The 137,500-nt window shown below is 46.0% G+C and overlaps 4 protein-coding genes, 2 long non-coding RNA genes and 1 pseudogene across 10 annotated transcripts in view; 4 read left to right on the forward strand and 3 right to left on the reverse strand.

The window, feature by feature from the left end:
• The first annotated feature begins 32,917 nt into the window (after window positions 1-32,917).
• On the forward strand, window positions 32,918-36,089 carry LOC311585775 (CD209 antigen-like protein C). 2 transcript variants are annotated; one of them, XM_084761326.1, is made up of 8 exons: window positions 32,918-32,983; window positions 33,114-33,194; window positions 33,306-33,389; window positions 33,781-33,843; window positions 34,117-34,194; window positions 34,434-34,585; window positions 35,013-35,125; window positions 35,500-36,089. In XM_084761326.1, the coding sequence occupies exons 1-8, from the start codon at window positions 32,944-32,946 to the stop codon at window positions 35,639-35,641; spliced, it is 753 nt and encodes a 250-aa protein (XP_084617452.1). In that variant the 5' UTR covers window positions 32,918-32,943; the 3' UTR covers window positions 35,642-36,089. The 2 variants fall into 2 exon arrangements, with proteins under 2 accessions (XP_084617452.1, XP_084617453.1); XM_084761327.1 differs by lacking the exon at window positions 33,306-33,389.
• Window positions 36,090-45,908: 9,819 nt separating this feature from the next.
• LOC311586700 (large ribosomal subunit protein eL34-like) lies at window positions 45,909-46,287 on the reverse strand (annotated as a pseudogene). Its single transcript has one exon. The product of its transcript is annotated as a large ribosomal subunit protein eL34-like (transcript).
• Window positions 46,288-55,054: 8,767 nt separating this feature from the next.
• Window positions 55,055-67,869, reverse strand: LOC311587570. Its single transcript, XR_014775903.1, has 4 exons — window positions 67,441-67,869; window positions 62,347-62,463; window positions 59,182-59,239; window positions 55,055-55,201 (listed from the first exon to the last, which is right to left on the reverse strand). It is a non-coding gene; the product is annotated as an uncharacterized lncRNA (long non-coding RNA).
• Window positions 67,870-68,093: 224 nt separating this feature from the next.
• Window positions 68,094-108,117, forward strand: EVI5L (ecotropic viral integration site 5 like). 3 transcript variants are annotated; one of them, XM_084763437.1, is made up of 20 exons: window positions 68,094-68,308; window positions 84,576-84,759; window positions 87,858-88,047; window positions 89,241-89,465; window positions 89,573-89,647; window positions 90,289-90,414; window positions 92,993-93,136; window positions 93,485-93,574; window positions 95,124-95,221; window positions 95,310-95,370; window positions 100,078-100,131; window positions 101,318-101,350; window positions 102,375-102,515; window positions 103,503-103,631; window positions 105,406-105,546; window positions 105,672-105,827; window positions 105,930-106,076; window positions 106,160-106,255; window positions 106,336-106,431; window positions 106,575-108,117. In XM_084763437.1, exons 2-20 carry the CDS (start codon window positions 84,608-84,610, stop codon window positions 106,860-106,862), a joined length of 2,442 nt encoding a protein of 813 aa, XP_084619563.1. In that variant the 5' UTR covers window positions 68,094-68,308; window positions 84,576-84,607; the 3' UTR covers window positions 106,863-108,117. The 3 variants fall into 3 exon arrangements, with proteins under 3 accessions (XP_084619563.1, XP_084619564.1, XP_084619565.1); XM_084763438.1 differs by having other exon boundaries at window positions 84,580-84,759; XM_084763439.1 differs by lacking the exon at window positions 101,318-101,350 and having other exon boundaries at window positions 68,095-68,308.
• A 2,220-nt stretch (window positions 108,118-110,337) lies between these two features.
• On the reverse strand, window positions 110,338-118,453 carry PRR36 (proline rich 36). Its single transcript, XM_084763436.1, has 7 exons — window positions 117,516-118,453; window positions 117,237-117,361; window positions 116,564-116,889; window positions 116,352-116,454; window positions 115,565-115,677; window positions 113,177-115,333; window positions 110,338-111,863 (listed from the first exon to the last, which is right to left on the reverse strand). Exons 3-7 carry the CDS (start codon window positions 116,880-116,882, stop codon window positions 111,346-111,348), a joined length of 3,210 nt encoding a protein of 1,069 aa, XP_084619562.1. The 5' UTR covers window positions 116,883-116,889; window positions 117,237-117,361; window positions 117,516-118,453; the 3' UTR covers window positions 110,338-111,345.
• LOC311587027 lies at window positions 114,378-116,283 on the forward strand. Its single transcript, XR_014775735.1, has 2 exons — window positions 114,378-114,514; window positions 116,150-116,283. It is a non-coding gene; the product is annotated as an uncharacterized lncRNA (long non-coding RNA).
• A 12,852-nt stretch (window positions 118,454-131,305) lies between the features above and the next one.
• The window catches only part of LRRC8E (leucine rich repeat containing 8 VRAC subunit E), a 14,710-nt gene continuing 8,515 nt past the window's right edge, over window positions 131,306-137,500 (forward strand). Inside the window, exon 1 of the mRNA XM_084761087.1 lies at window positions 131,306-131,397. The gene's annotated coding sequence lies outside the window, so the exon portion shown is untranslated. The remainder of the gene's footprint in view (window positions 131,398-137,500) is intronic.

Here is a 137,500-nt window from a genome sequence, read left to right on the forward strand (position 1 = left end):
TGGATGAAATTCAGGAAAATGTAAACAATTGGGTGAAAGAAATCAATAAAACAGTTCAAGATCTGAAGATGAAAATGGGAACAGTAATAAAAGCACAACCAGAGGAAAGCCTGGAGAGAGAGAGAGAGAGAGAGAGAGAGAGAGAGAGAGAGAGAGAGAGGGAACTCAGAGAAGGAAATAGGAATTGCAGAAGTAAGCACTGCCAACAGAATACAAGAGATAGAGGAAGAATCTCAGGTGTAGAAGATACAATGGAAGTTTGATGCAGCAGTCAAAGAAAATATTAAATATGAAAAAAAACCCTCCTGACCCAAAGCATACAAGAAATCAAGGACATTATGAAAACACGAAACCTAGGGATAATAGGGGATAATAGGAATTGAGGAAAGAGGAGATGTCCGACTCCAAGTCCCAGAAAAAAATTTCAACAAAATCATAGGAGAAAATTTCCCCAATCTCAAGAAAGAGATGCCTATAATCATATAAGAGGCCTACAGAACACCAAATAGATTAGACCCCCCCCCCAAAAAAAGAAAGAAAATCCTCCCATCATATAATAATCAAAACACTAAATGTACAGGACAAAGAAAAAATATTCAAAGCAGCAAGAGAAAAAGGTAAAGCAACATCTAATGGCAAACCTATCAAAATCACACCTGACATCTCAGCAAAGACCAAAAAAGCCAGAAGGGCCTGGGCAGGCATCTTGCAAACCCAAAGAGACCACAGATGCCAGACCAGACTACTATACCCTGCAAATTTTTCAATAACCATAGATGGATAAAACAAGATATTGCCCAATAGAACCAAATTTAAACTTTATCTATGCTCATACCAAGCACTACAGAGATACTAGATGGAAAATTCCCTCCAGAGGAGGTTAACTACACCACAAAAAATACAGGATATAAATAACTTCACTACAACAAAACCAAAAGCAAGCAAGCACACAAACACAGTTCTATAACCAACATCAGCATAAAGGTTCTAACAGTCACTAGTCACTAATATCTCTCAACATCAATAGTCTTAACACTCCAATAAAAAAGACACAGACTAATAGAATGGATGTGTAAACAGGGCTCATTATTCTGTTGCATACAAGAAACACACTTCAGCTACAAAGATAGACATTACCTGAGATTAAAGGGCTGGAAAAAATTTAAAAAAATAAAGGGCTGGAAAAGGGTTTTCCAAACAAATGGACCCAAGAAACAAGTTGGAGTAGCCATTCAAATATCTAATAAAATAGACTTCCAACTAAATCTAATCAAAAAAGATGAGGAAGGACCACCTCATATTCATAAAAAAAAAAAGATTCCACCAAGATTACATCTCAATTCTCAACATATATGCCCCAAATACAAGGGCACCCATATTCATAAAAGGAACATAGGAACATAACTAAAGTTTAAATCACACATTGAACCCCACACATTAATAGTCAGAGACTTAAACACCCCACTCTCACCAATGGACAGATCATCAAGACAGAAACTAAATGGAGAAATAATGAAACTAACAGATGTCATGAATCAAATGGACCTAACAGATATCTATAGAACTTTTCACCCAAACACAAAAAAATATACCTTCTTCTCAGCACCTCACATAACCTTCTCCAAAATTGAGCATATAGTCAGTCACAAATCAAAACTCTACAGGTACAAGAAAATTTAAATAACCCTCTGTATCTTCTCACTAAGACTGAACTTCAACAATAGAAATTTTAAAAACCTACACACATATGAAAACTGAACAGTGTTCTACTCAATGACAACTGAGTCAAGGATGAAATAAGAAAGAAATTAAAGACTTCCTAGAAGTCAATGAAAATGAAGGCACAACATACACCAACATATGGGACACAATGAAAGCAGTAATAAGAGAAAAGTTCATAGCACTAAGTGCCTTCACAAAGAGATTGGAAACATCTCATACAAGCAACTTAACAGAACACCTGAAATCCATAGGGATAAAAAGAAGCAGACATACTCAGAAGGAGTAGACAACTGGAAATAATCAAACTCAGGGTGGAAATCAATAAATTAGAAACAAAGAAAACAATTAAAAGAATCAATGAAATCAAAAACTGATTCTTTGAGAAAATCAACAAGATAGACAAACCCTTAGCCAAACTAATTAAAAGGCAGAGAGACACTATCCAAATTAACAAAATTTGAAATAAAAAGGGATACATAATGACAGACACTGAGGAAATCCAAAGAATCATTAGGTCTTACTCCAAAAGCCTATATGCCACAAAATTTGAAAACTAAATAATATGGACAATTTGCTTGATAAATACAACTTACCAAAGTTGAATCAAGATGAGGTAAACAAATTAAATAGTCCTATATCCTCTAAGGAAATAGAAGTAGTTATCAAAAGCCTCCAAACCAGAAATACCCCAGGGTGAGATTGATTCAGTTCAGAATTCTACCAGACCTTCAAATAAGATCTTATACCAGTGTTCTTGAAACTATTCCACAAAATAGAAATAGATAGATCATTTTCAAATTCATTCTTTAAAGCCACAGTCACCTTGATTCCTAAGCCATACAAACACTCATCAAAGAAAGAGAATTTCAGGTCAATTTCTGCAATGAACATCAATGCAAAAATACTCAATAAAATACTTGCACACCAAATCCAAGAACACATCAAAAGTATCATTCACCATAACCAAGTAGGCTTCATACCAGGCAAGTAGGGATGCCTCAACATATAAAATCTATCAATGTAATAGACCATATAAACAAGCTGAAAGAAAAAAAAACCACATGATCAACTCCTTAAATGCTGAAAAAGCATTTGACAAAATCCAACAACCATTCATGTTAAAAGTCTTAGAGAAATCAAGAATACAAGGGACATACCTAAACATAGTAAAGGCAATATACAACAAGCCTATAGCCAACATCAAACTAAATGGAAAGAAATGTAAATCAATTCCACTGAAAGCAGGGACATGACAAGGCTCTCCACTATCTCTGTATCTCTTCAATAAAGTACCTGAAGTCCTATCTAGATCAACAAGAAAACTACAGGAGATCAAAGAGATACAAATTGGAAAAGAAGAAGTCCAAGTATCACTATTTGCAGAGGATATGATAGCATACATAAGTGACTCTAAAAATTCTATCAAGGAACTCCTACAGCTGATAAACACATTCAGCTAAGTAGCTAGATAAAAAAATCAACTAAAAAAAATCAGTAGCTCTCCTGTATACAAATGACAAACAGGCTGAGAAAGAAATTAGAGAAACTACACCCTTCACAGTAGCCACAAATAACATAAAGTATCTTGGTGTAACTTTAACCAAGCAAGTGAAAGACTTGTATGAAAAACACTTCAAGTCTCTGAAGAAAGAAATTGAAGAAAATGATATCAGAAGATGGAGAGATCTCCCATGCTCATGTATTGGGATAATCAACATAGTAAAAATGGCCATCTTACCTAAAGCAATCTACAGCTTCAATGCAGTTCCCACCAAAATTCCTACACAATTCTTTACAGACATTGAAATATCAATTCTCAGCTTTATATGGAAAAACAAAAAACTCAGAATAACTAAAACAATCCTGTACAGTAAAAGATCTTCCAGAGGAATTTCCATCCCAGATCTCAAGCTGTACTATATAGAGCAACAGTAATAAAAACAGCATGATACTGATGTAAAAATAGGCTGGTTGATAATAGAATTGAATCAAAGACCCAGAAATAAACCCACACATTTATGGACATTTGATTTTTGACAAAGAAGCCAAATCCATACAATGGGAAAATGATAGCATCTTAAACAAATGGTGCTGGTCTAACTGGATGTCCACATGTAGAAAAATACAAGTAGATCCATATTTATCACCCTGCACAAAACTCAAATCCAAGCAAATTAAAGATCACTAAATCTCTTAGAAGAAAAAGTGGAGAAGAGCCTTGAACTCTTTGGTACAGGAGACAACTTCCTGAACAGAAACACCAATAGCGCATGTGCTGAGAGCAACAATTAATACATTGGACCTCATGAAACTAAAAAGCTTCTATAAGGCAAAGGACACTGTCAACAGCCTAGAGACTTGGAAAAGATCTTCACCAACCTTACATTTGACAAAGGGCTAATATTCAAAATACACAAAGAACTCAAGAAATTAAACACTACCAAACCACATAATCCAATTTTAAAATGTGGTACAGAACTAAACAGAGAATTCTTAACAGAAGAATATTGATTGGCCAAGAAACACGTAAAGAAATGTTTTAACAAGCTTAGTCATCAGAGAAATGCAAATCAAAACAACTCTTACACCTGTCAGAATAACTAAGATCAAAAATTCAAATGGCAACACATGGTGGTGAGGATGTGGAGAAAGGAGAACACTCTCCATTCTGCAGGGGGGGGGGGGAGGGCAAAGTTGTAGAACCACTTTGGAAGTCAATCTGGTGCTTTGTCAGAAAATTGGGACCCAGATATACCACTCCTGGGCATACCAAAAAGATGCTCCACCATACAACAAGGACGTTTGCTCAACTATGTTCATAACAGGTTTATTCGTAGTAGCCAGAATCTGGAATCAACCTAGATATCCCTCACGGGAAGAATGTGTAAAGAAACTGTGATACATTTACACAATGGAATACTATTCAGTTATTAAAAACAAGGAAATCCTGAAAATTTCAGGCAAATAGATGGAACTAGAAATGATCATCCAGAGTGAGGTAACCCAGACCCAGAAAGACACCCATGGTATATACTCACTTATAAGTGGATATTAGCCCAACATAGATGTCCTCTGCGAGACTCCACCTGCCAAGAGATTGGTACAGATACTGGGACCTGAAACCAAACTCTGGAAGGAGCGCTGAGAATTGTATGGAAGAGTTTGGGGATGGAAGGACGGGGAGGTGTGGGATAGATTAAGCTTTGTCGCAGGTGGAAGCAGTCTTGGCGGGCTTTACCCTTAGGGCACACCATAAATACCTTGTGAGAGACTGTTTGGAGCCTTCCTGGGCTTGGAATTTAGGAAGCCTACCTAGGAACCCCACCATGGCTATTGTTTTCCTAATTGACCCTCGAAGGGAGAAGGGACCGCCCTTTGCATATGACTGGGAAGGTGGGGGAGAGAAAAACAAGAGGTAGAAGGAGAGAAGGAGAAGGCGCGGAGAGAGAGGAAAGGACCGGACCAGCTCGTGGGACTGAGACACCTAAGGACCCATCCTGCCGAACGGATTCCAGGAGGTTTTAATCTTCTGTCCCTTTAACCTTTTTTCCCTTCTTGTATATGCTAGTTGGGTTGTATAATAAAGTTTAATTGTTAATAAACTGAGTCAACATCTGGCGCCCAACGTGGGGCCCGATGGGTTCCACAATCCCTAATGATATGAGGGAAGATTCAGTATTCCACGGGATAGAAATGTTGTTTCAGGGTATTGGCAAAATTGCAACTGCTGTTGCAAAACTCTTTCCTGCATTATACTTAGAGGGAATTCTTTGTTTTCTCATTGTCCTTTTATTACAATATTTCATGCTTAGAAGGATTAGAAGACAGGCTAATGGCATAGAAAAGCCGGAAGGGTCAGTAAGTTCTATCCTTTTGGAAAAGATTGCAGATTTGACTGGACAGATAGAAAGGCTGAGGTATGAAAATGAAGGGATGGGAAAACGGATAAAATTTTTGACATTTGGTAGTGATAAAGGACAGAAAATAGAGAGACCGGAAAGCCAAAAAAATCAGAAAGAGTCAATAAGCTCTATCCTTTTGGAAAGAATTACTGACTTGACTGAACAAATAGGCAAAATACAGAAAAAAGTGAAAGGGCTGGAAAAGCAGAAGGCACCTTTGGTTAAAAAGGGTGGAGAAGGTCAGAAACCAGAGGCAAAGGAAGCCAGACCGACCAAAAGGTCTTTGAAAGTAAATGTACCAGTGGAGGATACTTCCACAGTCACCCAGGCACCTTCAGCTTTTCCAGTCACTGTAAGACATGTAATCGAGCCAAATGGTGCTGAGGGTCATGACGAAATAGCCTGGTGTCCTGTAGATATGATGGATTTAAAACATTTTAAGGAATCCGTCGTCAGATATGGTATGCATTCTAACTTCGTTAAACAAATGTTAAACAGCTGGGCCTATCAGAATAGACTTGTTCCCCAAGATTGGAAAAATTTAGTTTCAGCGGTATTGGAAGCAACACAACAGTTACAGTGGTTATCATGGTGGCGAACAGAGGCTATAAAAATAAAACAAGAAAATATCGCACAGGAAATAAATATTAATAGAGATCAGTTACTTGGTGATGGACCATATACTAACATGAGAGAGCAAATTCAAGCTGACGATAGAGTGATTGAACAATGTCGTAAGGCAGCCTTGAGAGCTTGGGAACTGGTAAAGGAACCTGAGAAAACAACTATTTCTTTTACTAAGGCGCCCAGCAAGGACCTCAAGGAGAGTAGCAGTAACCGAAGTCTACGGTGTTTCTACACATACAAGTGCCGGTGACTGCTCCTCCACAGGGAGACCATCAAAGCCAGCGGATCTCGATTCAGGTGGGCCTGCACAAACTGATGCACTAACAAGGGGCAATGCAAGCAGAAAACCTAGACCCCCTGTTCAGATATAGCCAATGGACTTTTAGCTAATTCTCCATGTGGGGGACTGCCTCTGACCCTCTGATGTGCACTCTGGTGTCCATGATTTGAGCACTGGCCCTTGACAGGGCAGCCTTGCAGATACACAGAGAAAGGGGGTACAGGCTATCCTGATGAGACCTGACAGGCTGTGGCCAGACAGTGGGGGAGGAGGACCCCCATCAGAGGTCTAGGGGAGGGGACTAGGACAGGGGGGGGAGGGAAGGTGGGAACAATAAGAGTGAGTGGCTAACAATCAGGATGTAATGTGAATAAATTACAATAAAAAAAATTTTTTAAAAACAGTTTCTGACTCATTTCCAGGAGATCATATACACTGACATAGGTGACTGATACATCTTCATTGAAATGTGTTAGAAAGAACTTCAGATAGGATTTGAGATTGTTTTGGGGGGTTGTGGGGGGTTTTTTTGTTTGTTTGGTTGGTTGGTTGGTTTGGTTTTTTGTTTGTTTTAGGGTTTTGTTTTGTTTTGTTGGTTTTTCAAGACAGGATTTTTTCGTATAGCCTTGGCTGTCCTAGACTTACTTGTAGACCAGGTTGGTCTTGAACTCAAAGCGTTCCACCTGAGGGCTGGGATTACAGGCATGTGCCACCACACCTGGCTCTGTGTTTGGTATTTTGATGAAGGATTCTAGATACCATTTAAAAGAGGGGTAATGTGTGATCAGTACCCTAATAAAACATATAACTTGTCTTAGGGATCAGTTGCTGTGATAAAACAGCATAATCCAAAGCAACATGGGGAGGAGAGGATTTATTTCAATTTATAGCTTGTGGATCATCTCCGGGGAATTCAGGGCAGGGCAGTTGCTCCCTGTGGCTTGCCTAGCGTGCCTTCTCTTGTACACCAGAGGACCATCTGCCCAGGGTGACACCACCCACAACAAACTGGGCCTTCCCTCACCAATTACCAATCAACAAAAAGCCCTATAAACTTGGCTACAGCTCAGTACTATAAAGACATTTTCTCAATTAAGAGTTCTTCTTCCTACAGGACCCTAACTTGTATCAAGTGGGCATAAACGTTGATGGAAAAATTAGCCAGTGTAAAGACTAGGCTGGGTCTGGATGGTGCCCCTGGAATGTCGTTCTTGCCTCCCCTTGCCTCCGTGGTCCATGTGATCTCTATCAAATGAATTCACAGTGAACATGTTGCAAACAACAGGTAAAGTTCATTATGAACCGCTCTCATGAGATGTGTTCTAGTTTGTTCTCTGTTGGCATGGTTAAAACATTATGAGCGGTAGCAACTAGGATAGAGAGAGGTTTATTTGGTTTATGCTTCCGGGTCACAGCCAGTCCATCATTGAAGGAAGGTGGGGCAGGTGAGCACTTGAAGCAAAAACCATGGAAGAAAGCCGACTTCCTTATACAACCTAAGTTCATCTTCCCAGCTATGGTGCTGCCCACAGTGGGCTGGGGCTCCCCACAACAATCACCCATGGAGAAAACCTTCTACACTCCAACCTGATAAATGAGGTTCTTCAGTTGAGGTTTCCACTATCCAGATGACTGTAAGCGGAGTCAAGTCGACAATAAAAGCAAACCAGCCCGGAGTAAGAGTTAGATTTAAGGCTATGGATGACTGAGCCATGCCCACCTTTCCCACAGCTGCTATAGAGAACGCGGTAATCCTGTCACCAAGAGCCTGTTTGTGAGTCTCTAACCCCATAACAAACTTCCTAGGTGGTGGAATTGCAAAAGAATTCCAGATGCTATTCTCACTTTCATAAGGGAATTTATAGGCTCATGTGGTTAGATTCCCATGACATCAAGAGCCTATCTACCTCAGCTGTATATTAAGTACCTCCTAACTGAATGTTCCCCTCTTTCCCCATGTCCTCAGAATAGCACCTTCCTTTCCCAGAGTTCCCTTGTTCCCCCTTGACACCCAGGAAGAAGAGACAGCTTGACTACATGAAACCTTTCCCTTGCCATGCTGCGTCTATCTATCTATCATGTTGGGGCCCTATGCACGTCACAGAACCCCTACTGTTCTGCTACTTTCCCATGACATCACCACACTTCTAATACATCTGTTACCTAAAAACACAATCTACCTCATTGTCCCCCAGGAATCCCAAGCCCAAGACCATTTAATGAGAAATAAAAAATGTCAAAGAGGCCATCCTGATGACCTACATGCTTAGATACACCTCATAATATCTCTTTTTGGAGGTTTTTGTTTGTTTGGTTGGTTTTGGTTTGTTGTAGGGGTGATGGTATTAGTGATTGAATGCAGGGTCCTGTGCATTCGAGGCAAACACTCTCCCACTGTGCTACTCTCAGCTCAGTAACTGTTAGCTTTTAAGGGTGATCCAACACACAACCTTGGCATCGTTAGCATCATGTTCTAACAAGCTGAGCAAACTGGTTTGATCATACTGTTTCCAAGGTCTCTGAAACATAAGTTTCTGCAATGTTGCTTTCCTGTTCAAGTTACTGACGGGCCAGGCGGAGGCAATAGTATCCTCAGCAGCTGGGGTTAATTGTTAACTCACTGGAACTTAGAATCTCTTAGGAGACAGACTGCTGTGGGGGCCTATCTTGATTGTGTTTATTGATGTGGAAAGACTCATCCTCACTGCAGGGGGGACCATTGTCTCAGCATGGGATCCTGCACTGAATAAAGTAGAGAAATTAAGTTGAGCCATAACTTCTGTGTTCACAGGCTACTCTGCTTCCTGACAGGTGTGATGTGATCAGCTGCCTCCTGACAGGTATGATGTCATCAGCTGCTTCCTGACAGGTGTCATGTGATCAGCTGCCTCCTGACAGGTTTGATGTCATCAGCTGCTTCCTGACAGGTGTGATGTGATCAGCTGCCTCCTGACAGGTTTGATGTCATCAGCTGCTTCCTGACAGGTGTGATGTGATCAGCTGCCTCCTGACAGGTGTGATGTCATCAGTTGCTTCCTGACAGGTATGATGTAATCAGCTGCTTCAAGCTCCTGCTGCCTTGACTTCCCCACCTTGATGGACCATGCCTTGAGCTCTGAGGTAGAATAAACCCCTTATCATTTAAGTTGCTTTTGTCAAGGTATTTTATTAGTGACAGGAAAGGAAACTTGGCAGTACATCTTTGTTCTTTAACAGAAAGCTTTGTGTTACATAGTTATTTCATAATATTTCTGGAATTTCAAAGAATCGTGTCTTCACCCAGGCTCAAAGGTTAAATTGAGGTCCTATCCTTTTGAGCAGTCTTTAAAGTCTAATACGTCCTTGATTTTCAATCCATGACTTATAAGGGAGAGAGGCCCATCTTCAAGGCCTTCAAGTCTTTCTTTTTTCTTTCTTCTGATATGAAATCTCATGTATCCCAAGCTGACCTCTTATTTTCTGTCTATCTAAGAAGGACCTTAAACTCCTGATCCTCCAGCCTCTTGAGTGCTTGGAATGACAGGCATGTACCACCACCATGTCTTGGTTTATGCAGTCCTGAGGACTCTCTACCAACTGAGGCACACCACCAGCCCTCCTTCTGACACTTCTAATGTGAATATGTTAGCATTCTTGGTAAGATGTTCCAAATCTGTGAAGCTTTGTTACTTTTTTTTTTCATTGTGTCTTCTTTCTGTTCCTTAGATTGAATCACCTTGTTGGCTGAAGAAGATATCAGAAGATGGAAAGATCTCCCATGTTCATGGATTTGTAGGATTAACATAGAAAAATGGTCACATTACCCAAAGCAATCTACAGATCCAATGCAATCCCCAATCAAAATACAAACACAATTTTTTACAGACCTTGAAAGAACAATTCTAAACCTCATATGGAAAAACAAAACGAAACAAAACCAGAATAGCTAAAACAATTATATACAACAATAGAACTTCTGGCGGTGTCCCTGACCTCAAGCTATACTAAAAGCGATATTAATAAAAACTGCATGGTATTGGCATAAAAATAGACTGGTTGATCAATCAAACGAATTAAAAGACCCAGAAATAAACCCATTAACCTTTGGACTCTTGATTTTTTAAAAGATTTATTTATTCATTTATTGTTAATATAGTATTCTGCCTGCATATGTGCCTGCATGTCAGATGAGAGCACCAGATATCATTACAGATGATTGTGAGAGCCACCATGTGGTTGCTGGGAATTGAACTCAGGGTCTTTGGAAGAACAGATAGTGCTCTTAACCTCTGAGCCATCTCTCCAGGCCTGGACACTTGAATTTTGACAAAGACATGAAAACCATACAACGGAAAAGGAGAAGGAAGAGGGAGCAAGGGAGAGGGGAGTGGTAATTTGTTCTGGAGGACAAAGGACTGCCTCTGGAAAGAGAGGAGACGGATGTGGCACACAGGAAAATGATGGTTTATAAAGGTACAAGGGACTAAGGGAGGAAGGGAGAGGGGATGAGGGAGGGAGGATGGGAGTGAATGAGGGAGGAGGATACAATCACGATGTGAAGAATTAAAACTGCAGAACATTCTGCAACTTACATTGTAATCCCATCATATGGGACTAGCTCTGAGACTGGCTGAGACATGAATGTCTAGGCATAGACAATGCTTCTTGTGGGCTACAGAACCCCTATGAATTACTATTAGATGTCATTCTTCACACGGCATGGATGAAGATTTATAGATGTCTTTTTTTCTGCTCATACAAAGAGCAGGAAAGCAGCCTTAATTGTTCTGCGCGTCATGCACACCTTATATACTTAAAATGTAAGGACTGTATAATGCTTATGAGAAATTATATGCTTTCAGAACAAAAGAGCCGGACACTGACATTGGATCAGACCTGACAGGATGCATTCCTCTCAGCATGCTGGACACTGACATCCTGTATCCTTCATGTTCCAGCACCAAGTGCTTCAGTTGCTGTTCCTCATCAGAACAAGACAGCACCCAGGACACTTTCAAAGAAAGCTTCCATCCCAATTGGTCCAGCATTTCAGACTGTCCCACACAGGACTCTAATTTCTCAACATTTAGAAATTGGACCACAAATGTGACTCCTAGCTTGTTTAACCATTTCCCCAATTTTATTTTGGCTGCAACTAGGTAGTATTTGTCCCTAATAAGCCAGAAGAAACCTTAAAAGAACAACCCCTCATTTCCTTTAAGGGGGGTGGGGTAGGTTTTTGGTTGCTTTCTTGGGCTATAAAGGGTTATTATCAATGGAAATTGGTTACAAGTTATTATTGGTCTTATTTAGAAAGAAAACAAAGTTAGACTCAATGATGTCTCTCTTTTCCCTTACCTTACATTCTTAGATTTGGAGATAGGGGTTGAAAAGAAAGAAGGGGGAATATAGAAATATATAGCGAAGATAGAACAAAAAGTAGATTAATGAATCTACTCCTCAATGCCTCAATTGTCACTCACAAAGTTTTTAATGCACTGGTATAGAGTTTTGTATATAATGCAAAATAAGTTTAATTCTAGATACAGTGGTATAGAATTCAAATATAAGGTTATTCTTCATACACATTATATCTATTTCTACTCTAATATGGGGTATTGTACCCATATAACCCAATTATAATACAAGGTTTACATCCAATACTTTGAAAGTGCTATTGCAGGCTGTTTAGGATAAATAAGTTATACAAGTTGATTACTAGCTGATCAGATCATGGTCGTGTCAATTGCTAGCCTACTTTAATCACAACAATATGCATCTTAAGTGCAGCAGATAGACATGATTCTATAGAAAGATAAGTTAGGATAGTTAGATAAGGTCTTCATAAACCTCAGAGACATGTAGAATATGGCATTGAAAAATATTTCTGTTATTTTAAAGATTCACTGGCAATGAGACAGGTTAACTCCTAGCAACACCCAGCCTACCTCAAAGAGGATGATGAGCATAAAAAAACAACAACAACAACAAAACAAAGCAAAACAAAGCATAAAACAAAAAACCTCCTTATGGAGATGTCTTCAAATGTGGCAAACAAGCCACTGAGAAAAATGTCTGTTTCTACCACAGACAGAATTGTGCCTAAAATTACGGCAAGCTTGGAAGCAGGCAGAGTCAACAGCCAAACTCTGCCAAGACAGGGTAAGCAAGTCCTCAGTACTTCCTACCTCACAAATATGTCTGTCAGATATATTGAGCCAGAAGGCTGAAGAAGATGCTTCAACATAATAGAGAGTTTGAGTTACTATTCAGGTAGAAAACTGTCTCAGTCATCTTCTTATTTGGAAAACTACTAACCTGCACCCCCGGAATACTCAGGTAATCAAGTTTATACCTTTTCAAGTCTCTCAAGGAGCTGAAGATCAGGTAGCTTAGTTTTACAATGAAGCTTAGTTGTTTAGGGATTAAGATGTTTTTAAGACTAGATAGATATTTTAAGTCGATAATGACAAAACGTGATGGAGATTGATTTACATTCAGAATTTTAGATGCACCAAGATAGAAAAGATGTTTTCTTCAAGGCTGTCAAATACAAATAGCCAGAACACTAAGAATGTAACATTTATATAATTGCTGCTTATGTCATGGTTTTTCTTGCTATAGGTAATCTATTGTATATATGTGTAATAATATAAGTGTATATGTAAAAAATAAAAAATGTTTAAAAATAAAAATTGACTTGGTTAAAAAAAAAATAAAGGAAAAAAATAAAGGTACAAAGGTAAAACCTGTGCTAGGATGAAGTGTTTAATTTTATTCTATTTTTTTCTTCTCTTCTTTTTTTAAATTTTATTTAATTAATCTATTCAGAGTACAACTCAATTGTTATTCCACCACTTGTATCCTCCTGTTCCTCCCTCCCTCCCGCTTTCATCCTATTCCCCTCCCATAGGTCTAAGACTGAGAGGGACCTCCTCTCCCACTATACGGTCATAGGCTATCAAGTCTCATCTTGGTATCCTGCTTATTCTTTCTTTGAGTGCCATCAGGCCTCCCCACCAAGGGGAGTTGGTCAAACATGAGGCACCAGAGTTAGTGTTAGAGTCAGTCCCTGCTCTCCACATAAACTGTGAAGAATGTCCTGGCCACTGGGTAGATCAGAGTAGGGGTTTGATGTTTACTACTTGTATTGTCCTTGGTTAGTGCAACAGTTTGAGCAGAACTCCCTGGGCCCCGACCCACCCATCACAATGTTCTTTTTGTAGGTTTCTAGGACCCTCTGGGTCCTTCTATTTCCCCATCTCCTATATTTCTCTTACCTAGAGTCTCAGTAGGATGTCCTCACATCTATCCCAATCTCCTGGTAAGTGAAGACTTTCATGGGACATCCCTTTTAGGCTAGTGTCCAATTATAAGTGAGTATTTACCATGTGATTCTTTCTGCTTCTGGATTAACACACTCAGTATGATCATTTCTAGTTCAATCCATTTGTCCACAAATTTCGGGATTTCCTTGTTTTTAAAAGCTGAGTAGTATTCCATAGTGTAAATGTAACACAGTTTCTTTATCCATTCTTCAACTGAGGGACTTTTAGGCTGTTTCCAGGTTCCAGCTATTATGAATAAGGCTGCTATGAACATGGTTGACCATATGTCCTTGTTGTGTGGTGGAGCATTTTCTGGGTATATGCCAAGGAGTGGAATAGCTGGGTCTTGATCGATTCCACTTGCCAAAATTGAATCAAGATCAGATAAACGAATTAAATAGTCCTATTTCTCCTATAGAAATTGAAGCAATCATTGATAGTCTCCCAAGCAAAAAAAAAAAAAAAAAAGCCAGAGCAATAAGATAACAAAAGGAGATCAAGGGGACCAAAATGGGAAAGGAGGAAGTCAAATCATCCCTATTTGCAGATGATATGATAGTGTACTGAGGTGAGGTGTTTAGTTTTAATTGAGCATGTTAATTAAGTGAGCCAAAGTGGTCATTGGGATTGATGGACTTCAGTCCTTGAATAATTGGACCTTGGGAGTCAACCTCAGGAGAGGGAAGTAGCTGATTAAGGGAATAGACTTTGGTGGCTAGCTCTAGGATTGTAATGTAATGGTCTTTGGGAAGGCAGAGGGGATGGGGAGAAGGAAAGGCCTGCCATTGCCATGTTTGCTACACTCAGGCCAGCTAGAGTCTTTTCGGTCATGATGTCCCTTCACGACAATATAACGACGACTAAGACAGCTAGAAAGTCCAACATCTGGGCTCTCTGAAAGAAATTTGCTATATAAATTTCCCTGAATATGAGTAATATTTGTTCCTTTACATATTCCATAGCTTTTGCTGGATGCTTAAAGACATAAAGTGTAGCCATTATGAGAACAAAATGATGTTTCCTTTCCAGAGGATTGCTGCCACTGTTTAAGTAAGGTTACTTGTTTAGTGTCTTTCCTGAATGGATTCTGTAAAGTTGGCATTCCCTGTTAATTATCAACACTCAAGTCTTCATTCAGTTGCTTTAGTGCTCAGATCATGGTTGGACAGGTATTTCCTTGAGTGCTATTGTAGCACCTTCGTCTGATTGAAACATTCCCTGTTGGATGGGGGGGTGGAGTGTTCATAAAGACTTTGTATATAAACAAAACTATTAAGTCTCATAAAGCTCCTAAAACTTACAAGATTCAGAAGGACTCTCCCCAAGGTTGTTTAACCAGCAATAGTTTCCATAGAGAGGAGACTCACTGAGCAGGCCAGCTGCCTGGAAATTGTGCAGGGAGCTCTAGGAATGCAGCTTTCATGTGTTACCACCTATAGTCCTTTAAATAACTCCTCATCCATTCCCCTTGTTAGAGTTAGCATCACTCGCCAACTTGACACAACGCTAGAGAAAAAGAAACCTCAACTGAAGAATTTTCAGAGAAGATTGGCTAATGGCTGTGTCTGTAAGGTGGTTGAATTGCTAATTGACATAGGGGGAACACAACCCACTGTGGGCAGTGCCACATCTAGGCAGATGGGCCTGGGCTGTATAAGAAAGGTAGCTGGGTCCCGTATTGAACTTGAGTTGGAAGAGGCGAGTCCGGTCTCAAAATGGAGGGCCATGATCCAAAGGAACCAGAACAGCCGAGGAAGCTGTTTGTCGGTGGTCTGAGCTTGGAAACCACAGATGATAGCTTAAGAGACCATTTTGAGAATGGTCTCTTCCAAACTGTGTGGTAATGAGATACCCCCCGCCAAAACAAAAAATTCCAGGGGCTTTGATTTTGTGACTTACTCTTGTGTTGAAGAGGTGGATGCTGCAGCAATGTGTGCTCGGCCACACAAGGTTGATGGGCGTGTGGTGGAACCAAAAAGAGCTGCTTCTAGAGAGGATTCTGTAAAGCCTGGTGCCCATTTAATGGTGAAGAAAAATTTTGTTGGTGGTATTAAAGAAGATACAGAAAAATATAATCTGAGAGACTAATTTGAGAAGTATGGCAAGATTGAAATAAGGAAAGAAATTAAGAAATTCCTAAAATCCAATGAAAATGAAGAAACAACATACCAAAATTTATGGGACACATTGAAAGCAGTGCTAACAGGAAAGTTCATAGCACTAAGTGCCTTTATAAAGAAACTGGAAACACCTCATATAGGTGACTTAATGACACATCTGGAAGCCCTAGGAAAAAAGAAGCAGAAACACCCAAGAGGAGTAGAAATAATCAAAAGAAGCTGGAAATAATCAAACTCAGGGCTGAAATCAATAAGTTAGAAACAAAGAGAACAATTCAAAGAATCAACAAAACCAGGAGCTTGTTCTTTGAGAAAATCGACAAGACAGACAAACTGCTAGCCAAATTAACTAAAAGGCAGAGACACATGATTCAAATCAACAAAATCAGAAATGAAAAAGGAAACATAACAAAAGACATGAAGAAATACAAAGAATTATAAAGTTCTACTGCTAAGGTTTATAAGCCACAAATTTTGAAAATCTGAAGGAAATCGATGATTTTCTTAGTCAATTCCAATTGCCAAAGTTGAATCAAGATCAGATAAAGAAATTAAATAGTCCTATTTCTCCTACAGAAATAGAAGAAGTCATTAAAAGTCTCCCAACCAAAAAAAGCCCAGGGCCAGGTGGTTTCAGTACAGAACTCTACCAGACCTTCAAAGAAGAGTAAAATACCAATACTCTTCAAGCTACTTCACAAAAATAGAAATGGATGGAATATTACCAAACACATTCTATGAGACCACTTGGATACCTAAACCTCAGAAAGACCTAACAAAGAAAGAGAACTTCAGACCAATTTCTCTTATGAACATTGATGCAAAAATACTCAATAAAATACTCACAAACTGAATCCAAGAACACATCAAAGATAACATTCACCATGACCAAGTAAGCTTCATTTGAGGCATGCAGGGATGGTTCAATATATGAAAATCCATCAATATAATCCACCATATAAACAAACTGAAAGAAAAAAAAACACATGGTCATCTCTTTAGATGCCGAAAAAGCACTTGACAAAATCCAATCCCCATTCATGCTTAAAGTTTTGGAGAGATCAAGGATACAAGGAACATACCTAAACATAATAAAGTCTATATACAGCAAGCCAATAGCCAACATCACATTAAATGGAGAGAAACTCAAAGAAATTAGCACCAGACAAGGCTGCCCACTTTCTCCATATCTCTTCAATATAGTTCTTGAAGTTCTAGCTAGAGCAATAAGACAACAAAAGGGGATCAAGGAGATCCAAATGGGAAAGGAGGAAGTCAAACTATGCCTATTCACAGATGATATGATAGTGTATATAAGTGACTGCCAAAATTCCACCAGAGAACTCCTACAGCTGATAAACACCTTCATAAAAATTTGTGTGAATACAAATTTAATGAAATTAATGCAAACTAGATACAAAAATTAACTCAAGATACAAAATTAACTCAAAAAAGTCAGTAGCTTTCCTATATACAAATGACAATCATGCAGAAGAAATTAGGGAAACTACACCCTTCACAATAGCCACACGTAATATAAAGTATCTAGGAGTAACTCTAACCAAGTAAGTGAAAGACTTGTTTGAAAAAAAAACTTAAGATCTCTGAAGGAGATTGAAGATGACATCAAAAGAAGAAATTATGTACCTTGTTCATGGATTGGAGGAATTAACATAGTAAAAATGGCCATCTTACCAAAAGCAGTTTACGGATTCAATGCAATCCCTATCAAAATACCTACACAATTTTTAAAGACGTTGAAAGACCAATTCTCAACTTCATATCGAGAAACAAAAAAACCTAGAATAGCTAAAATACTCTTGTACAATAAAAGATCCTGTGGAGGAATTTCCAGACCTGATCTTAACCTGTACTAATTAAAACAGCATGGTACTGGCATAGCAATAGGCTGGTTGACCAATAGAATGGGGAAATAGAAGGATCCAGAGGGTTTTAGAAACCTACAAGAAAACCATTAAGGCTGGTAGATTTGGACCTAGAGGGTGTCTGTTCAAACTACTGTACCAACTAAGGACAATGCATGCAGTAAACCTAGAACCTGTATCCAGATCTAGCCACTACACAGCACATTCTCCACAGTTGTGTGGAGAGCAGGGACTGACTCTGACATGGACTCTGATGCCCCCCATTTGACCACTTCCCCTTGCTGGGGAGACCTAGTGGCACGCAGAGGAAGAGTAAGCAGGCTACCAGGATGGAAACTGATATCTGTGATCATATTGTGGGGGAAGAGGTCTCCTTCTGTCACAGACCTAGGGAAGGGGAATAGGATGAAATAGGGAGGGAGGGGGAAAGGGAAGATACAAGTGAGGGGATAACAATTGAGTTGTAATCTGAATAAATTACATAAATAAAAAAACCAGCATAAAAAGGCTACAGTTCTTAGCAGGAGAGAGAGCGAGGAGTGATCAGGAAAGCTACAGGTTACTTCGAGACAGTCGTCCCAAGTGCTTTAGAGGAACTGTAAAAATATGCCACAGAAGGAAAAATGATCCGTAGTCAGAAAAGTTACTGCAGCTTAAACAGGAAACCCTTCTTGTTCAGGGCTGTCATAGCCACAATTTGCAAAAAGTGCAACTATTGATTATGCACAGTAATGTCAACTAGATGGACATTCCTGAGGTCTTTTATCAGTTGCAGCTTTGTCTTTTTCTTTTCATTACAACAGGTATATTGCCCTGTAAATTGTGGTAGTGATACCAGGAATGAAAATTTAAGGAATTTTAAACTTTTCCAAAAAAAAAAAAAAAGAAAAGAAAAGAAAAGAAAGAAAGAAAGAAAGCTGGACAAACCAGAGAGCAGCATTTCTTCCATGGTTCCTGATTCAAGCTCGTGCTTTGGCTCCTGTCAATGATGGACTGTGGCCTGTAGTCTGTATTAAGTCCTTCGCTCCTGAAATTGCTTTTGGTCATGGTGATTATCACAACAGAAAAGCAGACTAGAACACTCCTGGTAAGTAACTCCAATAAATTCACTGTTCACTAAGCTAGTCTTAGGTAGAATAATTTCTGCGGTACCCTATCTAGGGTGAAAAGAATTTTGTTTACATCTCTGCAGGGAAAAAAATCACATAACAAGTACAATGGCAAAGTCTCCCACTGTTTACCAAGAGCTTTCTCTGTCTTTGAGGGCATAAATTTTTTACCACTCTACCTGACACCATTTTCTCCCTGTTGGTGCAGTGCCTCAAAATCAGCAACAGACAAGAGTTTAGGGACCCACAAACCTGACATTCCCAAGACTCCCAAGAACATGTCAGAACTTTCCAGAATTCCTAAGGATATTTCATTCCTCAGGTTCTCCATGTAAAATCTGTGACTAGAAAGGGTACGTACCAAAGACGTATCTGCAAACCTGTGTTTATTGTAGTGCTGTTCACAGAAGCCACTGTATGGGACCAACCTAAGTGCACATCAACAGGAGGATGGACAAAGAAAATGTACTGTGTGTGTGTGTGTGTGTGTGTGTGTGTGAAAATCCTGTTACAATCAGGAAAATGTATGGAGTCATGAGACATTGTGTTAAGGGTAATTAATCAGCCAAGTGCCACATTTCTTTCTCACATGTAGAACCTGAGAAACAGACTCACGAGCATAGGTGGGGAGATGGCCCAGTGGTTAAGATCTTGCTGCATAAGTATGCAGACTGGGGTTCAAATCATCAATGACCTTGGCAGTCTGCCTCTTATTCCAGCCTTGAAAGCAAAGACAAGAACACCCCAGAGCAAGCTGGCTAGCAAAACTAGCCATATCAGTGAGCTCTGGGTTTGACTGAGAGACCTTGCCTCATATCAGTGAGCTCTGGGTTTGACTGAGAGACCTTGCCTCCTATCAGTGAGCTCTGGGTTTGACTGAGAGACCTCGCCTCAGTGAATAAGGTGGAGGAATGATAGAGGATGATTCCTAACATTAATCTCAGACCTACATGCACATATGTAAATGTGCTCCCACACATTCAAAATGTGCATACATATGAACACACACACACACACACACACACACACACACATACACACACACAATTGGAAAAATGACCTGAAAATAGAATAGTAAGTGATAAATACTGGAATAGGAAAAAATATTGGAATAGATGAGAGATGAGAGTGGGAAAAAGGGCTGGATTTTATCAATGTACACTGTACACATATATTGAAATATTGAGCCCATTGATACGTACAATTAATACATGTTAATTTAAAATGTGTAAGACCTCATTCAGAAGGAGAAATAAAATAGGCATTAGAGATGGATGGTGGGAGGGAAATGGGGAAGGGAGCAGGGGTAGGAATTAGGAACAGGGAGAGTAGGGGAGAAAGGGTCAGGTGAGAGAATGGAAACAGAATTGGGGGCATCTCTGAGACATGCCAGAGACCTGGGGTAGGAGAAACCCCAGGAAGTCTATGGGAGCCACCCTAGCTGAGAGTCTTAGCAGCAGAGGATATGAACTCTGAAGTGGCCACCTCCTATAGTCAGGCAGGACTTCGAAAGAAAGACACCAACCCACCCCCACAAAACCTTTGACCCAAAATTTGTCTACCTATAAGATATGCAGGAACAAAGACAGGGCAAAAACTGAGGGAATGGCCAACCAGACTGGTCCTACTTAAGATCCATCCCATGGGAGAGAACCAATCCCTCACACTATTTGTTACCTGCTATGCTTATAGACAGGAACCTAGCATAACTCCTCTGAGAGGCTTCACCTGGCAGCTGATGAAAACGGATGCAGCGACACACAGCCAAACATCAGACAAAGCTCAGGAAATCATATAGAAAAGTTGGGAAACAATTAAGGGAGCTGGATGGGCCAAGAACTTCACAAGAATGCCTACAGAGTCAACTAACCTGAGTCCATTGGGGCTTACAGAGGCTGGACCACCCACCAAAAAGCATACATGGACTGGCCCTAGGCCCCCTGCGCATATGTAGCAGATATGCAGCTTGGTCTTCATGTGGGTTCCCGGGCAACTGGAGCAGGGGACCTCTCTGACTCTGATGCCTCCCTCTGGATTCTATTCCCCCAACTGGGCTGCCTTGTCTGGCCTCAGTTGGAGAGAATGCACCTAGTCCTGCAATGAGTTAATGTGCTTATGTGGATTGATACCCAGGGGGGACCTCCCTCTTCTCTGAGGAGAAGGAGACGGGAGAATGGGGACAGGGGTGTGTGAGAGGAGACTGTACGGGAGGAGGGCTGTGGTCAGGATGTAAAGTGAATAAACAAAAATTGTCTTAAATGTGTAAAGAACTGGGAGAAGACTCAGCTATTAGGAGTGCTTGCTGCTCTTCCAGAGGACCTGAGTTTGGCTCCCAGGAACCATGTTGGACAGTTCACAACCACCAGTTCTAGGGGATTCAATGACCTCTTCTGGCCTCTGTGGGCACTGCACTCATGTGTGCTTGCACATAATTTAAAATAAAGTGAAGGGGATAGAGATAATGGCTCAGAAGTTAAGAGTACTTGCTGCTCTTGCAGAAAACCTGGGTTGGGCTCCTAGTACCTGCACGTAAACTCACAACCCTCTATAACCCGAGTCCCAGGAGATCTGCCAACACTTTCTGGCTTTCAAAGGTACTCACTACATATGGTGTACTTATATGTAATTAAGATATTCATACACATAAAATAATAATAAATTTTAAAACTTGAAGAATCTATTGACTTAGTTGACTCAGTGGGTAAAATCTTGACACACAAACATAAGGGCCTGAGGCAGACATGGTAATATACGCCTGTCGCTCCAGTACTGCCACAATGAGATCAGATGTGGTGACAGGAGAACCTCTGGAGATCAAAAGTCAGCTGGTCTGGGGCACACAGTGGCAAACAAGACGTCTTAAACAAGGTCCTAAACAAATCAAAGGTCGTTTTCTAACCTCCATGTGCACATCATGGTACATGCATACCTACACTCACACATACACACACACATACACACACACAGATTTTTAAAGTATACACACACACATATATATACACACATACACACACACACACATATATATTACATGTGGTGTGTGTGTGTGTGTGTGTGTGTGTGTGTGTGTGTATGTGTGTGTGTGTGTTATCCAAGCACTGGGAATGCAGAAGCAGATGAGCCTTGTATGAGTTCCAGATCAGCCTGATTTACATAGAGGCTTGTAGGCCAGCCCAGGCTACATTTTGTTGCTGTTAAATTACCAGTATGGCCTAATAATAAACATTAAAATAGCCTTAGTTAACCTGGGGCAGTGCTACCTGCCCCAATTCCATGCCATCTGCTTCTATCAACTTTCTATTAAGTTATCTCCCATCCCATAATCCCATATACTTGCTACTGTTCTTCATCTGGGCCAAATCTCTATCCACGTTGGCTATGTGTTTCTCCTCTACCTAACCCATGGAGGCCTTCCTTCTTCCTCTCCTCTCCAGTCTCAGACACCTTGTCTGATTGATTGATTGATTGATTGATTGATTGATTGATTGAGAATCTACTTCTGGGATGTCAGGGTGATCTGGCTGTAACATCTGTCACCCCATTTATCACTAGGGTTGACTCAGCTGATCTGGCTGGTTAGGTGGGTGTCCCCTTCCTCTCTTACTCTTCCATGCGTGTCCCTCTTGAAGCTGCATTCTCAGTCAAAGAGGATGACCATCCCCAAACAGAGGAGGATCAGTCTTATCCCAGGGTGTAGGAATAGCTGTGCCTCCCTGATAGAACCTCAAAACAAGCTCTCAAGAGTCTACTCTTGAGATGAAGGAGAGAGACTGTGAGTACCACAGCTTAGAATTCTGTAGTGTTTGCTCTTTTTTTTGCTTACTGGATTACTGTAAGCTTTTGAGTTATTTCCAGGGTGCTGGAAACTGTTGATTCTGTCAAATCTCAATAGGCTTTTAACTGCTTTTAGGGAAGGGGAATTTTTACTCTATCACTGTGCTGATGTTTCTTTTTCCATCAACGCTTAAATTGTCTTTGAATTGGCCAATAGAAGCTTCTTGTGTTTGTTTGTGAAGCTCTTTGACATTCCCTAATGGTTTTCAGTTTTTGCTCATCTGGTTTTTCTCCTTCTGCCCCACTTAGATGCCCTAGCTTTACCCCTTACCTTCGCCTTGGGAATTAACTGTTTTCTCAGAGAGGGTTGGGTGCTTTTGCATGGAAAATGGAATTCAGAAACCAAGATCTAGATATCACGGTATGCATTGTTCTTGGAGTATCCTGGCTTCAGATCCTCTCATTAAACAAATTCCCATATATACATTCATGCCAAGATGCATGCATACATAGAGGCAGATGGGACAGGAGCTGAGAGCTGCTGGGAAACAGAAGGACCTAACTCAAAACTTCATGAGTAGTGAGTGAGTGGTTCTCAATCTGTATGTCATAACCCATTTGGGGCTAGAGTGACCCTTTCACGGGGGTCGCCTAAGACCATCAGAATACACAGATCTTTATATTACAATTCATAGCAGTAGCAGCATTAAAGTTATGAAGTAACAACAGAAATAATTCATGGTTGGGGTCACCACAACATAAAGAACTATATTAAAGTGCTGCAGCATCAGGGTTGGGAACCACTGTAGTAGAGTCTTTTGAAACCTCAATGCCAGTCTCCAGTGACACCCTCCTCCAACAAGGTCACACTTCCAATCCCTCTCCACAGTTCCACCAACTAGAGACCACGTATCCAAATACAGACACTCATACCTGACACAGATACACAGAATGTGTTTGTGCACTTCAGATCTTATCACCGCACATATAGGCACAGATACACTCATACACATAATCATACACATAGACTCGCCATAAACCTGCCTGTAAGTTTATACATTCAAATGTAAATATGCACACCATATTTACACAGATGTACTATGTTAGTTACCTATCATGTTTCTGTGACCAAATACATTGATTAAGAGGGGGTTTATTTCAGCTCATGGTTTGGGACACAGTCCATCAGGGCAAGGGTATCCAGGTCAGTTCCGTAAGTGGTGGCAGTCACTGTCACTGGTCACATTGCAATCGGAGACAAGAAGCAGACACAGGAGGATGGAAGCAAGGCTAGGTGACAACCTCCAGGTCTGAACCTAGTGTTACACTTCCATCAGCCACAACTTAAAGGCTCCACAAGCTCCAAAAATGCAATGAAACCATACCATAGAAGAAGATCGCTCAGTGGGTGAAGGTAACTGCCACCAATTCTGGTGTCCTTTGTTTGAGATGGTGTCTCACTGTGTAGCCCTGGCTGACCTGGAACTCGTAGATATCCACCTGTCTCTGTCTTCCAAGTTCTGGGATTAAAAGTATGTGAGTGTGTAGTCCAAGGAATACGTCCCATGAAAAACTTTACTTACCAAGAAAGTGGGTCAGAGGAGAAGACATCCTATTGAGACGTTTGGCGAGAGTAGCTTGGAAGAATGGGGAAATAGTAGGATCCACAGGGTCCTAGAAAGCTACAAGAAGAACTTTATGACAGGCAGATCTGGGTCCTGGGGTCCTCCTCAAACTAAGGCACCAGCCAAGGAAAATATAGGCAGTAAACTTCGAACCCCTACCAAGACCTAGCTAACAAACAGGATATTCTCCACCATTGAGTGGGGAGTGAGATCTGACTCTCACACGAACTCTGGTGCCCCTTTTATGACCACATCCCCTGGATGGGGAGGCCTGGCAGCACTCAGAGGAAGGATAACAAGTTACCAAGAAGAGACTCAATATTCTAAGAGCATATATAGGGGGAGGAGGTCTCCCTCAATCACAGACATAGGGGAGGGGAGAAGGGGGGAAGTGGGAAAGAGGGAGGAATGGGAGGAAACAGTGGAAGGGCTAACAACTGAAATGTAATATGAATAAATTAATTTTAAAAAATAAATGAAAATGAAAATGAAAAAAACAACAACAACAACAAAAGTATGCGAGTGTGTACCACAACACCAGGCAACGACCTTTGAACCCACTTGGTGGAAGGAGAGAACTGACTTCTACAAGTTGTCCTCTGAGCGCATGGACACTATGGCATGTGAATACACAGAGAGGGGGGGGGGCCGGGGGGCAGGGGCATTCGTTTGAATGAGAATGGCCCCCATAGGCCCATATGTTTGAATACTTGGTCCCCAGTTGGTGGAACTGTTGGGAGAGATTAGGAGGCGTGGCCTTATAGGAGGAGGTGTGTCACTGGCAACTGGCTTTGAGGTTTCAAAAGACTCTAGCAGATTTGAGTTGGGTCCCTCTGCTCCCTGCTTGCCCTTTGAGATGAGAGCTCTCGACTGCTGCCCACACTGCCTGCTGCCTCCTCTAGGCTGTCATAGACTCTAACACTCTGGAACCGTAAGCCCCAAATAAACTCTTTCTTCTATAAATTGCCTTGTACATGGTGCTTTAACGCAGCAGTAGAAAACTAACACACACACACAATAAAGTGCTGTTTAATTTTTGTAACACAATATACAAATGTACACGCTCATGCTCTTATACATTTTGAAAATTACTAACTAGTATCAACACACCACTGTACTTCGTAGGGCTCTCCAGCTTTTGAGACCTTGACTCCTTCTCTGATGGTCAGAAACCTGGTTTCCACTAGCTTTGTTTTCCTTTTCTTTTTTCTTAACCAGTACGTGGGATGAAACCCAGGGCTTTACAGATGCCAGAAAATCACATAACCACTAAACTACTATGCCATTTCTCCCTTTTATTTTTTATTTTTATTTTTTTAGGTTTTTGAGACAGGGTCTCTCTGTGTAGCCTTGGCTGTCCTGGACTCACTTTGTAGACCAGGCTGGCCTCGAACTCAGAGATCTGCCTGCCTCTGCCTCCTGAGTGCTGGGATTAAAGGCATGAGCCACCACGCTCGGTTTCTCCCTTTTAATTTTATCTTTCAATTTTGAGACAATGTCTGAAGCTGCCCTGACTGGGGCTGAACTCATTGTATAGCCCAAGCAGTCCTTGACTTTATGATCCTCCTTGCTTCAGCTCTCCTGGGACTAGGTACTGCAGCCTGTAACACCAGGCTGGACCAACAATTGTTTTTTCCTTTTCTTTCCTTCTTTCTTTCTGGTTTTTTTGTTTTGTTTTGTTTTTTGTTTGTTTTCTTTCTCTTTTTTGTTTGTTTGGGATTTTTGTATGTTTGTTTGTTTGTTGGGTTTTTTGGTTTTTGTTTGGTTTTGTTTTGTTTTTGTTTTGAGACAGGGTTTCTTTGTGTAGCCTTGGCTGTCCTGGACTCACTTTGTAGACCAGGCTGGCCTCGAACTCACAGCGATCCACCTGCTTCTGCCTCCCAAGTACTGGGATTAAAGGCGTGCACCACTACGCTCGTGGTAAATCCTTTTTTTAAATATTATTTTTATTTTGGCTTTTTTTTTCAAGACAGGGTTTCTCTGTGTAGCCTTGGCTGTACTGGACTCACTTTGAAAACCCGCCTGCCTCTGCCTTCCAAGTGCTGGGATTAAAGGCATGTGCCACCACTGCTCGGCTTATAGGTAAATCTTATAGAGCCATTTTTCCAATTGAGAGTTCCTCTTCCCAAGTAATTCTAACCTGTGTGAAGTTTGCATAAGACTAACCAGCTCAGAGATTTCAGCTGTTAAGAGAGCACACTGCTCTTGCAAAGAGCCCAAGTTCACTACCCAGCAACCACATTAAGTGGTTCACAACTGCCGCTTTGATGCCCTTTTCTGGTCTCTGAGATCACCTGTACATACGTATGTGTGAATACCCACACACAAATATATACATAATATGTTTAATTTTTTTTTTCATCTTTGTTTTAAACTACCCAGGATGGCACAAGGTCCCAGTGGTCCCTGTCCCAGTGTCATTTCCGTTGTTGGGACAAAACACCCTGACAGAAAGCAGCTCAGGAGAGAAGGGGAATTTAGATCACAATTCCAAGTCATAGCCCATCGTACCATAGAAGTCAAGGGGGCAAAAACATTCAGTGGCTGCGGCAGAGCACAGAGAGGACTCAATGTATGCATGCTCCACTCAAGCTCGCCCAGCGTCCTCCACTCTTACCCAGTGCGATGCCCTAACCCAGGGAATAGTACTGCCCACTTTCAGGCCGGGTCTCCACATCAGTTAAGACAACCATGAGAGTTCCCTACAGACATGCCCAGAGCCCAACGGAATCTAGTTTAATCCCTATTAAAACTGTTCTCCTCGATAGTTCAAGAGTATTCCACTAATTTCTTTCCAACAGATGTCATCTACTGAAGGTTCCCACCCACGTGTGTGTTGTTTGTATATTTGTGAATGCTTGTGTCAGTGTTCCCATGTCCCGGTCTGTGTTGGCTTCTGCATTTTCATTTTCTTTTTCTTTTTTTTTTTTTTTAATGTCTTATAATGGGGCTGGAGAGATGGCTCAGAGGTTAAGAGCACTGTCTGTTCTTCCAAAGGTCCTGAGTTCAATCCCCAGTCACCACATGGTGGCTCACGACCATCTATAATGAGATCTGGTGCCCTTTTCTAGCATGCAGGCACGCATGCAGGCTGAATATTAAATTAATTAACTTTTTTTCATAGAATATATTTTGATCATATTCTTTCCCCTTCCCAGCTCCTCCCAGATCCCCCCCACCTCACTACCCACCCAATTTCTTGTTCTTTCTCTCTCACAGAAAATCAAAGCCAACATTAACTTAATAAGGAAAACACAGTAAGTTAAAAACATCAAAACAAATGTGTACAACAACAACATGGAATCTGCTTGGTGTTAGCCGACTGTTCTGAGCCTGCGGCCTCCCTTTCCCAGCATGTGTCAACTGCAAATAGATTTCTTAGTTAGGGGTGGGACTTGGAGTCTTCTTCTCCTCTTTGGTGCTAGGATTTTGTCTGGTTTGGAACGGCAGGTGTTGTGTGTGCCACCTCAGTCCCTGTGAGCTCACATGTGTACCAGTCCCGCTGTGTCTGGAGGACGCCGCTCCGTTGGAATCACCTTCCTTCCTCCCTCTGATTCTTGCAATCTCTCTGGCAATCTTTCTACCTCCTTTTCTGCATAGCTCCTTGAACCTTAAGGGGAGGGACTTGGTGTGGATCTCTGTGTGAATTCCTCCCATCTGCTAGGAGAAGCTTCTTAGTGCTCCATCCTATTTTCTGCTACAGTGTTTCTCATTGAACCCAGGGCTCACAGTTCCACCTAGACCAGCTAGCTAGCCAGCTCCTGTGATCTGCTTGTCTTTGTCCCTCAGCACTGCTGCCACTCAGGTCTCTGTGCCTGAACAGCACGCACTTTACACACACTGAGCCATCTCCCCAGCCCATCCACAATCTCTCAACAGTACTATAGGATGGAACCCTGTATTCCACACCCCAGGTTTAGAAGGACATTGAAGAGCTCAGTGACCACTGTCTTAGTTGCTCTTTCCTGTGACTGTGACGAAAGCAATTTAAGAAAGCATTTATTTTAGTTCACAGTTTTGAAGGAACAGTTCATGGCATGAAGGGCGTAGAGACAGGTGTGTGAGGCATGTGCAGTCAGGAGGAGGAGAGAGATGAACTACGTTGCTCATCTCACGGGTCTCCTCTTATTCAGTTCCAAACGCCAGCCCATGGGATGGTGACACCTACATTTAGGCTGTGTTTTCTCACCTCAATTAACCCAATCTGGAATCTCACTCACAGGCATTCCTAGCGGCTTGCCTCCCGGGAGATTGTAGATGCTACCAAGTTGACAACATCATCACAGCAGCAGTTCCCGTTTTACAGACAGGAAACCTGAGGCTCAGAGACGTGAGATGGCCTGTTTGTCGATGGTACCGGAAGGAGAGGCAGAGCTGAGGTCCAGATGCAGATCTGCCTAGCTTCATAAATTCTCTGTGCTCAGCTGGGGACTTTCCCCAGGCACATCAGGCAGAAAATGGGCATCTCCTTCCCTAGGAAGGCCAGAAAGCATGCTGGAGCTTGGATGGGGTAGCCCCACCGTGTTAATTAATAGCCCTTCTTCTGGAAACTACATGCCTTGCAATCATATTCTGAACCACCCTTCCCATTCTCTCTCCTGGGGCCCTCTGGTCTCTAGTTCCTCTGAAAGGTCATGTCCTTTTTTACTTCCTGCTCCTCGAAATCTCCCTCCTATCGCTGAAGTACGGCTCTACCTCTCTTCTTCCATCTCTGCTTCCGTAATGGCTCTTCTCACATTGCCAAGTCTCCTCTACAGCAGCCAGGTGACCCGAGGTCAGTCCCTGGCACTCGCATGAAACGTAAAGGAAAGAACTGGCTCCGCAAAGCTATTCTCTGGCTTGCAAATGTATACCACCACATGTATACCACCACACGTGTGTCATGCACAGATGTTGTGCAAAGGGAAAGAGGAGTGGGCAGACAGTCAGTCAGATAGAATGACTAGATGTGCGCAGGTCTAATAAGGTAGCTGGTATCTCTTTGAGTTCACGACTGCAATGACCGTGTCATGTTCAGAAGACAGCAGTTCACAGCAATCCTTCCCTTTCTCCAGCTCTTACATACTTTCCATGTCCCCTCGCCTATACTATTGCCTGAGCTTGTAGGGGGATGATACATATGGACAGTTTAGGGATGAACATTCAACGTTTGCTTCCTCTCTGCATACTTACCAGTTATGAGAAGAGTGGGTCTATCACCGTGGCGTCATGGATAAAGGAAGGCCTCTCCCTCACCCATACTCTTGCAGGCATCCCTAGGTAAATATAGTGGGTTTTACACACATACAGAAAGAGAGAGAGAGAGAGAGAGAGAGAGAGAGAGAGAGAGACAGAGACAGAGACAGAGACAGAGACAGAGACAGAGACAGAGAGACAGAGACAGACAGAGACAGACAGAGACAGACAGAGACAGACAGAGACAGAGACAGAGAGAGACAGAGAGACAGAGACGCAGAGACACAGAGACAGGGAGAGAGACAGAGAGAGAGAGAGAGACTGAGACTATCTGGTTTCCAACACCCACAACGGGCAGCTCACAACCACCTGTAACTACAGTTCAAAATGATCACATGCCTTTTCCCAGTGTCCTCGGGCACTGTACTCACACAGACAAACCAACACACATATTCACATAATTAAAAATAAAAGCAAAATCTTTAAAAATAAATAAAGAGGAGATCCCAGAGAACTCCCTGACCCCTTCCAGCCTGTGAAGACGCTGTAACAAGAAGCACTCTTAAGAACCAGGAAGAGCTTCCCTGGATGCAAGCTGCAGCTTCCTTCTTCAGCCTCCTTAAGTCCAGAATTGAGAGGCACTGGTCTACTGTTCTAGTGCCACTGGGGCTGTGATACACACACACACACACACACACACACACACACACACACACACACACACACGTCGGTTGCCCCCATTGGCCAGGATATGGGCAAGCATCTCTTTGATGGTAGTGGTGCTGGAGATGGGACCAAGGGCCTCATACAAGCTGCAGTTCTAGCCCTAGGGCATGGGGTTGTGTGTGCTCGGAGCTCCATGTGTCCTGTGATCTCACATATTTACAGCGTGGGGTGATTGCCATCATGTTCCATCACCATTACACACGGGCCTCATTTGGAGCTCACATCATGTATAGCTCCTCCCTCCGTAGTTGCCAGGTGAACAACACAGCCTAGCTGGGAGTGCTGTTTTAGCAGTGTTTGTAATCCCAGGTCACCTGGGAAAGCCAGAGCAGTACCTAGCTGTAGTGACAATCCTGGAAATTTTTTATTTCTTTTAAACACACACACACACACACACACACACACACACAAGAATATGCTTTTGTTTTAATCCCAGGTGTGGGGATATAGAACTGTCCACAACAGCTGACTAGGATTTGCCCTGTGCTCTAGCAAAGGCATGATGTTGCCAGCTGCAGATAGTGTCTGTGATTCTGTGACTTGGAATTCTGGGAACTTTTCAGAGGCATGGTCAGTGGCTGTTGGTCCTTCAGAGGGGTTGGTTGAGGTTTATTAGTAGTTGTGCTCAAAGAGGAAATGAGAAGAAAAAAACTGGATTTAGAGATTGAGATATCTCTCTCTCTCTCTCTCTCTCTCTCTCTCTCTCTCTCTCTCTCTCTCTCTCTCTCTCTCTCTCTCTCTCTCTCTCTCTCTCTCTCTCTCTCTCTCTCTCTCTCTCTCTCTCTCTCCCTCTATCCTTCTTTCTCCCCTATAGGAGTGAAACCAGGGGGACTAAAGGGTGAGAAAAAGAAGAACCCACAAGGTAGCAAAAACCAGTTACAAGCAAAAAGAAATTAAATTCTCAGATCTCTAGCTCTCTCTTCTTCCCCCTCTCTCCTTCTTTCTCTAATATCTAGTGATAGAGGGTGAAACTCGGGGTGTGGGGGGGAGAGAGGTGAAACTTGGAGGGGAGAGAGGTGAAACTCAGGGGGGGATAGAGGGTGAAACTCAGGGGGGGAGAGAGGGTGAAACTCGGGGGGAGTGAGGGTGACACTCGGGGGGGGGGGCAGATAGAGGGTGGGAAAAAGAAAAACCCATAAAGTAGCAAAGTTCAGCATCAAGCAAAGAAAAAAATAAAAACAAGGAGAAATTAGATTCTCAGGTCTCTTTCTCCCTCCACTCTATTCTTTCTTTCGTATCTAGTCATGAGGGTGAACTTGGGGGGGGGAGATAAAGGGTGGGAAAAATAAGAACCCACAAGGTAGCCGTATAAAGCTACATCTAGCAAGTCAAATCCAACTATGAAAGGAAAGGGTCAACATCAGGGACCATTCTGCCTTTCCTTGAGGGTGAGTTATGTATGTCAGGTAAACCATGTAGAATAATATCTGCTCCCTCCCCCACCCTTCTCTCCCCCCCCCCCCCCCCGTGCGTGTGTGTGTGTGTGTGTGTGTGTGTGTGTGTGTGCGCGCGCGCGTGCATGTGTTGGGCGGGGGAGTACAGGCATGTATGTGGCATGGCAAATGTGTAGATGTCAGAGGAATACCTCAGGTGTTGGTCCTCAGCTTCCACAGTCTTGAGACAGGGTCTTTTCTCATTCTCTGCTGCTGATTCCCAGCTAACCAATGTGCAAGTTTCAAGGGATTCCCCCATCTCTACCTCTCATCTCATTGTGGAGTGCTAGAGGTACAGATGTGTGCTATACCACCCAGTTTTTTCCCCCATGGGTTCCTGGGATTCAAACTCAGGCCCTCAAGCTTGCACAGCAACCACTTTACCCACTGAGCTGTCTCTCTAGCTTGACGTCTGTAAATCTCAAACAACCCCATCACTAGAATAGATAATATTTTTCTTGAGCACTGGATTAAACCTCATCCTGAAAATTCACAGCAGGGACACTTATTTTTATTATTCTCTCTCCTTCTCCTCTTCATCTTCCTCGACTTTTTCATCTCCTCCTCGCAGCCTCTAACTTTCTTAACTTGCTGTGTAGCCAATGGTGACCTTACAATTTTGATCCTTCTGTCTCTCTTTCACACTTTCTGGGATGAGAGTTACACACTACCACACCCAGCTTCTAGAGTGCTTGGGATTGAACCCAAAGCCTCATGAATGCTGGTCAAGCACTCTAAAATCTGAATCATATCCACAGCCGCCCCTCACCACAGCTCCATTGCACAGCTGAGAAAACTAAAGCCCACAACGGGATGTGCATTGAACAAGAACATTGACATCACTTGATACTCTATGAGCATATACAGGGGGAGGAAGTCCCCCTCAGTCACAGTCATAGGGGAGGGGAATAGGGGAAAATGGGAGGGAGGGAGAAATGGGAGGATATCAGGGAGGGGATAACCATTGAGATGTAATATAAATAAATTAATAAAATAAAATTTTATACACACACACACACACACACACACACACACACACACACACACACACATAACTCGTGGCCCAGACTGGCACCTTCTTAGCTTTGTCAAGCAATGCCTCTCTCCCCACACTTTTCCGGTGTGAGGGTGCCCCCATCCTGTTCCCTTTTTTTCTTCCTGAGTCAGAGAATGGACCTCACAGGGGGAGTTGCAGAGGGTCATATAAATCCCAGAGTAGAGAGGAGGTAGAGACGGGTGAGTCAAGAGAAGCAGAAGATGGGAGAAGAACCGGAGCTCCGGCAGCCAAAGAACCATCGTGAGGCTGGGCACACTCTGGGTGCTTTCAGGGTCCCGCATCCAGGGTTATCTGGGCCTGGCCAGCTTTGCGGGGAGAAAGGTGGTGATGGTGCTTTGGAGGTCAACTACTTGTCTTCTGTCCCATTCAGATGAAGAGGACACACTCGGAGACCAGGGATTTGCTGAGAAGTACCCTGAGGGTCTCCTTTGCAGCACCAAGAGCTTGCCAGGTACCAGGGTGATTGAGGGACAGAGGTGTGAGGATCCTCTACAGAATGAACACAGCAGGACAGGATCTGTCCCCCTGGGACCTCATTTCTGCCCATCTCCCCATGCTGCAGGACGTCTGGTCCGGGTACCCTGGCTCCTGCTGTTTCTCATCTCTTTGGGTCTCTTTATACTCATGTTGGCCACTCTGGTTCAAGGTCGGTCATGGCAGGGCTGGAAAGGGGGAACAGAATCCTTTTGGGTTGCTTGTTTATTTGTTTGTTGTGGGGGGGGTTGGTGTCTGTTTTTGTTTTGTTTGGTGGTGGTGGTGGTGGTTGTTGTTGTTACACTTGTTAAGCAAGAACTCTAGCATAAGAGACTAGGTGAGCTCTTAGGTTCTCCCTCTGGGATAATCCTTGCCTCGCCTCCAAATTCACCACAGCTGGGACATCTAAGCTACACATCCCTCATTTCATCTGTGACCCTGGGCAGCTGAGTGTCCCCCTCTGAAATAGGGCCCATCTTCCCCTTGCAGCTGTACTTGATACAACCAGGTAGGTACCACCAATGCTCATCAGAGGGTATGGGTGATGCTCTTCTCTCTGGCAGTTTCCAGGATTCGTGGACACCCACAGAGACAGGCCCAGGATCATCAGGGGAGCTCCAGCTTGGGTGAGGGGTAACTGGGTCTTGGAGTGGGAGAGGTCTCTGAGGCTGTGTGAGGTGGGAACGCATGGGCACGGGCATGCTGGGTGCCTGGAAGGATGGGAGAGGCCATGGACCTGTCTGAGGTCTTCTGAGTTGGCAGTGTTGGGCCTACCAGAGTCTGAGACTCGGTGTTCTAGTCTGTGAAATGGGTTCCTTGGGTCAATTGTGATCTCGTGGGTCGAGCTCTACACCAGGCGTACAGTTGGTGCTCAATTTTTGCAAAACCTCTTCTTGTAGTTGCTGCTCCTCAGGAACAGACATACTCTGGCTTGGAGCAGATCCAACAGCAGCTGACTCGGATCAATGCCTCACTGGGTGAGCGTAAGAGGGAGCTGCCTGAGTTAAGAGGGAACTGCAGGGTCATCAGAGGGGTTGGCTTCCACCTTCTGAAGATTCCAGTGAGGCAGGCAGTGTGAGCACAGGGGCTGTGGTCTGGATTTTGAGAGTACTGAGTTGGTAGATGAAACAGGAGCACAGCCCCAGCCTCTAAGGTCCAAGCAAAGGACAAACCCAGGCACTGAGTCATGTGCTCCCTGGCACTGCTTGCTCTGCAGCTGCCCTGTGCCGGCCCTGTCCCTGGGACTGGGAGCACTTCCAGGGAAGCTGCTACCTCTTCTCCAGGACCCTGGGCAGCTGGGAAGTCTCCGCCTCCTCCTGCCAAGATCTTGGGGCCCACCTGGTAATTGTCGACAGTGTTGCAGAGCAGGTGAGTGGAGCCACAAGAACCCTACCTCCTTACTATGTCCTAGGTATTGGGTTCCATTTGGGAGGCTGTGGGATGTGGAGGAGGTGTAGTCAAAGGGGGCTTCCTGTAGGAGGCAGCATGGTGGAGCGGAGAGGTTCTATAGGGGAAGAGCACATGAAAGGTGGGTAGGTCTGAAGGGAGTCAGAGAAGCTTTGAGACATTGTGTAACTCTCTTGGAACATACCTGTGAGCTGAGATATAAGTGAACATGCTTCCACATGTGTGCACTCACCCACACCCATGGCGTGTGTTCATATGTCACAAAACTAGACTAACAGCACTAGGCTTGAGTGTAGAAAGATCCTGCATGGGAGGCAGGGAGAGTGGGAATTCGGGGGGCGATGGAGGTTTCCTGCTGACTCTGTCCCCCTGTCCCACCTCCATTCAGCTATTCCTCAAATACTGGCACAGCAGAAAGAATGAACTCACCTGGATCGGCCTCAGTGATCACAGACGTGAAGGCTCCTGGCAGTGGGTGGATGACACCCCACTCAAACTCAGGTGACCACTCAGAATCCATAGCCCAGAGGCAGCGGGCAGGGGGCTGGTCCTCGCTGTAAACACAGCCTTTGGTGTTGGAAAGCACCAGAGACATTTCAAGTGCAGGACTCCACAGCCCTGGGTATTCTGTCCTTTGAGTCTAAGCCAAAGTCCCCAGAATCTGCGCTTTCACTTTGTTGGGATGATTCTCATGGAGATGAGGAGGTGAGCAAATGAGAACGCACATTTTGCTAAGCCCTGCCCGGGACTCCTCTCCGCCGCCTTGGTCCTCAGGCATTGTCCAGGAAAGCCCAAGGCCCGCTGCCTGTGCAGGGAATGGCGAGGGAGTGGTGCTGGCTAGGATGGCTGTTTCTGATAACTAGTAATGTTTTCAGCTTCTGGAAAGAGGAGCAGCCCGACAATGCAGGGGATGAGGACTGTGTGGAAATGACAGAAGATAAATGGAATGACAAAAAATGCACCGCAAACAACTTCTGGATCTGTGAGCAGCCCTCGGCACCCTGCCCTGCTCACTGAGCGTCTGTGCTCCCCCTAGTCATGCGAACCGCTTGGGGGCGCTCTGCTCCAGCTCCAACCACCTCGTTGGTCCCCAGTGTCCCTGTTCCCAGCACTCTGAGATCCTGGGAGAATCTCTGACCCACCCTCCCCTGCAGCTCTTCCCTCTTCCTCTGCTCTTCCCAGCCCACAAATCCCCTCTGTAGAGTCCCACACAGGCAGAGATGGGGCGTGGCTCAATGATACATGGCTTCCCTGGCTTGCGTGGCACTCTGAGTTCCATCCCCAGCACCCAAATAAAGGAGTGAACAAATGATTTAGTTCACATGGTCTGATGTGTCTCATTCAGTCGGATCTCTATTCCTGGACACTGGCTTCACTGGCGAAGCTTTGAAAGGTTTGAGATTGACTAAGCTATCGGTGTCTAAAATACCTTTGGGTTGTGAAGCAGATTTTGTTTGTTTGTTTGTGACAGGGTCTCAGAATGTACTCCTGGCTGGCCATGAACTCAGTATGTAGATCAAGCTAGCCTTGAACTGACAGAGCTCTACCTGCTTCTGCCCCTTGAATGCTAGAATTAAAAACATGCAGCTCTATACCTAGATGGATCTTTTTTTTTTAACTGAGTTGGTGCTATACACCCACTGAGCATATTCGTATTCACATCCGCGTTCTCATATTCTCTTCGTGTGTCTGTCTGTCTGTCTTTCTTCACCTTCCCTGTATATCCCGTCGTCTCTCCCGCCTGCCTATATTTCTCTCTCTTCTTTAATTCATAAACAATTATTTATTCACAACCTTCCTTAGTGCCCCTGAGTAATGTCTTATGATTTCATTATACATTTTAAAACACTTTTTTCTCCCCGAGGGTTTTACAGTACTCAATGCTCAAATTCTCAGTGGGCTAAAATACCACAAAGTCATCATCTATCTGATGTGATGGCTCTGGAGCTTGGCACGTCCTTTGCTCCCAAAAGAAAACTTCCCTGGAACTAGTCAGAGAATGACCAGCCCTCTGGGTTCACACACACACACACACACACACACACACACACACACACACACACACACACACATACACACACACCCTTGCTACAGAGCCACCCAAACCTCAAGGTGGCTTCAGGCACAGGCTGCAGGAACTCAGACCGCACTTCCTGCCTCCCCCCCTCCCCCCACTCCCCCGACCCCCTGTGCCTGGCATCCTGTGCTTCCATGTTCGCAAGAGGCAGAGCAGTGTCACCCAGGTGGACTGTTCCCTTCACGGTGAGGCTCCGTCCCTCCTGGTACTGAAGGCCAGGGGATAGAGGAAGAGCCCCGCACATCTCTCCCACAGGAAAGCTGTCTCCAGAGCCCACTGTCTCGCAACCTGGAGGGCTCCTTTCACCTCTGATTTTCTCAGCGCTGATTTTCCCTTGTGTCTAGAAACCTAAGGGAGCCTTTAGCATCTCAGAGGAAAATCTCCCTCTGTCCTCTGGGTGGCGCCAGACATCACGGAAACCGTTGCTCTGTTTGCTCTGCTGCCTCTGAACTGCGGACTGACAGCCTTACTTACCCCCACTGTCCTCAGGACCAAAGAGTGCCTGTCCCTAGGACAACCAGCTCCTTGATGAAGAGCCACTCCCTCTCTCTGCACCTGCCTGATGGCCTGTGCACCTCCCACCTCTCTGGCTACTGCTTTTTTTTTTTTTAATTGAAAAAATGTAATTTATTTTTAAATTATACAGAAGCCTACAGTTATGAAACCTTAGATACCTTAGAGAAACTGCAATTTAAGAGTCCTTGGATATTTTAGACAAACTTTGTAACTTTAAAGAGACTTTGGAGTGTTAAGAGAGATTTTGAATTATGAAAGAGACTCTGGGTTTCTTAAAGACGTTCGAATTTTTCGTTTGTTTTTCAAGACAGGGTTTCTCTGTCTCGTCAGGGTTTCTGACTGTCCTGGAACTCTGTACACCAGGACCCATTCCACGTATTGGTGACATAAGATGTCTAGTTGGGGCATTGTCTCCCTTGTTATTGGGTGACTCCATTTAGATTTCTTTCCTATATGTATACATTTTAAGAAGCTTCTAGAAGTAGGTTCCCAGATGACCCCTCAAATGGCTCTTAGTGGCAGTTGTCCCTCCCTTATCCCTCCATGGCTTCCGCTCTCCACATTTTCTCCTACTCCAGTCCCACATCTGTCTCTTCATAACTATATTCCACTTCCCTGCTCAGGAAACCCTTCCCTCTCCCCTTACTCCATTTCTAGCCTCTGCACTCATATGGACTGTAGCCTGTTTATCAAAGACTTAACAGATAGCATCCACCTATGAGTAAATACATACCATATTTGCCTTTTGGCATTTTGGTTATCTCACTCAGGGTGAATTTTTTCTAGTTCCATCTACCTAAGAGTTTCTTGACTGGTTTTTTTTTTTAAGGCTAAGTAATATTCTGTTGTGTAAATGTGTCACATTTTCTTTATACATTCATCGATTGATGGACATCTAGGCTGTTTCCAAATGCTATTATGAATAGAGTGCTAATGAACGTGGATGAGCACGTGTGTCTGCAGTGTGATATCGTTTGGGCATATGTCCAAAAGTGTTATAGTGAGATCTTGAGGTAGATCTATTCCCAGCTTCCTGAGGAACCACCACATTGGTTTCCATAGTCACTGCACAAATTTGTAGTCCCTCTAGCAATGAGTGAGTGTTCCCCTCATCTCATCAGCAATGAATGATTGTACCCTTTATCCTCCTCAGCATGAGCTGCCAATTGTTTTTATTGATCTTAGCCCTTCTGAGAGGTGTAAGACGAAATCTCAAAGCAATTTTAATTTGCATTTCCCTGATGACGAAGGACATTATCTATTCCTTTAAGTGTTTCTCAGTTTGTGTTTTAGCTTTTGACACCTTTCTGTTTAGTTCTGCATTCCATTCTTTAATTGAGTTAATTTTTTTTTCTTTCATTCATTTGGTTGGTTTTGGTTTTTTTGAGATAGGGTTTCTTTGTGTAACCATGGCTATCAGTGCCCAGTCCTTTTGTTCTGAAAACATATAGTTTCTCACAAGCATTCTACAGTCCTAATATTATAAATGTATGAGGTGTGCAGGATGCACAGAACAATTAAGGCTGGTTCTCAGCTCTTTGTATGAGCAGAAGAAAGATATCTTCATTCATACCATGTGAAGAATGGCATCTAAAAATAAGACACAGGGAATTTTTAATCAACAAGAAACATTGTCTATGCGTAAACATTCATGTCTCAGACAGTCTCAGAGCTATTCCCATGTAATGGGATTAGCAATATAAATTACCTGCTTGAAGCTGGGAGTGGTGGTGCACACCTTTAATCCCAGCACTTGGGAGGCAGACGCAGGCAAATCACTATAAATTGGAGGCCAGCCTGGTCTACAGAGCGAATCCAGAACAGCCCACATAACATAGAGAAACCTGGTCCTGAAAAAACAAAAAAAAAAAATTTTTTTTTTAATTTAAAAAAAAAAAAGTTACCTGCTTGTTCTGCAGTTTGAATTCATATAAGTATAGACTGACTTGAGCTAGGAGTCTGTTTCATTTTTACCTTTTTCTTTCAAATGCATATTTTATTTATTATAACCTATGCACGCTATATTCCAACTGTCATCCCCTCCCTCCTACCCTCCCTTTCTACTCCAACCATTCCCCTCCCCCAGACTTCCAACAGGGAGGGCCTCCCGCCTCAAATGTCTGGCAACAGTCTATTATGTCTCATGAGGATAGCCTGCATCCTCTTCCTCTGTGTGCCTGCCAGGCCATTTGCCTAAAGGGAGAGACCAAATTGTGGGTGCCCAAGGGCGTATCAGAAGTTCAACAGAGGTCCCCCCACCTCCACCCCCATCCCAACCCCCACGTGCCTCCCCGTGGAGAATTGGCAGTCTATCAACACATCTGAGCAAAGGGTCTTGGTTCTCTCATTAGCTATCCTTGGTTGGTGATCAGACCGTGCAGCCCCGCTCCCTTTGTCCAGATCTATAGGCCCTGATGGTCTCCCTGTGGGGCTCCTGCTCCCTCGCAGACCCTCCACCCCTCAACTCTTGCATACTATTTGCTCTTCTCCCTGAGTCCTGCTGCAAGTCCCTGCATCTGTCACATCGCCTCACTGGGTGGAATCTCTCAGAGGACATCTATGTTGGGCCAATATCCACTTATAAGTGAGTGTATACCATGCATATCTTTCTGAGTCTGAGTTACCACATTCAGGATGATTGTTTCTAGTTCCATCCTCTTGCCTGAATTTTTCAAGATTCCCTTGCTTTTAATAGCTGGATAGTATTCCATTGTGTAAAGGTCCCAGAGTTTCTCTATCCATTCTTCAGTTGAGGGACATCTAGGTTGTGTCCAGATTCTGGCTATTTTTTTTTAATTTTATTTATTATGTATACAGTATGCATCCGATCACATTCTAGATGGTTGGGAGCCACCATGTGGTGCTGGGAATTGAACTCAGGACCTCTGCAAGAGCAGTCAGTGCTCTTAACCACTGAGCCATCTCTCCAGCCCGATTCTGGCTATTATTAATAAAGTTGCTATGAATATAGTTGAGTAAATGTCCTTATTGTATTGTGGAGCATCTTTTGGATATACGCCCAGGAGTAGAATAGCAGGGTCTTTAGGCAGCGCTACTCTCAATTTTCTGAGAAAGTGCCATATTGATTTCCAAGGTGGTTGTAGAAGTTTGTACTCCCACCAGCAATGAAGGAATGTTCCCCTTTCTCCACATCCTCGCCAGCATGTGCTGTCACTTGAATATTTTATCTTAGGCATTCTGATAGGTGTAAGATGGAATCTCAGAACTTTTATGATTTGCATTTCCCTGATGACTAGGGATGTTGAGCATTTCTTTAAGTGTTTCTCAGCCATTCGATATTCCTCTGTTGAGAATTCTCTGTTTAGTTCTGTCCCCCATTTTTTAATTGGGTTATTTGGTTTGATGGTATTTAGTTTCTTGAGTTCTTTATACATTTTGGATATTAGCCCTTAGTCAGATGTAAGATTGGCAAAGATCTTTTCCCAGTCTGTCGGCTGTCGGCTGTCGCTCTGTTCTGTTGACAGTGTTCTCTGCCTTACAGAATATTTTCAGTTTCATGATGTCCCATTCATTAATTGTTGATCTTAGAGCCTGAGCTACTGGTGTTCTCTTCAGGAAGTTGTCTCCTGTGCCAATGAGTTCTAGGTTCTTTCCCACTTTTCCTTCTAACAGATTTCATTTGCTGGTTTTATGTTGAGGTGTTTAATCCTTTTGGATTTTAGTTTTGTGCAGGGTGGTAAATATGAATCTATTTGCATTTCTCTACATGTAGCCAACCAGTTAGACCACCACCATTTTTTGAAGATGCTATCTTTTTTCCATTATATAGATAAGGCTTCTTTGTCAAAAATCAAGTGTCCGTAGAAATGTGGGTTTATTTCTGGGTCTTCGATTCTACTGATCAAGCAGCCTATTTCTATGCCAGTACTCTGCTGTCTTTATTACTGTTGATCTATAGTAAAGCTTGAGATCTGGGATGGAGATTCCTCCAGAAGATCTTTTATTGTACAGGATTGTTTTAGCTATTCTGGGTTTTGAGGGTTTCCATATAAAGTTGATAATTGATCTTTCAAGGTCTGTAAAAAAATTGTGTAGGGATTTTGACAGGAATTGCATTTGAATTTGTAGATTGCTTTAGGTAAGATGGCCATTTTTACTACGCTGATCCTGACAATCCGTGAGTATGGGAGATCTTTCCAACTTCTGATGTCTTCTTCAATTTCTTTCTTCAGAGACTTGAAGGTTTTTTTCATACAAATCTTTCATTTGCTTGGTTAGAGTAACACCAAGATACTTTATATTATTTGTGGCTATCGTGAAGTGTGTAGTTTCTCTAATTTCTTTCTCAGCCTGTTTGTCACTTGTATATAGGAGGACTGGTGATTTTTTTAGTTGATTTTGTATCCATCCAATTTGCTGAAGTGTTTATCAACTGTAGGAGTTCCTTGGTAGAATTTTTAGGGTCACTTATATATATATACTATCATATCATCCTCAAATAGTGATAATTTGACTCCTTTCCAATTTGTATCCCCTTGATTTCCTTTAGTTGTCTTATTGCTCTATCTAGGACTTTAAGTACTATATTGAAGAGATATGAAGATAGTGGACAGCCTTGTCTTATCCCTGACTTCAGTGGAATAGATTTAAGTTTCTCTCCATTTAGTTTGATGTTGTCACTTGGCTTGCTGTGTATTGCCTTTATTATGTTTAGGTATGTGCCTTGTATCCCTGGTTTCTCCAAGACTTTAAACATGAATGGGTGTTGGATTTTGTTATCTAAGGAGATGATCATGTGGGGTTTTTTTTCTTTCAGTTTGTTTATATGATGTATTCCATTGATGGAATTCAGTATATTGAACCACCCCTGCATGACTGTTATGAAGCCTACTTAGTCATGGTGAATGATATTTTTGATGCTTTCTTGGATTCGGTTTGCCAGTATTTTATTGAGTATTTTTGCATCTATGTTCATAGGAGAAATTAGTCTGAAATTCTCTTTCTTTGTTGGGTTTTTGTATGCCTTAGGTATCAAGGTGACTCTGGCCTCGTAGAATGAGTTTGGTTGTTGGTGTACCTTTTATTCTTCCTCCATTAGTCAACACAATAAATTACTATGTCAGTAGTTTTCTTTAACCAACTAGTTCCCAAAGGACAGACACAGAGCCTATGGTTTATTTTTAAGCTGCAAGCACTATGCTGGGCAGGATCTGAGCTACTCTAATTCTAATATCCTTTAAACCCACATGTAAACCAGTATCTTGCCAGTCTGATGAATCTCAGGGTGGATTCTCTTCCCTCAGTCTCTTTTTGCAGCCACCTGCTCTGCCATCCTCCTTGTGCTCCCCCCACCAAAAAAAAACTCCTCTCTTCTGCTTCCTGGCCTTCTTCTCAGCTGATTGGCCAAACAGCTCTTTATTGGCAACTGCTACACCCACTCAGGGCATTTCTTCACATTTGGTAATGTTTCTTCTGATTCTATTTTGTAAAATATTTTCAAGAGAACTGGTATTAGTTCTTCTTTGAAGGTCTGTTAGAATCCTGTGCTGAATCCATCTGGCCATGAGTTTGTTTGTTTGTTTGTTTTAATGAGAGACTTTTGATGACTGTTTCTATTTCCATAGGAGATATAGGGCTATTTAATTTGTTTGCCTAATTTTGATTCAATTTTGGTAGTTGGCATCTATCAAGAAAATTGTTCATTCCATTTAGATCTTCAAATTTTTTGGAATATAGGCCTTTGAAGTAAGACCTAGTGATTCTTTGGATTACCTCAGTATTTGTCATTATATATCCCTTTTCATTTCTGATTTTGTTGATTTGAATACTCTCCTTCTGCCTTTTGGTTAGTTTGGCTAAGGGTTTGTCTATCTTGTTGATTTTCTCAAAGAACCAGGTCTTGGTTTCACTTATTCTTTGAATTGTTTTCCTTGTTTCTAATTTATTGATTTCCGCCCTGAGTTTGATTATTTCCAGCCATCTACTCCTCTTTGGTGTGTCTGCCTCTATTTGTTCTAGAGCTTTCAGGTGTGCTATTAAGTTGCTAGTATGGGATCTCTCCAATTCTTTATAAAGGCACCTAGTGCTATGAACTTTCCTCTTAGCACTACTTTCATTGTGTCCCATAAATTTGGGTATGTTGTGCTTTCATTATCATTGGATTCTAGGAAGTTTTAATTTTTTTTATTTCCTTTACCCAGTGGTCATTGAATAAGGGGTTGTTCAGTTTCCATGAGCTTGATGGTTTTCTGTTCTTTCTATAGTTGTTGAGTTCCAGCTTAAATCCATGGTGGTCTGATAGGATGCAAGAGGTTATTTCAATCTTCTTGTATCTGTTGAGGTCTGCTTTGTGACCAAGTATATGGTCAATTTTGGAGAAGGTTCTGTGAGGTGCTGAGAAGAATGTATATTCTTTTGTGTTTGGGTGGAATGTTCTATAGATATTGGTTAGGTCCATTTGATTCATGATGTCTATTAGTTTCATTATTTCTCCATTTAGCTTCTGTCTTGATAATCTATCTATTGGGGAGAGTGGGGTGTTGAAGTCTCCCACTATTAATGTGTGGGGTTTGATGTGTGATTTAAGCTTTAGCAATGTCTCCTTTATGAATGTGGGTGTTCCTGTATTTGGGGCATGGGTTTTCAAATTTGAGAAGTCCTCTTGGTGTATTTTTCCTTTGGTGAGTTTGAAGTGTCCTTCCTCATCTCTTTTGATTAGTTTTGGTTGAAAGTCTGTTTTATTAGATACTAGAATGGCTACGCCAGCTTGCTTCTTGGGTCCATTTGCTTGGAACACCATTTTCCAGCCCTTTGCTCGAAGGTAATATTTATCTTTATTGCTGAGGTGTGTTTCTTGTATGCAGCAGAATGATGGATCCTGTTTTCACATCCATTCTGTTAGTCTGTGTCTTTTTATTGGGGAGTCGAGGCTACTGATGCTGAGAGATATTAATGACCAGTAGTTGTGGATTCCTATTTTTTTTAATGTTGGTAGTGGAGAGAGAGAGAGAGAGAGAGAGAGAGAGAGAGAGAGAGAGAGAGAGAGAGAGAGAGAGAATACTTCCTTTGTTTTGGCTTTGTGGGTGTGTAGTTATTTATTGCTTTTGTTTTCCTCTGTATTTCCTCCTAGTATCTTCTGTAGGGCTGGATTTGTGGCTAGGTACTGATTAAACTTGGTTCTGTCATGGAACATCTTGTTCTCGCCATCTATGGTGATTGAAAGTTTTGCTGGGTATAGTAGTCTGGGTCGGCATCTGTTGTCTGAATGTCTGCATGACATCTATCCAGACCCTACTGGATTTCATAGTCTCTGTTGAGAAGTCAGGTGTGATTCTGATAGGTTTGCCTTTAAATGTGACTTGGCCTTTTTCTCTTGCAGCTTTTAATATTCTTTCTTTGTTCTATACCTTTAGTATTTTGATTATTATATGGTGGGAGGATTTCCTTCTCTGGTCCAAGTTCTGTAAGCTTCTTATATATTTATGGTCATTTCTTTCTTTGGGTTAGGGAAGTTTTCTTCTATTGTTTTCTTGAAAATATTTTCTGGGCCATGCAACTGGGAGTCTTCTTTTTCTTCTATCCCTATGATTCTTAGGTTTGGTCTTTTCATAATGTCCCAGATTTCTTCTCTGTTGAGAATTCTATGTTTAGCTCTGTACCACATTTTTAATTGAATTATTTGGGTTGGTGGTGTTTAATTTCCTGAGTTCTTTATATATTTTAGATATTAGCCCTTTGTCAAATGTAGGGTGGGTGAAGCTCTTTTACCAGCCCGTTTTGTTCTGTTGACTTTGTCCTATACATTATAGAAGCTTTTCAGTTTTGTGAGGTCTCATTTATTGATTGATCTTAGAGCCTGAGCTGTTGGTGTTCTCTTCAGAAATTTGTCCTCTTTGCTAATGAGTTCAAGGCTCTTTCCCGTTTTTCTTCTAAGAGATTTAATGTGACTGATTTTATGTTGAGATGTTTAAACCACTTGGACTTGTGTTTTATGCAGGGTGATAAATGTGGGTGGTTTTGTCTTTCTTGCATTTTTCTACATGTGGACATCTGGTTAGACCAGCAGCATTTGTTGAAGATGCTATCTTTTTTTTTTTTTTTTTTGCATTGTATGGATAAGGTGTCTTTGTCAAAAACCAAGTGTCTATAGGTGTGTTTATTTCTGAGTCTTTGATTTAATTCCATTGACCATCTAGCCCATCCCATTTTTATTACTATTACTCTATAGTACAGCTTGAGACCAGAGATGGAGATTCCTCTGGAAAATCTTTTATTGTACAAGATTTTTTCAGCTATTCTGGCCTTTCTGTTTTCCCGTATGAAGTTGAGAATTGATCTTTCAAGGTCTGTAAAGAATTGTGTTGGAATCTTGATGGAAATTGCATTGAATCTATAGATTGCTCTTGGTAAGATGACCATTTTTTAAAATTTGATCCTCCCAACCCACGAACATGGGAGATGTTTCCAACTTCTGGTATCTTCTTCAATTTCCCTCTTCAGAGACTTGAAGGTTTTTTCATACAAGTCTTTTACTTGCTTGGTTAGAGCTACACCAAGATACTTTATATTATGTGTGGCTATTGTGGAGGATATAGTTTCCGTAATTTCTCACCCAGCCCATTTGTCATTTGTATACAAGAGGTCTACTGGCTTTTTGTTTGTTTGTTTGTTTGTTTGTTTGTTTGTTTGTTTTTTATAGACCAAGCCTTGACTTTCATTAGTTAAAAAAGCTACATATTTATTTTGCTTTCTGACTCTGTGCTTGTGCCTTCAACATTTTCACAACGATTTTCTGCTCCTCAATAAGCAAAGCCCACTTGATCCTGTCTTTGACACACTTGGCACACATGGAGCCACCCTAGGCCCTGCTGATGTGCTTCTTTGTCTTGGACAGTCTCATCAGGGCTTTAGGCCTCACAGCACGAACCCCTCACAGTCTGCCTGGGCATGCACCACATGCAGACTTAAGTGCTCTGCCACACTTTCTGGTGTACAGGTAAACAATCCTGTTGCCAGGGGTTTGAGACAGCCTAGTTTTGTTAGAGGCTGTACTGTAGGAGAGCCTACGACGGTATGTGAAACGCTGGACCATTTTGAGTGCCTCTAAGCACCGCCCCAGGAAGAGCAAACTACTGGTTTTTTAATTAACCTTATATCCAGCATCTTTGCTGAAGGTGTTTATCAGCTATAGGGATTCTGTGATGGAATTTTCAGAGTCATTTATATACAATATCATATCATCTATGAATAGCAGTACTTTGACTTCCTCAATTTCTATGTGGATTCCCTCATTCTACTTGTGTTGCCTTATTGCTCTAGCTAGAACTTCAAGTACTATATTGGAGAGATAATGCAGACAGTGGGCAGGCTTGTCCAGACCCTGGTTTTAGTTCAGTTTCTTAGAGTTTCTCCCCATTTAATTTGATGTTGCCTATTGGCTTGCTGTATGATGTTGCCTATTGGCTTGCTGTATATAGCCATTATGCTTATAAATGTGCCTTATAACCCTGATGTCTCCAACACTTTAAACACACTTGGGTGTTGGATTCTGTCAAGTGTTTTTTCAGCATCTAAAATGATCGTGTAGTTTTTTTTCTTTCAGTATGTTTATACGATGGCTTTCCATATATTGAACTATCCTTGCAGGCCTAGGATGAAGCCTACTTGGTCACAGTGAATGACATTTTTGATGTGTTCTTGGATTTAGTTTGCCAGTATTTTATTATTTTTGCATCAATGTTCATAAGAGAAATTGGTCTGAAATTCTCTTTGTTGGTTCTTTGTGTAGTTCAGGTATCAAGATGACTGTGGCCTCATAGAATGAGTTTAGTAATGTCCCTTCCATTTCTATTTTGTGGAATACTTTGTAGAATATTGGTATTAGGTCTTCTCTGAAGGTCTGTTAGAATTCTGTGCTGAATCCATCTGGCCCTGGACTTCTTTTTTTTTTTTTTTTTTTTTTTTTTTAGTTTGGGAGATTTTGATGACTGCTTCTATTTCCGTAGGAGATATAGGATTATTTAATTTGTTTACCTGATCTTGATTCAATGTTGGTAAGTGGAATATACACAGAATATTGTCTATTTCATTTAGTTTTCAAATTTTGTGGCAATTAGGCTTTTGAAATAAGACCTGATGATTCTTTAGATTTCCTCACTGTCTGTTGCTACATCACCTTTTTCACTTTAATTTTGTTGATTTAGATAATGTCTCTCTGCCTTTTAGTTAGTATGACAAACTGTTTGTCTATCTTGTTGATTTTCTCAAAGAACTAGCTTTTGGGTTTTTTTTTATTCTTTGAATTGTTCTCTTTGTTTCTAATTTATTAATTTCAGTCCTGAGTCTGATTATTTTCAGCCATCTTCTTCCCTTCAGTGTTTCTGCTTCATTTTTCCAGAGCTTCTAGATGTGATGTTAAGTTCCTTGTATGAGATGTTTCCAATCTCTTTATGAAAGCACTTAGTGCTACGAACTTTCTTCTTAGCACTACTTTCATTGTGCCCCATAAACTTGACTATATTGTACCTTCATTTTCATTGAAGTTTATGAAGTCCCTAATTTCTTTCTTTATTTCTTCTCTGCCCTAATTATCATTCAGTGGAGAGTTGTTCAGTTTCCAAGTGAATGTAGGCTTTCTGTTATTTCTGTTATTGTTGAGGTCCAACATTAGTCCATGGTGCTCTGATAGGATGCAGGGTATTATTTCAATCTTCTTGTATGTATTTAGGCTTACCTTGTGACCTACTATATGGCCAGTTTTGGAGACGGTTCCATGAGGTGCTGAGAAAAAGGTATATCTTTTGTGTTTGGGTGAAAAGCTCTGTAGATATCTGTTAAGAACAGGAAGAGGTGGCTAGAGAGTGGTTCTGAGGCTAAGAGCACTCGCAAAAGACTCAGATTCAGTTCCCAGCATCCATATGGCAACTAAAAACTATCCTGAATTCCAATTCCAGAGGACCCACTGCTCGCTTCTGTCTCTGCGGGCACCAGATATGCACACAGTACACATGCATGCAAGCAAATGGAACTCACATACATATAATGAAACTAAACCTTTAAGAAAGAAAAAAGTGAAAAGAAAGGTGCAAATTCAGGTAGTGCACATCTTTAATTCCAATACCTGGGGCAGAGGGCTGAGGTCTGTAAGTTCAAGGTCAGGTTTGTCTGCATAGTGAGTTCCGGATCAGCCAAGGCTACATAATGAGAGAGAGAAAGAGAGAGACAAAAAGACAGAGACAGAGATAGACAGAGACAGAGAAACACAAAGTCAGAAAAAGAAAAGAGAAGAACAGCAAATGCTACATGTATAAGGAGAAAAGGGATATATATATGATGGTGGGATGTGAAAAAATCTGAGAACCATGGAAATCAATACGGAGGTTCCTAAAATGGGAGAGAGAGAGAGAGAGAGAGAGAGAGAGAGAGAGAGAGAGAGAGAGAGAGAGACCTATTATATAACCTGTGCCACTCCTGGGTGTTTATCAAGAAAACTCAGAATCACTCTATCACAGACACGCCTGGCAAATATCAATGTTTACTCTAGCACAATTCACAACAGCTAAGTTATGGAACCAACCTGTACAATGGAATCTTATTCAGCTATTTAAAAAATTTATTGTTTATAGGGAAAAGTATACAACCTAAAATAATCATAAAAAGTGAATTAGACAAATATAAACAGTAACATGTTTTATATTATTTGTGGGTCCTAGATTTTATGTAGATGCATAAAATCATGTATGGATATATATTATTCAGGATCCTTTGCAGAACATAACTGATAAAATGACTATTTAGTAAAAGGGCACTGGGACTGGAGAAACTGCTCAATAACTAAGAATCGCTAGCTGTTCTTGCAGAGGACCCAAGTTTGCTTCCCAGCACCCACATGGCTGCCCACAACCACCTGTAACCCCAGCTCCAGGGCATCTGAAGTACTCCCTGGCCTCTGTGGGCACTAGGCATGCATATGGCCTACAGTCACACAGACACATACACATGAATGAAAAGCAAAGGCATAAATAACTTATGAAGGAGGATTACTAGGTTGGCTTACATGAGACAGTCTGGGTGGTCCAATAATAACTCTAGCAATGTTATTTAAGGAGGTGGTCAAATTAGCAACTTCTATCACTCGGTTCTCTCGTGCCTTGCAACTGGAGGGGGTTTTATGCTTTTGCTTTGTAGTCTTCATATATTCCATTTTGAAAAAAGATTTGGTGGGGGGGAGACCTGAAAACTCAGAAGGTTCACCCAACTCTTTTGTGTTAGAAAGGATCACAAAGTTGGCTATGCAGCTAGAGAGTTTGCAGACAGAGGTTGAAGGTTCTTGGAAAGCAACAAGAGGCAGTGGGAGGAGAACAACAGTGTTCAGGCTTGGTGTAGGACCCAGGGAGTTCCCCGAATGATGAAAGAGGGAAACAAACTAGGCTGGAAGGCAGACTGCTGCCCCACCCTGCTCCACCAACTTTCACTCCCAGGGGCTCAGAGCAAGGGGCCCGGAAGATCAGTAGGCTGTTACAGAAAAGGGAGTTAGTACTGAGCCAAGTGAGACTCCAGAAGTTTTGTCTAGGGCTATACAGGCACCATCGGCCTTCCCAGTTTTTGTGCAGTATATGCTTGCTAATTAATGATGGCGGTCATGCTTATAAGGAATTGACATGTCATCCAATAGAAGTACTAGATCTAAAACTTTTTTTAAAGGCTGTTGTATGGTTTGCATTCATTAAAGAAATACTAAGTAACTGGGCTGTGCAGAGTAGAGTTATTCCCCAAGATTGCAGAAGATTGGTGTCAGCTGTACTAGAAGTTGGTCAACAACTACAGTACTTGTCATGGTGGAGGCATGTAGCCATAAAAATAGAGCAACATAATATAGCAAAGGAGATAAATGTTGTTAAAGAGAAACATTGGTGAAAGGTTGGTGAAGGGCATTATGCTGACCTACAAGAGCAAACCCAATCTGATGATGTCATACTTGAACAATGTCATGGTGCAGCTTTAAAAGTCTGGGATATAGTTGAGGAGCTGGGGGGGGGGGGGGAAACCCATGTGATTTACTAAAGGGCCCTGCAGAAGCCTTTACTGATTTCTTACAAAGATTGGATTCAACTGTAAATAGAGCCATATCTGACCCTGAAACCAGTTGTTGATAGAGGTCTTGGCATTTGAAAATTTAAATACTGAATGTGAGAGAGCAATTAGACCACTAAAAGCACAAGGAGCCCCCAATAGACCAATGGATAAAAGAGATAACTGGTATTAGCTCTCAGATACATCATGCCAACATCGTAGGACAAGCCATAGCTAGAAGTCTCAGGAATCAAAATGCCTGGTGCTTTAAATGCAGTTAATTTGGGCATTTCCAAAGAAATTGTAAGGCTAGACGCTCCAGAGCTCAAAATAGCAAGTGCTTTGATGCTGGAGAAAGTGATGTTCATATAAGAGAACAAGCAGTTTCTGGCTGCAATGGAACACGCAGGCAGAGAACCATTGGATCTGGCCACAAATACATTTCTTTCGCTATCCCCAAAAGTTAAATGTTACAAGCTAACCACTAGTGTTTATGGTCCTTTACCTTCAGGAATCTTAGGAAGAAGTGGATTAACTTCTCAAAGATTTATTGTGAATCCAGGTATCATAGATGGGGATTACAAGGAAGAAATTAAAATCATGAAAAGGAGATGCAAATTAAAGCAGGAGATAGAATTGCTCAGCTGTTACTGTTTTCTTACAACAAGGGCAAGACCACTCCAGTATAAAGAACAGGGGTTCTGGTGAGTACTGGAAAATGTGCGTTCTGGAAAACAGTGGTTAATGATCAGAGACCCAAATGAATGGTGTTGAAATAGAAGGTTTGGTAGATACAGAAGCTGACATTAGTATACTTTGCCAAAAGTCTTAGAATCCAGATTGGCCACTTCAGAAGGTTCACACAAAATTTATAGGAATTGGTAAAGTATCGTGAATAAAACAAAGTATCCAATGTATTAACTCTGTGTGACCAGAAGAACAAACAGGGCAATTGAGACTTTATGTGGCTGATGTACCTATACATTTATGGGGAAAGGGTCTTTTACAATACTGGGGTACTCTAATATTCCTGCAATCACAGAGAGAGAGAATGATGAAATTAGGGGTGGAATTATAGATGTTTCTGGAAAAGGTATTCATATGTATAATCAAGAACACTCACAAGCCGTGACCACTGTTAAAAACACAGAACATCACAGGGGCTGAGTTTCCAAGTTTATATAATGGCACACAGCTGATATACCAACAGCCTTGCCCCTAAAATGGTTATCAGATAGGCCTGTGCAGCAAGAGCAGTGGCCCATAACAAAAGAAAAGTTGCAGGCACTTGAACAACTGGCACAAGAGCAGCTGGAGGCTCAACATATAAAATAGTCCACCAGCCCATGGAATTCCCCTGTGTTAGTTGTAAAAAAGAAATCAGGAAAATAATAACAGATTTAAGAACAGTGAAAAGAGTAATTCAACCAATGGGCCCTTCACATCCTGGACTTTATTAACCTTCTTTGTTGCCAAGATCATGGCGTACAATAATAATTGACTTGAAATTTTTCTTTTTCACAAAACCCTTGTATGAGCAAGATAGGGAAAGGTTTGCTTTGTCAATACCTACTCTGAACAACAGTGGTCCAATAAAAAGATACCATTGGAAGGCACTTTCACAGGGACTGGTAAATACTCCAACTTTATGTCAATACTTTGTGTGACAAACATTAGAAACCAATCATAGGCAATTTCCTCAATCTATCATTTACTATTACGTGGATATTTTGTTGGCTGATTCTAACTCAGGTTCTTTAGAAAAAATGCTTAAGGAAATACAAAGAATTCTACCATGCTCGGGGTATAGGCGGCTCCAGAAAAAAATACGAACAGGAAATTCACTTAGTTATTTGGGTTATAAAAATCAGTCAACAAAAAGTTTGACCACAAAAGATACAGATCTGTAGGGACCAGTTGCAAACTCTTAACAATTTTCAAAAACTAATGAGAGAGATTAACTAGCTGAGGCCTACAATTGGATTAAGTATTTATGAGTTAAGTAATTGGTTTCAAACATTACAAAGAGATTCAGATTTAAGCAGTCCAAGATGTCTAACAGCTGAAGCAGAAAAAAGAGTTAACTCTTGTAGAACAAAGATTGCAAGATGCATATGTAGATCAAATTGATCCTAACTAAACTTGATTGTATTTTGGTCATTTTACTTTCAACTCATCCCCCTATGGGGCTCATTATGCAAAGGGAAGATAAAATTATGGAATGGATTTCCTTAGCACATAAACAAAGTTGAAAATTGAAGGCATATATAGAGAAGATGTATTAATTAATTATAAAAGGTAGATTAAGACTACTCCATCAATTGTCAGGAACAGATCCAGTGGAAACTGTCATTATAGATAATCAATGAGACTGGCAAAGAGCTTGTAGTAACTACTTGGGAGTTAATAACAAACACCTGAAAAGCAGACATATACAGTTTATAAAAAGAATTAGTTGGATTCTTCCACACATTGTAAAGAAAACACCAACTCCAGAGGCACCAACATTCTACATTGATGCAAACAAGATAGGGGTGGCAGGTTATAAATCAGACAAAATAAGTAAGATGATCAAAAGTCTGTATACTTCCGTTCAAAAATCAGAATTCTATGCAATCCTTGTGGTGCTATTAGATTTTCCTGAATCTTTTAGTATAATTACTGGTTCTTTATATGCAGAAAGATTTGTTTTGCATATAGAGGTGGCTGGATTTGTTTCTGATAACTCAGAATTAACTTCGTTATTTAAGCAACTGCAACAGTCCATTGGAAGTAGAAACTAGCCATTATATATTGCTCATATTCAGTCTCATACAGGTTTACCAGGTCCATTGGCACACAGAAATTAGTAAATTGACCAATTACTAATAGAGAATGTGTTAGAAGCCTCAAATTTTATGAGAAACATCATGTTAATTTTCTACCACTTGGCAACAAGCCAAAGAAATGTTACTAATTTTTAAAAAGTTCTACCTGTTCTCTATATAGCCAAACTCTGTTACCTGATGGCAGTACCCTAGAGTTACCAAAAGAAATGAAACTTGGCAGAAGGGTGTGTTTTGTTTTGCAGAATTTGGAAAACAACCGTATTACATCATACCATTGATACATACTCAGGGTTTCAGGCTCTAAGTTCTGAAAAGGCTGATTGTGTAATTACATACTTATTGGAAATAATGGCAATTATGGGGATACCCACACAAATTAAGACTGATCATGCTCCTACATATGTATCCAATAAGATGAAGTAATTCTTTGCATATTACAATATAAAGCATATTATGGGTATACCACACAATCCCCATAGGACAAACAAATATAGAAAGAGCCAATTGTACATTAAAAGAGATGCTTACTTTTTAAAAAGCAAGAGTAAACACCCCAGGGACAGACTAAATAATGCTTTGTTAACTCTATATTTTCTTAATGTTGGTGAAAAAGGAACAACAGCAGCTGAGAGACACTGGGTTATAGAAAAAAACTGAGGAACTACACCAACCAATATACTGTAAGGATGTGTTGACATCAGAATAGAAAGCTGCAATAATTTTGTGATGAATGCAAAAACTATGATTACTAACAAAACTTACAAAGATTAGCTCTGACCAGGGAAAACCTTTTACCAGCTGAGACATGAATGTCTTCACAAAGCAAATAGCCTAGGACATTCACTCTCACAGACTGTTCAGTTACTAATTTCTCCAAAATATGCATGGAAATCAACTTGAAAAGGCCTATTCCAAATGACCAATCACACAGAGACTGGATAGACAACACAGAGACTGGACAGAAGAAGATACAAATAGCTTTCCCAGGATTTAGTCAATATCCCAATTTTCATAGGGTACCCAGAATATGACTTCCCAATTCCCAAAAAGAGGGGTGAATGGTTTTGGTCAATTAATGTGTTATGGTTGTTTGCTATCATCTAGGGTGGTCGCTTATTATTGGTTATGGTCAGGGAGGAAGTAAAATAAAGTTTAAATCAGAGATCACCTCTAATTTTTTTCTCTTATCTAATGCTGGGGGAAAAGAGAATGGAAATAATAATAGTAATAGTAGGAGTAGAGGAGTAGAAGTGGTAGTAGTAAATGAATAAATAAAAATTTTAATAAAAATAAAATTTACTGTAGGCATAAGGTATTGTATAATTCAAATGCTGATTTCTGTACCCACCATATCTGGTTGCAATCCTTGTTCTGAGAATATTCTGTCTAAATGTTGTGTAAACACTGCTCCTCAGTTGTTCCCTGATATGCCAATAAAGCAGCGTACAGCGTATTGCTGAACAGGGAAGAGAAGAGGTCTGATTTTCCTGTCTTCCAGAGGAGTAGTACTGATAGGAGGAAATAGGGGATTAAACCACACAAATAGGATAGAAAGATAAGAGAGAAACAAGAATAGAGAGGAGAAAGAAATAAATCCCTAAATGTAACCTTTACTAACTTATAACCAACCCCCTAGGCAATAACAAACATTGGTAACTCCCCAAAACACCCTCCTGACCTATTAGGAATGGGGGCATCATGTTCTTAAAACTACTTTTTGCTGTCTGGGATAAAAACATCTTTTGGGTACCCTTAAAAATAAGATATTGGGCTGGGTGTGGTGACTCACACGTTTAGTCCCAGGAGGCAAAGGCAGGCGGATTGCTGTGAGTTTGAGACCAAACTGGTCTACAAAAGCAAGTCCAGGATAGCCAGGACTGTTACACAGAGAAACCCTGTCTTGAAAAACCTAAAAATAAGAAGAAGAAGAAGAAGAAGATATTGGGCAATCACTAAAAAAGCTAGCTGTATCTGTTTCTGTCCACTCTTCTTGGGACTGATCCTTTGTGCTAGCCCTTTTAAAGTTGATATGCATAGAAATTCTTGAGGAAACCGTAGCTGAGGCAGTCTTTGAGGTTGAATCACCTGGGCTACTTTGTCTTCATTATTATCTGGTACTTTGCTCTGAAAATAAGCAAAAATTTAAAAGTATTAGTATAGGTACATTTCTACATTTATATGGAATATGCAAGGTGTACAAAACATCTAAAGATAGACGTCTGCCCTATTTTTGAGCATTGTAAGGCATCAACTTTATCCTTCTGCTTGAGCTGTAATATCCATGCTGTATGAAAGAATAGCATGTCATAAGGACCAGGTGGCCCTTAAGATTCCCTTGCTATATGAACACATTCATGTTTCAGATAGTAGATGGTCTTCCCTGGTCAGATCTAATATTTATAAGTTTTGTTGGTAACCATATTTTTTTCATTCCCTGTAGACACATAAACATAACCACATCCCCATCTCAAAACTATTGCAGGTTTCCAGTCCATTGTCAACAGATCCTTATGGTATGCTGCTTGTCCTAGTTCCTCAGTTTTTTCTGAGAGACCCAATGTCTCTTAGCTGCTGTTGTTCCTTTTTCATCAACATTAATTTAAAGTCAACAAAGCAAGCTGGGCGTGGTGGTGATGCTTTTAGTCCCAGCACTCGGGAGGCAGAGGCAGGTGGATCGCTGTGAGTTCGAGGCCAGCCTGGTCTACAAAGTGAGTCCAGGACAGCCAAGGCTAACACAGAGAGACCCTGTCTCGAAAAAACCAATAAATAAATAAATAAATAAATAAATAAATAAATAAAAATAAAGTCAACAAAGCATTACTTAATCTGTCCCTGAAGATCTTTACCCTTCCTTTTTTGTTTAATAAGCATCTCCGTTAAGGGATGATTAGTTCTTTCTCCAACTGGTTTACCTGTAGGATTGTGTGGTATACTAGTAATGTGCTTTATATTGTAATATGCAAAAAAAAATCTTCATCCTATTGGATACATATACAGGATCATTGCCAGTCTTAATAGTTGCCATTATTTCCAATAAGTGTATAATTATACAATCAGCGTTCTCAGAACTTAAAGCAGCTGCCTATTGAAACGCTAAGTATGTATCAATGATATGATGTATGTACCTTTGTTTTCCAGACTCTGTAAAATCAAACACATTGATCTGCCAGATTTCACTCCTTTTGGTGCCCCTAGGGTGACATCTAGCAGGCAATGGAGTTTGGTTATAAAAGAACACATAGGACACTTTTTAATTATCTCTCTGGCTTTTTGCCAAGTGGTGGGGATTTTTTTTCATTGAACTTGTACTGTTAACATGCTTTTCCTGAAATTTTGAGGCTTTTAACACATTTCCTATCACTAATCCTCATCTCCTTGTGCCAATGGACCTGGTAAACCTGTATGAGACTGAATATGAGTAATATACAAGGGATAGTTTCTACTTCTGATGGCCTGTTGCAATTCCATAAATAGCAAAGTCAATTCTGAGTTATCAGGAGTAAATGCAGCCGTGTCTATATGCAAAAAAACCTCTTTCTGCATATTTAGAGTCAGTAATTATATTAAGAGACTCGGGAAAATCTAACAGCACGTAAGGCTTGCATACAATTCTGATTCTTGAACTGAGATACTTGGGCTTTTGATCACCTTAGTTATTTTATCTGACTTAGAACCTGCCATTCCCACCGTTTGTATCTTATGGTCTTTGTTCTACCAGAATTAATTCTTTTTCTGCCTCAGCCATTAGACAACTTGGGCTCTTTAATTCTGAATCCCCTTGTAACACTTGAAACAAGTTACTTAACTCATGAGTAGCTAGTCCAATTGCAGGCCACAGCCAGTTAATATCCCCCATTAATTTTTGAAAATCATTAAGAGTTTGCAAATGGTCTCCATGGTTCTCTACCTCTTGTGGTCGAATTTCTTGTTATTTTATAGACCAAATAACTAAGTGAATCTCCTCTTTGTATTTTTTGTGGAGCAGTCTGTAACTCCCAGCATGGCAGAATTCTTTGTGTTTACTTAAACATTTTTCTCTAAAGTGTCTGCATCAGAATCAGCCAACAAAATATCATCCACATAATGGTAAATGGTAGATTGAGGAAATTGCCTATGAATTATTTCTAATGGTTGTCACATCGAGAATTGACATAAAGTTGAAGTATTTAACATTCTCTGTGGAAGTGCCTTCCAATGGTATCTCTTCATTGGACAACTATTGTTCAGAGTAGGTACTGAGAAAACAAACCTTTCCCTATCCTACTCATGCAAGGGTATTGTGAAAATAAAATCTTTTAAGTCAATTACTATTGTAGGCCATAACCTAAGTAACAAAGAAGTTAAAGGAATTCCAGGCTGTAAAGGACCCATTGGTTGAATGACTCTATTCACTGCTCTTAAATACATTATCATTCTCCACTTTCCTGATTTCTTTTTTTACAAAAAGCATAGGAGAATTCCATGGGCTGGTCGATTATTCAATATGGTGAGCCTCCAGCTGCTCTTGTACTAGTGGTGGAAGTGCCTGCAATATTTCTTTTGTTATTGGCCACTGCTCTTGCCAAGCAGGTCTGTTTGATATCCATTTTAAGGGCAAGGCTGTTGGTATATCAGAAGTGGCCCTTTTTATAAATTTGTAAATTCAATACCTGTGAAGGTCTATTTTAGACAATGGGCACAGCTTGAGATTGTTCTTGATTACACATGTCAATACCTTCCCCAGAAGCATCTACCATTTCACCCCTAATTTTATCATTGTCTGTCTCTGTGATTGCAGGAATATTAATTCGAGCACCCCATTATTATAAAAGATCCTTTCCCTATAAATTTGTGTGTATGCCAGCCTCATAGAGTCTCAGCTTCCCTGTTTGTCCTTCTGGTGCCACACACTTAATCCACTGTACACTTTGTCTTATTTGAGAAAATTTATGAATTCCTATAAATTGTGTATAAACTTTCTGAAGTGGCCAATCTGGATTCCAAGACTTTTGAGACAGGATTGTGACATCTGCTTCTGTATTCACCAAACCTTCTTTTCAACATCATTCCTTTGTACCATTAATTTGGGTCTCTGATCATTAACCACTGTTTACCAGAACACACGCTTTCCAGTCCTCCCAAATGCACCTGATCTTTCTACTGGAGCGGCTTTGCCCTTGATGTAAGGAAATAGTAACAGCTGAGGAATTCTATCCCCTACATTCATTTACATCTCCTTTACATAAGCTATGATTTTAATTTCTTCTTCACAATCCCCATATATAATACCTGGATGCACAATAAAGCCTTGAAGAAGTTCATCCACTTCTTCTCAAAATTATTCCTACTGTCCCTGAAGGTAAAGGACCGTAAACATCAGTGTGTGTTTTGTAACATTCAACCTGTGGGGATAGCGTAAGAGGTTTATCTTAGGCCAGATCGAAAGCTGTTCTGTCTTCAGTAGCATGTATTAAATCATAGATACCTAGTCTTCGTCTTCCTGCATGTTTGTTACCTCCTAGCTGACCAAAGAAATGACAGCTGAGGATGTGGGGGAGGAGGTGGCACCTTGAGCTAACAGGTCTCTCCTTTCATTTTCCAATGGCAAAAGATTACCTCATATGCCTCTCTTGGATTGACAACTCCTAGACCAATGTTTTCCCTTCCCACAGCAGATAGAATACCCTGGAAGTCTTGGCGTATCATTGCCATCATGGACAGACGCTCTTTGTTCTCTTCTATGAGTACCATTTTCTCGAGTTAGTGAACCTGTTATTTTGAGGTCTGGAACTTTGAACCTTATGATGTCTTTGTAAATGGCTAAATTTACCACAATTAAAGCACTGGTGTTTTGATATCTGAGACTTCTAGCTATAGCTTATCCTATAATATTGGTTTGATGCTCTTGAGTGCCAATATTAGCTGTCTCTCTTATTCATTCATTTAATGGGGCTGCTCATGCTTTTAATGGTCTAATTGCTCTCTTACATTCAGATTTGCATTCTCATACTCCATGATCAGTTTCAATGCCTGCCTGGCCTCAGTATCTGGTATGGCTTCTATCTAGAATTGAACCGAATCTCTGTTAAGAATTCTGTGAAGGCTTCTCCAGGGCTCTGAAATACCTTATAAATGAAGTGGTTGTTTTCCCAGGCTCCTCAACCATGTCCCAAGCTCTTAAGGCTGCAACACGACATTGTTCAATTACTACATCTTCAGACGGGGTTTCTTCTCTTAAGTCAGCATAACACCCTTCACCAAGCAATTGATCTTTAACAACATTTATATCGCCCTTGTTATATTTTGTTGTTCTATTCTTGTGGCTTCATTTCTCCACCACGAAAACCACTTTAACTGTTGAGCAGCTTCTAACACAGCTGACACCAATCCCTTCCAATCTTGGAGAATAAGTCTATGCTGCGTAGCCCTGTTATTTAATATTTGTTCAACCAAAGATGAATGCATTTCATACCATACAATAGACTCCTTAAAATGCTTTAAATCTAGCATTTCTACTGTATGCTATACCATGTCATCATGAGCCTCACCACCATCCTTAGCAGGGACATGTTGCACAAAGACCTGAAAAGCTGACGGTGTCTGTGTAGTCCTAGAGAATTCCTCTAATGGAACACTTGTCTCCAAAGCCTTTTTGGCCTGTCCACTTTCCCAGGTGCTCTGAACACCTGGTGTGTGGGGTAGGGCCAAGCAGCAAGAGCAAAAGACTCCTGTTTTTAGTTATTACTAAATCTGAACATTTTTCTTCATTTCTCAATGGTGCTATTTGCTTCCTACGTGCTTCCATCTCTACCCATAAACTGTCTTGCCGCACCGCCAACTCTGAAATCATTTCCAGAATTAAAGAATTTAGTGACACTTCTGATTTTTGTATCTCATCAGTTTTTCTTACAAACATTTTAAAAATATAATACAGTAAAAAGACAAAGAAAAACATAATTCCCTCAAGGTACAAAGCAGGAGAGACCCTTGAAATAGCAGCTGCAATTTTGCTGACAACCTTAAATAATATCTTTATACCTTCGAAACCTGTAGTTTCCTCTACAGCATTAGAAGTTGTTACCCTTTATGCCCAAGCCACGTTGGGTGCCGCCTGTAGGCTTTGTGTAGGCTCAATTTTCTTATCAATTATATTTTATTATGAACTTATTAAACAAGCCTACCTAGCTAACAACCCAACTAACCCAAACTATCAGAAAAGGATATTAAAGAACACTACAATGAAACTTTAAGAATATCAGTCCCTGGCGTAGTCAGCAGGACTTCAGCAGACCAGCAATTCCACCAGAGTCGCTGCTGGAACCGGGGGCAGCAGCTGGAACCTCAAGCCTCAGCTGGAGTCCAAAGCCTTGAAACTTTCCCTGGAGCAGTTCTCTTTAGGAGCCTCTTGAAGTGCAGGGATGAACAGCCAAAAACCTAGTCCCAACAAAAGAGCCTTCGCTCCTGTTTTGGAGATGTGTATGTATGTATGTATGTATGTATGTATGTATGTATGTATGTATGTATGTATCCTCTCAGTCTGTTCAATGATGTTTTTCACCAAGCTCCCCCATGAAGTAGTTCGACTTCTAAGTGGAAAAACATCCTGCTTTCTCACATCTAAGTGGTAAACACCCTGCCATCTTCTCCATCCCACACTTGAGATCAAAAGAGAAATAGGTTTGTCTCCCCTTCAGCTTTGAACTTTTTTAAAACTTACTTTATTTGGGGTTCTTTAATGCTTATATCGCCCTCCCAATGCACCTACCCTACATAGGAGAGAAAAGAGGTAAATAGGAACAGAAGAAATAGACCCTTTCAGACTCAGCTCCTTGGAGCCATTCCACTGGTGTAGTAGGCAGGATTCCAATAGACCAGTTAAACAGCAAACCAGCAATTCAGTGAAAGTGCCTGCAATTGCAGCCACTAGAACGAGGAGTGGCAGCCAGAGCCCAGAGAAACAGCCAGAACCCGGAGCCTCAAAGTGTTCCTGAAACAGTTTTCTCTAGAGTGATGAGCAGCCAAGACCAAAAAACCCTGCCTCTTGTTTTGGGTATGTATATATATTCTCAAGAGTCCAGACTAGAATGTTTTTCAGTTGGCAAAGACCATGCCTCCTCAAGAGGTGGTTCCTCTTCCAGTAGACAAATACTTGTTCTCTCACAAGTCTGTTTTCAGCAGAAAAACAATCCCACACTTGGGATCAAAACAAAAACATGTTTACATCCACTACAGTTAAGAAGAGAGTAATAACTACTCAGTTCTCATGCTGTGAAACTCATTATTAAACAAATATAAAGACTCCGAATTATTTGTGAGATAGCCAGGTTAAGAGAAAAACAGAGAAACAAGTTTTATAATACACACACACACACACACACTTAATTCTAACAATCCGCTAGTCTTAAATATTTTCCTTTGGTATGGATTAATGTGTATTTATATAGAAATTTGAGGTTGTTTTAATTATTGTGTCTTGATAGAAATTTAAGGTTGGTTTTTTTGACTATTGTATATTGATAGAAATTTAAGGCTGTTTTGTTTAACTGTTGTACACCGACAGAAATTTAAGCCTGTTTTGTACAACTATTGCTTATTGATAGAAATTGAAAGTTGTTTTGTTCGACTAGTGTTTGATATATTGTACATAAGCAGCTCATTTAAAATGCGATGTAAGGTTCTATTTTATGATTCTAATAATTAATTCTATTGTGCATTAATGTTAGAGAAAAAGATATGACGTGGGAAATGAAGTGGAAGCTTCTGATTTCTTTAAAGACTCAGTTGTGACAAGTGGTGTTTTGCTGGAAGCCATCTTGTGGGAGGGGAATGGTTTTTGCCAGCTGCAAAAACATCCTCGTGTGGACTCTGAGAATATAAACAGAAGCCCACAGAGAGTGAGAATGCTTTTGCATCGCCACTCCTTACAACAGTATTTACATGGCTTCACAGAGAGAAAGGCTCCAGAGAACTTCTCCTGGTAATCCAGCTGAAAATGGCTGCTTCCGATGACTCTCGCGCTGGTTCAGTGGAGTCCTGCTGCCTCTGCGAGATCATGGCACGCTACTAATTAGTGTTGCTGTTTGTTGTTTCCTATTGGACTGGATTGTGGGTGTCCTGACAATGCAGAGTGTATTTGCCGCCAAGAAACTGTGTCTAAAAAGGTCCACACCCTTTACCCCTATAAACCTTTGTTCTCTCTTCCCTCTGGTTGGGGGGTTGAAAGGAAGGCACAAGCATTTAAGAACTCTTAATAAAGTAAGTTTTTGAAAAATCTAAGCCTTTTGACTAACCTTTTAGTTGTTTCCAGATCATCATAGCGACCACCAAGACCAACCATCACAGTGTACATAGCATGAAAGTAGAAGGGAAACTGGCTAGGTAGCAAAGGGGACGAACCAGAAGGGTAACTGGCACGCAAGATGAGGGGAGAGAGTGTGAGGGTGTTTGCACAAAGTGCTTTATATGCCAGCATGAAAATGCATTATGAAACCTAGAACAGTGAACGCTGGCCAGAAAACAAAAGACCTAAACAGCTGGGCATGGTTGCCCACATCTAGAGGCTTTGGCAGGCAGATTTTTTTTTTTAATTCGAAGCTAGCCTGGTCTATATATTGAGTTCCAGGTCAGCCAGGGCAACACAGTAAGACCCTGTCTCAAAAAAAAACAACAAAAAAAAACTTTTTTTTTTTTTAAACTAAAAGTAGGATCCGGCAAAATGGCTTGGTCAGTAAAGGTGCTTACCACTAAGTCTGGGGACCTGAGTTCAATCCCAGAATCCATAAATAGGAAACCACTGAAAGGTGTCCTCCAACCTAGACACACACACACACACACACACACACACACACACACACACACACACACACACATTTTGCTTTTCCAGAAGACCCAAATTCGTTTCCCCAACACCCACAGGCAGCTCAGTTCACAACCATCTATACCCCCAGTTCCATGGAATCCAATGCCTTCTTCTGCCATATGTGTGCACCAGGTATTCAGGTACACAGATAAACAACCATACAAAACACACACACACACATATAAAACAAACAAAAAACATGGGGATCTTAGTGAGTCATATGCAGATGTTACATGGCCTGAGAGTACAGGAATAATCTCCTTGGTACATAGCGATTTCCTCCCTCCAGGAGAGAGGAATGAGGTTCTCAACACTCAGAAAGTAAAGACACGTCACAAGTCTGGGAAAGCTGGGAAACAGGATTCACCAGGGCTCCTCCGTTGGGGCTATCTAAAACATACTACGCTTGCCCCTCCGAGATCCTTGCTGCTTTTTGAGCATAATCCTCACCTATCCAAGATGACTTGCTGGATAATAAAAGTTGCTGGCAGCCTATAGCGGGGCAGGAAGTGGAAGGGCGGACTTCCTGTTTGGGAGAAATGAACTCTATGGAGAGAAAAGAGGAAAGTTTTTCAACAGGGAAACCTGGGCAGAGACACACATGACTAAGGTCCTGGAAGGTACAGCTAGCCACGTGACTGGGTGGGGCTAGGTGGATGGGTTAAATTAGACGAGCTAGTCAACAATCTACCCAACTAAGACCTAAGCTTTGAAATATTAAAAACGTTTTGGTGTCTGCTGCTACAGCGGGCTCCAAGGCTGCAGGTTTCTGGAGTCCTTTCCCCATACTGGGCTGTTACTTCTGGTGGCACAGATGCCTGAGTTGTCCCTGATCCTGTAAGTAACCCTCCCCCCCCCCCCAAAAAAAATGCACTGGCTCACCACCAAGCTGTACTGAGTAGAATTGTTACTTTGGTCTGTCATAGATTCCTTATTTGGGGGGGGAGGGGGGGACGGGCAGGAGTCAAGTCAGGAAAAGCCTCACTGTGGAAATAATGATAACACTATACAGAGAAAACAGCACTGCTGATAAAAATGACTGTTCACAGGGAGAACTCAATGATGCGTGCCTAAAGTTCCAGCTGTTTCAAGAGTTGAGTGAATCAAAAGGATGGCTTGAGCCCAGGAATTCCAGGCCAGCCTGAGGAACATAGAACCTATCTCAAAAAAAAAAAAAAAAAACAAACAAACCCACAATAAAAAAAATTAAATGGGCTGGGGATGTGGCTCAGTTACTATAGTGCTTGCATGGCATGTATGAAGCTGTGGGTTCAAGCCCAACACCACAATAAAACTTCACGTGGTGGCCTTGCCTAGAATCACAGCACGTAGCAGGTAGAAGTGGGAGAGTCAGAAGTTCAAGGACATCCTAGGCTAGTGAGTGTGCATCCTGGCTAAGTGAGGGCTCAAATGAAAAAAGAAAAAAAAAAACAGCCTTTTTGTTATTGAAGAAGAAATCGTTGGCCTCACACACATGCTTAGCATGCTTTCTATCATTGTGCTACATCCTGATTTCCAAAAATTATATCAATTAAAAATGAAAACTAAGGGGCTGGAGAGACGACTCAGTGGTTAAGAGCACTGCCTGCTCTTCCAAAGGACCCAGGTTCAATTCCCAGCACCCACATGTCAGCTCACATCTGTCTGTAACTCTAAGGCCTGACACCCTCACACCAACACACATAAATTAAAATCAAACAAAATATTTTTTAAAATGAAAATTAAGAGGATTAAAGAGATGTCTCAGTGGTTAGGAGTACTTGCTGCTATTCCAAAGGACCTACATTTGATTCACGGTACCCACACAGGATGCCTCACAGCAGCTTGTCCAGCTCTGGAGAATCCAGTAACTTTTGGCCTCTTCAGATGATGTACACACAAATGTAAGAAATTTTTTAATTAAAAAAATAAATAAATGTTGAGTGGTGGTGGAGCATGCCTTTAATCCCAGCACTTGGGAGGCAAAACTCTGTGAGTTCAAGGCCAGACTGGGCTACAGAGCAAGTTCCAGGACAGTCAGAGCTTCTAGTGAGACCCTCTCGCAAAAAAAAAAAAAAAAAAAAAAAACCACCTTAAAATCTTTTTTCAAAATAATTTCACTCTACTAATGGGCCAAAAGCAGCACCTGATACCCCAGAGCTGTAGTTACAGGGGGCTGTGAGCCACCAGACGTGGGTGCTGAGAGGTGAACTCAGGTCCTCTGCAAGAACAGCAAACAATCTTAACTCCTGACCCATCTGTTCAGGTGCCCTTCCCCTTTTGAGACATGGTTTCATGTAACCTAGGCTGGCCTCTGTCACTATGGAGCTGAGGATGACCTTCCTGCCTTCACCTGCCCTGTGCTGGGGACTACAGGTGTTTATTACCATATCTCTTTTACAAAAGTGCTGATGATAAAACCCATGCTAGGTAGGCACTGTAAAAGTAACTTACTCCCCTGGCTTAATTACTACCTCCTTCTGCTAAGCTAGGCCTACTCCTGGAAGCTTCTAGCCTCTGTACAATCTAACCTAGGCCTAGAATGCTTTCAGCCTCTGAGACTTACTGCTTAATAAAGTCACCCTTACTTGTCCTTTCTGAGGTCTGGGCTGGCTGGTTCAACTCAGGTGTTCTGGCTCAAACTCCTCTCTCAGGTGACTGACTCAATCTGGCTTCTCTCTCAGCATGCAATTGCTCTGTTTAGCCTCAAACTAACTCAGCAATCTGCTCTAATCTGGCTTCTTCTCACTCTGTTTCACTCCTTCTTCACCTGCATTTTCTCTCTGTAACCCATCTCTCTGTTACTGTCCTGGTAAAACTGCCTCCTCTTTCAGTAAAACTACCTCTTAAGTAGTTTTACCTACTTCTTGTGAGAGTTGAGTGTATCCTATTGTGTCAAATCTTCTCTGACTCATCACCTTTTCTGCCACACACTTAGCCGTCACTTCCAAACATGGGTGTTTCCTTCTACAAACTAATGTTACATTTGTTAGAGATTAATGGCATGTACCACCACACCTGGACCTACGCATTTCTTTACCTGATACTTTATACCAGGCTGGCCTTGAACACAGATCTGTTTGCCTCTCTATCTCCTGGATTCAAGGTGTGTATTCCAGCCAGATCACACAGACCTAGATCATCTTTGGGTGTGATCTCTTGCCAGCCAGATCACATAGACCTAGAAGGTCTCTGGATGTGAACTCTTGCCGGAATAACCACGTTCTGCATTAATATACCTCCACAAAGCACTCTACCAACTGAGCTGCATCCGTAGCAGCAGATTCATTTCATCTTGATGCTGTTCAACAGAGGCCAGCATACAAACTGGCTGTAGAAGAACAGAATTTTTTTTTTAAATGAGGGAAAGAAATACAGGAAGGTGGATGGGGGTTCATTAGGTTTTTATCACCTGAAATTTTAGCAATAGTTTAGATTTTCTTAACAGCTTCAGAATTTTAACGGATGCAATACAGACAGAGGGAGAAAGAGTGTGTGTGAGCTCAGCACTATAACACACACCAGTAATCCCTGCACTCTGGAAGCTGAGGTAGGAAAATCCCGAGTTTGATGCCCGCCTAGGCTGCACTGTAAGTTGGAGGCCAGCTTGGGTTGTGTTAAGACCCTATCCAAAAACAAATTTTTAAAAAATATTTAAGGGCCCATGTGAATGTCAACCACTACTCCCATGATCAAATAGGGCCCTTAACTATATAAACGTTAAGATCTCAGACCTTAGAAATCCTGACATTCTCCATTCTGAATCCACTCCCCTCTGTTTTCCCTCCTTATCTCCCTATCTTCTGCTACCTTCCTGAACTTTTTTTGTAGTCCTAGACTGGTCTAGAACTCATTCTGTGAGTCAGGCTGTCCTCCACTACTCAGCAGTCTCCCCAGAGGGGAACCACCACCCCTGATGAACCTATGATGTCACCTTTCCTTCTATGACACATCCTTCCTTGCCCCACCCTCTCCAAGGTCCATCCCACATCCTAGAGTAACGCGTTCATTAAGTCTTGCCGGCTGTCAGTGATGGTCCATACATGGTCTTTACCCCCACTTAATAAAAGAATTTAGGGTCTGGCCAGGGTGGTGAATGGGGCGTGGAGGTGGAAGGATCAAGGAGTTCAAAGCCACCGTCTGCTATAGAGAAGAATTTGAGGTCATCCTGGTCTACAGACCTTGTCTCAAAACAAATACAAAAACAAAAAGGGAGGAGGAGGACGTGGAGGAGGAAGAGGCAGCAAAGAATCATGGGTCCATTCATTCATTCTTCAAGCATTTACGAGCAGCTTCCATGTGCACAGCTCTGGGCCTAAAAGAGAACACACACACACACACACACACACACACACACACACACACACACACACACACACACACACTCGCTCTCCCGCCCCACCCCACCCCACCCCCGCCCCACCACCACCCGCCCCAAGGCAGATAGTGGGGTAGGGGCAGGTGGAGGATGCAATCAGAATTTTGAAGGCAGATTCACCTAACAGGAGTAGGACCAGACCTAAACACCCCCGCCCACCGCACACACCCTGGCGCGGGAGATGCGCTTTCCAGATCTGTCCCTTCTAGTATCCGAGCCAGGAGCTCGGCCCTTGTCTGACTCCGCCTATCCTGGCACTGGGACTCGCCTCCTCCGTTAGCTCCTCCTCCATTTCATTCAGGCCCTGGCCTCGAGTCCCATAGCCCGGGACTCCCACCTCATTCCCGGTCTGAAGACTCCATTGGTCAAATACCATAAGAGCCCGCCTCCCACCGGGATCACTGGCTGCCTAGAAGTCAATCTTCTTCACAGCACACCCCCTCCCATCTCAACAGTTGCCAAGGCTGAGGTTTGAGGAGCAGATAATGGACGTCTCTGGATCTCTCGTGATTGGGTCGAAATCCCGGCTCTGGGCGGGGCTTAGTGCCTTAGCTAAGGGTTGCTCAAGGCCGTAGCTTTCCTACAGAGTCACATATCTAGCCCACCACTATTGGTAGTTTAGGTGTCGATCAATACTACTCCTTATTTGATAGGACAAATTATGTGTCTATCACAAATTCTCTCATTTCAATTCGCTTCTCTCCTCACAGAACCCTAACCAGGGCCCCGCCTCATAAGAAGGAAGGGATTGGTGAGTTCTCCTGTCACTCTTCTCTAGTGGGTGGAGCCAAGGACCTAAAGGGGCGGTGAATTGGTTGACCGGGCTTCGGGGGGGCGGGGCAGCGGCTCCTGTCAGCGGGTGAAATGGCAGCGGCGGAGCCGGTGACGGCCGCGGTCCCCGGGGGCGGCTGAGTGAGAGGGGCCGGGCCGCCAGGTTTGCGGGACCCCAGGGCAAACGCGACCGCGGGCGGGGCATCGGCGACGCAGTGCAGGGACCGCGAGGCTCGGCGCGGCGATGGCGGCGCTCTTGGTGCAGGTAGGGCGGCCCCGGGCCGGGCCTCTTCTCCTAGGGGCGTCAGTGCTGCGGGGCCCGCGGGGAAGCCGAGCCAGGAGCGTGACCTGGGGTCGCCTCGCCTCCAGAACCCGCTCTGGGAGTCTTGACATTCCCAGCTCTGGGCCCTGGAACTCCGGCCTCCGCCCACCCTCATTCGCGATGTCTCCCCCAGGATCCACCCCCCACCCCAGGGCTTCTAGGACCCCACGTCTCTCCCTCACGATGCCACACACACACACACACACAGGCTCAGAAGCCCTGCTTATCTTTCTCAGGACCCCTCTCTAAGAACCTGTCCAGGGCTTGCTTCCCCATCCCCCAATCTGCAGACCTGCCTTCCCGCCCCCCCCCCCCCCCCATGACCGTTCCCCTCCAGTCCACAAGCCTGGTCCCAGGACCCCTCCCATCTACACATGCCTCGCCTTTACGTCCCCCTAAACCTGTCACTTGGGTTCCTGTCTTCTGTGTCTGGCCTGCATCCAAGATGCGAGCCCTGTACTCTTTCCTTCTGACTCCTTCTGCCTCGCATCTTAAATGGGAAGATTCCCAACTGAATCCACAGACATCAGCTCAGCTTGCTTGCTTGCTTGCTTGCTTGGCACTCCTCCTGTTCAAGGGCACCACGGAGGTGGGGGGGGGGGGGGAGAAAAATCACTTCTAGTTTGTGAGAGGACCATATGCACTGTTGCTGATCTTGACCCATCTAGATCCCAGCTTCCTGAATAAATGAACGTTCAGGACTTCAAAAGATAATGCTGGATCCCATCCCCCCATAGACACACCCTCCCAATTCTTCTTACTGAGACAGAGGGGCGGGGAAGGAGGGAGGGAGGGAGGGAGATAGATCACTTACAGAAGCCTAGGGGCAGAACACAGACCCAGTGCCATGAGTGCTTCCCTGCCCCACCCACCTACCCCCTCTCTCTCACAAGCATACACACTGCCGAGAACTTCTACACACCTCCTTGAACCTCACCAGCCCAGCTTCCTCAACAGGCCTCATAACTCAGACAACAAACAGAAGATTGTGAGGTGGCAGCTCTGTCCCCAGCAGCTAGCCTTTCTCTTCCACCCCATTCTCTTTGAGGTCGGACCACACTGGGACTCCAGAGGGTGTCAGGGCCTAGAATCTACCAATTGCAGATCTCTTCCCCTTCTCTGTCTCTCCCTGCCTTGCCCTTCTTAATAGGAAGGACATTCTTTCCTACACCAGTGTCCTAAAAGGAACCAGAGCCCATTCCCAAATCAGTTTCACTACACACACACACACACACACACACACACACACACACACACACACACACACACACACCGTGGGGAGTGAGATGTTCCAGGTGCTCCTGGCCCCAATCCTAAAGTCTGACCAGACTGGTAGGACCAGCATCCCTGAGCCTATGGGAAACGCTGGCATCAGAGAGATGATAGAGTCTGCGCTGCCATCCAAGGTGCCCATCAAGGTCAGCTTCTGACAGCCCTGTGAGTTCTGTCCCCCACCACCAGTGTTTGGTCAACACAAAACAACTTCATCTTCCTAGCATTTGGTATCTGCTCAGACTGGGTCAGACCTGCCAAAAGCAAACACCTCTTTGTTTAAGGAATATTCTCAGAATGGGAAATATGTTCTGAAGAGGGCTGTGGGGAACGTGAAAGGAGGGGGTGCTGTGCTTGACATACACCCTCCCGCATGCACCATCCCCAGCCAGTCTGCCATTGAGTCAAACTCCCCTCATACCCTGGCTCTTTCACGGTTCTTTGTATTGGTTCTTCCCACTTATTCTGCCCCACAGCGCCCATCCTGGGGTCCCACCTGTGGGTTTCCTCTGGGCTCCTGCGGTTGACTGTGGTGGTTTGGAAGGGATCGCAGATGGCTTGGCCCTGGCACAGAGCTGAGGCAACACAGAATGGAAAGAAGAGATGATCACAGAACTGGCTGTAGTTTGTAGGACTACGGGGTGTGAGGAGAATCCAGAAAAGCCAGCCCCAACCAAGCATTTAGTATGCCTTCAAAGGCCCCGATAAAAAGCGTAAGCTTCTTTGTAGAGTATTTATAAACAAACTCTGGACCAATTTGAAAGGGAAACTCATCTTGGCCCACAGCCTCAACTTCTCCATCTGGAAAATAGGGGGAGGGGCAGGGGATAAGCCCTTAGAATAGTAGTACTCTGCTGCAAGAGAGGCAGTGAGATTAGGGTGTGGCCTTGTGTGTTTCCTGGGAGCAGGGTAAAAGATAACTGTGTTTGAGGGGAACAGGCCCCACACACACCTATCAAGGTTTGTAGGATCACTGTCCCTGATGATCCCTGACCTCACTGGATGGTATCTGAAAGACTTAGCCATCATGCAGGAAGCTGGCTTAAATCAGGGCTGATAGAATGAAGAAAAAAGATGGTCTCTTGTGTGGGACTTGTAGTCATGCAGGGGTCTCCAGGTAGGACTGGGGACATGGGAACTACTGGCCAGCCATCTTGATGACCCACACAGACTCCCTGGACATGAGATAGAACTTTGTCACATCCATTTGAAAGCAAGAGTGCATGAAGACTTGAGGGTCATGTGGCCCAAAGGAAACTGCAAGATCTCCTCCCATTCCCCGGGGGACTTTGAACAGATGTACACAATAGGGTAGAAAGGTCCCTGGCATACACTGAATTCTATAGAAAGTACCAGAAGGCTTCAAGGTTTTGAGTGGATGCAACACAGCTTTGCTAGAGCCTGAGCATATGGATCCATTGTCTTTTGTGTCTGTGCTTTGATAGGTACTGGTAGATCAGAAACACGGCTCAATTTCCTCTTGTAGAATGTAATGTCACTGTTTATGAGTGATGACCCACTGTTCCCCAGGGGATTGACTTAGATGTCCTGTATGTAAAGCCTGCACAGCCAGTTTGGGGAGAGGGGAAGAGTTGGACCCAGAAGCACACACTGATTGAGCTCATGCCTTGTTCGCTGTGCCAAACACCATTTGCATATCATCTTAGTTAATCCTCTGAGTAACCCGAAGGAGCCAGTGTTCTAGTGTATGCCTTTGTCATCACCCCCTGCTGCTGCAGTAGGGATGCAGGACACAGAATTATGTACACTGTGCTGCTGTAAGAGCTCCAAGAAAGAACCACTGCAGCCCTAGGACATCCAGGAGGTGTGGCAGGGGTGACTTGTGGATGCAGTCACCAGGCAGGCATGGCAGGTTAGGGTGTTCCAGAAGTACTAGACCAGGGACCAGGAGCTGGGAACCAGCATGGTTCCTTCAAGGGACGCGTGAGTTCTTCTGAGGCTAAGTGGGTGGGCTTCACCCTTCAGGCCAGAGTGTAGCAAGTGTGATCCGTATGACAGTACACACCATCAGGCACTCACGGGCAGAAAGGGATCTGAAATTGGGGAAATTGGGGGAAGGTGCGAACCATACCATCTGCAGGAAAGCCAGAGCCAGGCAGGAGAAGGAAGGAGGTTGTTCAGAGATAGATAGCAGGTGCCCCATGTCTAACCCTAGTTGGAGAAGACGCCCATCCCTCTGAGGGACCTTTCCAATGCCCTCTTGCCATAATTTCCCTCCACTTTACTGTCTCAGAACGTATCAGCATGCTTGTGAAATCTTTTGTTTGTAGGTGGCATGGTAGGCGTATGTAAACACACATGTGTATGCGTGTACATGTGGAGTCCAGGAGTTAGCCTGGGGTGTCATTCCCTGGGATCTGTCTGCCCTACGTCTTTTCTGGGGTTTGGTTTATTTATTTATTTTGCCTGTTTTGTTTGGTGTCTATGGGTGCTTTGCCTGCATGTGTACCAACTCTGTTACCGACAGTTGAAAGCTGCAAGCTGTAAGCGGGTACTTCTAGTGTCACCTCCTTAGTATAGATGGCAGACTCCCCTGAGGAGACAGTGGGGTTTCGCCTGCATGTGTATATAAGCACACATGCACACATGGTGTCCATGGAGTCCAGACCCTGGAAAACTGAGTCACAGACACTTGTAAGCTGCCATTTGGGTCCTGGGAATCAAGCCCCATTCTCTGCAAGAGCAGGCAGTGCTCTTAACCACTGAGTCACCCTCCAAACTTTGTCTGCCTTGTTTTTTTTTTTTTTTTTTAGGTCTCAGCTGGGTGGTAGTGATGCATGCATTTAATCCCAGCACTTAGGAGGCAGAGACAGGAGAATCTTCATGAGTTCAAAGCCAGCCTGCTATACAGAGCTAGTTCTAAGACAGCCAGGCTACATACAGAAACCCTATCTTGAAAACAAACAAACAAAGATAGATTTAAAAAAAAAATAAAGATAAATGGGTCTTACACTGGGCTCTAGGGACCCTCCTGTTTCTATTCCCCTGGCACTGATGTTACTAGCACATGCCACCATGCTTGCCTTTTACATGGATGCTAGGGCTGAAACTCAGGCCCTGGTGCTTGCATGGAAAATGCTGGACTATCTCCCTGGCCCTATAAAATAGGGATGGTATTTTATACCATACACACACACGCACACATGCACACACATGGTGTACTTGTATGTTCTGCACGTGGGCACAGTGTCTGTGCAGGTGCACTCGTGTGCTTGTGCATGTGGAGGGCAGAGACTGACATTGAGCGTCTTCCTCTGTTGTGCTCCACTTTGATCTAAGACAGCATCTCTTGCTGAACACGAAGCTCTCCAGTTTGTCTAGCGAGCTAGCTTGCCGAGGGATCCCGTCTCTGTCTCCCAGGTGCTTGAATTACAGATGGCCACCATCCCTTCTCTTTTTTCATTTTTAATTATTTGTTAATTTATGTCCCTGTTTGGCCTCCATGTGTGTCTATGCATCATGTGCTCTGCCCACAGGTTAAATAGGGCATCACCTCCTATGAAATTAGATGTACAGACAGTTGTGAGTGCCAATGTGGGTGCTGAGACCTGAACTCGGGTCCTCTATGAGAACAGCCAGTGCTCTAAACCGCTGACCCATCTCTCCATCCCCTCCTGACCATCTGTGACCTGGGCTCTGTGAGTCCAAACACTGCTTGTACAGCAAACTCTGTGTCTCCAGAGCCATCTCCGCAGAACCCCCATAAAATCATTTCACTGATGCCTATCTCCCACAGTTGTGTGAGCAGTCCCATGAGAGGAAGATGCCTGTCAGTGTTTCTCACGGGAGAATCCCAGATTCATATAGCAGTTTCTCAGCAAAGTGTGAGCAGCAGTTTTACCAGCAAATAGGCTTCCCTCCCTCAGCCATTCCTGCAACAGAGAGGTCAGATCTGTCTGCCTTGCTTAAAAGTAGTGCTGAAGGGAAGGCCAATCTGCCTCACCTGTACCCACCATCCAGCTTGAGGAGCCCAGGAAGCTGGCACAGATGACAAATACATCTTCAGCTGTGCACCTGCCACAGGAAGCCCTTGTAAAGGGCTTTGATGTTCTTCCCCTGTCATTTTCAAGGACATTAAATAGAGAAAATGAAGAAAGTTGCCCTTAAGTGAACCTGTTACATTGGCAGAAAATAAGCTGGTAAGGATACAGAACATAAACTTATTTTTTTTTTAGGTCAGATGAGAATCTGCAGTCATACTGAAGTTGTGTTGCTGCTACTGCTGTTGCTATTACTAATAACAGTGATTATAGTTTTACAGTGTTTAATCATTAAAGTGTGTCACCATATAAGGGCAATTTGCACTGAACTACGGGGACCACACAGTGGCCTTGACAGCCCCTACCCTCAAGGAACTACCCGTCCAGCAGGGAATAAGTATAAGCCACTGCTGGTCCTAAACACAGGACAAAAATAGGAGAGGTAATAATGCAGAGTGGGGGAGGGGAGTAGGGGAAGACGGGAGGGAGGGAGAGAAAGAAAGTGTGTGTGTTGGTCAGGTACAATCCTTAGCCCTGATTACAAATTGAAATGTCATGGTGCCCTGCATCACAAAAGGAGTATAGGAAGGATTTAAATTCATATTTCCAGCCCTAAGATTTCAAATATAAGCCAAAAGATCTAGAATAACTATCCACTCTCCAAGAATGTGGAAACTTGCAGAGCAATTTGAACAATGGCTAAAACTGACAGGATATGCAGTACGTTTGGTAAAGTGCTTGCTTAGCATGCACAAAGCCCTGGGTTCCATCCCCAGCACTATAAAAAACTAGGTTTAATGGATGTTCTCATTTCATTTCTGTTGCTGGGATAAAGTACCTTGGGTAGAAGTTTGAAAGATGGCTCAGTAGTTAGGGTATCTGCTGCTCTGCACAGGAACCAAGTTCAGTTCACAACACCCATGTTGGGGGGGCAGTCTCACAATTGCTGGATTACTGCAGCTCTGGGGATCTGATGCCTTCTGGCCTCTAGGGATACCTGCATTCACATACATTCAGCCACAAAGAGACACAGCTACACATCATTAAAAGTAAAATGAATTTCACTGAGCATGGTAGCATATGCCTGTAATCCCAGCACTTTAAAACCCTAAATAAATAAAATGGGTTTTTGTTGTTTTTCAAGACAGTGTTTCTCTATTCTGGAACTCTGGAGCTGCCCTGCCCATTCTGGAACTCACTCTATAGACCAGGCTGGCCTTGAATACAGAGATTAGCATGCCTCTGCCTCCCAAGGGCTGAAATTAAAGGCGTGTGCCACCATACCTTTAATGGTTAATGAATTTTAACCACTGAGCCATCCTTCTAACACACATACCTGGTTTTATGTGATGCTCGGGGTAGAACCCAAGGTTTTATATATGCTAGGCAAGCATGCTGCCAGCTGAGCCATATCTCTGGACCATAATATATAAACTTGTATATACATATGTATTAATAGATACAATATGAATATGTAATAAGTATATTTTATATGTGTTAAATATAATATATTTTAAACTATACATATTGTTTTTAAATTAAAACTTAGAAGGGGGGTGCTGGAGAAATGGCTTAGAAGTTAAGAGCAGTGGCTGCTCTTCCAAAGGTCCTGCGTCCAATTCCCAGCAACCATACGGTGGCTCACAACCATCTATAATGAGATCTGGTGCCCTCTTCTGGGTGTCAGGCACACATGCAAGTGGAACATTGAATAAAACATGGATAAAAAATAAATCTTTTTTTTAAATGTAGGAAGGGCAGAAGCAGAGACTCTAGAGAGAGAAAACCAAGTTCAGATCTTCCTATGACAGAATTGGAGTAGCAACCAGTACCAACCTCTCTCACCTCAGCGTGGCACTTCCTACATGGCATATCTGACTTTTGCCTTTCTAACTACCCTTGTACACATCTTTTTTTTAAAAATATTTTGTCTACAATGCATGAAGTCCTTGACTTGATCACAAGCACCACAAATAAAAGTATATTAACACACATATTTATGTATATAATTTATTTTTATAATTTGAGTTTTTATTTTCTTGAGGCAGGATCTTTTGTAGCCCAGGATGGATTTGGATTCATTATATGATCAAGAATAGCCTTATGTTTTTAATTTATTTATCTATTTGTTTTGTGTTCAAGTGTGTATATGTACGTAAGAGCAGTACGTGTTGCTAACTACTGAGCCATCTCTCCAGTCCCCAAAGATTTGTATTATTTTCTATTCGTGTGTGTGTGTGTGTTTGAATTTGTGTACGTGTGCTTGTGGACACCTGAAGAGGCCAGAAGGGGACATTATGTCCCACAGAGCTGGAGTTGCAGGCTTGTCAACAGCTGACTGACCTGGGTACTAGAAACCTAACTCGAGTCCTCTGGAAGAGCAGCAAGAGCTCTTAACTGCTGAGCAATCTTTCCAGCCCAACACCCTAAGTTTCAATATACTTTTTTTTTGTTTATTGGGTCAATGTATGTTTGTGCCTGTATATCATGTATGTATTTAGGCATGCAGGTACATACCACTTGGTGCATGTGGAAGTCAAAGGGCAGCCTCCAGCAGCTGACTACACCTTCCATCTTGTTTGAGACATGGTCTCTTGCTGTTAGGGTGGCTGGACCTGAGTGCTATTGGGATTCTCATGTCTCCACCTCCTGTCTTGCCTTTGGAATGCTGGGATTACAGACATGCACCACCTGTCCAGATGCACAAGGGTTCTGGGGACTCTTTACCCATTGATCCATCTCCCCATGTTTTTTATTTCCCTTTTATGTACATTGGTATTTTGCCTGCATGTATGTCTATGTAAGAGTGTCAGATCTTGGAGTTACAGACAGTTATGAGCTGTCATGTGGGTGCTGGGATTTGAACCTGGGTCCTCTGGAAAAGCAGTCAGTGCCCTTAACCACTGAGCCATCTCTCCAGTCCTATAATCCCCATTTTCTGTCCCTATGATATCCGTTATCACATCTCCTCCAGCTTCTATGGGCTATGGCACTTACTTGCAATGCCATTGTTGTTGACGACCTTGACAGACAAGAGGCCTGGTTGATATGTCATGCACTGTCTCTTCATCAGGACCTGCCTGGTGTTCTTCTCATGGTTAGAGTAGGACAATGACTTCATTGGGGAAAAACCACAGAATTGAAGCACTCTTCCCTATCACCTCCTGTCAAGACCATGTGATATCCTTATGAAGTTACTGTTGCTGCTGACCCTGATCATGTAGCTGAACCACATGGGAATGTTTGTCTTCATTCACTCAACAGATGTTTACTGACCACCCGCCAAATGCTAATTGTACGTTAAGGGCTTAGAGCAGAAAATTAAAATACTGCTTCTTCCTTGAATTGTTGACAAATTTATAAGGCAGGCAGGGACAGAAGGCATTGCCATAGAATGTGTGTTGGAGGCTAGGGAGACAGCTCAGTAATGAAGGCATGTGTCATGTATGTGGTCTGGAGGTCAAATCCCTGGGACCCACCTAATGCCTGATGGGTCCCCAGCTGTCTAGCTAAGCTGGCAATGTAGATAAACTCTGGGTCCAAGTGAGAGTTCCTACCTCCATCTCCAATGTGAGAAACTGAGGAAGATACATGACACATGGCATCAACCTCTGTCTGCTCTCTGCATGAATCCTAGTGCATATGATGCATCCCCTTTACCCGTGCGTGTATGTGTGTGCGCACACATACACACACAATACACACACGCACACCCACACCCACACACATTCATATATGCAGGGGTGGGGAAGCATGTATTTTGGGCTAGGGTATAGGAATATTTTCAGGGAAAAAAATCAGGATGGTAAAACAAGGCTAACAGAAAGGCTTCATTGGTGGGCCTAGAGATGGTTCCATGGTTAAGAGCATTTGTTGCTATTTCAGAGTTCAGTTCCCGGCACTCACATGCTGGTACACAACCCTCCTTAACTCTAGTTCTAGAGAATACACGATCCTCTTCTAACATCCAAGGGCACCAGGTGCACATACAGTGCAGGCCAGACACTCATATACATAAAATGAACCTAAGGAACAAAAACAAAGTGTTAAAAGCTGGGGGAATGGCTCAGTAGCCTGACAGCCTTACTTCAATCCCAGGGATGCTCAATCCCAGGCATGCTCATGATGGGAGCACAGAACTGACTCTCACAAATGCTCCTCAGACCTCCACAAAAGTGCCGTGGCACACACACATACACACACGTGCACATGCATACACATACCACTAATTAATTAATTGATTTTTTAAAAGATTTATTTATCATTATGTATACAGTGCTCTGCCTGCATGCACACCTTTGGGCCAGAAGAGGGCATCAGATCACATTATAGATGGTTGGGAGCCACCATATGGTTCCTGGGACTTGAACTCAGAACCGTGAAAAAGAAGTCATTGCTCTTAACCTCTGAGCCATCTCTCCAGCCTTAATTAGTTGTTTTAATTGAAAAGAAAAAAATTGAATTCTCATCCAGAACCAGGACATCAGATTAACTGACAGAATGCTCACCCAGAACACTCCAGGCCCTCCCCTCTGTTCTGTCATCAGCACCACACAAGACTGAGCATGGTGATGATGCCTGTAAAGAAAGCACAAAGAGGGCCGGGTGTGGTGGCGCACGCCTTTAATCCCAGCACTTGGGAGGCGCAGGCAGGTGGATCGCTGTGAGTTCGAGGCCAGCCTGGTCTACAAAGCGAGTCCAGGACAATCAGAGCTGTTACACAGAGAAACCCTGTCTGGAAAAAACAAAAACAAAAAACAAGCCAAAAAATAAAAAATAAAAGAAAGAAAGAAAAAAAGAAAAAGAAAAGAAAACACAAAGAATAGAGAAGGAAGGGGGAAGAGTGTGCTTGACTCAACTGCACCTAGTAGACCAGAGGGGACTTTCTAGAATCGCACCCTAGCCTACAGGCCCAGAAGAGAAGCCTCTGATTACTGCAGAATTGTTCTACTTCCCGTGGTATTCCAACTCTCCCCTGACCCACTAGTCCCAGCCCTCACCCAGCTTTTTTTTCTCAGTACTGGGAATTTTTTTTTTCTTTTTCAGTACAGGGCCTCATGCATGCTAGACAAATATTCTGCCACAGAGCTACATTCCCACTTCTTTTATTTTTATTTCTTTTAATTTCAGGACAAGGCATCATGTTTTCTAGGCTGACCTGGAACTCATTGTGTAGCCAATAGCAATCTTAAACTTGTATTCCTCCTGCCTCAGACACCCACGTGCTATGACAGTAGACATGGGCCATCATGCATGGTTTCCCAACTGGTTATATTTTATTTATTTTATCTTTATTTATGTTTGTTTGTTTCTTTATTTATTAAAAAGGGTCTCACTACATTATCTTCAACTCACTCTCCAGCCCAGTCTGGCCTTGAACTTGTGGTTTTCCTATATTAGCCTCCTGAGTAGCTATGATTACAGGCCTCGTGGCCACCAGGCCCTGCCCCTGTCTTCTGTGCCATAATTCCTTTGCAGCCTACCTTATTCTTCGTCTTCTTTGATTGAGGTATAATTCATATAACATAAAAGTCATCCACCTAAAGTCTGCCGCATGTACAGTTTCATGCTGCCATCACCGTGAATCCTAGACACTCCCTACCCTCTAGGCAATCATTCTGCTTTCTCTTCTGCCTTTGTACCTGGAAAGCACTACTCCACTTCTTGACACTGTAGATCCATCTAACCTGCATATCTAAGTGGAAACATAACAACCCGTTACTAGATTTTCTCACTGGACATAAAGTCTGTAAGGTTCACCCATGTTATAGTACGTGTCAGTGCATCATTCCTTTTCATGGCCGAGTAATATTCCAGTATGTGTTTTTGTTGATGCATTCATCTATTAATGGCCATCTGCATCATTTGTACTTTGTTGCTAAGTGAGCAGTGCTTCTGTGAACACTAAAATGCACACTTGTATGTGTAGAGACTTCCGCTGTCTTGGGTAGACCTCTCGTGGGAAACTGCTGGATCCTACTGTAACCCTTTACTTTGAGACACTTTTTGGCTGTTTTCAAACTCTGAATTTGTCTGGCTGTATTGTTGACATTTTAGGCAACTGTTTCTTACCAGGAAGATCAAGGGTCACTCCTGCCTTAGTGTGAGGGTCACCAAGCCTTGTGAATGAGCTTGGGAATGATGGAGCTATAGAAGGCCGCTTGCAATAATGGCCAGCCCGCGAGAGGTGGGCGTTTCATCTATATTGGCCTGTTTCAACACTGGAAGTAGGGCTGGAAAGGTGGCTCCATGGCTAAGAGCACGGGCTGCTCTTGCAGAGGACTCAGGTCCTATTCCCAGCACCCACAGGGCAGCTCACAACCATTTTAACTCCAGTTCCAAAACATCCAGTGGCTTCTGGCCTCCAGGAGCACCAGGCACACATGTGCCTTACTCACATACAAGCAGTAAACAGTAAACATTCATAAACAGAAAATAAATCTTTTTGTTTGGTTTTTTCGAGACAGGGTTTCTCTGTGTATCCTTGGCTGTCCTGGACTCACTTTGTAGACCAGGCTGGCCTCGAACTCACAGAGATTTGCCTGCCTCTGCCTCCTGAGTGCTGGGATTACAGGTGTGCACCATTACACCCAGCCTCAGAAAATAAATATTTAAAAATAAATTTGAAATAAACCCTAAGAGTGCACTGGGGATATATCTCGGTGTAGAATGGGTACAACTGTGGATTTTATCCCTACATAAACAGGCAAGATTGCAGAGGCCTGTTATCACAGCATTTAAGAAATGGAGGGTAATCAGTTGAAATGCATCCTTAGCTACTTAGTGAGCCTGAGACCAACCTAGGCTACAAGAGACCCTGTACGGTGATGGAGGGAGACGTGGCCCACAGGTGACTAAGATGCCCTGGCCAGAGAGGTAGGAAGAGAAGCAGGAAGCTTCTCTTATTAACTAGAGAGGGGAGGGCTTCCAGAAAAAGAAAGGATGGCCAGCAGTGCCCAAACGTCAGAGCGGGCGAAGGAAAAGGAGCTCAGAGCTACTTCACAGCTGAGCTTTTGTACCTCATAATCTTTGCCCACCAGCACCATCTTTGCCCAGCTTTCAGCTCAGACTCTGCTTCAGAAGCCATGAGCCAGACATATGTGGTGGCTCATGCCTGGCAATCGCAGCCCTCAGAAGGCTGAAGGAGACTCACAAGCTTGGGGCCAACCTGGATGTCTGTCCTACTTACTTTTCTGTTGTTGTGATGCACTCTCCTAATAAAAGCACCTTCAGGAGAAAGGGGTTCTTCTGACTCACAGTTTCATGTCACCGTGGCAGAAATTGTGAGAATGCATTCACCCACTAAAGTGGAGAAGGATGGGCTCTAGTGCTTGCCTCACTTTCTTTTGGGATAGTGTCACCCACCATGGGTCTTCCCACCTCCATTAAAGTAATCAAGAGAATCCCACCAGCCAAGCCACAGGCCCATAAAGCGAGGAGTGCAAGTATGAATATCATGAACTTCAAAAGAATACATGTGCTGGGGCTGGAGAGATGGCTCAGAGGTTAAGAGCACTGGCTGCTCTTCCAAAGGTCCTGGGTTCAATTCCCAGCAGCCACATGGTGGCTCACAGCCATCTATAATGAGATCTAGTGTCCTGTTCTGGTGTAAATGCAGGCAAAACACTGTATAGTTAATAAATAACTAAATAAATCTAAACACACACACATGTGAGTGACAAGTAGCCTGTGTGTGCTCAGTATGTCTGAGTGTGAAGACTCAGTACATTTGAACCCCAAAAGTATAAATCTGAGTATGTGTGTGTGGTTGTATATGTGTGTCAATATATATGAACGTATGTCCGTGTGTGTGTGTGTGAGAGAGAGAGAGAGAGAGAGAGAGAGAGAGAGAGAGAGAGAGAGACTGTATGTGCATGAGTGGGGGGGGAATATGTGCATATCAGAGAGTGTGTGTCTGTGTGTGAAAGTCTGCCTGAGGCTGGATCATCTTTGCTTATCAGGTACTAGGTAGTCCCAGGCTACCTCATTATCCATCGGTGCTCTTGCCCTGAGCTCTCAATGCTCCCCAAATGCAGCAGTAGTTCTGGAGCCCTCGCCCTGCCTCCACTGTCCATGTTCTCCCAATTCTGGAGGCTGGCCCTGCCTAGAAAGATCATTCTGCCTTAGCTCTTTGTGGCCACAGCCTTGTCTAGCCACAGCCTTTGACCCTGTGGGAGGTCTTGTAGCAGCCCCCTCTGTTTCTCCATCAGAAATGATTAACTCCAAAAAAAAGAAGAAAGAGAGGAAGAAAAAAGAAATAATTAACTCCTAGTTCAGTGGTTTACAATTGCTTGAAACTCTTCAGGCCTGGTGAGCCTCAGCCAGCCTGGCACGCATAGAAATCTATAGCTCTGGGCTGGGGAATAGATTAAAGTCCCTGCTATGCAAGTTTTAGGACTGGTGTTTCCCATCTCCAGACCCCATCTAAATGCCAGCTCACAAGCTGGTACTTCCAGCTCACAAGCTCTGAGTTTGATTGGCACACTCTGCCTCAGTGAGCAAAGCGGAAGAGCGATCAAGGATGACTCCTGACTTCAACCTCAGACTCCCCACGCAAGCACACACACACACATGTACACACGTACACACGCATGCATGTATGCACACACGCAAGCACAAGCACAGACACACACAAGACGAAATGAGAGCTGTGAATCCCCCAAGTTCACCAACAGCAAGACATCAGTGGGCAAAGGGCCAGAACTAAGCTCAGGACTAGCATGAAATCCAGCTTACCTGGGATCCCTGGAGTTGACTGGGGACTATAGGAAGGTGCTCACTGCAGACAGGTGAGCAGTGTTCTTCTCTCATATCGTGTCTGTTCCTCGCTGCCTAAGGAATCAGATGTCCCCTCTGCAGGGTCCATGTGAGGCCCTTTCTGTGGCCGTGAGTCAGAACTGGATCAGGTTGGGTTCAGGAACACAGAGCAGACTTCTGGGATAGAGCACAGAAGGAGGTGGGCAGGTGTGAAGGTGCTGTGCTCTGTTTTCAGGCTAGAACAGAGATTTCTTCCTGCCTCCTTAGCCCTAGGTATCTCCATGTTCTCAGACCCTGCATACCAGCTGGGCTCACCAAGAGGAAATACAGGAAGACAAAAGGAACATATCCCCAGCCTCCTTCCCTCCCAGAGCCTTTTCCTTTTTTATTTATAATCTGTGTGTCCTCCCCTAACCCATGAAGAGCCATGTGTGTGAGTACAAGTGCATATGTACCATGTTGTGCATATGGAAATCTTAGGGACAACCTTGGGTGTCAGGGCCTCCTGTTGGTGGCCACTGTGTACACCAAGCTAGCTGGCCCACAAGTTTCTAGAGATTCTCCTGTGTCTACCTCCCAGCTCACTGTAGGAGGGCTGAGGTGACAAAAATGTTAGGTGCTGCCATGCGCAGCTTTAGGAGGATTGTAGGAATCTACAATAAAGGCCTGTATACCTTTTATTGTGCATTGTCTCCACTAAGCCATTTCCTCAGCCCATTCCAAAGTATTTTCTGACCCCAGAAATGCTCCCTACCAGGGAAATACAACTCTGCCTCCAATCCCCTGGGAACCCCAGCTCTCAGAAAGACTTCCAGCCTTGGCTCCAGGATAGATAATAAAGGCCAACACTGGTGGGGAAACATCTCATATGCTATACGTAGCATGCTTGGTTCACAACCACCTTGAGACTGGTCATAATGGATCCTAGTCTCAAGAGACCAGAGAAGTAGAGCGACTAGCCTAAAAATCACACAGGTCATTGACAGAGAGCCAGGCTTCAAACACATGGATCTGAGTCTACAGCTTTTGTTTTTGTACGTGCGTGAATGAGTGTGCATGTGGAAGCCAGAGGACAACCACAGCTGTTGATGCTGACCACTTGGCTTTATACCTGATTTTTAGATCATTTTATATGTGTGTCTGTGTGTGCCTGTGTGAATGTGCACCATGTGTTTGCCTGCCCTTAAGGGCCAGAAGGAGGGCTCTAACCCACTGGGGCTGGACTTTCAGGAAGTCGTGAAGCACCTGATGTGTGTGCTGGCGACCAAACTTGGGAATGAGCACCAAGTGCTCTAAACCACTGAGCCATAGCTCTCGTTGCCACCTTGGTTCTGTTTTGTTTGGTATGGTCGCTCGATGACCTGAAATTCACCAATTTAGCTAAGCTGGCTGGTCAGTGCACCCCAAGTCCCCTCCTGTCTCTGCCTCCCTAGCATTGAGATTAAAGCTCTCACCACCACACCAGCGATTTTAACATGGGTTTTGGGGATCAAACTCAGGTCCTCATACTTATGTGTGAATACTTTATAGACTAAGCCATCTCCTCACCATGAGCCTTTGCTTTTGTCCCCAGACAGGCAGAGATCAAAAGGCCAGTGTATTTAAAAGCCCCTAAAAGGCTAAGCAGGTAGCCCCAGGGTAAGTAGGAAAGAAGCCCTGGCATGTGGAGACTGAGATCAGGATGCCCCCTATAAGCACCACCCATACTCTGCATTTGCCAGGCCACTGATTCCTGGCACTTTGGTGCAGCCTTGGCTTCCCAGCCCAGGACATTACTCTTCCATCCATGGAAGCACCAGACAATTAACAGTGAAAAGTAGCTGCTTGGTCTGTGCCAACAGCACACTCCCCTTGATGAGACAGGGCAAGTCAAATGCTGCCATGAGGCTCCAAAGGCAAGCAACAGCAGAGGACAGAACACTGTCAGAAAAGGTCACCAGAAGAAGAGCGTCTGTACCCCCCTGAAGTTTCACATAAGATCCTTAGGCCCTCCAGTGACAGAGGTAGGGCCTTTAAGCCTTGGCCGTTGGATAGTACAACTAGGGGTGGACCAGGAGTGGGAAGCCTGGGATGGTGGAGTGTTCTCAGGGTGAGCAGGCCGACTTTGCTGGCCCAGGGATGACAGTCCAAGGTAGACATCCATCCACCCAGCGCTAACTACATGTTTCTCTCACCCCCAGATAGAGCTGTAACCTGGCTTCCCTCCTGGCTAATGAGCCTGCCCACCATGGCGAGCCCCACTCTGAGCCCCGACTCCTCATCTCAGGAGGCCCTGTCAGCACCCACCTGCTCCCCAACCTCTGACTCTGAGAACCTCAGCCCAGATGAGCTAGAGCTGCTGGCCAAGCTTGAAGAGCAGAACCGGTAAGTGGGGGGCCAGGGAGGGGAAGCAGGGCTGGTTCCTGGTTTACCAGGACCCTTCATGCTCCAAGCTGGGCCTGGACTACACAGAGAACAGCTACTACAGGACGCTGAAAGAATGTTTCTCTTTCATTCTCCCAAAATGGGCTGGATACATTGGTTTCTTACTCACACTTCAAAAGGTCAGATGAATCTGGCTTCCCTTTTCAAAGCCACTTGTTTTGGGTTTTTTTTTTTTCAAGGAAGAGGTTAAAGCTCCCACCTGCATAGATGTCTTATTTTGGGGGGCTCTGTAGAATATCCTCACTGAGGAATTCTAGGCAGGATCTCTACTGCTGCGCCACACTCCCAGCCCCTTACCAGGGAATTCTAAGGAAATGCTATACCACAAAGTCATGCTTCAGCCCCCGACTGAGGTATTCTAGGCAGGGGCTCTACTACTCAGCCACAACCCTAGACTCAGCCTTCATTAGTCAGGAATGAAGTGAATCCAGCAGATCTGGAGACACTAGCCACTGAGAAGGTACTTTACTACTTACAGATTTCTAACTGAGAGGAGGCAGACCTGTCAGTCAGGAGCCAGACAAGAGCCTGGGGGAAAATGCTGGCAAGAACATTTATGTTGGCTTCCGTGGGCAGGAGTGGGTGAAACAGGGCAGGCAGGCACACAATTCACTGACTTGAAACATTTCAGTTAGCCCTGGCTACAGCTCTGGCCCCCGATGCTGGGAACACAACCCTGTGGTGACAAGAGCAGATGGATAGTAAGCAGAGCGTAGAAGCTTGACGGAGGAAGCGGCTAGGGCGTGGCTCTGAGTGGGTTGAGTTGGATGTGAAAGTTCACTCTCAGGTGCATGGGCTTTTCCTATCTTTAATAACTGCCTAGCCATAGGAAGGACTGTCCAGACCCTCCATCTCTCCAGAATCTATAAAGCTGTCAAAGGTGTCATAAAAAGTATCCCATCACCGGGAAGGCTACTGCAGGAGGATCAAGAGGTCGAGGCCAGCCTGAGCTTTGTAACCAGATCCTGTTTTAAAATAAAGAGCTAGGGCTGGAGAAATGGCTCAATGGTTAAGAGTGCCACCTGCTCTTCCAGAGGTCCTGAGCTCAATTCCCAGCAACCACATGGTGGTTCACAACTATCTATAATGTGATCTGATCTTCTGGCCTGCAGGTATACATGCAAGCAGAACACACACACACACACACACACACACACACACACACACACACACACACATATATATCAAATAAATAAATCTTTAAAAAGCAAATAAAGAGTTAGAGTTATCAGTGGTACAATATTCACCAAGAATGCACTAAATTCAGCCCCCATTTCAAAAACTAATAGAGGGAAAGAGACTGGAGAGATGGCTTAGTGCTTAAAAGCACTAGCTAATTGTTCTATCAGAAGACCTGGGTTTAATTCCCAATACCCACATGGTGGCTCATGGCCATTTATGACTATAGTCCCAGGAGATTGGATGCCCTCTTCTGTCCTTTGGGCACCAAGTGCATAAAGGTGCTCAGATATTCATGCATACAAAACATCTAGAAAGCAAACAAAATTAAATATTAAAAAAATAAGAAATAATACCAGGCAGTGGTGGTCTATGCCTTTAATCCCAGCACTCAGGAGGCAGAAGCAAGTAGATCTCTGAGTTCAAAGCGAGCCTGATATGGTATAGCATTTCCTTAGAATTCCCTAGTAAGGGGCTGGGAGTGTGGCGCAGCAGTAGAGGTCCTGCCTAGAATTCCTCAGTGAGGATATTCTACAGAGCCCCCCCCCCAAAAATAAGACATCTATGCAGGTGGGAGCTTTAACCTCTTCCTTGAACAAAAAACAAATGGCTTTGAAAAGGGAAGCCAGATAAAGTGAGTTCCAAGACAGTCAGGAATATATAAAGAAACTCTGCCTTGAAAAAACAAAATAATTAATACTAATAGTAATAGTAGTAGTAGTATATAAAAATTCATTTCCTTAATAAAAAGGAAGAGAGATAGCTTAATCTGTAAAGTGCTTAAATGTAATCCCCAAAATCCACATTAAAAATTAGTCATGCCTTTAATCCCAGCACTTGGGAGGCAGAGGCAGGTGGATCACTGTGAGTTCGAGGCCAGCCTGGTCTACAAAGTGAGTCCAGGACAGCCACAGTCACACAGAGAAACCCTCTCTGGCGGGTGGGGGACTAGTCATACCTAGCATTTAATCTCAGCACTCAGGAGGCAGAGACAAGGGGACTTCTGTGAGTTTGAGGACAGCCTAGTCTACATAAGTAGTTCCAGGCCAGCCAGGGCTTCATAGTGAGACCCTGTCTAAAAAACAAGCAAACAAAAACAGCAATAGCAAAACACTAGCCGTGTAATTCCAGCAACAGGGAGGCGGGAACAGGCAGATCCCTGAGGCTCACTGACTTACCTAAGTTGGGGAAGTGCAAGTTCATGAGAGTCCCTGTCTCAAAAAATAAGATGGACTCTTGAACAGTATCCAAGGTTGGCCTCTAGCCTCCACGTGACTGTGCACCCATGTACACATGCATACATATGAGTACAAAGAAGGAGAAGAAAAAATTGACAGAAGGAGGGAGAAAGAAGGAAAGCAGGAAAGGACGTGGTTAATACAGCCCCACAGTGTCCTTGGTACACTATAAGGGCCCTCCCTCAGCCAGAACTTGCATTCTGAGCCCAGCTATGAATCCCTAAATCAGCTGTGTCGAGTTGTCTGATAGAAGCTGATAGAAATGTGCACTCAGCCCCCTGCTTGGTACAGAAGAGGAACACACATTTCCAAGGCTTAGTAGATGAGGGCCGTGGCTCAGGGAGGTTAAGTCACTGGCTCGGAGGACCCAAGTTCAGTTCCCAACAGCTATATCGGGTGGCTCACAACCATTCCAGCTCCAGGAGATCCAATGTCCTCTTTTGGCCTCCGTGTGCACCTACACACACACACATGGCATACCAGTGTAGAGATAAGTGTGTTTAAAGCAAGGAAAGCAGGCAGTGTGGCTCCAGTCTCACAGGTCAGGCGCTTCAGAGGACCTTTGTGTCCAGGAGTTACTGGAATTTTCTGGCCTTCCCTCTCCTACCCTTTCCTGCCCAGGCTCCTGGAAGCCGACTCCAAGTCCATGCGCTCTATGAATGGCTCCCGGAGGAACAGCGGCTCCTCACTAGTCTCCAGCTCCTCAGCCTCCTCCAACCTGAGCCACCTGGAGGAGGACACGTGGATTCTCTGGGGCCGCATTGCCAACGAGTGGGAGGAGTGGCGGCGCAGGAAGGAGAAGCTCCTCAAGGTGGCCTGAGGCAGATGTGGGATGGGCGTGAGTCTGGCCAGTCACCTACCATGCTACCAGGCAGGGCCAGCAGCCCAGCTGAGGCAGATGTGGGATGGGCGTGAGTCTGGCCAGTCACCTGCCATGCTACCAGGCAGGGCCAGCAGCCCAGCTGAGGCAGAAGGGCCACAGTGGAGATGTGCAGAGGGGACATGAGGACAGGACAGAGGGGGTAGGATGAGAGAAGTCCTTGTGCCTCCTCACTTTCTGCTCTGGTGTGGCGGTGCAAACCTATGACCCCTGAACCCCGGACCCTGAGGCAAGAGGCTTACCAACTGAAGGCTAGTTTGGACTACATCGTAAGACTTTGTGGCAAAAAGCCAAGGGCATAAAAAGAATTTGGGGGCTGGGGAAGTGCCTTGTCTATAAAGCGATTGCTGCATTAGCTTGGAGCCCTGAGGTCCATCCCTAGCACCTATAACAGCCGAGCGTGCTGGCACATTCTTGTAACCCCAGCACTAGGGAGGCAGAGCCAGGCGGCTCCTTTCAGCTAGCCCAGTGGGCACACTCCAGCTTCACAAGAGACCCTGTCTCACAACACATTGTAGATAGGTACTTGCTGTCAAGACCAACAACCTGAGTTTTAGTCTTACCTCCCATAGTAGGAGAGATTCAGCTCTTTCAAATGCGGATACAAATTGTCCTCTGATCTCCACATGTGTATTGTGGTACATATTACCTACCTATACACACACACACACACACACACATACACACACACATACACACACACATACACGCATGCACATGATAAATAAATACAGTTTAAAACATAACAGTAAAACAAACAACAAAAACCAAGGCAGATACCTCTAAGGAATGACACCCGAGACTGACTTCTGACTTCCACATACACATATATCTGTGCACATATATATATATACATATATACATACACACACATGAACATGCACGCAAACACAAACTAGGCATGAGAATAGCTTAGTGGTAGAGGAGTCACTGAAGGATGAGGGAAGCCCCAGGAAGCACCATGACTAACTAAAGCAGTGACTCAGATGTCCTCTGTACCATCCTAAAAGCATGGGTAAACCATACCTGAAGTGCTGGTTGGGTTGGCTTTGGGAAGGCTACAATGCATGGGGCAGAGTCCAGCCCTGGCCTCCCTTCCCCCACCTCACCCCTCCCCATGGCAGGAGCTGATCCGCAAGGGCATCCCACACCACTTCCGGGCCATCGTTTGGCAGCTCCTATGCAGTGCCACAGATATGCCTGTCAAAAACCAGTACTCAGAGCTGCTCAAGATGTCTTCACCATGTGAAAAGCTGATCCGCAGGGACATTGCCCGCACCTACCCTGAGCATGAGTTCTTCAAAGGGCAGGACAGCCTGGGCCAGGAAGTCCTCTTCAATGTCATGAAGGTGAGGCCCCAGCATTAGCTCCAGCTACCTTAGCAACAATCCCCACTTGAGATGACTCTGTAGGAGCTGGTGGGACCCTGTGTTCACCCAGCCTCCTTCCCTTCCAGGCATACTCCCTGGTTGATCGGGAGGTGGGCTACTGCCAGGGCAGCGCCTTCATTGTGGGCTTACTTCTCATGCAGGTAAGTGGCTGCCCTGGGCTCCATCCCTAAGAGATGTGCACAAGAGCATTCCCTGCATCCAGCGACCTCCTAGGGTCACAGCCTTGCTCAGCAGCCACTGATGGCGACCTCTGACAAAGGCCAGGCTAGGTCCCCAGTGGATGGGTACAGAGGGGCTAGGTTGGCACTTATGCAGCCTGGGTACTGATACTGTTCCATCCAGGATAGGAACAGGGCTTAAGGAGCAGTTGAACTGGGAAGAACCACAGACAAGAATTTAGGTGTTCTTAGGGGTTTGGGAATCCCTCCAGAAAAGCCAGAGGGCTTTGGACAGGAAGAAAGGTGATAGCTGGGAGTTAACAGGGATGTCTCAGCCAAGTAGACAAGACTGGGTCACTAGCAAGGGTTAGGTACAGCTGTTATTTCCTGTTAGTGGCCCTCAGCAAATAACTTTAGCCACAGGTTTTCCATCAATCAATAGTACTGACCATATTTATGGTTTGTTGCATGGGTTCCAGTATCCAGGTACAGTTACAATAAATATAAATGGGATAGAAACAGCCCTTGTGTACCATAACACTGTCCAGAGCCCAAGCATACCCTTCTCATTCCTTCTGTTGCACACACACACACACACACACACTCTCTGCTGGTCCCTCCAGATGCCTGAGGAGGAAGCCTTCTGTGTGTTCGTGCGACTGATGCAGGAGTACCGGCTACGGGAGCTCTTCAAGCCCAGCATGGCGGAGCTGGGACTTTGTATCTACCAGTTTGAATACATGCTACAGGTAAGCAGGCCAAAGATGGCAACCCTGAGACTATCTCCAGAAAGCTCCGGAACTGGAAATTCTAGGCTCCCTTGGTAGGACACTGGCCTATCATGCACAAAGCCCTGGCTTCCGTCCCCAGTACTTCATAAGCTAGGCATGGTGGTACACAGCTGTCATCCCAGGACAGATGTGGTGTAGAAGCAGGAGGATCAGAAGTTCAAGGTCAGTCTCAGCTACATAGGAAGTTGACAGGCAGCCTGAGCTGCATGAGATCCTGTCCTGAAGAGAGCAGGTGTGTAACATGCAAGGTAGTGCACAGTCACGATCCTAGTTTTTGGGTTTATGAGACAGGAGGATAACAAGTTCAAGGCTACCCTGTGCTACTTAGTAAGGCCCTGTCTCAAAATTTAAGAGCTGGGAGGTTGGCATATGGGTCAGTGGTAGAAGGCTGGCTTAGCACACAGAGGAGTTCTGAGTTCACTCCTAGCTCTGTGGAGGAGGAAAAGGAGGAACTAAGGGGAAATAGAAAAAGAAAGAAGGAAGAACAAAAGAGAGGGAGAGAGGGAGAGAGGGAGGGAGGAGCAGACCCAGAAAGGCACTCCTGTCCTGTCCCTGTGAGATGAAAGGACACAACTCTGGAGCATGCTGGGAGGGACAAGCCTAGCCAGGACAGGGGTCCCTTGGCTCCCAGAACCACTAAGGCAGAGTGAGAGGAGGAGGGCTGGCCCCACAGGCTAAGGGTGTGGCGGAAGGAGGGGAAAGTGTTGTCTGCCTGCCTCTGCTTATTACAGGGGAGCAGCAGACGGCTCCGTTTATATATAGCAACCCCCACAGGACTTACTTTTGGCTGGCAGACAGAACCCAAGTGTTTATGCTGCACACACATGCACACGCACACACACATACACCTCATGCTTGTATTCTTACACACACTGGCCAGCTCCAGAAGCCCATGGCAAGTGATAACTGTGCCATCAGTCAGTTATCAGTGAAGGCTCCTCTTTCAGATTATGAAGACAGCGTGGTAGAGCTCTATCAGGGCTGGTAGTTGCAGAAGCAGGAGGCCCAGGCACCTACAAAAATGACTGCAGAGGCTGGCTTAGCATGCTTGCCTAGCATTTGTGAGGCCCTAGGTTTGATCCCCAATATCCTTCCCTACCCCTTAAAAAGAAAAGAAACATCATGGCTGGGCATGGTGGTACGCACCTTTAATCCCAACACTTGGGAGACATAGACAGAAAATTGAAAGTTCCAGGCCAGCCTAGGCTACATAGGAAGACCTTATCACTAAAAGGGAAAAAAGAAAGAAACTAGTGCAGGGACCATAGCTCAGCTAGTTGAGTGCCAAGCATGAACAAAGGCCCTGGTTTCCATTCCTTCACATGGTTTGTGCTTGTACAAGCATAGCAATTTAAAAGTAGAGGCAGGAGGAGGAAGATCAGGAGTTCAAGGTCAGATCAGCTCAGCTACAAAGCAAATTGAGACCCACTTCCCAAAAATAAACTTTGGTTTTGAGGAGATGGCTCAGTCAGTAAAGAGCTTGCTGCACAAGCATAAGGACCTGAGTTCAGAGCCTCAGCATCCATGTAGAATCCACTCATGAGAGGATGTTCCTGTTACCCTAGCACTGGTGGGGCAGAGACAAGTGGATTCCTGACCTGCCTAGCCAAATCAGCAAGTTGAAGTTCAGTGAGAGACCTTGTCTCAAAAAATAGATAAAGACAAGACAGCTAGAACGCACACCTTTAATTCCAGGACTTGGGAGGCAGAGGCATCCAGATCCCTGTGAATTCATAAGATAGTCTGAACTACATAGCAAGTTCCAGGACATCCAGGGCCTTGTAGTAAGATGCTGTCTCAGCAGGGCATGGTGGCGCACGTCTTTAATCCCAGCACTCAGGAGGCAGAGGCAGGTGGATTGCTGAGAATTTGAGGGAAGCCTGGTCTACAAACCAAGTCTAGGACAGCCAAGGCCACACAGAAACCCTGTCTCAAAAAACCAAAAAAAAAAAAAAAAAGAAAGAAAGAAAGAAAGGTTTAGCTTGAAGAAGACAGCAGTATCAACCTCTGCCTCCACACGCACACCCTTACATGTGCATGTGCATATACATGTGAACACACACACACACACACACACACACACACACACACACACACACACACCTCCTACACATACCCACCAATTAAAAAAAAAAAAAACAGTTTGATTCCCACCATCTTCCCCCACCAAAGTTTAGAAGGCCCAGGCTGGAAGACCTAAGACTTTCACAGACTAAGATTTATACAGCCAAGCAGGTGTGTAGTCTAGAACACAGATGCTGGCTCAGTAAAGAAGCCCAGGGCTCTGAGCCTTCTCCAGCCTCAGTTTCCCCAGTGCTCTTCTACTATCGAGTAGCCTGAAGTTGAGTCCCATCACAATTTGACAAGCATTTCCCCAAGCCCTGCTTGTGTTCCCTTGTCACTCAAAGTTCCAGTGTGCCCCAGCTTCCTCCCCAAACTCAGGAGCTAAAAGAGGACCTAGGAGGGTAGATCAGTAAAAGTTCCTTGGAGGCGAGGGGCACTGAAGCCCAATGCCAGCTTTTCCCTCCCCACGCAGGAGCAGCTTCCGGACCTGAACACCCACTTCCGCTCACAGAGCTTCCACACATCCATGTATGCATCATCCTGGTTCCTCACACTTTTCCTTACCACCTTCCCCCTGCCTGTTGCCACCCGGGTCTTTGACATCTTTATGTACGAGGTGAGTGCCCCACAGGCACCCCTGCCCACTCCACTCTGCATATGGAGGGAATCACATCCCACCCCAAAAAACAAAGCATGACCAACCAACAGGAGAAAGGAAGGGTTAGAATGCAGGGGGGTCTGAGCATCCTGGTGGGAGGACAGGAAGGTGACTGGTGGGGGCTCACTGACGGGAGGACAGGAAGGTGACTGGTGGGGGCTCACTGACGGGGGGACAGGAGGGTGACTGGTGGGGGCTCACTGACGGGAGGACAGGAAGGTGACTGGTGGGGGCTCACTGACGGGAGGACAGGATGCTCTCTGGTAGGAGGAGAGGAGGTTCATGGGGCTGTGGTTACTTTTGCAGGGACTGGAGATTGTGTTCCGAGTCGGCCTTGCCCTGCTGCAAGTCAACCAGACAGAGCTGATGCAGCTGGACATGGAGGGCATGTCCCAGGTGGGTCAGGGTGGCTGGGAAGGTGAGATGGTCTCTACTGGAGGTGACAGGCACAGGCAACCTTCCCGTATGACAAGAAGGGAAAGAGATGTGGCTAGTTGGTAGAGTGCCCACCTAGCCTGCATGAAGGCCTGGGTTCTATCCCCAGCACTACATAAACAGGCACGGTGGTCCATGGCTGTAATCCCAACCTCAGGAGGTAGAGGCTGGTGACTCTGAAGTTCAAGGCTAAGCTGAGCTTTACAAGATTCTAAGTGATGGGCTGAGCAGTGGTGGCGCACACACTTTTAATCCCAGCACCTGGGAGGCAGAGGCAGGCAGATCCCTTGAGTGTGAGGCCAGCCTGGTCTACAGAGTGAGTTCCAAGTTAGCCAGGGCTACACAGAGAAACCCTGTTGTGGGATGGGGGGAGGGGAGAGAGGACTGAAAAACAAAAGATTCTAAGTGTCAAGGAGGGCCTGGCTTCCCAATGGAAGTCACTGCTGAGCATCTGGGATCCTTTCTGTGTCCCCTCGGGCCTTCCTGAGGAGCCCCAGGCCCTGTTAGATTCAGCCCAGAGCCAGCACCCTAGCACTGGGGAGAATGGGAAGCCAGCACTCAGCTGATTTGGGGGTGGGGAAGTCCTACTCACTCTTTCCCACCCACTTTTTGTAAGTCCCCAGAGCTTGCCTGAAAAGTCACCCCTGGCTGAACTGGGAGGGAGGCTTTCAGTTTGTTTTCATCCCAGCCCTCAGCCTGTGGGGCACAGGAGGGAGCCCCTCCCTGCCTGGCCTGCCCCTGGCACAGTGTGTTGGAGCAGAAGCCCGCTTTCCCTTTGCCACAGTTTGCCCATCACACAGGCCTCTACCCGCTCCTAGCATCTTCCAGCTGGTGCTCCAGGAAAGAATGCACAAAGGCCACAGTTGTGTCTGGGAACACGGCATCCATTGTCCAAGACTGCCTGAGTGGGGCAGCTGGGTGGAGGACCAGGACCTATGACCACTGGGCTTGTCTGCCCCCTTCCTGAGCAGGATTCCCCCATACTCAGACCCCATTCATCTCAGCCCTGCCTTCATGAGGTCCCCTAGCCTAACTGTCTTAATTTTATTTATTGTTATTGTTAGTGTGGGGGTGGGGAGAGCGAGGGGGGCTCGTGGCACTTGCTCTGAGCACAGTACTCACAATTCAATTCTCTCCTTCCGCTCTGGGTTCTGGGGCGCAGACTCTTCTTTCTCTCCACTGTTGGTTCCAAGAATGGAACTCAGGTCAGGCCTGGCTGGCAAATGCCTTACTGGCCGAGCTGATCCCCACTCGCAATCCGCAGTCCGGGGCCTGGTTTTCTCAAGCTTCCCCCTAAAGGCAGGCTGGGAGGGCAGGCCTCCCCCTCTTCCCCAGCTGTTCCTTCTCACACAGCCGTTCATTTGCACCACAAATGCTGGCTGAGTAGCCAAGGACAACAGCCTGGGTGCCGACAAGGAGAAGCCCTAGGCACTAACAGGATACAGTGACAGCTTGGGCAGACCTTGGTGGTCAGGACCCATGTGACAGTTACTCCCTGTGTCCCCCACAGTACTTCCAGAGAGTGATCCCCCACCAGTTTGACAGCTGCCCGGACAAGCTGGTCCTCAAGGCTTACCAGGTCAAGTACAACCCTAAAAAGATGAAGAGGTCAGTGCCCGGGAATGGAGATCCAGCGAGGGACGCCCTCCCCAACTCCGGGAAGGCGGAACTGTGACCGTGTGCCCCGTCCCTACAGGCTGGAGAAGGAGTACGCAGCTATGAAGAGTAAGGAGATGGAAGAGCAGATCGAGATCAAAGTGAGTGCCAGAGGCATGGGGGAGGGGGCGAAGACGGGCGCCAGCGAGGCTTTCCCTCGCAAGTCCAGAGATGGCCGCTAGAGGGCAGTCCTATCCAGCGCATGGGTGGACGGGGCTGGCCTGGGCAGACGACAGGCTTTGGATGACCTTTGCCCACATGACCCTTCCTTCACCTGCCAGCCCAGAGTGGGAGCCCGTACCCCAACCGCCGTTTCCTCAGCTGGCCACACAACAGTAAACAAGACAATCAAAGATCCTAGCCTTCATGTCCCAGAACCTCCATGTCATGGGGCAACAGTCAATAAATCACTGAAATAGTGTGGACTCCACAGTGTTCAGGGTTTGGTCATATACAAGAGAGCCAGACACACCCGGGAGACTCTCCAGGTGTAAGAGTCTAGTGCAAAGGGCCTAGGGTAGCAGTGATGCACCTGGTGGGCAGAACAGTCACAGGCTGGAGGGGCAGGGGAGCCTTTGAGATTGGAGCTAAGAGGAGAAAGGCTCACGCAGGCAGGATGTGTAGGCTCGGGTTTGGGTGCCCACAGAGAGTCCTAATTGCATTCCTAACTGGCCTGCCAGCCCATCAGAGTCCCGTTTCTTCAGTGCACAAAAACGTCTGAGCCCAAATTCACCTCTTGATGGCCTCTGCCTCTTTGTGTGATTTTTTTTTTTAAGCTGTTCACCCAACAAACACTGATTGAAACAAAGATGAGACCTGGTCTTAAATGACAAAGACCTGGCTTCCCAGATAAAGGCACTTTTTAAAAATTGTTTGATTGTCTTTCTTTTTTTTAAAGATTTATTTATTATTATATATACAGAGCTCTGCCTGCATGTATACCTCAAGCCAGAAGAGGGCACCAGATCTCATTATAGATGGTTGTGAGCCACCATGTGGTTGCTAGGAATTGAACTCAGGACATTTGGAAGAGCCGACAGTGCTCTTAACCTCTGAGCCATCTCTCCAGCCCCCTTCATTTTTAACCTTAGCCAAAACTGCTAAGGAGCAATGAGTTTGCTTACTTATTATGACAAGGTCTTTCTGTATACTACAAACTGCTCCAATCTGCCTCAGTCTCCTGAGTACTGTACTTACAGGTATGCGTGCCACCATACTCAGCATGGGGGTTGGGGTTGGGGAGGGTTGGGGGGGAGCACACACACAACTGAGACAGGGTCTCATATAAAGCAGGTATATGTGACCTGAAACCTGCTTTGTAGGCAAGAGTGACGTTGAACTCCTGATCCTCTTGCCTCCCCCTTGTGAATACTCAGATTGGAGGCTTGTGACATCACACCCAGTTGTCTTGTTTTTTATTAAGATTTATTTATTTATGTATACAGTGCTCTGCCTGCATGTACACCTGCAGGCCAGAAGAGGGCACCAGATCTCATTATAGATGGTGATGAGCCACCATGTGCTTGCTGGGAATTGAACTCTGAACCTCTGAAAGAACAGACAGTGCTCTTAACCTCAGCCATCTCTCCAGCCCACACCCAGTTTATATGGTGCTGGTGATTGAAACCAGGGCTTTAGGCATGCTGGCAACTGAGCTACAGTCCCAAACTTCCACTCCTGATATTTGGAAACCATTACCAATATATAGCCCTATATTCTCCTAGTTCATCTGCCTCCCTTTTTTCCATTTGAGGTAATCAGGAAAGCTAAGGCTCACCAGCCAGGCCCATCCAAGGTCCTCTGCAGGTGGTGGTGCCGGGTGCCCTGACCAGCTGAGTTCAGACTGGACAGAGCAATCCAGGGGTTACAGGCCAGGATCAAAAGACCTAATCCTCCTTGTCCTTAAACAGTTCTGATCCAGCCTTGCTGGGAAGCTCGGCTGAGGCTCCACTCCTCTCTGACTCGGTTTCCTTACATATGATGTGAGTTAGTGACCGTCAGATCCATGATTTGCTTCAGTTGTTTTCTAGGTGTTTCTATTACCTTGTCTCCCTGAGAAGCAACCTAGATGATGTTCTGTGTAACCCACAGCAAGGATGCTAGTTTCGTTTCTGCTGCTGTGATAAAAATACTCTGACCAGCTGAGGGAGTCTGCAGAAATGGCCTAGCAGTTAAGAGCTTTGGCTGCTCTTCCAGAGGACCTGTGTTCACAGCTATCTGTTCCCAACTGTCTTTCTCAGGAGATCTGATGCCCTCTCCTGGCCTCTATAGGTGCTCCATGCACATAAGATTAAAATAATTTTTCTTGTTGTTTTAAGGCTTTTAAACTGAAGAAATGACTTATTTTAGCAACAATTCCAGATTCTAGTCCATTACTACATCACATCCAGTCAGGAACGAAGAGATGCTTGCATGTCAGAATACTCGGTTGCTTGTGCTCAGTTCTGTTTCTCCACTCCTGCAGTTCAGGATTCCCAGCCTGGGGAATGGTGCTTCCCACAGTGGACTGTCTCCTCCCATAGTAATGAAGGCAGTAAAAACAATTCCCTAGCCTGGAGGTGGTGGTGCACACCTCCACAGAGACAGAAGGATCTCTGTGAGTTTGAGACCAGCCTGGTCTACAAAGCAAGGTCCAGGAAAACCAAGGTCTTGAAAAAACAAAAGAAAGGAAGAAAGAAAAGAAAGAAAAAAAATCCCTACAGATATGTCCACAGGCCAACCCAAAGTAGACAATCCTTCATTAAGACTCTCTTCCCCCTAGGCAGAAGAGATGTCTCAGAGGTTAAGAGCACAGCCCTCTTCCAAAGGTCCTGAGTTCAGTGCCCAGCAACCACATGGTGGCTAAGAGCCATCTATAATGAGATCTGCTGCCCTCTTCTGGCCTGCAGGCAGACATGTGGGCAGAATATTATATAAATAATAAATAAATAAATCTTAAAAAAAAAAAAAAGACTCTCTTCCCAGTCAGTCATGGTGGAGGATGCCTTTGATCCCAGCATTCAGGGGGCAGGCAGATCTCTGTAAGTTCAAGGCCATCCTAGTCTACCAAGCAAGTCCAAGACAGCCAAGTCTCCACAGAGAAACTCTGTCTCAAACAACCCAGGTGATTCTAGGTTGTGTCAAGTTGACAACTAAAACCACCCCTCACAGCCAGGTAGGACTGTCAGTCATCTGCTAATGCAAATGATGTCTTCATAATCAAGAGGCTGAAGAGTCTAGCTACAACACATCTGCATACATCGCCAGCTTCCTGCAGGGGCCTGAGGGAACCTAAACCCACAGATATTTGCCCTAAATTCCTCATCACAGAACAGAAGGCAGAGCCAAGCATGGGGTGGCACACTTCTGTAAACTCCTACCCAGGAGGCAGGAGGATCAGGGTTCAAAGCTGACTACACTCTGCCACAAGACTATATAGAGCAGGAAAATAATAATAAAGACTGTGTCTCCAAAGGATTTGAAAAGTGGTGGAGAGGTTGCTGAGTATTCAGGAAGCCCTGGGTTCTGTCAACCCCTAGCATCACACCACATACACACAGCACCATACCACACACCTGCCATCTCAGTTCTCAGGAGGTAGAAGCAGCAGCATCAAGGAGTCAACGGCATCCTTGGCTACACAGCAAGTTCTAAGCCAGCCTGGATAGATGAGATCCCGTCTCAGAGAGAAAGTATGATTAAAGCAAAGGCCAGCTACATGTTCAATGTAGGAGGCCTAAATTCTGAGAGGGGTTTGTTCCTGAGAGTCTACCTGGGCTCAGTGGCTGCTGGGAGCAAAGCAAAAAGAGGTCAGGACTGCCTGGCATTGGCTTCCCTGCAAACACAGAGGCCCTGCCCTGGAAAGACAGACTTCCTGATACACTATAAATGACAAGAAAACATGCCATGAAAGCTCTCTTCCTTGTTTCAACTGAAGGTCTTTCTATTTTTAAATCATTTTGGGCCAGGCAATGGTGGCATACACCTTTAATCCCAGCACTTGAGAGGTAGGCAGATCTGAGTTTAAGGCCAGCTTGCTTTACAAAACAAGTTCCTGGACATTCAGGGCTACACAGATAAACCCTGTATTGAAAAACCAAAGAATAGGCCAGGTGTGGTGGTGCACGCCTTTAATCTGAGCACTTGGGAGGCAGAGGCAGGTGGATCACTGTGAGTTCGAGGCCAGGCGGGCCTACAAAGCCAGTCCAGAACAGCAAAGGATACATAAAGAAACCCTATCTTGAAAAACCAAAGAATAAAAAAAAATGGTGAAAAAAAAATCATTTTGAGAGAGAACCTCATGTAAACCAGGCTGGCCTCCAATTTACCCCAAGAATGACACTGATTTTATGATCCTCCTGCCTCTGCCTCTCAAGTGCTGGGATTACAGGCATGTGCCATCAAGCCAGGTTTTTGCAAGCCAAGAGTTTTCATGTATGCTAAGAAAGCACTCTGTCAACTGAACCACATTCCTAGCAACAAAACAGTTTTATTTTAACATTTGAATTTATTTTATTTTGTGTATGTATGTGGGTGAGTGTGCAATAACATGCATATGTCAGAGGACAACTTGTGGGAATCCTGAGCATCTAACTCAGGTCACCAGGCTTGCAGCCAGCACCTTCATCCAGTGAGCCATCTGGAAAGTCCTCATTCGTTTTGAATGAACCATCTAGACAGAATTGTGCCTCATTTCCTGACTTTTCTGGCCCAGAACATAAGGTCCCTCAGGGGACCTTCCTTGACCTCTGCAGTTGGCCTATGGGGATTAAGTGCCTGTATGTTTGAGTGGGATCTGGAGTGTTCTTCCTCTTCCCCTTCCTCTGCAGAGGCTTCGAACAGAGAACCGGCTGCTCAAACAGCGGATTGAGACCCTAGAGAAGGTGAGGAGTGTGGGTACCAGCTACTGGGCTCCCAATCTCCAGATTTCAAAACATCCAGCAGCTATTAAGGCCAGGCCTATTGTTCTGTTCTGAACCAGCTGATTTAAGACTGTGTAGGGCCAGATGTGGTGGCGCATGCCTGTAATCCCGGCACTCAGGGAGGCAGAGGCAAGCAGATCTCTGTGAGTTCGAGGCCAGCCTGGTCTACAGAGAGAGTTCCAAGACAGCCAAGGCTACCCAGAAAAACTCTGTCTCGAAAAACCAAAAGCCTGGCGGGGCAGGCATAGTGGTTGTACTCTTGTAATTTCAGCACTCAGAAGGTGGAGGCAGGAGGATGAAGAGTTCAAGGCCAACTAGCCTGGGCTACATGAGACCCTGTCTGAATAAAATATAGGGTGCCCTCTTCTTCAAATTCTCCTAACCCCACTGAGATTTGTGCTGCCCTGTTACTGGGGCTTCTTGGGAGACTCATCGCACCCTGGATCCTGAGCCCCTAGGGTTACGGTTAAATTACAGCTCAGTGGATGGCAATCACAAAGTGCATGGGCTGGGGAATGAGCTCCATCACTGGGCCACAAGGAAGCGCAACCTATAATTTGTAAGTCTCGTCCTAGAAAAAGGAAGGGAGACCAGACAGAATGGCGGAGAGGGGGTGGCCCCACCACTGGAGGTGGAGAGGCATGGACTTGACCTTGGGCCCTACTAGGTGGTTTGGGTAACTCAGTATGACTCTGGGCCCCACTTCCTGTTTCTTAGGACTCCTCATTTGACTATTCACTGACCACAAGGAGATAGTGGGTCATGGACAGGATGTTAATTACCACACCAAAAGCCTCAATTCTTGTTTTCTCTCAAGATTAAAATGCACCCTTGTCCCAGCCCTCTCTGGGATCTCCTCTTCACACGCGGTGAAGAGACATTGCTGCTGCTGAGTTTTTTCAGCCCAGTGAACCCCAACCTCCCCACTCACATGAACTCCCCTCCAGGACGGAGCTGGCTCTGGCTTTGGTCTTTCTCCGGGTCCTCTTCTGCTGGTTCTCTGGTCTTCGCTCCTCTATCCCCTGCTTCTAGAGGTAGCCCACTGCATTAGTGACAAGTGGTTCTTGTCTGTCTCTCCCCATCTCCTGTCCCCTGCCTTCTGCTCTGCCTCCTTCCCCTGTTGCTGGGAACCCCCTTCGCCTGGTAGGAGAGCGCGGCCTTGGCTGATAGGTTAATCCAGGTACTGTAGCTTTTCCATATACCTCTGCACTCTCCATCCCAGGCCCTTCCCAGGTCCCTGCACAAGACAGCCAGTAACCGCCTCTTTCCTGGCCACTGCCATTCTGGGGGCAAGGGGGCAGGCCTGGCAACTTGCATGGAGGGGCAGCTTCCAGGGAGACCAATGCTTGAGGGAGGGGGCATGTGAGCTGGAGGCAAACACCAGGATGGGAGGTGTTTATGGGAGTGAGTTTAGGAGAAAGCTAACACTCAGAATAGACAGCAGGCTTCCTCCACCAAGGGGCAAAAGATGCCACCCCAATAGGGCTCAGGACCTTAAGAGCATCTGGTTTTAGGTCCTGACACATGTGTTGTGCTAAGCTTACACAAACATGCTCACACACAGGCATGCATGCATGCAGGCACACATACAACCTCTGACTCCTCTCTGCTTCTGCCTGCCCCCATCACCATCTCTCACTCACCTGCTGCTACTGCTGCTGCTGCTGCTGCTGCTACTGCTGCTACTGCTACTACTTCATTCTTGGATGGCTTTTCTAGAAGCTTCTGCACAGCACCCAGTGGCTCCGAGCCTGGAATGGGGGACAGGGAGTATCAACTTGGGTGGGAGAGAGGATGTGGGTGGAGGAAGTGGGCCCCAGGAAAAGGTATATTGCACCTGCCAGAAGCCTTTGGCTCTGGATAACAGTCTTTCTCTTTACTTGGGACAGAGGCAAACAGCCAGAATTGGGGAAGGAGCCCAAGCCTGGGAGTTGGGGGCATTTGTCACTTAAGTCCGATAACACCTCCGGAATGTCCATTACTCCCAGGATCCTTCAGGTGGCCTATCCTTCACTGTCTCCACCCCCCACATCCTGAGGCCTGCTGTGGGCACCCCATCCCAGGCTCTGAGCACTAAAGGCCATGCCTGTCTCACTTACCCGTCTCTCATCCTCTCTGAGCCTCCCAGAGGCCAGTCCTGGGACCAAAGCATATGGTCACAATGGTCACGGTACCCTTCCTACTCCCATCCTCACTGTGCTCAGGGGCAGGTGACACGGGCACAGGAGGCTGAGGAGAACTATGTCATCAAACGAGAGTTGGCAGTGGTGAGACAACAATGTAGCTCAACTGCGGAAGACCTTCAGAAGGCACAGAGTACCATTCGGCAGCTGCAGGAACAGCAGGTACCAGGTGGTGGGTGGAACTGGCTGGCAGGACCACACCTCCCACAAGCCTATGTGCCACCCTTACCCGCTGGCCCTCAGAGCTTAGATCTATAAGGTGGGTGAGGGTACCCAGAGGCTAGTGTAGATTTGATGCCCCTCACAGCCAGCCAGCTACCCCTAGACTCCAGGGGACATCCTAAGATTTCCAATTCCCACCCTGAGATGGGTGTATCTTGTCTTAGGGTTCCTCTGAGAGACAGAGAACCTCTGGGTACCCACTATGGGGATATGAAGAGGTAGGTAGGGTCCAGAGCTAGTATCCTCAGGCTCAAGAGCAGTACTTAAGAAAAATGAGGTATCCCAGGAGAGGGGCACCTCAAGATGCCTGAAGCCATCTTGACCCAGGAAGTGCTACTGGCTCAAAGACTCAGAGTTCCTGACAGCACAGAAGTCATGGAATAGGGGGCTGTGGCTGGGGTGCCTGCCAAGGCTAGGTCAGAGTGCTTCCCTAGAAAAAATGCCCTGCCAGGCCACCAGAGCAGACAGAGGAAGGGACTCAGTTTCCACCCAGAAGCCCAAAGAGAACTTTCTTCCCACCTATCCTTCCCTGTGTTGAATTGGGGCCTGAGGGTGGTGGGTAGAGGCCCCAACCCTGCCCCTGGTCCCTAACCACACCCATGCATGTGTGATTCCACAACTGACCACACTGCAGGAGCTCATGCCTCACCCCCAGCCCATGGTCCTGGGTCTAAGTCATGAAGATTTTCAGAAGGCCTCCACAAGGCATGGGAAGCCCCATTCCCAGCACTCCCTCTGGCCAGCCTTCCCTGAGAAGCAGCCGAGCCCATTCCATTGCCTCTTAGTGCGACGAACAAAGCATGGGTTCACCCAGGATGCCCAACAACTGGGACCCTCTTCCAGCCCAGACCCTCTGGCCTGCTAGCATGGAGGCTGTTCACCATGTAGCCATCACCACCAGGAACAAATGTACTTCTTTGCCTCCAGGAAAACCCTCGCCTCACAGAAGACTTTGTGGCCCACCTGGAGACAGAGCTGGAACAGTCACGGTTACGGGAGACAGAGACTCTGGGGGCCCTTCGAGAAATGCAGGACAAGGTTCTGGACATGGAAAAGGTATGGCTGGAGAAGGAGACAAAGGTCGTGAGTGAGTATTAGAAGATGCAAGAAGCAGGCATGGCCACATGCACCTATAATCCCAGTACTGTGGCAGAGAGGTGGGAGAATCTCTGGCTTGCTGGTCGTCAGCCTGTCTCCAGGTTCAGTGAGAGACCCTATCTGAAGGGAATAAGACTAAGTAATGAGGCAGGACACTTGACATCATCCTTTCTCTGGCCTTCTCAAGCACACATACATACACACGTGTGCATATCTCTCTCTCTCTCTCTCTCTCTCTCTCTCACACACACACACACACACACACACACACACACACACACACACACACACACACTGTATACAGAGAGAACAAGAAGAGGCAACCAGGGCCCCACCCTCATGTCAGTCAGTTCCCATGAAGAGGAAACCTGTCCATGCTTCTTTATAGCCCTTTGCCACCTAGGCACTGTCCCCGACACCACTACACTCTGCACACTGGGGTCCAGGGGTATAGAAGTTGAAGTCTCACCCCCAGAGCTCCCTACATCCTTACTGTGTGGGTTAATATACACAGCCGCACAGCCCTGCCCCAAGTCTCACTCTCAGATCACAATGTGGCAGGCTTCATAAGCCGCCTGGGTCTCCCACTGCACTGTGCATGTCTCAGCAGGGGGCTGAGGTTCCAGGATGTGGGGAAGGAGAGGTTGACAGGGGAAGACCCAGGCCTAGTAATTAGGACTGCTTACCTCCTCTTCTCTCCCATGAAGATGCCCCCAGAGACAGACTAAGGACCACACTTTCCCACCTGCAGCCCTGGAAGGGGGCAACCAGACCTCCCCAGCTGTTCTGTGAGCTGAGTCAACTCAAGCTGAGGATATGCCTCAGTTGAGAGAATGCTCACCTAGCAGATAGGAAGCCCCAGACTCCATCCCCAGTGCACACCTGTGATCCCCTCTCTGGGGAGGTGGAAGAAGAAAGATCAGCCATTGAAGGCCATCCTTAACTACATGGCAAGTCTGATTTCAGCCTGAATTACCTGAAATCATCTCTTTAAAAAGACAAAACAATAAAAACTCCCCTGAGAGCTGCTACAAGCCCTTGAATTTGAGAGCAGTCCCTCTGCCAATACCTGCTACATCTGTGTAAGGAAGGGCCTAGGCGCCTCTTAGCCCCAACAATACACCTCCTCCACACAGGAGGGAAATGTGCCCAGTCTAGACCCTGTCTTGCCTCCCACACCCAGCCCTAAACAAGAGTCAGTTAGGACCAGGCCTACCAAGGAGTATACCAAGCAGCTGGTGCGGCAGTGCCCTCACACCTGAATCACTGGGCCCTCTCCACACCAGGACACAGTACAGACTGGTTCCAGTCAGAGGTGGGGAGAGTGTGGGGCGCTGCCACCTGTCTTACAGCTCCAGCTGATACAGTTCTCAGAAGCGGTCATGGGTCCTGAAAGGGTTGGATCTTGGAGTTGAGAGACCACCTGCCCTCACCGTAGCTGCCCCGAGTGCATTGTGTAGTTAGCAGTACCATTTAACAGAAGGGCTCACAATTCAAAGGGGTTTCCCACTGACAGACCTGAGACCCATTTTGCAGAAAATAAACCCTTGCTAGGGCTACACATGAGGATCCTCTTCCCCTGGGGCTACTCCCTGCTCGCTGGGGTAGGCTATAGTCTAGGCTGTAGTCAGTCCTCTCTTCGCTCAGCTGCCCAAGGCAGAGAGATGGGAGGGCAGGCTGGAGGCCTGAGTCCAGCAGCTTACCCAGGTCCTCACTTCCTTTGTCCCTGCAGAGAAACAGCTCGCTGCCGGATGAGAACAACGTAGCCAGGCTGCAGGAGGAGCTCAAGGCCCTCAAGGTGCGGGAGAGCGAGGCGGTGGCCTCTGCAAGGGAACTGAAGCTGCAGCTGCAGGAGCTCTCGGACACCTGGCAGGTGGGGGCTATGTGGTGAGGGTGCCCCTGGCAAGATACGCCAAAAATGGCTGCTTAGCCATACCTCGGGGCTCATCAGAGACTAAGCCTGGCCTCTAGAACCTCCTCACCTTCCCTCCTTTCTAGGCCCATCTTTCCCGCGGTGGCCGCTGGAAGGAGTCCCCGCGGAAGCTGGTCCTGGGCGAGCTGCAGGACGAGCTCATGACCGTGCGTTTACGTGAGGCACAAGCCCTGGCGGACGGCCGCGAATGGCGGCAGCGTGTGGTAGAACTGGAGACGCAGGTAGGCCAGGCCTACAAGGGGACAGGGACGCCCCACCGCGGACCCTTGACCATCCCATGACCACCCACTCTTGCTGCTGCGACCTCTGGTCCTTCTTCCCAGGACAACATCCACCGCAACCTGCTGAACCGTGTGGAGGCAGAGCGCGCGGCTCTGCAGGAAAAGTTGCAGTACCTGGCCGCGCAGAACAAAGGACTCCAGACTCAGCTCAGCGAAAGCCGCCGCAAGCAGGCAGAGGCTGAGTGCAAGGTGCAGCCCCTGCCTGGGCCTCACAACCCCACCTGGGACCTTGCCACCTCCTTAACCCTCCCTCTGTCCTTCCCTCCCTTCAGAGCAAGGAAGAAGTGATGGCGGTGCGCCTTCGGGAGGCAGACAGCATGGCCGCGGTGGCGGAGATGAGGCAACGCATCGCAGAGCTGGAGATCCAGGTGAGCCCCAGGAACTGGGAGGAGGGTGGTCCCCGGGACTGGCCATGCTCTGACCACCAGTGCCCCGGCCTTACCCTCAGAGGGAGGAGGGCCGCATCCAGGGCCAGCTGAACCACTCGGATTCGTCGCAGTATATCCGTGAGCTTAAGGACCAGATTGAGGAGCTGAAGACCGAGGTAAGAGCAAGGGATGCTGGTGCAGGCAGCATGAAGCTAGAGGGAAAGGGAGGAGGGCGCCTGATGGCAGCGGTTATGTATGGGTACATCGATCTACATCTCCAGCTCACGGGTCCTCCCCGCTCTCCTCCTGCGCACCCCAGGTCCGGCTGTTGAAAGGTCCACCAACTTTCGAGGACCCACTGGCTTTCGATGGCCTGAGCCTGACAAGGCACCTGGATGAGGACTCGCTACCGTCTTCTGATGAAGAGCTGCTTGGTGTGGGTGTGGGCGTGGGTGCAGCCTTGCAGGACCCACTCTACCCCCTGTCGCCTAGGGACGCACGTTTTTTCAGAAGTCTGGACCGGCCGGCCAAGGACAGCGAAGGTAGCTCAGACAGTGATGCAGATGAGCTGGCCACGCCTTATAGCAACCAGGGCCTGGACAACTAAGGCTGGGGGCCCACTCACTGGGAGCCTGGAGGCTGCAACCACCGCTTCCCCGGGGGAGAGGGCAGCAGTCAGTGACCTCGCTGCTCGGCAGCACTAGGGAATTCTGTGTCTCTGTAGCTCCCGCCAATGGAGGGCCAGGTGGAGGAGGCAGCACAGAGGGCAGGGTCAGCTAGCAGGCCTGTCCTACATAGCAGTGTTTACCCATTCAAGACCGTACCGTCCAGGCCTTCCTGAGTTCAAGGGTTACCTGGGCCAGTTACCTGGATGGTGTCGCTCTCCTATCATGGACAAGGTCCAAAAGTGCAGAGGTCCCAGGACTTGATAAGCAGGAAGCTTTCTCCTCCCAGTCAGCTTGCCCTTGGGACAAAGGTGGCCCTGCTGGGTAGGGCCCAGGAGCTGCAAGAGGTCTAAGGAAGGTGGGGCATTGGACTGGATATTAGCACCCCAGGACAGGCTCTCTGGACACAGTGATTTTGACTAACCAGCCCCTTGCCACCGGGGACAGATGGCCAGGCTGGGCTTTTCTACCTGGTGCAGGCATCATGGCCTCTGCAGCAGAAACCAAAGTCCCCCCTAATCCTGTGTGCAGGGCCACCTGGGGTGTGAGTGGTCAATAGGAACCAGCGTAGGCCTGGGAAGTGTCTCCCCACTCTCTGGAGCTACCATAGCTGCAAAGAAGAGATCTTTCACCTAGAGCACCCATCTTGCTTGGGGAGTACTAATATCACCCATGTTGGCTGGCTGTGAAAGAGAATCCCCTCCTTGGGAGTTCTCAGCCTCGGGCCATCTATCCTTGTGTCTCTAGCCCCACTTCTGGCCAGTTTCCCAATCAGAGCTACTTCCCTTTATCTCCTTGAAGTGTTCCCGTGGTCTCTGCCCAGTCAGAGTTAAGAATGGTGCCAAAGTCCATCAGTGCTCCCCAGGCTCCTATATCCCTTACCCCCTGCATCTTGGGACCCCTAGGGGCTGACCCCCTCTCAGTGCTCCTAGAGCCTCTGGTAGAGTGGCGTCCCAAGCAATCCCTGGGTGCTTCCTGAGTGGGGTCCCCAGCTCAGTGTCCATTCCTGGTGGCCCACTCTTCAAGTGTTAAAAAAAAAAAAGCCTGGGGGCCAGGGCAGGGTACCCCTGAGGAGGACTTCTTATGTGCTCCTCATGTGCCCCTCCACACTGCCCACCACCATTTTGCACACTGCCTGTTCACACTCCATGTCTCCCAGGCAGGAAAGATGGAAAATAAAGTGTATTTACACAGTCACATGGGATGCTGTGTGGAGCAAGCCATAGTGCTGGGAAAAATCACGGCAAGAAGGTGCTGAACTCCCGTTCTTGCGTTCTGGAAGTTCAAAGATGAATGAGGTGGCGAGTTGGTATGAGAAAGGCACAGAGATGGAGAGAGGGTCTGAGCCTGGCCTGACCCCAAATGCCAGCATCAGGAAGAGCTGGGCCCAGTGGCATCCATTTAACAGAGACCCTAGGAAGCCACTGGGGTGTGGTGGCCTGCACCTGCCTCTGTCTCTGCTGTCATGGGGGTAGGTTGTGAGGGGCTGGAGTGCCAATGGCCAACCTGAGCACTACGTTAAGACACCAGGGCTGAAAAATCAAAAAAGGCTTCACAGGGTAGGCAGTGTGAGACGTTTCCCCAAGGACAAAAGCACAAAGGCCGGGTGCTGCAGGGACTAATGCATACATAGGGGAGGGGCCAGCATCTGGGGAGGAGCCAGATGCTGTCCAGGAAGAAGGAACGGGCCGGCCATGGGGGTCTGGTGAGACCAGGAAGGTATTGAGTGTGACTGCTCCAGTTGGGGTCAGAGTTTGGGCTTTAAACTGAGGGCAGTGTGAAGCCCATGGAGAAGTCTGAGAAAATAGCCTGTTGGATGGGCAATGGTGGCAGGGATCAGTAACCAGGCCAGTGCATCAAATACCTAAGTCAAGTGATGAGGACAGTAAGGAGAGGATTATCTGGGAGAAGAGCGCCCAGGGTTAGCTACAGTTTAGCAGGCCAGGGGAGAGTTTAGCCAAGAGCACTAAGACAGCTGTTTACTGCCCATTGACAGCACCTGGTACAACACTGATTCCATGTCACAATAGCTAAGTCCCCTGCAAATGCTCCCATTCCTATCACACAGATCTAACACTGATGCTGTCATTGTGACCACTGCTCCCATGGGGTCATTAATCACCCACATGCTCGTATCCCCAAGCTGGCTCCCTGAGCTGGGACCTGGCTATAAAGGAGAAGTCTTCACAGAACTTGGCCTTGAGGGTCTAGCTGTCCAGTGTCAACAGTCAGCTTTTTGCCAGATATAGTGGTGCCTTTAATCCCAGCACTTGGGAGGCAGAGGCAGGTAGATTTCTGAGTTCTAGGCCAGTCTTGTCTGCAGAGTGAGTTCTAAGACAGCCAGAGCCACACAGAGAAACTCTGTGAAGAAGAAGAAGAAGAAGAAGAAGAAGAAGAAGAAGAAGAAGAAGAAGAAGAAGAAGAAGAAGAAGAAGAAAAAGAAGAAAAAGGAAAAAGAAGAGGAGGAGGAGCACAGTGTAACACACTTATAATCCCAGCACTCAGGGAGGCAGAAGCAGGCAAATCTCTGTTCAAGGCCAGCCTAGTCTACAGAGTGAGTTCCAGGACAGGCAAGCTACACAGAGAACCTCTGTCTCTGGGGACGGGAAAAATCAGCTTTTTTTCTCTCTCTCTCTCTCTTTGATTTGTTTTGTTTTGTTTTTTGTTGTTGTTGTTGTTGTGTTTTTTTATGGTTTTTCGAGACAGGGTTTCTCTGTGTAGTCTTGGCTGTCCTGGACTCATTTTGTAGACCAGGCTGGCCTTGAACTCACAGCGATCCACCTGCCTCTGCCTCCCGAGTGCTGGGATTAAAGGCGTGTGCCACCACACCCGGCTTTCTCTCTTTGATTTGTCTCAGAGTTTGGGAACAAGGATACCTGGGGTTCCCTCCAGGCTCAGCTAAAGAAATGTCTACTTTATCACAAACCTCAGAGTCCAGAGCATGCGGCCCCCCCCCCCCCCCCCCCGCAATGGACGTAGCAGTGCCTCTCTCAGCCTGGAGTAACCTTCAAGGGGGAATGCCGTATAAGGGCATGTATGGAAAGAAGGAGAGAGAAAGCCTTGCCTGGGGTTAGGAGTTCCAAGGACAGGTTGAAGTCTAGGAGGTGGAAAACAGTTCTGATTGGAGGACTTAAATGAAGATGGCAACTGAGAATCCATAGCATCTGGAGTAAGAGACAGGGCAAGGATCCCCCTGAGAGCACAGTACATAGAGCGGCACGGTGTCAACTCCTGGCTCTTCTACCCTGCTGCAAGCTACAGTCAGGTCAGTCCACTGAGGCCCTACATTTGTGGACGTTCTTTGTGCAAGCCTGAGCAAGCTACTGCCTTAACACCGTAGCCTTCTTGGTGAAAGGAGCAGGACACTGTCTCAGTTTATTTTCCTTTACTTGTAATAAAATACCTTGACAAAAGCAATGTCAGGGAGAAAGGGTTTATTCTGGCTCACAATGCAGTGTACAGTCTATCACTGTGAGGACGTGAAGGCAACAGGAACTGGAAGTCATTGGTCACTTAGCCTCCAGCCAGGAAAAAAAGAGCAATGGACACACATTGCAACCCAGCTCTCTGCTTACACTGTCCAGGGTCCCATCCAGGGACTGGTGCCACCCACAATAAACAGGTGGGTGTTTCCACCTCAGCCCAAGCAAGTTAACCCCCACAGGCTTGCCAAGAGGCCCGTCCTTTGGGTGATTTCTACACGTGTCAACCGGACACTACCCATCATGGAAAAGTAACAGATAACATCAAGGACTCCGCCATTCCTCTCTACTCAAGTTCATCCTCCAGGCTCATTTGCCAAGCACAAAAGAGAAGGGATACAAGGCAAAGGGGCTGTAGCAAGGGGTACCCAGAAAAGCAAATTACCCTACATCCAGGGTAAAAAGAGCTTTGGTGGCTTCCCAGCTCACTGACCCAGGCCTTTCTGAACCTAACGTTTTCATTGGAAGTGAAATCGGAAAAAGCACAAGACCGTTGTAGGCAGTCTTGCCAGCCCCTTTTCTGTAGAAAAGTCACACCGTTCAGCCAGAACTCCAACTTGCTCAGGCATAACCACGGGTGTGGGTGTAGCCCGCCGCTTGGAACTACCTGTGTGGCCCTCTCCCAGGTCCCAAGGTGGCAGGGTGCACAGGGGCCAGCATTCCCAGTTATTCAGCATGTGAGCTATGTACATTGTCCACTGAACATAGGACGTGGCTTAGGCCAAAGAGGAGAAGCACAAATGGAAGGCCTAGGCATAGGTGTGGGTGGGTAAGCCAAGGAAAGAGAGGGGCACAGCCTGGGCCTAAAGACACAGCTCTAGAGGTAAAAACAAATCCGTCTAGGTGTCACCAGAAGTAGGAGCGGAGACTAAGACAAAAGATGTGTAACCGGAAGAGTGGCTTCTACAACGGTATGTGTGTATAGTAGGGGCTGGGATGTGGCTCAATGAAAAGTCTCCACTTCCACTACAGTCCAATCACCCTGTGGGGAAGCCACATCATCTGGGGAGAAGCTGGTGACCGAAGTGATACTGGCACGTGACTCGTCCAGGGGAGACAGCAATTCGGCCCAGCGGCCCAATTCAGCATCGCTGAGCGGAGCCCGGGATCCGCCCGAGACGCCACCACCCCCAGCGCCCCCTGAACCACCTTCATTGCCTGCAGCTGCACCTTCTGCGGCCGCCAGCAGCAGCGTCCGGCTCAGCAGGTGCTGCACGACGCTCGCCTGCAGCGCCCCCAGCGGTAGCTCGCCTAGGCGAGCGGACTTTGGGCTTCGCGAGGATGTTCCTCCGCAGGCTGCAGCAGTCGCCTTCCCACCGTCAGAGCTCGGACTCGGCTCTGGCTCTACATCCAGAGATCCAGGGGTGGGGGCCACCGACTCTGGTCCTTCAGCTTCGTAGATGGTGCACAGTCCGTCAGAGGAGCCCGGGCCGGCAGCAGGAGGCCACGGCAAGGGAACTCCTATAAGATGAAAAGTGGGGACCAGCTCCAGGGGCTCAGCCGGTAAGAGCGCTTGCAAATAAGCCTGACAAATGGCGTTTGATCTCTTGAACCTACATAGTGAAAGAGGGAACTTCACCACCCCACCCCACCCCCGACCACGCTCTGTGACACAGGAGCCCGCACAAACATTCAAACAAGCAAGTGAATAAAACTCAGGATGTGGGTGGAAAAAAAACTAAAAACAAATTAGGGACCAGCAGGGTGCAGAGAGAGATGGCTCAGTGGTTAAAAATACTAGCTGCTCTTTCAGAAGACCTAGGTTTGATTCTCCTGCACCCTCGTGGCTGCTCTCAACCGTCTATAAATCCACTCCAGGTGTTCTGACAAACTGCTAGCTTCTGTGGCGCTACCTACATGATACACAAACATACTTGCAGGCAAAGCACTAATACACATAGAATAAAATAACAAAAATAATCAGTGCTGGAAATACGGTTCAGGAAATAACTATGGCACTTGCCACTAAACCTCAAGACCTGAGAGTTTAACCCACAGGTAAGGAGAGAACTGAATTCTCTAAGTTGGATGACTTCCACAAGTGCACCAAAGGCATGCATGCCCACCAAGAGATACAAACACATAAAAATAAATAAATAAATAAATAAATAAATAAACGTGATTTTCAAGAGGCGGGGCTGGAAAGATGACTTGGAGGTAAAGAGTAAGTACAGCTCTTGCAAGGCCCTGAGTTCAGTTCTCAAAACCTATTTCAGCCACCTGTGACTCAGAGGACTCACACACGTAGCATACTTTCACACACACATACATATAAATTTAAAAATCGTTATAAAAAAAAAAGAAGATTGAGAAGCTGCCTTTAATCCCAGCACTCAGGAGGCAGAGGCAGGCAGATCCCGGTAAGTTGGAGGCCAGCCTGGTCTACAAAGTGAGTCCGGGACAGCCAGAGAGAGCTGTTACACAGAGAAACCCTGTCTCGAAAACGAGAGAGAGAGAGAGAGAGAGAGAGAGAGAGAGAGAGAGAGAGAGAGAGAGAGAAACAGACAGAGGCAGAGACACAGATTGAGAAATGAGTAAAAACATGCTTGCACCCCTGCTTGGCCACCTGAGTTCCACCCCCATAACTCACACGGTGGAAAGAGAATTTACACCACAGGTTGTCCTCTCACTTTGCAGCGCATGCACATAAACACAATAAATAAAATGGAAGAGAGAGAGAGAGGGGAAAAAAAAAAAAAGACCAGATGCGGGACTTGACAACTCCTTGGGAAGCTCCACCCCCGAGCCTGGAATCCCTGTCCCCGCATCGTTACCTGGAGCACCGCGCACTGCTAGGGCAGAACCCCGACTCCAGGAGGCCGGATGGCAGGCGGCTAGCTCCGCGTCCGCGGCGGGGGAGACGGTTGCGCAGCCATCGGGCCCGCTGTCGTAGCCGCGGAGCTCCTCCGGTGTGCTCGTGGCGCTGCTGCTGTGGCCTGCCAGGTCCGGGCCGCTCAGCGTGCTGGATGGGCTTCGCGAGGGTGGCGGCGGCGGGGCAGGGGCCAGCGCCAGGGTCAGCCGTGGACCTGAGATCGGCACATCGGGACCCGGGGTCGGGGGTCGACGAGGGGCTTGCAGTGGGGGTGAGGCGGGAGGAGAAGGAGGTTGAACAAGGGGCGAGGTCAGGCCAGAAGGGGCCAGCGGAGGGGGCGTGGTCGGAGGAGAAGGCGGGGTCTGTAGAGTAGGCAAAGCCAAGAGCGGAATCTGTAGGGGAGGTGCGGCCGTGGCCAGTGGGGAGGTGGGAGCCTGCAGAGGGGGCAAGGCCAGAGAAGGTGGGGTCTGCGGAGGCGGGGAGGTCAGAGAAGGAGGCAAAGCCAAGGCGGGGATCGGTGGAGGACCAGTGGCTGTTTCCTGGGGGCATGCAGAAGAAACTGGCAGAGCGGGCAGGGCCAGGGAAGGAGGGTCCTGCGCAGGGGCCGTGGTCAGGGGTGGAGTGGGTGAGTCTGGTGAAGGCGAGGCTTCTGGAGGGGGAGTTGCCAAGGGAGACGAAGGTGAAGGTGAGGGAGAAAGAGGGCCCTCCGGAGGAGGTGAGGCCGGCGGAGAGAGGAGAGCGGGCAGAGGAGGTGAGGCAGGGGGCGAGGAAAGAGGCAAAGGGTGTGTAGCAAGAGAAGGTGCCGGCAAAGGAGGCGAGGGGAGAGAGTGTGCCTGCATAGGGGGTGTAGGAAAGGAGGAAGGCGAGGCCTGTAGAGGCGGTGAGCCCACAGAGAGTGGGGCAGATAAAGGGATCAAGGCCAAAGGAGGAGGTGTGGCCTGCTGGAGCGATGAGGCCAGTGCGGGTGGCGAGGTCAACAAAGAGACCTGTAAAGTCAGAGGAGGCGTGACCACAGAAGAGGGAGAGACGTGCCGAGGTGAGGAGGTGGAGGCAGAGGAAGAAACTGGAGGAGAAACTGCCTGAACCGGAGGGTCTTGCAAATGGGGCGTGGTTGGATTAGAGGGTGTGGCCTGAGGAAGAGGAGGAGACACAGAAAAATTGGCCGGGAAAGGGGGCGGCGGTGTTAGAGAGGAGAGAGGGGACAGAGAGGGTGCGACAAGGGGAGTAGGCTGATTCTGCGGAGGAACTGGCAGAGAAGGAAGAACTTGTGGAGGAGGCGTGGCTAGCGGTGGAAGAGCAGGTGAGAAAGGCGTGGCCGAGAGAGTCTCCCGAGGGGACAAAGTTGAGGGAGCCTGGTTGCAGGGTTTACTCTGTGTAAGAAGTGGAAGCGATGGAGAGATTGCAGCCTTTGGTGGGGGTGAGTCAGGGGCTTCTTCAGAGCCTAGGCCTGTGGGTGGAGCTAGCAAAGGGGGCGTGGCTGGTGGAGAAGGGAGATTCTGCAGAGAAAGTGGGGAAGGTGATGGTGAGCAATTTACGGCCTGTGAATCTGACGTTGCCTGTGAAGAGGGCTGTGTCTGGAGTTGAAGAGACGCATGTAGAGGAGGAGTAGCGGGTGGAGAGGGAGGGAGCGTGACCTGCAAGGGATCATCTGGGACCCGGACAGAGGAAGCACCAGGTGGAGGGGGCGTGACTGAAGATGAGGCGCAAAGCTGGCTCTGTGCAGGGGCTCTGTCCTTCTTTGGGACTGTGGTCTGGGTTGGGTGCAGAGCTTGCTGCCCTTTCGGCTTGAGCTGCGAGGTATGCGCAGGAGCCCGGGGGGTTACCCGCGGCGAGACCCCAGAGCGAGATGGGGAGAGCTGAGGGGTAGCACTGGAAGCCAGGGAACGGGAGGCCGGCTTCTGCAGGCTGCCTCCGGCGGCAGAGCGCCTCCTGATGGCTGGGCTCAGCTGCGTGGCACTGGGTTCTACAGCACAGCTGGCAGGTTTCCTGGGTGCCTCAGTGGTCAAGGGACGCTGCCGGGCACTGGGAACTGGTCGTGGGATTCCCACCTCTGCAGTTGGGGCCCTGGACCGACGGGTGATGGCAGGAGAAGGGGCTCCTGAAGTGGGCCCTAAAGAATCTGCAGACAGAGGCAGAGGTGGGCGGATCGCTGCGAGTTCGAGGCCAGCCTGGTCTACAAAGTGAGTCCAAGACACCCAAGGCTACAAAGAGAAACTCTGTCTCAAAAGAAACAAAACACACAAACAAAGAGAATCTGCAGACGAAACGAAAGTCCAAACGGGACAGGGGTACCTTAGGGCTGGTTGCCCTCAAAGACATATCGAAAGCTCCTTGGCAACAGGTTACATACCTCTTCGCATACCAGAGCTCAGAGTGTTCCTTTTGGGCGTCTCTGGTGCTTTAGCTCTGACCGCAGGGTCCTTCGTCAGGGGTTGGGGTCCCTTCTGGACAACAGGGCCTGGTCTGGGCACAGGAGGACCAGTTGTTGGCATTCCCCGTTTCACATCTCCCCATCTGTGAACTGGAGCTGCTTGCCTTTCTGTTACCCAACCAATAATGACCTTTGCCCAGTTTGTACCCGTTATCTGCACGTGTTCCTGAGTTAAGTCGTATGCAATATTTTTCTGTATGTCTGTATAATTGTGTTCATCCCTCATGCATGCATATGTGGAGACCAGAGAGAAACACGGGCATCTAACGGGACCATTTATCTGCCTTAGTTTATATTCTGTTTTATTCGTTATTACTATGTAGACCAGGGTGGCCTCGAACTCACAGAGATCCACGTGCCTCTGGCTTGCTTCTGAGAGCTGGGATTAACAGCCAGTGCTACCACACTTGGCTATTTTTGGGGGGACAGGATCTCTCACTGAACCTGATGCTAGAAACACCAGAAACTCACCTCTTTTCTTCCCACCTCCCATTTCCTGCCTAGAGCTGAGGATACAGTGCTACATCATTAAGACTGGCTTTCATGTGGGTGCTGGAGTTTCAAACCTCATATTTGTGCAGCAAGCACCTTATCACACCGAGCCACCTTCTCAGCCCATCCATGTGGAATATCCAAAGGATCCAGATTGCTGAACTAAATAACCCTTGCTTGGGGAATTGGAGAGTTAGAAGAAGTAGCTTGTTACCTGGTGATCCCACTGCTGGCACGCCCTGGGCTAGAAATAGAACCCTGGCCAGAAGTCTTCATAGGGGCCCTCTCTCCTTTCCCGGAAGCTGGGGTCCTGGAGGCTTCAAGGGAGAAGACAAAATCAATACTACTCCTAAAAAAGAAATATCCTAAAAGGAGGAGGGAAAGTGTGCAAAGCGAAGCCGGAAGGTCACAAATGAAGCTGAGTACCTGGGCTTCGAGGACCTGCCCCAGCGCTCCGTGCTGGTGCCCCTTGAACAGCGGTCTGTGGAAGAGCCGCTTTGCTGGCCTGTGGAAAAGCCGCTTTGCTGGTCTGTGGAAGAGCTCCTTTGCCGACGCCCGCGGCTCGCTCCACAAGGGGCCTTCGCCCCATAGCTCCGTTTGCTTCCAAGACTCGAAGGGCAGCAGTGGTTACAGGGGGGGGAGGTCGAGCCGACCCAGAGGGAGGCCTAGAGTTCAGAAGGCCAGAGGGTCGTGAAGCCGGCATCCGCGGGGCAGCCCCTGACTTGACCCTATCCCTTTTATCCATACCGCACCTAATGAGGAAGACAGAAGGATCAGCATCCCAGGTCCTGAACCACACCGTAAACCATCCTGTCGCCTCCCTGGGCTTCTCCAAGCATCCCCACCCATGGGTGCCTAAACCTCAGCCTCAAGAGCGTCAATTTGCTTTCCTTCCAACCACCCCCACCAGCTCACAAACCCAGCCGCTTAGTGTTGTCCTCAAGTCCCACTGCCACCTCCATCCACCAAAGCTGAGATGCCCTGTTACACACACACACACACACACACACACACACACACACACACACACATACACACCCCACCGCTCGTCCCTGCCTTCTTACAAGAACAACATCCATGCCCCGACCCCTTGCCTCACCGAGATCCAAATGATCACTCCTGCAAACAACAGGGAACTGCCTCCGGCTTCCAGATTCAGGGGCCTCCAGAGTGCACGCCGCCGAGAGGGCTTCGCCAGCGTCCTCTCCCAGGTTCCTCAGGCACCTGCAGGGAGAAAAAAAAAAAGAGTGGCCTCTTTGCCCGCGAACGGGCTCTGGGAGACAAAGAGCTGCTTCCCGGCCCGGCCCCGACCCCTCCCCCAACCCGGTCCCCTATGCCAGCGATCAGGCCGCTCCACCTGCTCACGTCGCGCGCTCACCTCCACCTCTAAACCACCAGCCGCACCACACAGGGTTGCTCGGGGTAGGGCTGGGCAGGAGCAGCGGTGGCGGGGAGAGGCAAGAAGGCAAGGGGAGGGGGCTGCAGACGACAGTGCCTGGGGAGCCTGGCCACGGCCCCGCCCCTCGGCTGCGGGCGGGGGAGAGCCCAGGATGCGCGCGCTCGCTCTTGGTCCAGAGCCGGGAGCGTGCCGAGGGGGTTGAGAGAGAAGAGGAGGCGCGCCTCCTAGAGAGGTGCCTGTACTGCCTCCCTGTGACCACTCCGGGGACGTGAGGGGGAGGCCTTTTACAGTGGCTGTGCCCAACAACCACGGACTTAACCAGTGAGGCTCAGTGGGGAAATCCCCGAAAGACCCTCACAGTCTCAAGCGCTTGCACCTGCTCCGACACCCCTTTCTCCAGCACTTGGAGACCAACACTCTCCTGGACGGGGATAGGCTGAGCCTTGGCAACAGTAGGGCGGGATCATTGTGCCTCTGACCCACCAACCAATCCCTAACCCTGGTCCCTTTTCTTGCACTTGACGACTGCTAAGAAGACTAGATAGCCACGGAATGTCTGGGCCAGGCCACCTATTTCGTAACCTCGACTTTTCTCACAGCCCTTGCATGCATGACGCAGGTTGGTGGAGGTTGCTAGGGAATGCGAAGCCTGGGAGTTACTTTTTAATTACATTTTACTTATTTATTATGCGCGTGTCTCTGTCCGCATGCTCCAGCCACTGCACACTGGTGGAAGTCGAAGAACAACTTGTAACACTCAGTTCACTCCTACAACCCGTGGGTCCTGGGGATAGAACTCAGGTGATCGGGCTTGGTGGCAAGCGTCTTTATCCACTAAGCCACCTCACAGGCACCCAAACTCTTGGACTTAGAGGATGCACAGCAGACCCCACATTTGGGAGGAGAGAGGAAGAATAGAGGGATGAAAGAAAGGGATAGTGAAGACGCTAAGAGTGTTCTATTCGTCAGCCGAGTGTGGTGGCGCACGCCTTTAATCCCAGCACTCGGGAGGCAGAGGCAGGCGGATCGCTGTGAGTTCGAGGCCAGCCTGGTCTACAAAGTGAGATCAGGATGGCCAAGGCTACACAGAGAAACCCTGTCTCGAAAAACAAAACAAAACAAAAAAAAATGTTCTATTCAAGAGACTCCGGACAGTTGAGCAACTAAAAGATGTCACTCTAGTTGGCCAGTTCACAAACTCCATGGGGGCAGATGCGCCTTACAGGGGATCTTACCCATAGAGGATATTAAACCAATAACCCTGGTCTCCGAGGGAGGGCTCTCTGGAGTATAAAGTATTATGGGTTGCAGACCAGCACTCCAAAGAAAGAGGCGGGAGGATCATGCGTTCCAGACCAGCCTGAGCTACTTAGCAAGACTTACAGAGCCACTAACAGGTGCTAGCTAGATAAAAATAAACGAGAACTGGAAGAGCTTCCTGGAAGTTCCAGGAGGGCTAGTGAGTAACCGGACTGATGTCTGCCGGACCAGAATTAAGAGCTTTTTTTTTTTTTTTTTTTTTTTAGCTCAGTTGGCAGAGTGCTTCTGTGAGATACAAAGGACCCTGGGTTCTATGCCCAGCAACACATATTCCCAGCATGGTGGTGTACAGCTATCATTCCAGCACTTGGGGGGAGGTTGGGGGGGTGGAGACAAGAAAATCGAGTTCAACATCATCCTTAGCTACACAGTGAGAGATAATCTGAGGCCAGCCTGGGCTTCCTGAGAACCAGTCTCAGAAAACAAACAGCAACATCCAGTCAAAGTGGTACACACCTTTAATCCTAGCACTAATGAGGCAAAGGTAGGTGGATCTCGGTGAACTGGAGTCTAGCCTGGTCACCATCGTCGGTCCCAGGACAGCCAGAGCTATATAGTGAGATCCTGTCTCAAAAAAAAAAAAAAAGCAGCCAGGTGGCACGTCTTTAGTCCCAGCACTTGGGAGGCAGAGGCAAGCAGATTTCTGTGAGTTCAAGGCCAGCCTGGTCTACAAAGCATGCCCAGGACAGCCAGGACTGCAAGAGAAACCCTGTCTCAAAAAAAAAAGAAAAAAGAAAAAAGAAAAAAGGAAAGAAAAACAAAATAAAACAAAACAAACAGCAACAATTAAAAAAAAAAGTTGTCAGTTTTGTTTTAAACTACGTCTCATGATATAGCCCTGGCTGTCCTGCTGGCTATATTGACCAGGCTGGCCACCTCCAGCCCACTGCATCTGCCCTCTAAGTGCTTGGATTAAAGCTGTGCACACCACCCCTGGAAAACAAAACTAACCAAAACAAAACAGCAAAGCCCTTTTAGAACCCAGTGTAGTTCCAAAGAGACCCTGTCTCAAAAAAAACAAGCAAATGGAAAGAGGCAATTTGTGGAGCCTTGGCTGTCCTGAACTCGGAGATCCACCTTCCTCTGCCTCCCAAGGGCTGGGACTAAAGGCGTGCGCCACCACTGCCCAGCAGGAGGGGGTGTGGCAATTTTTATAATGAAAGTTAAGGGGAAACAGTCATGAATTGTTTTCCTTGAATCTCCATGACTAGGGGTAATGAAAAAACAGAGAAGGGCTGGGCAGATGGCTCAGCAGATAAGGACTTTTTTTTTTTTTTGAGACAGGGTCTCTCTGTGTAGCTACCTCCGGCTGTCCTGGACTCGCTTTGTAGACCAGGCTGGCCTCGAACTCACAGTGATCTGCCTACCTCTGCCTCCTGAGTGCTGGGATTAAAGGTGTGCGCCATCATGCCGGGCCAGATAAGGACTCTTCCAAGCCCCAGATCCTGAGTTCAATCCCCCAGGATCCATAAGGTAGAACAACTTCGAGAAGTTGTCCTCTGACTTCACACACACACACACACACACACACACACACCACACACACACACACACACTCACATGATAATAGACAGATAGACAGATAGGTGGGTATTTGGTATTTTTAACCGGGTTGGCTGAGACAAGAGGAGGACATGTTTGAAGTCAGCCTACCACGAAAAGAAGGAGATGAAAGGGGAAGGATGAGAACAGAAATGAGAGAAAAAAGAAAGGAAGCAGAATTCTGAGATTTAAGGGGAACTATTTGATATGTCTGGAACAGCTGGGGCAGCTATCAGGGTCTTGTGCATGGGGTGAGGGTGAGCATCTAGAGGCTTCTGTGGAGTTTTTGGTTTTTTTGAAACTGGTCTAATGTAGCCCAGGGTAGCCTCAGACGCCAGTTGAAACCAAGAGTGACCGGGAACGTATGCTCCTCCTATACCCACCTCCCAAACGCTTGGATAGGAGATGTGTGTCCTCACACCTGGTCCTGAGGTGGTGGGGACCAAACCAAGGGATTCATGATGATAAGCAAGCATGGTCCAGCTGAGCTATAGTCTCAGTCCTTAAGTCTAAGAGTTTTAAATATATATGTATATATATTATATTGTATATAATATGTAATATATGATAATACACAAGTATAGAAATATATTTAATTTATACATATATATCACATATAATAATAAATAATATGTAAATATAATACAATGTAGTATATGTATATATTTTATGTATATGGGGGAGGATAGCACATACCACAAGCAGAAGCCAGCTTTGTGGAGTGGGTTCTCTCCTTCCACCTCTCTGTGAGTTTTAGGGATCAAACTCAGATCTCCAAGCTTTCCAGACAAGTAAGTACCTTTGCCTGCTGGGCCATCTCCCAGGCCTTAATTCAAGGTTTTAACATCTGGGAAGGTGTCTTTTGTTGGTTTGGCTCAAGTTCTTTTTTTTTTTTTTTTTTAATAATTTATTTTTATTTTACGGCATTTGCGTTTTGCCTGCATGCATGTCCGTGTGAAAGTGTCAGTTCTTGAAGTTACAGACAGTTGTGAGCACAGTTGTGGGTGCTGGGAATTGAACCTGGGTCCTCTGGAAAAGTAGTCATCGGTAAAAGTAGTCAGTGCTCTTAACCGCTGAGCCATCTCTCCAGCTCACAACTCTTTTGTTTGTTTGTTTGGTTGGTTGGTTGATTGTTGGTTGGTTTTGTTTTGTTTTTTGAGACAGGGTTTCCTTTTGTTGCCTTGGCTGTCCTGGTACTCACTCTGTAGACCAAGCTGGCCTTGAACTCAGAGATCTGCCTGCCTCTGCCTCGAGAGTGCTGGATTAAAGGGTCCACTGCCACCCCACCCCTCACCCCCCCACACACTCTCCACACCCCATACCCCCTTCCCATCCCCCCACCCCCAACCCCACACCCCTAACCACCCCTCCGCCCTCCCACCCCCCCACCCTCCCATGGCTCTCTACTCTTAACTGCTTCCTCCTTTCTCTCTCCCCTCCTCAGGATGCTTCTATTACACTGAGCACCTCTCAGGGTGTGGTAGCTTATTCATGTGGCCTTCTGATTGCCTTTCACCTGAGGATCTGGTATTGTCACTTCTGTTGGCTGGGTATCATCTATTTATGGTACTTTCTGCCTTGACAATGCAGAGCTACTCCCTACCCTAAGTCCCAGAACTAGCTCCCGATGGCCTGTCACTCCAGCTTAAACACATAACACACATGGCAAACGTGTACACACACACACACACACACACACACACACACACACACACACACGTGCGCCTAGGTAAGTTGCCTAGGTAAGGTATGACTAAAAGCAAGAAGTTGAGCTTTCTCCAATCAAGAGTTGTAGTCAGGGGGCTGTAGAGATACCTCAGAGGTTAAGAGATCTGGCTGCCCTTCCAAAGGTCCTGAGTTCAATTCCCAGTAACCACATGATGCCTCACAACCATCTATAATGAGACCTGGTGCCCTCTTCTGGCCTGCAGGCAGAACACTGTATACATATTTTAAAAATATATAAATAAATAAAAAGGGGGCAGGGGAGGGGGGGCGGGGGAGGGGGGAGCAGGGTTGTAATCAGCTGTGTGAGGTAACGCACACTTGCAATTCCAATGCTCATGCTACCTAGGCTGAAAGATTACCACTAAGTTGAAGCTAACCTAGGATACATAGTAAGTTCCAGGTCAGCCTGGGCTACAGAGTAACAACACTCTGTCTCAAAAAAGATAACAGTGGGCCAGTGAGATGGCTCAGCAGTTCAGGAGGTTTGCCGCCAAGCCTGATGACCTGAGCTTGTTACCCAAGATCCATGCCCTGATCTTCATAAACATGCCATGTGTGTACATGTAAACAAATGTAACAAAAGTTGTTGTTCTTAAGCAAAGGCATGCTTCAGAGGGCTCATTCCGTAAAAGCACTTGCTTCACAAATTTAAGGACAGGAGCTCCGTTCTCAGAACTCATGAAAAAAGTCCAGTGTGGTGATCTGTACCTTTATCCAGTGACAGCAAGCTAGTAGGAGAGACAGGAGGATTTCCCTAACCACCCCCGCCCCCCGCCCCCCACCCCCCGAAGCTTTTTAGCTGTCCACGTTAGCCTACTTGGCAAAATCCCAGGCCAATGAGAGACCTCGTTTCAGCAAAAGGTGGCGCTGTGAAAGGAGACTAGACGGGATTGGAGAAAGCTAAAATCCGCAGCTGGGCATGGTGACACATGCCTTTAATGCCAGAGCTTGGGAAGCAGAGGCTGCTGATCGAGCCTGGTCTACAAAGGGAGTCGAGGACAGCCAGAGCTACACAGAGAAACCCTGTATTGAAAAACATAAACAAGGCGGGACATGGTGGTGCACACGGGAGGCAGAGGCAGGCGGATCGCTGTGAGTTCGAGGCCAACCTGGTCTACAAAGGGAGTCCAGGACAGCCAAGGCTACACAGAGAAACCTTGTCTCAAAAAAAACCAAAACAAACAAACAAACAAATTACCCCAAAAGAAGCCCTTTGCCACGTGGTCCATAGATAGCTCAAGGAACATCTGGATTGTCTAAAATGGGTGGAGCAGGTGTCATGTAGAAGCTTTATAAAGAGTTCCATGTGAGGCTCAGGAGCTTCAGCTTTGAGCTTTCCCTCAGCTCACTAGCCCACTCCCACTCTCAGAAGTGTTCTCTCTTCAATAAGCTGTATCCATTCTTATTTATTTCTTCTTCTTCTCCTTCTCCTCTTCCTCCTCCTCCTTCTTCTTCTCCTTTTCCTTCTCCTTCCTCCTCCTCCTCCTCTTCTTCTTTTAGATTTATTTATTTATTTATTGGTTTTTGGAGACAGGGTTTCTTTGTGTATTCTTAGCTGTCCTGGACTCGCTTTGTAGACCAGGCTGGCCTCGAACTCACAGCGATCCACCTGCCTCTGCCTCCCAAGTGCTGGGATTAAAGGAGTGCGCCACCACGCCCGGCTGATTTATTTCTTTTATGTACACAGTACTTTGCCTGCATGTACACCTGCAGGCCAGAAGAGGGCATCAGATCACATTACAGATGATTGGGAGCCACCATGTGGTTGCTGGGAATTGAACTCAAGACCTCTGGAAGAGCAGTCAATGCTCTTAACCATCTTTCCATCCTTCCGTTCCTATTTCTAGCCATGTGTCCCTGATCTAAGTCTTTGCTATGGGAACAAGAATTTGGATGCTATAACAGGTGCTTGAGGGCTCAGATCCATATGCATGAAAGAAGCCACCCCTCCCCCCACCCCTCCCGCCCCCATCCCCTGTGGCATCTGAGCTTGTCTTCTGACCTCCATGCACACATGCACATGAACACCCAACACAAAGCAAACACAGAGAATTTTTTTTTAAGGGTTGTTGTGTTCATACAAGGACCCAGCAATGGAAGAAAGAGGAAAATGAAAACCCTCAGAACCGAATGCCCTGCTTTGGAGTTCTGATCCTGTCATCAGAACCTTGCCACCTCCGAGATCTACCAATTGTCATCTGTTTGAGCTCCTGACTCCCCAGGTCACTTGGATCACCTGTACACACACACACACACACACACACACACACACACACAGAGCGCACCCTTCCTGTATTACATCTACCCACCCTGAGGCATGACCTCCTACATTCTGTCTATGGTCACACACACACACACACATACACACACACACACTCACACACACAGCACCCTTCCTGTATTACATCTACCCACCCTGAGGCATGGCCTCCTATATTCTGTCTACGGTCAAGGGATCTTCCAACGCCTTATTGGATCTGCCCTGTGTTTAACTGGAATTTGAATTCTCCCAAGCCAGAAGGTATGGCTTAGCAGTTAAGAGAGAAACTGGTTTCGCCAGCTCAATTCCCAGCGCCCACATTGCAGCTCACAGCCCTGTAACTCCAGGCCTAGGGGATCCAATGCCTTCCTCTGGCCTCTATGGACACCAGGCATGCATGTGGTGCACAAATGTACATGTATGAAAAATACCCATACACAAAATAATAACTTAAAAACAATAACAATAGCCGGACGTGGTGGCACACACCTTTAATGGCAGCACTTGGGATGCAGGGGCAGATGAATCTCTGTAAGTTCAAGGACAGCTTAGTCTTCAAAGTGAGTTTCAGGACAGCCATCCAGGGCTGTTACACAGAGAAAACCTGTCTGGGAAAAAAACAAAAAAACAAAAAAACTTTCTCCAAATGCCCATCAGCCAGGAGATGAAGCTGGGCAAGTTAGTGCGCACACGTAACAGGAAGAGGTAGCAAGAAGTTCACATGAACTCAGGAGTTTCGCTGAGGCATCCTGGGCAACACAGCAAAATCTTACACTTAAAGAAGAGGAGGCAGCGTAGCTCAGCATCTTGGTCAAGGCATTTGCTAGCAAGCCTAGGGATCCAAAAACTTGAGCTTCATCTCTGGGACTCACAGAGCAGGAAGAGAAATCTGACTATGGCATGGGCAGAGTCACACACACACACACACACACACACACACACACACACACACACACACACACACGTAAATAAAAATGTAATTTAAAAAGGACTGTCAAGATAGCTCAGAGGGGAAAGGTACTTGCTGGCAAGCCTAACAAGTTGGGTTGGATTCCCAGGACTCCCACTGGTTGTCCTCTGGAGCTTCTCTCTCTCTGTCTCTCTGTCTCTCTCTCTCTCCCTCCCTTCCTCCCTCCCTCCCGCTCTCCCACCACCCCCCTCACTCGAGCAGACAAATGAGTAAATAAATAAAAAAACAAAGCACACATACTTGGTTGCTTCAATTAGAATTCATTTACACGTGCCAGGAGTGGTGGCGCACGCCTTTAATCCCAGCTCTCGGGAGGCAGAGGCAGGTGGATCGCTGTGAGTTTGAGGCCAGCCTGGTCTACAAAGTGAGTCCAGGACAGCCAAGGCTACACAGAGAGACCCTGTCTCGAAAGAAACAAACCAACAAACAAAAACAAAACAAAAAGAATTCATTACAGGACAGATAAACTATTCACATCCAATTTCTCATCTGAGAATCTAGATTTAGAGGGTTCTAAGCCAAGACAGCAGCAGCTAGAGGCCTGTCCACTGCGCCAGGCACCATTCCAAGTGTTAAGCACACTGAAGAGAGTAAAAGACCGAGCATGCTTGTGGTGCTTATATTCTAGTGAGGACAAACTATTTTCCATGGTAGTGACAGTTGGTTGTTCTTTTTTTTTGTAGACCAGGCTGGCCTTGAACTCACAGCGATCCACCTGCCTCTGCCTCCCAAGTGCTGGGATTAAAGGTGGGCGCCACCACGCCCAGCTGGTTGTTCTTTTTAGTGACAGTTTCCTGTAGTTCATGCTGGTCTCTAACTCACTAGGCAGCAAAGGACGGTTTTAAGTTTTTTGTTTGTTTGTTGTTTGTTTTGCTTTGCTTTTGCTTTTTTTTTTTTTTTTTTTTTAAGAGAGAGAGAGAGAGGGTCTCCCTACATAATCCTGGCTGTCCTGAAATTTGATACGTAGATCAGGCTGCTTTGAACTCACAGAGATCCACCTGCTTCTGCCTCCGAGTGCTGGGATTAAAAGCGTGCACCACCACGCCCAGCTTCCCCTTGCTGGTTTGTTTGTTCTTCCAGACAGGGTTTCTCTGTGTAACCCTGGCTTTTCTGGAACTCACTGTGTAGACCAAGCTGGCCTCAAACTCAAGGATCACCAAGCTTCTGCCTCCTGAGTACAGGGATTAGGGGTGTTCACCAGCACTGCCTGTCCCCTTGGTTTATTTTTAAGCTACACGTTTGTGTGTATCTGCATATGGGTATGCACACTTGTTATTTTGCTGGGAAGGCAGATACACAACACCACATTCCGCTTCCTTCCTTCCTTCCTTCCTTCCTTCCTTCCTTCCTTTCTTTTTTTTTTTCCTTTTATTTTTTTAAGATGTATTTATTTATTTTGTATATAGCGTTCTGCCTGTATGTATGCCTTCAGGCCAGAAGAGGGCACCATATCTCATGATAGATGGTTATAAGCCACCATGTGGTTTCTGGGAATTGAACTCAGGACCTCTGGAAGAGCAACCAGTATTCTCAGCCTCTGAGCCATCTCTCCAACCCTTGTAGTTAGTTAGTTAGTTAGTTAGTTAGTTAGTTAGTTAGTTAGATCTTTCTTTTTTAAACAAGCAGGGTCTGCTACTCACCAGGCTAGCCTCAAGCTTGCGTCGTAGCTGAGGATGACCTTACACTTCTTTCTGGTTCTCATGAAACTACGGCCCTCCTGCCTCAACCTCCCCAGTATGGCCCCTGTGTCCTGTCTACCTACTGGAGAGGGTACCCAGAGCGTCCTGCATGCAAGGCAAGTGTTCTAGGCTACTCTGTTCACGTAACAAATAGATGTATATCGGGATGCTTATTCAAAAGATGGGTTCACACATCCCCCGGTCCCCACCCCGCGACTAGGGTTTCAGGGAGCCTATCAGAGAAACAACCATTCTCCCATGTTTCTAACTCCATAAAGGACTCAGAAAACCCCTTTCGCTGGATTCTGCTTCTTCTTCTTCTTCTTCTTCTTCTTCTTCTTCTTCTTCTCCTCCTCCTCCTCCTCCTCCTCCTCTTCCTCCTCCTCCTCCTCCTCCTTCTCCTTCTTCCTGTTCATGTGTTTTTATAGAATTTTTTAATTTTAAAAATTGTAGTATGTTTTCTGATTGTGTTTGTTTGTTTGTTTTGAGACAGGATCTCATCAGGTTGGACTGAAACCTGAAACTCATACAGATCAACCCACCTCAGCCTTCTGAGTGCTGGGATTACAGGCAGTGCCACCATGTCCGCTAAATGTTCAGAGTTTTGACATCTTGGTTTGTTTTGTTGTGTATGTGTGTGTTCTTGTGAGTGTGTTCACATGTGTGCATGTGTGTGCCAGAGGTTAACATCCGGTGTTATTCTTGATTCCTCTTCATGTTTATTTTTATGTGTTTGGGTATTTTGTCTTCATGTATACCCATGTATACCAACCACATGTGTACAGTGCCCATGGGAGCCAGAGGAGGGCACCAGATTCCCTGTGACCAGCGTTTTACACACAGTTGTGAGCCACCACTTGGGTGCTAGGAATTGAACCCTGATCCTTTGGAAAAGTAGCCAGTGCTCTTAACCATTGGGCCATCTATCTCTCGGGGACCCTTAGTTTATTTTTGAAATTTTATGTTTGTGTGTCGGTGGAGTGCAGTACCTGTGAAGCCCAGAAGAGGGAACCTGTGATGCTCTGGTGCTGGTGTTACAGGAGATCATGAGCTGTGTGGTGTGGGCGCTGAGAATCCTGAACAGACTCTGCAAGAGCAGTATGTGCTGTCGACTTCTGAACTACGTTCCCTTGCCTCTTCCGCCTTACTTTTTTAGGCAGAGTCTGTCACTGAACCTGGAGCACATCCATTTAGATGAGGCGGGGGTGGGGAGGGGGGTGGGTAGTGTTTGGCCAGCAAGATCCAGGTACTCACCTCTCTCTGTCTCCTTGACTTTGTACATGGGGTGCTAAGGGTCCAAACCCAGGCCTTCATGTTTGAGTGACAAGTACTTTTTCAGCTAAGCTGCCTCACTGGTATAGTTTTGTGTTTTTTGAAGGTCTTAGTACATTGCCCAAGCTGGCCTCACATGTGTGTTCCTCTTATCTCAGTCTCTTTGGGACTGGGATTACAAGCTATGCCACCATTCCTGGCATGTTTCTAAACTTAATGTCTATCTAGAAGCCAAAGGGCAGAGCAGGGGAGGTAGCTAAGTTGGAGAGGGCCTGGGTTGAATCCCAGCACCAAATATACTGGGTGGGTGGGGTCACACATACAGAACACACACACAGGGACAGACAGACAGACAGACAAACTGGTAATTCCAGCCCTGGAGAGTTGGGGCCAAAAAGACCAGGAGTTCATGCTCATTCTTGGCTACACAGAGTTCGAGAGCAGCTTGTACTTGTAGCCTGGATTCCATGCCCATCACTAGCCTAGTCTACGTGGGGAATTCCAGGACAGCCAGGGCTATGTAGTAATACCTTATATCCAATTTTTTTTTAATTTTTTAAAAAGTAAAGTCAAGCATACTAGCATATTCACACAGTCCCAGCATGAAGGAGGCTAAGGCAAAAGAATGCCAGCAAGGGGCTAGAGAGGTGGCTCAGTGGTTAAGAGTATTGGCTGCTCTTCCAGAGGTCATGAGTTCGATTCCCAACAACCACACGGTGGCTCACAACCCCTCTGTAATGGGATCTGATGCTTCTGGGTGTGTGTGAAGACAGATTACTCATATACATTAAAATAAATGAAAATTTTTTTAAAAGAATGCCAGCAGGTATTATATAGTAAAAAAGAAAGATCCTGTCTCTAAAACAACACACACACACACACACACACACACACACACACACACACACACTATTTTGACAAGTTTGAGGCTATCCTAGGCTGTGGTATGGTTACACCCTGTTCTAAACAAAGATCAATAAAACAGGGCATTGGCAGGCGTAGCTCAGTAGTAGTACACTTTCCTAGTTTAAGGAAGGCTTTGGGTCTGCCGTCTAGTGCCAGGAAGAAAGTAAGGAAAGGAAGAGGGGTAGGGATGAGGGAAAGCCTGCTAAACACAGAAAGGTGTGCTCATGGGCTGCCTGAAGAGTTACTCTAGGCTTAAGGGGGTTCTAGCTTGTTTCCAGTCGCTGATCTGGAGAATCTCACTATGAAGACCTGGCTGGCCTTGAACTCTCTATGAATGTAACAGGCCCCCGGACCCTAGCACAACTGGCTCCATGGTGGAAGTACCACCCAGGCCATAAAACTCAGCACGAAGACAGCCCTACTAGCCAAATTGGAAACAAAGGCCTCATCCATCAAAGTGCACGGTTCTGGGAAAGTCTCTAAGTTTACTAACCTTGCTTTTTGGCTTCTATAGTCTTCTCTGGTGAATACCCCACAGCAGTGTGTGTCTGCTTCTTCCTCCCAAGTGCTAGGTTTTTCTATTTTAAAAAAATTAATATTGGGCAGGAGAGATGGCTCAGAGGTTAAGAGCACCATCTGCTCTGCCAAAGGTCCTGAGTTCAATTCCCAGCAACCGCATGGTGGCTCACAACCATCTATAATGAGATCTGGTGCCCTCTTCTAGCCTGCAGGTAGAACATTGTGTACATAATAAATAAATAAATAAATAATATTTCTTTCCGTTTTAATTATGTACATGCAGGAGAGAACAGGAGCCTACAGAAGTCAGAAGAAGGTATCAGATCCCCTAGAGTTACAGATAGTTGTGAGTCACCAGACGTGACTGGGACCTGAACTCAGGTCCTCTGTAAGAGGCAGTGCACACTCTTAACTGCCTTGCCATCTCTGCAGCTTCCAAATTCTTTTCCTCTGTGTGCATGTTCCTATAGAGGGGGGCAGGAAGGGGCGGGAGTTCCCATTGAGAAGGCATTGAGAAGGCATTTTCACTCTGAGAATACACGAAGGCTCAAACTTAGCAGCTTCCGGATGTACGCAGGCAGTATTCTTGGTCTGACAGCCTCTGACTGGGGTCAGAGCTTCCTTTAGCTGATCGTGAGGCGTGGTCTTAGAGGCTGGAGGTTTAGTTCAGGCTGACAGAATGCTTGCCCCACAGCCCTAGATTCCACTGCCGGCTCTACACAAACCACCAAGGATAGCCCTGGCCTGTAATCCCGCGGCCTGCAAACCTCCCTGTAATCCTCTCAGGTGGTAGAGACTCAGATGCTGGAGGCAGGAGGATCAGAAATTCAAGGTCATCATCCCTTGCCTACCTGGAGGATTTGAGACTAGTCCCTGTGGAGAAGGAGGGGGGGGCGGGGGGGCGGGGGGGGGGAGGAAGATGTAGTTCCAACCTCCAAGACCCCCCTGCCTGAACTCTCTGGCACCTGCGGGTCCACCTCTTTTACCTGAAACAGCCCAGGTTGAGGAAAGAGTTTGTCCCTACCCCAACCCTCCAACAACTCAGGATGGGCCACAGGCTTGAGCAGAGAAGTGAATCCAGGACGGCCAAGATAACGGAGAAACCCTGTCTCAAAAACAAAAACAAAAACAAGCTTGAGCAGAGACAGTCAGGCTAGCACTCCCACCGGTTAGCTTCCGATGGCTGAGTACAGCTCCTGATGAGAGAGACGCCAGCTCTTAAGAGGAATAGCCCTGTGTTCTTGGTCTTCCCCTGTAGGAAGCCTGTGGTCCCCGGCCTTTGGTACCAGGTGGGGATGCTTAAGGGTTGAAAGAACTTCCCAGAACTACTTTCCTGACACCTGCCCAGCTGGTGCATCTGCAGGATACCAGTTTGCCCCCACCGTCAGGAGTTAGTAGGACTGCAGACTTCTAAAGCCCCTGTCTCAAGAATGTCTCGCCTTGCTCGAAACCGCGTAGCGTGGAATGGGATCGACCTGGGAGCTTCTGCAGCGAGGCGGGGCCGAGCCATTCCCGGGGGCGGGGCGGGGAGGGGCGGCTCCCCAGCTTCTGGGCCAGCCCTTCCCTGACTCACCCTCTCCGGCCCGCCCGGGAACTCTGCGGGAGTCCGGGTCGATCCACTCCCGGAGATCTAGCAGTTGGGCCCCAGACTTCCATCCCTGAGCGGTAAGTACGTAGCGGGGGTTGGGGGGCTTTGGTCCCACGGGTGAAGAGCAACCTGGAACCTGGGAATGGCCCGGGGGAGGATTGCTCAGGTGTGGGTGGCTCCGTAGCCTTGGCGGGGCGCAATCCCACACACACACTGGAGGCTGAGGCTGGGAGAGGGAGCAGTAATCCCCAGGAGCTCCTGTCCTGGAATCTAGGCAGTCCCTGACCAAGCAAAGGAAGAGAGATCAACAGGCAGCTCAGAAAGACAGGAGAGCGCTTTCTCAATGAGCCTTCTGAAAGCTACAGAACCCCACCCTCACCAACCTGCTCCCTCACACTTCAAGGCTCCTATGCTTGAAGACTCCAAAAACACATTACGAAGTCACAGCGGAATAGGCTTGGCAAAGTGCTAGCCTAGGAGGCCATAAGCCCCCAAGACTTGCCACTAGGGGTGACTTCCCCCTTTCTCACTAGCCCCGTGTAAAAAGAGCAGAGATTAAACTTTGTTTTGTTTTTTATGTGTTTAATTTTTTTTTCATTTATCTATTTATTTACTTATGTATGTGTGTGTGCGTGCACATGTACACAAGTGTGCACGTGCCGTGGCACTCTCATAGAGGTCAGAGGACAACTTGTAGTAGTTGAGTCTTTCCTTCTATTTTATGGGTCCCTGAGATTGAACTCAGGTCTCCTGGCTTGGCAGCAAGCAGGTGCCTTTTCCCAAATGAACCATCTCAGCAGCCCTGGGTTGTGGGTTTTGGGTTTCGGGTTGCTGTTGTTGTCGTTTTGTTTGAGACAAGGTCATATAATGCAGGCTTGTCTCTAACAAGCTCGCCAAGCAATTTAGGCTGACCTTGATGTGTTCCTTCCTTTTGCCTCTATCCTAAGGAGGATTTCAGGGATATGTGCCACAATTGGAGGATTACAGGAATATGTGCCACCATCCCAGGTTTTATGTGGTTCTGGGAACTGAACCCAGGGCTTGGGCAAGCACTCTATCAACTAAGCCGCATCCTTAGTCCTGACTTTTATGCTGAAAGTTGTTTCTTGCTAGCCTCTCAGCATAAAAGCTGCAGCGGAGGAGGCTGGCTGGGGTTGGGGGCATCCTCTGCCTCCATTTCATCAGTAGGAGCAGGGCTAAGGCTTAGATGTGGGAAGGAGTTTGCAGGATCCTCCCAAACCTGGCCTTCTGGGATACCCCTCTTGGGTGTGGTTGTGTGTAGGGACCAAAGAATGCCTTGGGATGTCCTCATCAATGGTTTCTCCACTTTCTTTCTTTCTTTCTTTCATCTATTTATTTATTTTGAGACATCTCTTACCAAACCTGAAGCTTGTGTTTTTGGCTAGACTAACTCACCAGTGATCATCAGGAATCTACCTATCTCAGCCCTGCCGAGCTGGGGTTATTGGTCGAGTCTACCCCATCTTTACCTGGGCTCTGGGAATATCACTCACATCTTCATGTTGTGCAGCAAGCACTTTACTACTGAGCCATCTGTCTCCCCTGCCAGCATAAAGCTCTTGCATAGACGTAGCATCTAGGTGAGGGGTGCTTTCATTGGATGGATCAGAGTGGGTGCCATCAAACAGGAAGTGGACTTTGGCTAGACAGGCTCAAATGCTACTTGTTTTTTTTTTGTTTTGTTTTGGTTTTTTTTTGCTTTTTGGATTTTTTTCAAGACAGGGTCTCTCTGTGTCAGCCTTGGCTGTCCTGGACTCACTTTGTAGACCAAGCTGGCCTGGAACTCACAGAGATCCACCTGCCTCTGCCTCCTGCGTGCTGGGATTAAATGCGTGCGCCACCACGCCCTGGCTCAAGTGCTACTTGTAACAGTGAAATCTTCAAGGAGTTATGTTCATCCTCCAAGATGAAAGAACAAAGGCTCCTACACTTAGACTCCCAAAATCGGGATAAAATTCAGCATTAGCCCGGATAGAGTGCCACACCCCTATAATCCCAGCATTTAGGAAGCTGAGGCAGGGAGATTGAAATCTTGAGTTTATCTTGGGCTAAGTCAGAAGCTAACACTAGGCTAGTCAGGGCAACATAGCAAGACCTTGTCTAAAAAAAAAAAAAACCATGAGGGGAGCAAGAGGGTTTGATGGGGGGGCAGAGAGAAGTGATGGCCCAGTGGGTAAGGTACCTGCTGCAAAGGCCTGAGTTTTGGGTCTCCAATGTCCACTTTGAAGGGACTCCAGCCAGACCCACCATGGCAAGCATGGCTCTGGCAGGCCTAGCCCTTCCCTCCCCCACCCCCAACCCCGTTTCCCTCTGCCTTGCTAAAAACCATTAGGCCCCAAGATTTATTCCCTTATTTGTCTACTTCCTCCTCCTGAGGGCTGATTACCCAGGTTCAGTTAGCAAAGTGCTGAGGCCCAGCAATCAGAAGCCCCCCCTTGGCTCACCTAATAAACCTGGCTAAGTTAAACACCTCATCCTAACGTGAGGTTCCCCTACTACCTTTATAAACTGCCATTTGCCTGCCGGCCACATCTGTCCCCTCTATCCAGAGGCGGTCCTTTGTCCCCCTAGACAAATGCCTCTTACTCCTGTCCCTTGTTCTCTTCCCTGTCTCCCACGTCCCCTCTCTCTCCTGTCTCTGACTCTTAGTCCAGGCCCTCTGGCCCTCTGCGGCAAGTAAATGTCCTTTGTGCTAAGAACTTGGTCTTGCAGTGTCTTGAGCCGACTCCAAGGTTCCCTGCACATACACAGAAACAGAGCACTTTGGTAAACATTGATAATCTTAGTGCATTCCCGGGCTTGATGACTAGCCACTTCAGGTAAAATGCTGAGCCTCAGACTTCACTGAGAGACTTTGTCTCCAATAATGATGATGATGATGATGATGATGATGATGATGATGAGATAGAGGATGGGTAAGATAGCTTAGCAAGCCCGAGCTCCTCAGTTTGAAAGCTAGAGCCCACACAAAAAGAATTGATGCTATGAAGTTGTTCCATCACACACACACACACACACACACTGATGCAGAGTGGTAGAAGACACCTGACGTAGATCACTGGGAACACACACACACACACACACACACACACACACACACACCTACATATAAAATTAGAAACCTTAAAAACAGAAATATCAGCACTGAGAGCAACGCTAGGTATTCTTTCATGTAGACTCCTTTACTATTTTTCTTTACACTTGCCCCAGTTCTGAGTCCCTCCTTCGGGACCCCCCCACCCCACCCCCACCAGCTCTGTTCAGACGCAGGGAAAAGGGCCAGCCTTGCATCTGCCTGCTAGAACTTAATGGCAGGTTCTGGAAGATCCAGTTTGAGTCATGGGGTCAGACAATGATAATTCCCCCATGTCTCTGTCTGATTGTGTGTATGTCTGTCTGCATTGTGTGTGTGTGTGTGTGTCTTGTTCCTGGGAGCTAAGCAGAGGGCTGCTGGCTTCCGTCCTGTGACTTGTGAATGTGGGCTAGCAGAGTTGGGGCTTCGTGCCACTGTGAGATAGATCAGGAAAAGGTGGAGACAGGGAGTTGGTCCTTGCTTGAGCAGGGCTTCAGAGCATCCACCAACGCTGTCCTAGATGACAGGAACTCAATGTGGGTATTACTCTGCTTTGTTTTAAAATGTTACCACTGGATCAGTGAGATGCTGTGAGTTCATTTTTTCCCCCACAGAGACAGGGTTTCTCTGTGTAGCCTTGACTGTCCTTGACTCACTTTGGAAACCAGGCTGGCCTTGAACTCAGTGATATAACTGCCTCTGCGTCCTGAGTGCTGGGATTAAGGCAGGCACCACCACTCCTGGCCTGATTTTTTTTTAAAGTTTTTTTTATTTATTATTATGTATATAGTGCTCTATCTGCATGTACACCTGCAGGCCAGAAGAGGGCACCAAATCACATTCTAGATGGTTGTGAGCCACTATATGGTTGCTAGGAATTGAACTCAGGACCTCTGGAAAAGCAGTCAATGCTCTTAAGCACTCAGCCATCTCTCCAGGCCCTGATTATTTTTTTGTTTTGTTTTGTTTTTGTTTTTGGTTTGTTTGTTTGTTTTTTGTTTTTCAAGACAGGGTTCCTCTGTGTAACCTTGACTGTCCTGGACTCAGTTTGTAGACCAGGCTGGCCTCAAACTCACAGCACTCTACCTGCCTCTGCCTCCTGAGTGCTGGGATTAAAGGCATGTGCCACCACGCCCAGGCCCCTGATTCTTTTTTTAAATAAATCCTTTTTTAAATTTGTTTGTTTGTTTTTTTTGTTTTTTGAGACAAGGTTTCTCTGTGTAGCCTTGGATGTCCTGGACTCGCTTTGTAGACCAGGCTGGCCTCGAACTCACAGTATTCCACCCGCCTCTGCCTCTCCTAGTGTTGGGATTATAGGTGTTCACCACCAGCCTGACTTTTTAAATTTTTTATTTATTTTTATGTACATTTGGTGTTTGGTCTACATATGTTTCTGTGTGAGAGAGTTAAATCCACTAGTGTTTGAGTTACAGACAGTTGTGAGCTGCCAGGTGGGTGCTGGGAATTGAACCAGGGTCCTCTGGAAGAACAACCAATGCTCTTAACTGCTGAGCCATCTCTCTAGCCCTTTAAATCTTTCTTTTTCTTTTCTTTTCTTTTCTTTTTTCTTTTTTTTTTTTTTTTTGTGGTGGTGGCGGCGATTCTCTGTGTAATAGTCCTAGCTGTCCTGTATTTGCTTTATGGACCAGGCTGGCCTTGAACTCTCCAGCTCAAGTGTTAGGACTAAAGGTGAGTGGCACCACGCCCGCCTCCTGTTCTCCTGACTGCTGAGCCATCTCCCCCCTCTAGACCACCATTTCCATCAGATGATGCACATTGGGATTTTATTTCCCTCCAGTGCTGGAGCCCCCCTTGCAAACACTCAACACTGAGCTACAGCTCCAGGAGAAGGGAGGCAACAAAATTTCTTTTCGGGACGTGGTTTGAAGTAGCCCAGGCTAGCCTCGAGTGCCCTAAGTAGGTGAGGATGACTTTGAAGTCCGATCCACTTGCCTTAGACTGCAGGCATGTGCCACTGTGTCTAGTTACCTGGTACTAGCAGCTAAATTCAAAGAACTTTACATTCCAGACAAGTGCCTACCAACTGAGTGACTGCCTCCGCCTGAGACACTTTTTTTTTTTTTTTTTTTTACTTAGCTTTTTTTCTTTGGACAAGGGAGTACAAGGGAGTGTTTGGTGACAGGGCTGCCTGTCATCTACAGATTTGGTTTTCTGCTCACCTTGCATGTACCTGGTTCAGGATAACTTGGGACCCTTGTCTGTTCTCTCTTATACAGAAAGACTTAATGCCTGTTCCCTCTTCAACAGACCCTCCTGCTATATGGAGACACATATCCCAGTGTGGTAAAGGGGTCTGGTTGTGAGGTGCCTGTCTCTCAGCTTAGTGACTAGGCTCTGAACCCCTACCTTGACCTCACTCACTACAAACCACCGGGAGAGACAGGTAGAAAAAAAGAGGCACAGATGTGTCAGAACAGCTGGCTGGTGCCACACATCCCCCATTTTTGACCAGAGCCACAAGTGATCAGGGCAGAGTGCTCCTAAGAAGATATTGATTATGTTATTCTTTCTCTCTTTCTGTCCTTCTCTCTGTCCCTCTATCCTTTTGTCTCTGTATCTGTCCCTCTGTCCATGGGTGTGTATGTCCTCTGCTTCGCTCTGTTCCTCCATCTTTGTCCCTTTGCCTCTCTCTCTCTCTGTCTCCTTGCCATGTGTGTCCATGAGTGTGTGTGTGTGTGTGTGTGTGTGTGTGTTCCAGTGTAAAGGCACCTTCAGGGGTCTGAGTCATGTGTCTTCCTTTGTAACTCTCCACTTTGAGAAAGTCATCGGACCCAAGGCTTGCTAATTAGGTGAGGCTGGCTGGCCAGTGCGCCCCAAGGACCCTCCTGTCTCTGCCTCCCCAGCACTGGGATTACACCCATCACCCATGCACTACTCTGGCTTTTCATGGGTATTGGGATCAAATTCCTGTTCTCAGGCTTGCATGGCAAGCAATGTATCTACTGAGCGGGTTCACTGGCCTGTTTCTGTTTCGTTGTGTTGAGACAAGGTCTCTTTCTGTAACATAAAGGCTGGCCTAAAACTCAAAATCCTCCTGTTTTAGCTTCCTGTGTGCTGGGCCACCA

This window comes from Acomys minous, assembly GCF_964271855.1.
Source record: "Acomys minous genome assembly, chromosome: 16".
NCBI lineage: Eukaryota > Metazoa > Chordata > Mammalia > Rodentia > Muridae > Acomys > Acomys minous.

Excerpts from the sequence above, each read along its gene's own strand:
- PRR36 (XM_084763436.1), bottom strand. The coding sequence starts at position 116,882 with ATGGATAAAAGGGATAGGGTCAAGTCAGGGGCTGCCCCGCGGATGCCG. Across the intron at positions 116,455-116,563 it reads GGCAGGTCCTCGAAGCCCAG|CCTCCAGGACCCCAGCTTCC; the intron begins GTACTCAGCTTC and ends TCTCCCTTGAAG. Across the intron at positions 111,864-113,176 it reads AGCAGTGCGCGGTGCTCCAG|GAGTTCCCTTGCCGTGGCCT; the intron begins GTAACGATGCGG and ends TTCATCTTATAG.
- EVI5L (XM_084763437.1), top strand. The coding sequence starts at position 84,608 with ATGAGCCTGCCCACCATGGCGAGCCCCACTCTGAGCCCCGACTCCTCA. Across the intron at positions 88,048-89,240 it reads GGAAGGAGAAGCTCCTCAAG|GAGCTGATCCGCAAGGGCAT; the intron begins GTGGCCTGAGGC and ends TCCCCATGGCAG. Across the intron at positions 95,371-100,077 it reads AAGAGCAGATCGAGATCAAA|AGGCTTCGAACAGAGAACCG; the intron begins GTGAGTGCCAGA and ends CTTCCTCTGCAG.
- LOC311585775 (XM_084761326.1), top strand. The coding sequence starts at position 32,944 with ATGGGAGAAGAACCGGAGCTCCGGCAGCCAAAGAACCATC. Across the intron at positions 33,844-34,116 it reads TCAGGGGAGCTCCAGCTTGG|TTGCTGCTCCTCAGGAACAG; the intron begins GTGAGGGGTAAC and ends CTCTTCTTGTAG. Across the intron at positions 34,195-34,433 it reads TCGGATCAATGCCTCACTGG|CTGCCCTGTGCCGGCCCTGT; the intron begins GTGAGCGTAAGA and ends CTTGCTCTGCAG.